The sequence below is a fragment of the Spea bombifrons genome, chromosome 3, assembly GCF_027358695.1.
Source record: "Spea bombifrons isolate aSpeBom1 chromosome 3, aSpeBom1.2.pri, whole genome shotgun sequence".
NCBI lineage: Eukaryota > Metazoa > Chordata > Amphibia > Anura > Pelobatidae > Spea > Spea bombifrons.
Window position 1 is genome coordinate 97138259 of NC_071089.1, and position 144179 is coordinate 97282437.

General features: G+C 35.5%; 1 long non-coding RNA gene across 1 annotated transcript; it reads right to left on the reverse strand.

Moving 5' to 3' along the window:
- Window positions 1-19123: 19123 nt before the first annotated feature.
- On the reverse strand, window positions 19124-120119 carry LOC128484513 (uncharacterized). Its single transcript, XR_008351167.1, has 3 exons — window positions 119791-120119; window positions 108319-108374; window positions 19124-19532 (listed from the first exon to the last, which is right to left on the reverse strand). It is a non-coding gene; the product is annotated as an uncharacterized LOC128484513 (long non-coding RNA).
- Window positions 120120-144179: the final 24060 nt, after the last annotated feature.

Below are 144179 nucleotides of genomic sequence, written 5' to 3' on the forward strand. Positions count from 1 at the left end.
ATCCTTAGTATATTAAATAATTCTAGACTTAACTGGTAGATATTATTTTGTAAAATTTCTAAAGGAGCCGATGTTAATATTTAGTTTTTCATTCCTATACGTTGCTTAAAGTATATCCAAAATTACATAATGCTTTTAATGGAGATAGGCATAGCCCAAGAGTTCTTGTTCAATTTAAAACCAGTCTTTTTTATTACTATACTTATATTGTATTGTATTTTCATTTAAGCCTCCCTTATTTTTATTGGCATATAGGATTTTCCTTGATATTCTAAGTTTTTTATCTGCCCAAATAAATTTCTCTATATTTTTCCAAGCATCCAGGCAGTCTAACAGGTATCATTCTGAGCAAATAAAGCCATTTAGGAATTATATAAAATCTTATAATTCATTCAACCTAGCCATGATACAAATAAGCCCTTCTACTCCGAGATTTTTCTTATGATTCCATCTCCTAATTTACCATAATTAATTTCAACAATTTGTGGAATCTTAAATTGAATAACAATTCCTGAATAATCGATCGTATTAGTCTCCCATATAAAGTCATATTTCTCCTCCAATTGTTGTCTTGTCGAGCCTGGAATATCTATTATCGCAGCTTGTGTCGTCTTAATATTTCATTTATAATTGGAGAAACTACTGAACCTTGAAATTTCATCCATCAGTGAAATTAATGAGTTCTCTGGATCATAAAGGGATAGTAAAACGTCATCTGCATAAAGGCTGATTTTATTTTTTAGGTCACCATTCCTATACTTTTGATATCACCGTTGTTCCTAATCCTGGACACTAGTGGTTCTATAGTAAGTACATAGAGCAGAGGTGCCAACGGGCATCCCTGCCTAGTATCACTGGCTATTCCAAACCAATCAGAACTAATCCCTTGACCCACTACTCTTGCAGTCGGCTTGGTGTATAAAGACATGACAGAGCCAGTGAACTCCTCTCCAAATCCATAACAACATAGGACCTCCTCCAGGAAATTCCAACCAACTAAAAATATTGAGGGAATTTTGTTGATGGATATTCCACTTTTATATATTCTAGCTTTTAAATTTCGTTTTTTTTAAATGGTTAGAGAACAATTTATCTGCTCTATTACCAACATAGTAGAATTCTTGTTTCATCCTAATAATAATTACCGTGATTCATATAGTAACATATAATAAATCTATTATTTAAGCAACTGAGAGAAAAAAAGAAAAAAAAAATACCTACTCCATACTACTTCATACAACAGTGAGCTACCCTAAACTCTTAGATTGTACTGGAATTATCATTTAACCATTGCCTAGCTTGTTCTACGGTAGTCAGTTAAAGTGTTTGTCTTCCATCCCTAATAATCAAATTAAAAGGAAATTCCCACACATAGTTAATATTTCGGTCTCTTAGTGCTTTAGTCACCTCTTTAAATTCCTTTCTCTTTTGTCTAGTAATTATTGATAAATCCTGGAAAAACAGCAAATGTTTGAACTTGTCTATTTTGGGGACATATTCACTAGAGGCCTTTAAACATTTTTGACGCATAAAGAAAAAGGAAAAACGTATTATTATGTCTCTTGGTTTGGATTCTGCAATGTTTTTTGGCTTTAAAGTTCAGTGCACCCGTTCTGACGTCTTCTCTTCCAGCTTCTCGGATGCCCATGTCCTTAAATAGGTCCATTAGAAATTTTCTGATAGAATCTTGTTTTACTTCCTCAGATATGCCGCAAATTCTTAGATTTGTTTCTGCGTATTCTGTCCTCAGTGTCGACCAATTTTTGCTCTGTGATCGTTACTTTATTTTCCTTCTTCTTTTACAGATTTTACCTCGAATTTTAAATATTCGTTTTTTAAATTCTTCTTTCCATTCACTATGTAATTTCATAAGTTCTTCTGTGAATGAGCAGAGCTGGGTTTCCATGCATTGCTGTAGATATTCCTTAGTTATCAGTTGGGATGTTTGTACACTAGGGCTAAGAGATTGTCTTCCCAATTCATCCGTATTAATATCAGATAAGCAGATAGACTCCTCCATTTTTTGGGGACACTGTGTCGAAAAGAGTGCAGTGATTTTTTTTCTTTTTCTGTGTCCAGGTCTCTCTTTTCTCTCTTTTTATATTTAGCCTCTTCTTTTTTTTGAAGCCATCTTGTGCATATGTCCACTATAATGCACGTGTCTAAGTGCTCTGCGGATTTAACGAGTATCTAGTTCAAGAGCAGGAAGAATTTGATAACAAGCTTATTTCCTTAAGGAAGCACCCACAATTAATTAGAGCCTAGAGCTTTCTTCATTCAACTCTTCCACAATGAGTTGGAAAGCTACTTTTACTTGTTGATCACGTCCAATATATGTTGTTTAAGTTGATGGAATTTGTAATTGAATTATACAGCTCAATATTCTTATAATGATTATATTACGTTCTGTCGTGACAGCTGTCGTTCTTTTGCATTGGACTTTAATTCGGACCTAAGCAGGGCCTCTAATTAAGCCCTTAACACAGGAAGCTTATTAATATTTCAGTTTATCAATCCTTTACTTTGGTCAAGTCCTATAAACTGTAGAGCTTTTAAAGCATTTAATGTCAGAAACCATCTTCAAGCATGCTTCAAAAAAATCACTCAAATATACTATGTACAATAGATTATCATCATCCACTAATCTTGAAATAAATGTTTTAATCAGTCCAACCTAGTATTCAAATATATAAATATATATATATATATATATATATATATATATATATATGTGGTGAAAGAAAATTTTCCAAGTTATATATACCATAGCCATGGTATGTGAATGCATTTATATTAGTTATGTAGAATAATTTACTCACGGACACCAGCCCTCTTCCAACAAATTCTTCTTTTCCAGCTTTTGTATGGAATTCGAGGTTAAAAGAAATATTTTGAGAATAATTATACTGTTTTTTAAAAAGCTACAGTAGTTCCCTTATAGTACTGCGTACAAGAACATCCTGAACTTGCTAACCCTTGAGCAGTTTTTCATCTTGACATATAAACATATTTCCCCCAGTTGAAATTTTCAGGTCCATATGAGTTTTCCTTGACCCTCTTCTTGGTCCTACTCAGCATCTTTACTGACAAAGGGAATACACTCTTTTAATGAATGTATTTCTCAGAATAATATGCCAGATTCGGTAAATGAGGCTTGCCCTCAAAGTGATTTCCCTTGTTTATTGAATGCCTATGTTGAACACATTTGGCACAAACTGCTACAACGCCGCCACTCTTAAGGGATGTGGGTGGTCTACTGACTCACAAAGAAAGTTATATTTCTATGTTTAATTAATATTGTCTGGAAGAAAAGAGATGATATCACTAGCCAACAGCCTGCAAGCATAATAATTAAAAAAAATATTTTACATGAATATGAATATTTTGATTAACTTAATGTATGGTTGATACTTTAACATATAGTATGAAGAACAGGGTTTTGTTAGTTTAGATTGCACTGTTTTATAGTTACATAGTGTGCATTTGCAATGGCATGTCTATGAACCTTACATCTTCCATGTTAATCTCTTCGTCTATTGGCAATTTAAGCTTAAATAGGTAGTATTTCCCTTCAACTCAAAGAATAGCTGGATATGTGATGGGTCAACCATTTTTAACTTTAAATAATGCACTTGCGTATGCCGTTTGTTATCAAACATGCAGTTAACCTTGTCTTAATGTATAAGCGCTATCAAGAGGACCGGCAGCCATTCAACAGATGGCAAGTCCAGCTAAGTGGTTCAGTATTAAGCTTCCCAAGATTTATCCCTCAGACGTAAGAACAAAGATTGTTCCAGACACACCTTTATAACTACTTCTTCTCTAAATTATAAGCTGCCCCTCATATTAAATTTTAAAGCATCCGATATATGAGACCTTTCTGTTTTGACCCAATTTCCATAGAAGGCTAAAGAACTTGAAGAACTAGAATTTATCACCAATTGCATTGGTTAAAGAAGTATTTTCATATCATGTAAATGTATGTGCATACATTTAATACATTATCTCCTAACACATCTGGAAGTGTATGAGTAAAATCTTTAGTGTTACTGAATACAAGCTAAGGTGATTCCATTCATCGGAGCTAAGCAGCTCACTTCATAAATTACAGTTATCTGCCGCAAATTATTTAAAAATGCATTGGCAACCCTGTTACAACATCATAATCTGGCCACATTAGAGCCTTAATGACTAAAACAGAGATACCAATATATAAGAAATACTATTTATTCTAACTGGAAATATTAAAATCCAGATGTGTTACCAAACAAAAGAACAATGAGCTAACTAGATCATAAACTACTAGTTATGATAGTAGTTAGTGTTATTGTTATAACAAAAAACAAAAACTGTCTGCGCTTCTTACCCTAATAAAGTTGGCAACAAATATATAAACATAATATAAATGAGAGGTTTTGGTTATATGAATTGGCCAAAGCATAATTAAGCTCACCCGCCACGTCAAGGCACACTCTCAATAGGGTGAGAACCTACTCTCACCTCCTACATAGTGGGCACACAAAGCAGTTTATACTGCTACCAAAACCTTATTAATGTGTTGGGGGAGGTGCAATTAAACCTCCTCCCTATTAACCCCTGGACAGCAAGCTGCAACCAGACTGATGAGGAGCCAACAACCTCAAATATGTGCAAACAGGGAAAAGAAAAAATGTCGGTGCACTAAGCTAGTCACAGGCTCAAATAATACAAATGTGTAATACGAGGCCTACCAAACAGGTGTAAGCATGCTGCAAAAACAGTGTATTGGCTGTACAATGTATACAAGAAACAAAAACTGTCTGCGCTTCTTACCCTAATAAAGTTGGCAACAAATATATAAACATTTTCTTGTTATAACAGAACACAGTATTAAACATGATCTCTAGAACACCTCATTAAGGGAATTATCTGGTAGGTCTACCCCTAATAACTACCAGTACTCCATGTACAAAAAATAATTCCCATTTGCAATATAATTATTAACCCATACATGTAACTTTTAATCAATAATATCCTAAAACATATTTAAAGGCAGCTGTTATTATTTTAACACTTCTCCTTTAGGGAAAAGGTCTTTGCTAAATATTATTAAACGGCTATTCAGCCTTCTGAACAGAGAAGGATGTTCATAAAAAAAATCAATGACTTTTAAAACTCAAACATCAATAATGATACTGTATGCAAATGAACGACGCCAAGCGCACAGTAAAACAGCATCCGAGTAATTCATCTAGCACAGACTAGAATTCAAAGAATATCTTCACCTCTGAAGTTCTGGAGTTTGCCAGGTTGTGGTGTGAAGTGAATGTTGATTTAGGTGGAAAGCATTTTAAATGGTGCAAGGTTTTTAAAAGGGCATGTACTGTAGTTACTGCACATGTGCAATTTTAAGTGTTATGCTGAGTTGTAATTACTTGAGGTGTCATTTTAACACTTGAATTAAAGTTGGATCTAACAAGCAGATAATGTATCATTTACCACATCTAGGTTTTATTTGTCTCCTCTTTTGTTTCAATAATGAAGATTAAAAAAGCAGACAAGGGCATGAAGAATAAAAAACTGATGCCAAGGGGCCGTGGCATTCCATCTTGTTCAGTTATCTGTTAATGTGTATTGATAATTTCATCACATCATAAACATAAACATTTCACTGGATGTTTCTCATCATCCCTTATATTCCACAATAGAATACCACCCAAGAAAACAGGTTGGCTGGATGGATATACAGATAGAATGATAACTACAGAGACCCAATAAATACTAAATACTATGGAGCTACTACAATCTGCATTTAATGCAAACCAATTTTGTGATTGGGTACTGGAGGTTTAGAGTCAGAGAATGGGTTAAACATAGGGATAAAAGAAAAAATGGATGCTGGGAGGCATATACACTAAGCTTCTTCTGTCATAAGGAAGTGAGAAATCTTAGCATCATTTTATAGTGATATCACAAAGCTAAAACCATCAACTCTTGAGCAGGATATTTTGCCTGCCATTGAGCTGGTTTGTGAATACCCCTTACGTCATTCTGATGGCATTGAAGTACCTTGAGGATACTCTGCACTTGTGCACTACATGTTTCGCCACTGCGGAGTATCAAGACATTGACAGAGAAGTGAGAGGACCCTGAAACCAACAATTGCTATCATCGCAGACGTGACCAAACTGCTTCACAACAAATGGATTCCCTTTTTCCCACATTGTGACACAAACTGACTTAGAGGACTGCAAGATTATATATTCATGTAAGCGGAGATTGTTTCATTTGATACTATTAAATTATGTTTTTAACCATACCTTCTCTCTATTTCTTCAATGTACCTGTCTGTATGTCTCTACAACATTATCCAGGAATGCTCCTTTATAATGCTCTATTTATTTTGCATTTTACGTTCATTCACATGTAATCGGCGCTAAGTGCATTTCTATTTTTTTTTCTTTTGCATACATGGTCGAAGGTTTACCCTCAAATACTGTAAAGGAACAGTTCCCTCAAAAAGGAAAAGTACCATTTATTTTCACTTGGTGCTCAACACTTTTGTAGGCAATTAACCTCTACTGTTTTCTGTATTTGTTTAAGAACAATTGGTAGAATGTACCATAGTGTTTAGTAGCACAATAATTTGGTTATATATCTCTTGTGCCTATTCACACCACCTGATTATCCTTTATATGATCAGAGAGATAGCAGAAACATTAGAGATGGTTAAATCCACAATTTAGTGCATTCCGAAAAAAGAAGGAATGCATTGGTTAGCTCCTCTACACCAAAAGGCCTGGATGACAGTGGAAGACAATTGTATTGAATGATTGCAAAATTATTTCCTTGGTGCATGAAAACCCCTTCACAACTTCTAGCCATGTCAAGAACACTTTCCAGGAGATAAGCATATAATTGTCAAGAGAAGACTTCAAATAAATACAGATGGTTTACAGCAAGGTGCAAACCTCTTGTAAGCCTCAAGAATAGAAAGGTCAGATCAGACTTTGGCGGAAAGTATATAAAAATGCTTGCACAGTCCTGGAACAATATTCTTTAGACAGATGAAACTAAAGTCTACCTATACCAGAAATATGGGAAATGAAGAGTATGGAGAAGAAACAGCTCGTGATCCATTATAGTGAGAGAGTGAAAGAGCAACAAAATGGTCTTTTCTCATTATTGTATGTATGTATATATATATATATATGAATATATATATATATATATATATATATATATTGTTAGAGTCTGTATGTGTGTTACTTTATGTTGTGTTAGTGTATGTTGTTGGATAGTGTGCACAGAGTATACTTTACAGTAAGGCATTAGCTTCAGTGTGTATGTCAGTATATAGTGTGTGCATAATAGTGCATGGTGTTAGCATGTGTTAGTGTAAGGTGTTAGTGTTTGTGATCGTATGATGTTGATAGCATGTGTGTGTCATTTACTGTATGGTGTTAGAGAGTTTTAGTATATATTAGTGACTGTGGTTTTGTATTTTTTTACATGTATAGTTTGTTCTTTTGACGGTTGTGTTTCATTTCATTATTTTTGCAGCAAGGTATATTTTCTTTAGAGGTCTAGTGAAGTCCATGCATCGATGAGTCAGGGCTGTTTTAATAGCAAAAGGGAGACCTACACAATATTAGGCAATATTAGGTCATAATGTAATGGCTGACAAGGTGTATATATATATATATATATATATATATATATATATATCCCTCCCAACACCCCAAGCATACAAAGTGGGGCACCAGCCTCCTCCTGCAGGCCCAGTACTCTTTCATACCTTCCAAGCAACATGTTCATTGCAATACCTTATCAGAAGTCTCTCTGACTGTACTGAATGCATCCAGACGGGACATCACTTCTGGATGTGCTTTATGGGAAATAAGGAAGAGAGTGGAGGAGAATTTCCTACAGAAGGGGTCACATGGCAGCACAAATCTCCACATTGTGACACTAGATGGCCACTTTGCGGGGTGGTGGGACAAAGCCCCAGATTTGTGTTGCGTCTAATTGTGATGTTTGAGGTATAGAATTCCCATGTATGTTTGTACACATGTTAAATACATTTTACATGCTCCAGAAGCTTCAGGCTCTACTATGTATGCAATCGGATTTCCTACTGACATCCGCGCATATATTATACACATTATGTGCAGCATTCATTTCTTTTTAGTTGAGCTTAATTGAAGTCGCAACTAAATGCTACATTACAGATTCCCAGTGATGTTGTATGACTAAACTCGCCACAGAAATAATTATTTAATCATTTGTCTTATTCTTAATTTTTGCAGAGAACACTTAATTGTTATGTGACACAGAAATAGACATCGATAGGTTGTTTCCATAGAAACTGAAAAAAAGCTTGTTAAAAGTATCTGCGTTGTTTTATGTGAATATATCATCAGAGAAAAGATTAAAACAACATGTATGAAGATCATTAAGTTTATTATCCGTTAAATAGGGTGTTTCATTAAAGGGCAGGTGTAACATGATAAAATGTCACTTAGGCATAGGCAAAATTTTGGGAAACAAGGTGTAACATGACGAAAAGGGCCCCTCTCTTGGAGGATTTCTTACATAAAAATCTAAATTTAGATGGGTGTCGACTTTTCCATTAGTGTAAAAAAATAGAAAATGAAAAAAAATTAAAAATATCCTGTGTGCTGGGCTGCAGAGAGTGTTAAATATAATGCAAGGAGCCTTAGTTGCTACTAACTAACTTTATATTAATTGCTATTTAATGACACATATTTGTAAACATGTCTTTTATTCCATGGGAAATATATTTTTGTGCAATCAGCTTTTATCAGATAAGTAAACAGACATTAGACACATTCTGTAATGTTATCTTTAAACCAAAACAGTTCCAAACTGAACCATTAGAGGGCAAGCAAGGGAAATTATGAGAAGATCAAATCAATTAAAAAACCTGTAGGCGGTAAATGTATAGTAACATATGTTCAGAACCATAGATGTTGAAGACTAAGCTTAACCTTCTCCTGAGAGGTAATGGTTATAAATAATAATGCCTTTACTGTGTTACCTTTTGTTCTTCTTGCTTGTTCCCTTTGCTCTGTCTAAATATTGCTCTTGTGGTCCATTCTGTGCATTTTAGGTAACCACTTCCAAATCTTACATTGTTAGTTAGGTTGAAAAGAAATGCAATGTCCATCAGGTGCAACCCTTCCGAGAACACATATCTGTTGATCCAGAGAAAAGCAAAAATAAACACCCTTACAAATGGCAACCATGCTTAAGTTAACTTGTTATCATCTAGTGTTCCACATCTTGCTCAATATAAAAAAATACTTTTCTTTGCTTAACGTGATATCTAACCTTCGATGATGACCCTGTGAACTCTGTAAAGTTATATGAGTGCAACTATCTTAACACAGGTCATTATATTGTCCTTGAAAATGTCATGTACCAGAGCGGTACTACAGGAGCTTCTGTGATGTCAGGATTTAAAAACCTGGAACTGCTGCATTATGGTACCCTTGAGTGGTCCTCCTGTTCCTCTTGGCTTGCTCATTTTGACTCCTGGCCTGTTTGACTACCAGCTCCATGTACCGTACCTGGCTTATGTGACTACCTGCTCCGTTTGCCAAACATGGCTACGGATGACTACCCACTCCACGTAGCATGCCTGTCTTATCTGACCACCTGTTCTGCGTACCTGACCTGACCCAAGCCTCTGTTGGGATAATCAAAGTCCTTGTCCTCTTATCTTGGGTCTCAACTCCTTGATATGTGTATTACGGTGAAGAACTCCTGCGGTGTGCTCCTGGGATTCGTGCAGAATACACTCATATATGGTATTCTCCACAGTAGAAGTGCTAAACTCACAAAGCTGAGAGCTTCCATTTCTTTAATTAACCGTATGGCCCGTCTTTGAACTCTATCCAGTTCCATGATATCTTTTTTCTGAATTGGTACCAAAAATGTACTGTATATTCACGATAGAAAGACACAGGGCCGCCGCCACCTATAGGCAAAGTAGGCGCCCGCTTAGGGCACCTACTCGGAGGGGGCACCGTCCAAGGTCATTCAGTATGCGCGGCCGTGGCTCGCGGTCACTATAGGAAGGAGTGGGAGCAAGTCAGCCAGTTAGGAGGACCTTATGAGAGCATCACGGCACGCTTGCTTGGCACCCCTATTTTAATTACGCTCCTGCCCTGCGTATAGCTGTTGGAAGGAGGAGGGGCGGAGGCTCATGCTGAGCTGCTGTCTGCTGAGACTTGGTTGGGGGGCGGCCCAGAATAACAAGCATTAAAAGAGGTAGAGTATAAATGGGTGTGGCAAAAGGGGAGGGGTTTATGGGGGTGGAGCCAGGGGTGGCAAAATTATGTTTTGTCTAGGGTGGCAAAAATCTTGCACCAGCCCTGGAGAGACAATATTATATTCTCAGCCAAATACCTATTTCCTTTTTTTCTTGCTTTATTTTTTTCTGTAACCTAAATATTCATTACAGGTTGCAAGGATTTGAGTCTGGGAATGATCTGGTTTATTCACTAAAAGCAGTTGGTAGGAGAGTTTGCATTAGAGTTATGGTTTCACCACCTCAAATTAAGAAGGCCTATTGCCAATAAGCTCCTGTGTCAGAAAGGTCTTGGCTGGCCCTGTGTAATGTATAATTATATTAGTGAGATTTCTTCCGTTTCCTCCCCAATGAAATTATGTAGAGCCAGCTCTTCATGGAAAAAGAATGTGCCATTTTAGGTCCTCCGTAATGAATAATGACGTACGAGAGCTATTATGAGATCATATTTATCAACACAAAATTGAGCAATTCCAGAGCAATGTGGTATTTTTGTACTAGAATTGTTTGGATTTAACGAACAGTAACTTTTTGTTTGATATAATTCCTCCCCTGCCCTGCATTGTATTTGCCTCCAGGTAACCCAAGCCACTGTAGAGCATTATAGGGAGTGTACAAAGCTAGCCCTCGATATATCTGACCACAAAATACTTGCGATGCTAAACTAGGCTAAAAACAGGATATATTTTTTAGAGAAATGTTGGCATTTTAAATTGAGCCATTGCTCCTTCCAAGGTAAAGCAGGGTACAATGAAAATAGCTTAATATATTTCTTTCTTTCCTTCGTCTTTCTTTCTTTGCTCTTTTTTAATATGTAAGGAAATGCAGGCAGTGTACAGAAAATCTGTATGAAGTGTTTTGCTCTATTTGAATAAAGCACTTGACCTGCAATTGAGAGGTTTGTAAAGTTTAGAAAATATATGCATAATAAATCAAGCAATTCTGACCTCTCTCTGCCTCAGCAGGCAACCAAACATCACTGGCGACTTCAGTCTCTGCTGACAAAATGTCTCTTCCTATGAGTGATGTCCCTTCACACAAACATTTCTTTGCTTTAGGAAACTACAGGGGGTGGAGGAGACCAACTTTTTTAAAGAGGTTACTAAAATCAGTAGCCAACTAATAATCCCGAGCAGATGGTAGTAACAAGAGACATGGGCAAGCACTGAAAGAAATATGTCAAGAGTGGGAAAGATGTGATAACAGATGCTACAAGGAAAACAGGTAACATATTTTGGAGATGAAGCTTTGGATCTGTTAGTGGCATGTTTCCCATAAAGTTAATTGTTCTGCTTTATGTTATGATCCTGGTAGGAAAATTAAACTCTAAAATGCTATAGACACTATGGGCTCATTTTATCTCAGAAAATATTGATTAAGATTACAACTGATGTATATTGATGATGGTATTATTTATCATGTACGTGTAAACTGGAATTTGTTTTTATTTTAATTTTTCTGGACATTTAGGACTGGAATCACTATAGTTCCAGATATAATGGCCTGAGTTGGATGGAGAAGTAATTGTCCTCTATTGTCATTGTGTCATATAAATAAAGAGAACCATGTCCCAACTGTGTATTACATCACTACCAAACCAGATAAGGCCATGAGGCAGATAACGTGTACACCCCTGATCACATGGTGTTAGGGTACCTACCTCTCCATAAAAGTAAATAAATGTTGAGAATGTTGGGTTTTGCTAGAAGAAGGGTAGAAAGTGTAGGGGAAGAAAGGACTTGAGAAGAGAAAATTATTATTATTATTATTATTATTATTATTATTATTATTATCATCCTTTATTTATATAGCGCCAACAGTTTACGCAGCGCTTAATACAATACATAAATTTAAGGGATATGAGAAGACAAGAATTGACAGACTAAGACAAACCGATACATTTGGTGGAGAGGGCCCTGCACGCAAGCTTACAATCTAGAGGGAAATGGGATGATAAACATAAGGCATAGAGAAAGGTGAGAGGTATTGTGGTGATTGTATCGATGACAAGGACGTTCTAGCAGCTAAGATGGTATGCTTCTCTGAAGAAGTGGGTTTTAGATGTTTCTTGAATGTTGGGAGGGCGGGTGAATGCTGAAGGTTCCTTGGTAGTAGATTCCAGAGATATGGGGCAGCTCGAGTGAAATCTTGTAGACGGGAAAAGGAAGAGGTGATGAGTGAGGAGGAGAGCCTTAGCCCATGGGAGGAACGTAGGGATTGAGTAGGAGAGTATTTGCTAATGAGGTCAGAAATGTACGGAGGAGCAGTATTATGGATGGCCTTATATGTCAGTACCAGGATCTTAAATTTAATTATAAAAGGTAATTGGGAGCCAGTGGAGGGTTTCACAGAGGGGGGAAGCAGAAGAGGAGCGACGTGCAAGGAAGATGAGCCTAGCAGCGGCATTTAGGATAGACTGTAGAGGAGAGAGTCGAGACAGTGGAGTGCCAACCAGAAGAGTGTTGCAGTAGTCAAGACGGGAAATGATAAGGGAATGAACCAGGAAGATACTTTACTGAGGGATGATGTAAAAAATGATATGAGCAATGCATGGTATTAATGTCTGCATAACAAATCTTAGCACACTCCTATACCTCCACCAAGTTATTCAACTAAACCTCAAATTATTTAAACACGTATGGGATAGGCATCTGACTATCCTACATCTAAGACAGGGACAACGGAATCATTAAAGAGACAGTCTAGGCAGACTAGATGGGCCAAATGGTTCTTGTATGTTGTCATATTCTATCTTTTTGTATAATAACATGCATTTTACATTAAACAACAGCTTTAATTATGTAATTTCTGCATCTCATCAACAGATTATTATTATTAGTATTATTATTATTATGATCTTTTATCTATATAGTGCCAACAAATTACGCAGCTCTTCATACAATACATATATTCAAGGGGTATGGCAAGACTAGAATTCACAAACAGACAAACCGATACATTAGGTGGAGAGAGTTTGCGATTAAATATAATAACACTATAACATTATGTCAGGATTCACACTAAGAGGTCTTCATGGCCATACTGAAGCAATGCAGTCAAGCTTGACCCTTCAACTTCCACAAGATTCTCTGATTTCTAGCTCAGAACCACTTTTAGAGTGCTGACTCCAAAAAGTAAACCTCTTTTGTGCTTCTTTCGGTTATGTATGCTATCACCAACTATATAGCCAATATAACAAAAATTCTTATGGTGAACAGGCCAATTTCTGTAACTTAGAAGATGTTCAAATAGACTCTTGGTTTTAGGATCCAGGAAATATAGTCATAAACTGTACATCAATATGAAATAACAAATAGTATAAATAGCCTAAAAGTTACATTACATTTTATTTATGCAGCACGAACATATTCTGTAACACTATTATACAACAGTACAAAATTACCAATAATAGTAACTTTAACAAAAATTAAAAGTAACACACATTAAATCATTCTGGTAATAATGGAGAAAAGAGCCCTTTTCTTGCAATCTTACAGCAAAAAAAACATAAAAAGATAAGTTTAATTACAAGCAAACTAAGAAATGCACATGTTTAGACTTTTTTATATTACATTACAACAAAGTAGTGGCGTGGTAGTCCTGCTTATCACTTACATATGTCTCTGAATAGGACTTCAATAGAACTTAATAAGGGCACTAAGCAATGTCTTACCTGGTACCACCTGCTCAAAAAAACAGAGAAACTAAATGTTAATTATATGCTAATTTTATTAATCCATTTTTATTTTGATGAAATCAGCAAATCAAATTCTTAAGGACCTACAACTACTGTACATTTTTTGGAATCTGTTGATAAATCCACACACATTATCTAGTGTAGGAGGGCTGTCCAATTCCTTCCTCAAGGGCTAGTGGCCTGCCAGATTTGTATCATTTTTCTAATTAACTGTGCTTTATATAACACTTTGCAATATGTTTAGACAGTAGTATCATTAAAATCTGGCCTTTCAGTAACCCTATAGGACTGAAATTGGAAGGCAATCTATGTCCACATTTAAGTCTGGTGAAAATCTCAGAACTGTACTGTTGGGGATTGCAAACTAAATATAAAATACCTTGTATATTTAACTATGCGTAGTTGTGTAAGTCTCTTTGTCTGTCTCCTTGATTCTTATATGAGAGCTCAGCACATGCTGTGCACTGCTGGAAAAAAGTCCTACAAGGCCATTAATGTCTATGACATGGCTTAAAAGTGTTAATTCTGTATATTCAGGGCTTATTAAAATGACCACCACCAAGCTAGTTTCTGCCTGTTCCTGCCAGCAATAGAAGAAGACAGTTGAAAAGCACTATAATTATTGTTAGTGGTACTGGGTGTAGATATAGTGACCAAAGAGCTCTTAAATGCTCTAAATTCCCAGCTAACCTTAAATCCAAAAGTTTATAGCATTTTGCATAAAGTAATTATGGTATTGAACACAAAGGAACGTATCAAGGTGAACTGTTTTGAAAATCAAGAATTAATAACAATGCATTTTGTCCTTTTTTAATTTTTTGACAGGTCTACCAATGAGTTACCTTCTTTGGTGCCCTTATCTATCATTGAGCATGGGCTCGATTAAAGTCTTGGAAATATGACTTGATATTTCTTCTTTGATAATGCTTGAGATGTTTTATTTTAATCACATGGAGTTATCAGGTGTGTCCTCTGTATTTAAAGTGAAGGACATACATCTGGTAAGGATACCATGGCCTTTGTTGTCCCGATGTTTCTGGTCTGATAGCCTCCGATTCACATGCATGCTATCATGGGAGTTAAATCAATAACTCTTTCTTATTTCATTGATGCATCAGCAAGCATAAAACACAGTAGTGTCTCTCAGTTCATTTGTCAAGGACCACAAATGGTGCAGTTTATGGATAACAATTTTAACTTAATGTGGCTATCTATAAATCCTACCTTGTTGGTGGACTTTGATTACTGGTTCGAGAAACACTGGAATACACACCACAGTACACTTTACTGTTTGGTCAAAAATTATTTTACCATTAGAAATAATAAAAACAAATGAAATATCTCTTGAGGTTTGCAACATTATTTGACTGGCAGTCTTTGATTATATATATGTTATTTTGTGTGTTAGAATAAGTTTGAAAATTTTATTTTATATACCTCATATATACAGCTTTGTAACTTTGCCAGAAAACTCTTCTTAACCCTGGTTCCATATGGTTTATTCTATATTCTATACTATTTTGCATGGTTATCTTATTGTTTTCTTGTTGTCACATTAAGACTTATTAGATCTTTAATTTTGTATGTGAAAGCTTTGGCTTTTATGGGTCTGCCAAATCTGACAGAAAATCCTTCACAGTCCAGCAACTCTAAATCACTAACAAAAGACTTAAAAGGAAATAATTGGTTTGATTTCATTTCTGCTTCTTAAAAAAGCTATAATTTGCTGGGTGGGCGATCTGCTGTGATAGGCGAAAAAAAAAATCTCTAGTACACATGAATTCACTAGAATAAATATTTTTTTTTATTAAAATATATTTTGGAAGAGGAATACTGCATTGTTTAAAAACAAGTTCAGCTATGAATTGTTCATACACTAGAATTGAAATTCTAAAAGTAAGGAACAATCAATAGATTGATTTTTGTTGCAGGTGCCTTTTCTCGCAGCGAGTTTTCTAACGCAAATACTTCCCAAATGATCAAAATGGAGAAAAAGAGTTTATTGATTTATATATAGGGATATATAGGGTTGTATAAGGATAGGCAACATAGCTGAGTTTTAAACCATTGGCGGTTGGGGGGCAATGATCCTGCCTATGAATGCGACAATCATTTGTACAATAAATAAACATTTGGATAGATGGATGGATGGATGGATGGATGGATGGATAGATAGATAGATAGATAGATAATACAATTAAAATTGCCATTTGAAATACTGGCATTGAAAAGAAAGAGACTGTGACTTTATGTGTTTCTGAGTTAATTTAGCATTTTCACTTGTAGTGATCTATATTATGTGTGTTCAGATCTGTTCAAATCTCTTTAATATTCATGATCCTCTCACCAACTCGAATGAATGCAGTAAAGCCTTTGATAGCAATCTCAGGAACCTGATTAACAATGCACTAATCATGAGTACCAGGGACCTGATTCAAAAATGTTTCAATTCATCCATCACTTTTTGACCAAGGATGATTACATTACCTTACTATTTTTCATTTAGAGAAATTCATCCAAAAAAAAAAAAAAATATTGTCAAATGGATGTAAAATGAACATTGTTACTATTTGTGAACCATATATCAAATTGACCGACAGCATAATTACCAATTAGTGCATAAGCAGAGAAATGTGTGTCGTCGTAGTTTGAAGTAAAAGCTATTCATTCTGGCTAAATGTTATATTGTGCCATGGGATTCATTTTGCAATAAGTTCAAATTGTTATTATAAAATGTAACTAAAGCATATTGCAAGAGGTAATTATCCATATATTAGATTGAATGCTGTTTGTGCCCTATGATTACAGAACAAATCGCCCATTATTTGAATGCTAATTGTAAAGATTATGGGGTCCATTCAAAAGAAAATCCTGCTGCGTGGATCGTTTCCTATATAGCTATGTAGGTGTTGTTTGTATGCAATTTAACTATAATGTAATTCTCATCAGAAATATGCTTAGTTTAATTTTTTTTTTTGGTCTCTAACCCTATTCTTGAGTACACAGTTAATTAGAATTGGCCCATTGGGGTTTGGCTCACCATACATCAACAACATCAGACCACTAAGCCATCAACTAAGAAAAGAAACAAAGATAAAATGGTTGTTAAATTCTGCAAGATGGTAACACTTCTAAAATATGGAACCCAACTGTCAAATGTTTAACTCAAACATAAAATGATTAGGTGGAAGCCCATTACTAGAATTGCATGCGGAACAAACATGTTTTGTTTTTGTTTTGTTCTTTTGTGGGGAGTTTTGTCTTCTTTTTTTTCTTCTTTCTTTTTTCTATCTTCTTCTCTTTTCACCAATATAAACTTTGTCACCCTAAACCCTCTTTTCCACATGGAGATACATGAGACTGTGGGAACCGCAACACTTAGAGCAACAGCTGCAGCAAGATAACTATGTCTTCACCTTGGCTTAAATATGTACCATTCCTAAGGTAACATGCCCTATATATATGGATAGAATAGTGTAGAAAACTAGGCTCAGAATGGCCTAATGAAATGTGCAAATGAACAATGGTTTTATAACTGTTCGTCTTGAATGCAGTAAACTCAGGGGCGGGCTGGGCCGGGGGGCAGGGGGGCAATTGCCCCCAGGCCGCCCGAAATCTATTCTAAACGGCCGCTGGGTGCTGATGCCGCCGGCCGGCGCTACTTTAATACTTTTTTTAAAAATTTAATAGTGCAAGCCGGATCGGCTATTAAATGAAAAAAAAAAATAGTATTAAAGCAGCGCCGGCCGGCGGTATCAGCACCCAGCGGCCGTATCCGATGGCCGCCAAGTGATGGGAGCAGCGTGAGGGGTGAAAGCTCCGCCCCCTCGCACTCACCTTTCACCCCTCACGCTGCTCCCGTCACTATGTGGCCATCAGATTGTTGGAAATCGAATCTAAACGGCCGCTGGGTGCTGATGCTGCCGGCCGGCGCTACTTTAATACTTTATTTATTTATTTTTAATATGGCAAGCCGATCCGGCATATTAAATAAATAAAAAAAAAGGATTAAAGTAGCTCTGGCCGGTGGCATCAGCACCCAGCGGCCGTTTAGATAAGTTTTCCAGCAGTCTGATGGCCGCATAGTGATGGGAGCAGCGTGAGGGGTGAAAGGTGGGTGCGAGGGGGCGGAGCCACTTCACTTGACTTGCCCCCCAGGCCTTAGGCTGCCAGCCCTCCCCTGAGTAAACTCATCAGCTCATTGATATTTTGTCAATATATTGTTTGATTGAAACATATCTACTACATCATGCCATTTATTTCTAGCTAGTTCGTATTGAAACACATTGAAATTTCAACAGACAATACAAATTATACTATAACGCTCTACGTCCAGTGTATCCATAGAGCAGATATCAAAAAATGTTTTACTATCTACTTACAGGTAGCCATTAAATGATGACAAGAAAGTTTAAAAACTACTTAATATGTGATATGATATTTGAATTTAGAATATGTGCACTATTAATTACTATTAGTTCCAGAAAGTTACGTTTTTAAAGTTTTATGTCAATCAGTTCCTAGGCTTTGGAAACCATGATATCATAGAATATGGTAATAATGTCGACACCAAGCCTTTCCAGTTAATCTTATGGGACACATAGGAACCTGAAATAGTATCAATCCAGCTATTCTGCAGAAGTGTTATTTTAAGTCTCTTGCCTTTAAAATTGCTGTAACCTACAGCTCTATTTGTCTTGACTCCATCAATGAGACTATTGTAGCCGGAGGCATTGGTATGAGGAAGACTAAAGGGCTACATCATGTCAAACCCTCAAGTAGAATTATTGCTTTTCCCTGCTTCGGTTCACAGCTGTATTATGTCACCAAATCACATCACAGTGTAATCACAGATGAATAAAATATTTTTTTCCCCTTTACCTTAAATGCTTTTTTTTTTCTGTCAATTACAATCAAAGAGCATGATTTCAGGCCTGTCAGTTTGCTAAGGTCTTTCTTACTGATGACTTTAAAACTGTAATCTGCTAAATATACAGTACAATGAATCAGCGGAGTCCTATAAGAATTCATCCATATAGAAGAAGCATGTTTTTTTCTCCCACAGGGGACAGAAAAGTAATTGGTCTTTAAAGAATGAAATCAAAGATGTTAAAATATCCATTTATTTCTTCCTTTGTTCATGTCATAATTTCAACATGTTTCATTCTGATTTGAAATGCTGTTTTCTTTCGTTTAAAATATAGTCATATTAGACCCATTATCAAATCAACAAAGTCTCATATACATTTTGAAGGTGCAAAAAAATGTTATATTTAGTTTTATCTTCAAATTTCATTTCCCTTGTTCTAAGAGATTATCTTCTCTGTGGTAGAGGAGCTATAATTTACCAGCACCTCCAACCTGTGGGCAGTTTGCTATGATAGCTTGATTACATCATTAACCACAATCAAAAACATTTCCCTAAAATGGTTTGAGCTTGCTTGAATAAATTGCTTCCTTTGATCTTCCTCGATTGTATTACAATGGGTTGCTCTTCATTTTTTTTCTCCTCTAGAAAGGCTTAAAAGGAAAAAAGAAAATATGTGTATGTAATATATTTAACTAAACTGTTCAGATATAGACATATCCATTCATTTTAACAATTTCCTTTAGGGGAAATAAAATTTGCAATATAATTAGTATTTTTTTTTTTTTTTTTAAAAAGGTTCACGTTAACTCAGAATTGAACGATGACTGGAAAAAATAGTGATTAGTAGAAATGTATTCAAAGAATAATACATACTTTCATTTGATTGTCCTATTTATCTAATATATATATATATATATATATATATATATATATATATACATATATATATATATATATATATACATATATATATATATATATATATGTATATATATATATATATATATATATATATTATATATATATATACAAGCACATACATCTCTTTATATCTACCACACCTGAGATTTGCGAAACAAATGCTTTTTATGCAATTTACGTATGAGTTGCAGAAGACTGTGGGCTTCTTAGACCTCTGAGATTGTGGAACAAAAAAAATCAATATTGATAAATCATTCAGTCTAAATAGTGCCACAGATCTGGAAAACATATTTCTGTTTTCCGAGCAATTAAATCCCATCACTGGTTATACACTATGATCCTAGGTTTGATCTATCATGTTTTTGCATCTCATGTAGCACCGGTGTTTTTAACTCCCCAGGAAAACTATGTTTCTGGCACCTCATTCTGCATGCTTTTGCTTGTTAACAAACAAAAAACAAACAAAAACCCTATGGAGTCACCCCTTACCAGCTCAGTGCAATAGGCAGCAGCCTAATCTTCCTACATGGTAGGGCTAGCCGTGTCTCCTGCATGGTAGTCACAATTGGTTCTTAGTTGGGATGCAAGTCTTAGGATGTTCCTCACTTAAGTATCGCACTAGTGATACACAAGTTGTCTGTACTTATGACTGCTAATTATCCTAGAGGTTGACACTTCTACAGCCCTTTCGTTTATAGCCAGTCATGAAGCTACCTTATATACAAGACACCCCCACCATGTTTATTGACCTTTTTAATGCACATTCATGCAGTTTTATTTTTAGTACTTAATTCAAAGAATTTTCTCTAACAGGGTCATTTAACAGACAGATGAGTAAGGTATAAATAAAAGATTACAATATTTATATATGTGTGTGTTATGTAGTTAAAGGTAAATATTGGCATCACTGTATACCTCCCCTAACCAGGGGCGGATTAAGATCAGTTTGCGCCTTAGGGCTACAATGTTATATGGGGTCCCCTCCAGAATTATCATTTAATCATATCTAGGAGGATAGGAAGGGGCCACAGGCAAAGTATGGGTAGATGGATCATGAAAAGCAAGACAGGAGAACATGAAGATGCAAGGTAAGAAGTTGAGCTGCGTGGCAGAGACAGAGAAGTTATGGAGACATTCAGAGAGAGAATGAGAAAGTGAATGAGAGTGTGAGAGCATGCAAATGAGATCATGAGAGAGAGTGAGAGTGTGAATGAAAGAACCAACAAAGAAAGCGCAACAACGAAAAAATAAGTTTCTTTCGTTGGGAGTCCCTCCTCGTTCTTTTTAGATTTGTATGAATTCCTGAAATTGGCAAATATTAAAATTGCAATTCTTAAGATATCGAATAAATAATTCATTCATATTAAGAAGTAAGACTGTATTGTAGTAAAATATAATGGAAGTAGTGTGCAATGAATTTCATACAATAACTAAATGCATTAACAGCCAGACTAGAATTGTTCTTAATAAAAAATATAGGGTGCTGGACAGAGGTGTCTTTTGTGGCTGCTGAGTGAGAAAATCCACTGGTGTTGCATAACCATGCACGTTTCAATACAGAGTATGGTGTACATCTAGTTATTAACATTTGTCGATTTTTAGCACCTGCTATAATGTTGCCAACCATAAGAATAACTTGGGTCCCTGTAGAGTACAAGGGCAGGCATTAAGAAGCCCCTAACTTCTTGATGTACAATTGGGTCATTTGAGGCTGGCACTAATGATACCTGCTGTTAATGACATTTATTACCAGTTTGATGCAAGGTGCCACCATATACTTGGTTTATTTTATTCTACAAAGCTGACATCTTTTGTTTATTTGTTCCATAAAATGCTTGCCTCAAATGAGTATCATTTTCATATGAAAACACTAATATTTTTCAAGACACAGACATTCGGATCCAAAACAAGACACATATATGGAGAGGAGCCTCCACGGCATTTTGCATTATACCACACAACCTGCACTCGCTTTTACCCTTATCCTTGATTAATTATCAATAATCTATCCCCATCTCTCATGTACCACAGCCTGAGCTCATAATAATAACATGCCCCTCTGCCTTCTTCACTCACCCTTGGCTTATATTTTAGGCCCATGTATGCCTAGTACTATTTTAAGCATCTAGTGCTTTTAATATTTAAGTCTGGGTTCCAGTTTTCTGTGTTCCTTGGGTTACAACAGATTCAAGGCACCAAGTGACAAAAGCCATAAGGGGTCCACTACAGACCCCTGTATATATATATATATATATATATATATATATATATATATATATATATATATATATTATATACTATATACTGATCAGCCATTACATTATGAACACTGACAGGCGAAGTAAAAACACTGATGATCTTCTTATAATGGCACCTGCCTGTAGGTAGGTTATATTAGGCAGCAAGTGAACATTTCATCCTTAAAGTTGATGTGTTAGAAGCAGGAAAAATGGTCAATCTTAAGGATCTGAGTGACTGTGACAAGGGCCAAATTGTGATGGTTAAATGACTGGGTCAGAGCGTCTCCAAAACTGCAGCTCTTGTGGGGTGTTCCCGGTCTGCAGTGGTCAGTACCACCATCAAATGTGGTCCAAGGAAGGGAAAGCGGTGAAATGGCGACAAGGTTATGGGCGGCCAAGACTCATTGATGAATGCTGTGAAGACTTGTCCATTTGGTCAAATATAACAGATGAGCTACTGTAGCTCACACCCTTAAGGCCGGCCCTGGCTGGGAGTGTGTGTCGCTTACCTGGAGAACACATGGCACCAGGATACTTCCATGGAGGCCCCACCTTGCAACTTACAGGACTTACCTTCAGAGGTCTAGTGGGGTCCATGTCTCGACAGGTCAGGACTGTTTTGAAGAAAAAGGCGGACCTACACAATATTAGGCAGGTGGTCATAATGTTATGGCTGATCGGTATATTTCACCGCTTTCCCTTCCTAGGACCACATTTGATATATATATATATATATATATATATATATATATATATATATATATACAACCTGGTTTATACAGCAGGAAATACCTGCCCATGGCGAGCTGTAAGATTCCACTTTTCATTCATAATCCACAGCAAGAGGTTAAATATTGACCATTCTTCAGACATTTTGTCCCAAATGCCAAACCATTTTAGCTGATTGCAGTATTTTTAATATGTATCTATTTTCTGCTAAACCAGAAACAATTTCTCTAAATGTAATTTTTTTTCTTGGATGCTGTTTGAATCCTGTATATTTCTGTCTTGATCTGCTGCATGGTCTTCTAATTGGGGTTGTTGATCTACTACAATAAAGAGTGCAGATAATGCTAAGTAGATACCAAACATCTGACATTTCTAGAATCAAGTGCTCTTTATCATATGTGTTATAAATAACATCTCTGATCCTAAAATATCATTAAAATTATGTTTACTTATCTGTTTATTTATCAATAATGAGCATTGTTATTTAACTGCAGACAAGAATATCTATGATGAGAGACGTAGACAATCGTAGTTTAATGAAAACTGCAATGATAGAATATTTTATTATAATTGTGAACAATGCGCAAATTAGACATGTAATGTATCACTGTGGGTTGAGGGTTTTGTGGTTCTGCTGAGTCCCATATGGCAGCTATACAACTGCATACGTGTTAAGACGGCAATATCAATGGTCCTTTGTCAATATAAAAGCATTTAGAACTATGTACGATGGTAAATTTATTGGCTGTCCTCCAAGGGGGGCTTAGTTAAACTACAGTTGTTTCAATACATAATCTGTTCTTGCTACTTCAACCCTGAAATGAACCAAATTCCTATGAGGAAATCCCAAAAGTTACAACGTATGGGTCAAATATTTTATTGACAACATGAATATTTGCTTTGAAGGTGAGTTTCCAAATGTCTAAACAGTTGAATAAAAACAAAGACTTTTACACCTTGAGTTATTCTAAAGTCAAATTCTTTCAGTAGAGCATATTGCCACTCCACTCCCTCCAAAATAATAGGGGAAATACTGCTGCATGAACTAACGCTTATACAACAATATGTAGTATGAATATTATTTAATATTAATAATACTTATTATGAGCCATATGGCCATATTTGTGTAAAATTAATTGGAATGCCAACATTTTTATTCACTAAACCTGTACTAAACATTTCATATTTAATAACATTTAGCAATTGAACTATGTAAAGTTTTTGGATTGTCATTATTTTACTCGATTTTACTCGAAAATACTGCTAAACAAACTTATAGACACATAACAACATGTTAGGCTACAGATGGCCCACCCCTCCACAGGGGGAACCAGGGCAATTACCAAACCTCTCCACTCAGGATGTTCTTTCACCACTACAAGAAAAATGAATAAAACTGTGCAGTTGATCACATGGTTTGAAGGAACAATACCCCAAAAGCCCATTCAGCTTTTCATCACTTTCCTTACCGATTTCTTCATTTGTCCTGAGCCCTAGGTCATCTGTCGTCTAGTGACACCACTGATGTTGCATTCATTGTATGGTAGCATAATCTAGTTACAACTTCAAATATATTAAAAATTCATCAATTTGTAAAAATGCCCCAGTACGAAGAGAGCTCTGTATTTTTGTTTGCAGTTCATTGGGTTTTCATTCATTCTCTTTCATGCTCTCTCGCTTGCTCTCCCACATTCACTCGCTCTCACATACTCTCTCACACTCTCTATCAGTGTCTCCCTACGCTTTATTTTTCTGTTTCTTCTTTCTTCTTCTCTGGTGGTCAACTTTTCTTGGCTCTACAGGCAAGAATCTGTGAATAAAAAGAAGCATTTCTATACCTCTCTTTCTTTGTGAATCCAAATGCCAATGGTGGCTGGTGGGTAATTCCAATGGGGGTTCGCGCCTTGCGTTGTTAGCCCTGCCTCCCCGCTCGCGTCAGTACTATGAACAGGCTGCACAGGCATGTGCGCATGTGCTCCACTGCCAACTGCATTATTATGGCTTGGTGTGGTAGTTCCGCGACAGGGCCAAGTCTCTGCGGACAGCCTATCCCCGATTCTTCCAATCGGAAGAGGCCAGGATAATGCATGGGTAAGCCGGGAGTAGCGGAGAGCAAGAAGAAAAAGGAGAAGAACAAGAAGAGGATTTGCAGACAAGGAGGCGAAGTAGCGGAGAGATTGAATGAGCGTGACAATTAATTACTTTAAATCCTTCATAAATTTGGTCTCTGTGACACTGTTCCCTCCTAGTTTTCACACTGATGTGCCTCAAGGCTCAGTTTTTAGATGTCTTCTATTTTCACTTTACACTGTCTGCCTTGGCAAACTAATTTCATCATTTGGCTTACAGAACAATCTGTATGCTGATCTCAATCGTATCTATTTTTTTTTACCATTCTCTCTCTTCTCTCTTTTATCACACCACTAATTATCTCATCTCTGTTTCTATCTGGATGTCTGTATGCCCACCTTGATTACTCCAACCTAGCGTTTGGTTGGTCACCATCACACATGGCTTGCCCCTCACAAACCATCACGAATGCTGCCACCTGGATTACCTTCTTTATCAATGCCTCTATGAAACCCTCTTCTCTCTGCAATGGCTGCCTGTGCACTTTAAATTTATAATCCTTTCACCTAGAAAGTTCTTTTTTAGTGGTTAACTGGTTTACATTTCATTGCTTTCTCCTAAATATGCATCTCCCCAGTTCTTCGACTCATCTGATGACCTTCACCTGTCATCTACACTTATCCCTGTTTCTCATTTGCTATGTCCTGTTTACTTATTTTGACGATGCTTTATAAATCAGTTGATAAAAACAGTAAATGTCCAATATGACTTCAACAGCTTCATCTGCATTTGAAAGTGATTTTGTAGAATACATACAGTATAAAATGATGTGTTGAGAATTCTAATGATAAAAGCCCCTGCTAAAACATCCAGTTTCTGCTATGATGCCAACTAAAAGTAAATAGACTTTCAGCAAAAATCATTTGTGTGCACTTTTACGCACACACATAAATTTTTGATAGATGCCAAAAATGTCAGTACAGTGAGAGATCTTTCTATTGTCTATACTTCTTCTTACATGATCCCTAGACTAAATGATTACATAGTGATCAGTAGACTAGACACTATACAATTGTAGTGATCATTAGCTTAATAGATTCTCTATTGCAAGAAAATGGATAACAATTATAATAATACTAATAGGAATCCAATAAAAAAAAACTTCTATAAACACTGGCAAAAAAATGAGGGTGCCTAAACAAATATACAAAAAGTAGAATTATTTAGTTATTGAATACATTCATAACAATATTTCTGTACATTTCTTTTACAAATGTAAAGGAATCATGCAGTAATGTCATTTGTTTTCCAATTCAATCTGTTGAAAAAATAAAACAAATATGATTGATTTCACAGTTACTGTTACATATTTTAAGGAACATTGTGCCATTATGATTATCAAATGACCATTTCTTTACACTAAATTCAATACCTTATTGGTACACTCTCCCTCTGCTAAAAGTACTGTATATGATATTACATTGGAAAGGCTTGCAATTGGACTTCACAGTAGGTTGCTAAAGTGAGGTTATGAGCATCAGGTTCATGTTGTGCTTATTTGTATCAATGATTCAAACATGTTACTTTGAATTTTGTCAGCTGGGAAGTCACTGTTTTTGCTTATATATACAGGAGATGTGCTCATTGCTATAATACAGTTGCATATAAGGTGGTTAACGCTTACAGGTTGTGCTATCATACATGGTGCTATTGTAACTGGCAAATGCAATCATTTAAACTATTGGGTTAATGTGCAAGAATGAAAGCTAATATTTACATGAAGAAAATAAATAGGTTGGCAATCGTTCCCCACTAAAATAAAATTTCTTGTGTTATTCCCCTGTACCTGTGCCTTTATATAGGGAGACTGATATATATATATATATATATATATATATATGCACATCTATATGTATCTGTATATTAACCCTTCTGATGTAATCTGTTCTCTAGTTCTGTTAAGAGAATTCCGCTAGCATTACCATATACTAAATCACAATGCACCCCTTGGAGTTTTACCCTTTTACAGATAAGTCATATGTACTTTGTTTATCCATGACAAACTGAGCATATCTTCCATAGTTTTACCACAGGTCACTTGAAGGGCAGTTTTAGGATTCATGTGATCCATGTTGGCCTTTGGAGAGGTTGAAGAACAAAATGTGTTTGATCCAGGACATGCTGAGAGAGGCAGAAACTTGGATACATTTTGTACATTTTTTTCCCCCTTTTTCCAGTTGTACTGTACAGAATAAACACTTTTTTATCATAATGAACAACATTCACAAATTGCAGATTACAATCAAGAATCTCATGATGTATAAATAGTCTCTCAGTATAAAATGGAAAGATTAATACATTGAAATAAAGAAAATTAAAAAAGACACAAAGTGGACTTCAGCTTGGCAGCCATACTGGATGGATAGTTCTGCTCAGAGCTCTGACATGAGCAGGGAACTCAGCATTTAAATCTAAAGCAGACGCCTCCATCCATGAGGAAAACAAGAGCCTCTTATTTCCTTCCTCCTGAGAGTTGAGCCGCTGGACGGGAGACGTGAAAGTAAGCGAAGGCCTGCGCATGCGGTGCACATAGTGGCGTAGCATTGAGTTTGCTCGCATTGTCCCTTGGGCACTGTGGAATGATGTTTTGTGGTTAACCCATGGGCTAGGGACAACCTGTCCTGGACTCAGGCCCATCCAAGGAACAAAGCCTGGAACAGATAGGGGAGACATTCACCATAAAAAAACATGAGACTAGTCCAGGATAGTGAACACTAGGGGCTCCTCACAACATACCTCAACAACAAGCCACTTGGGGGAACATTTTAACATACATAACTTTTGGATTTTAGGCCAACTTTTAGCATTTTGTATTATGCGTTCCTGTATAAAGCCAAACTCTGCTTCATGTATAATTATCCTCAGAACATAAGACTTAAGTTACATCAAGACACCTAACATAGCTCAGGGAATATCTTGGTCTTTTTATTTTGTGTGGCCGGGAGACTAAGCCTGAAAAGTATTAAAAGTCATCTTTATGCCTTAGAGTTTTGCACTTTAGCACCTTGGAATCTTTAGGTTTGTAAGTTCTTACAGTGAAAAGATCCAGCTATATCTCATGACTTGATGAGTCACATTTACCCAGTGCCTGATCCATAGAAGGCGATGAAAATAAGATGGCTTAAAAGAATCCTCAGGAAAAGCATCTTGTCTTTGTAAACCTAAGAAGCGTTGAAAGAGGGGGAAGAAGTTTCTGATGCCTCTGTGGGCTGTAAGTCCCAGAAAGAGGTGGCTCTGGATTCTCCAGACCAGAGAAAAATGTAAGAGGCACCTGTAACACTAGCTTCAATAAAAGGCCTCCTACTAGACATAACAAAATAATTTTAAAAAGATGTTCAAGGAATGATTTCAGTGTTGCAGAGAGAACTCTGTGTTATGGGCAAAAAATTTAATAACATTCAATGGAAAACGGATTCATTTGTTTCAGTTCACAATAAAGTGGCAGACCAGGTACAGGAATAGCAATCAGAAATAGAGACTCTCAGGAGATGTGGACTGATAAGACCAACAGACCTTATGTTATATATATATATATATATATATATATATATAGACAGTATATACACACATAGATAAGCAAATCCTAATTGTTAGCTCACCATGGTGCCTCAAACGTATAAATAGGCACCTGGCATTGACAAACACAAAGGTAGTCAATGTTTTGGTCAGGCTTGGGAGGCTTTATCAAAACTAGTGTATGTCTCATTAAAAAACCACTATTTTTTCTATGAAATATAATGTAAAGAAACATTTTGTAAGATAATCATGATTTATTTATTTAAATGCTGTATTGTAACATAATAGTGCTCACTTAAATAAGGAAAGAATGGCTATTACTTACAAGCGACCCCACATAAATTCTGTGTCCTGTCTGCATATATATATCTGTATGATCAGCATTTAGGTAAAGAGGCAGCGACCCAGAAAATAATTTCCCTCTAACTCGCCGAGCATTTGTCTCCTGCCAAGTAGGACCGAACCATGCTTATTAAGCTGCAAGTACATTTATTCATGTTCCATGCACCTTTGAATTTCTGTAAATAAATAGTATTTAGTTATAAAAAATTAAAGACCAATGTAATGCTAAATTATTTAAGCAGAGGAAATGCTTCTAAATTGTATAGCGTTGCTAGATTTCTCTTGGAATTCTCTCCATCTATCATACATGTGCTTCTGTCTCTTTTCTACTCAGAAGCACAGCATGAATAAAGTTCATTTCACATCGAAGCCTCACTATGTGGAACAATGTGGTGAAATGAGACACAGGAGGAGAGTTTATGTTGTACTCAGCTTAACAGTTGGCCTATAGGAATGATAGCTTTTTATGCTGTGACTGATATATCAATTGTGAGTTCTCAGATATGTCTTGTCTTAAAGCAGGGGTGATGATACACACTGTTCATGTGACAGATTATGGGTAGCAAAACTGAACATGCTGAGAGGTTACAACCCAGACCTTATCGAAGGTAAAGCAGATGGTAAAGCACTGAATGTCTAAAATCTAATAAATAACAAATCAAATGTTTATATGCGTGTTAAAACCTCTTCTGTATTTTCTATGTTTTCCCTTATTTATTTGCAAAGTCATTTTAAATATTGATTTAAATAAATTATAAGAAAACTTCAAATGCCTGTCATAATAATAATAATGATGTATTTTTATTTTTGATTTTCTATATGTGATGTTTTGTAAAGGAATAAAAAGATGAATATTTATTGAAAAAAATTCTACTTTTAAATGTACGAGGCTCTATTATTTAACCCAGCTGCAAGGGTGGCAAGGGTGATATTGAAAGTGATTTTAATGCTGTCGCAAAAGTGGTCTTATCAGCATAAGACTTCAGCAACCATATTTTCAGTGCCTGGGGAAAATAACATAGACAGGGACAGAGGAAAAATTCAGAGTCAAAAAAAGATTAAAATTAGACACAGTTTTTGAGGTCCCCTTGAAAGCTGTGTTGAGGGGCTCCTCCCCGTGTTTGTATCGTGTATGCACTTAAATTATAGGGAGAATAAATGCAATTTGATTAAAATTAGAGCCAGTGGTATGTTAACAAAACACGTTGTGTATGCTTTGTAAAAAAAAAATCCAGATTAGCCCCAGTTTCAGATGTCCCGAGAAGCCTTGGGTCCCCTCTTGAACTGCAGGTACTGCATGGGCTTGTATTATGGCCATTGGTGGATAAGATAAAGAAACCTGCAGCTGAAACATACCTTGTTTATGGATTTACCCCTGGTTGCAATGGTGAAGTAGGAAATCCATTCAGTGTTAAAGTAATGTTTCATTTTCCAGAGGAATGTCTACATAGTATCTACATATAGTACACCAAACCTCTTCTCTTTCCTAACAGTCATAGTAATTAAAGTGGAACTCTCCTCATCACAGCTTTTGGCACAAATAAATTCATTTATTTACGGAAAGTATCTACATCTCACATGATTGATGGAATTGTTATGAAGATATGCAATTTAAAAGTTTATCACTTTTGACGGAAGCTGAGATCGACGGCTGCATGTGGCAGAACCAGCATTTTCTAATCAATATCCTATCACAACGTTATCTCACTTCAGCTCATATCATATTTACAAAGGCTGCCTGATCCAATCAGCACCAATCGGAATCGCAAACAGATTACCTCATGTGGAGGAATAATCTTACAGAATGTGACATAAAGATTCTTTTCACAATGATATCCATTTTAATACAAATATGTTGCTTATTTTGAAATGTAAAAACCATTCTTTAGATTTATTTAATATGTAAGACTGTGAAATGTAGGATATGGGAAATAAATATCCATTTTAATCCACGAGGATCATTTTTATAAAAGCAAAACTTGAGCATTTCTGTTGCAGTTCTGTTGCATTTGACTGGTCAAAAAGTTGTAAACCTGTAAACCATAAGAAACCAATTACAAAATCGCCTGCATTTTAGTATTTAAATTTTATATTTTTGGGACTATATTGATATTATTTTCCCCATGCTCATATTGTGCTGCAATGTATGCTACACTGAAAACAGGAAGAAGCACTCCAATAGGATTTATACAATATACCTGCTAAGTGTTTCAGAGACCTAAATATGTGCTTTCTAAATGCTTTTTTTTAACCTGGCGTTTGAATAGAATAGACAGGTAACTCTATATTGGCTATTGGGGACATGGCTGCATTCAAATTTAGCAGCTTGAGGTAAATGCCCATACTTCTCAGTGTGAAACCATGGCGTGAAAATAAGAAACAGTGCACATTTCTTTTTTATTTTTACATACAAACAATTGTATAGATTTCTAAGACATGAAATAAGTATTTGGTGGACAGTTTATTTATGCTCTTTTGGAATTCTCTCACCAATTGCTTTTAATAGTTTGCTGCCTTTTTTTCTTCCTCCTACTTATCTAACGCATTTCACCATTAAACATTTTTCTTCCGCCTGAACTGCTGTCTATAGCTTTTACAGATGTGCACATACTGGTCTCTCTAGATTATAAACTGCGTATTTGCTCATTTCATGCTCATGCTTCGGTTCTCCAATTTAGAAGAACCTAAAATGTGCAAATTGTGAGTTACATTGAATATAACTATTGGCATTCTAGCCCACTGACTTGTGATCAATTATATTAAAACATTGGTTTACAAAAATAATGTTTCTCTTTACTTCATAAAAAATAAAACACTTTGAAAAGGGGGACCCAGCTGTGCTAAGAGGCAAATTACTTTATGTGAGTAAGCAAACATTTTATGGTCATAGTATTAATCTATTATTCAGGCCCAGGTTATTATTACATCAGGTTTAAAGCATTATGAACAGTGAATAGTATTGATAACCCTTTGTGTGCCAGGAGATTTTATGGTGGAAGGCAATGCTTTGCATGTATATACATACCTAGCATTTTACAGAACATCTCATTTATGAGTTATACTTATATTGGATGAGTTACTATAGGGCTGTTTTTTTTAAAGGTTTTTCAAACACTCAAAAAAGGCTTTAGGTAGTTTCTCATAATATTCAGATCAGAGCACCCTATGGGCTAATTACTCCCCTGCTCGATTGCAAGTCAACCTCTTATAGATGGCATGGAGCTCGATCAATAGAGTTTGAATGGAATTGGAGCCTTGGAAATAACTTTTGGGGTGTAGTAATCTAATGTAATACGATTAAAATTTTAGGAGAATTGTGCTAGTACAATATATAGATATATGTTACATATACAGTGAAAACTTACTAGCTGCTTCATTAAATGTAACTCATAAAGTTGGAAACGAAAGAGCTCACCTACAGGAGAGTTGCTAAAAACAAGACAAAAAGAGGAACATGTCCTTTGAGTATATTTTTTTCTACCTTAAAATACATGGTACATCAAGTTGCAGCTACAAAATGATGAGAAAGGGTGATTACTATTAATGACCAAGTGAGAGCCTTTTCTTTCTAATGCCTCATCATGTCATTTGCCAAAATACAAAGAGCACATTAAAACATCCTGATAGCCAGGTGTCCAAGAACCAGTTATTATTGTACATACTGTACAGTATCCAATTTAAAAGGGGCATTTGTGAGAAAAAATGTTAATTTAATATTATTTATTTTAGACACATTAAGTACTTGCACCATTCCAAGGACAGCATATTTCCTGCTTTTATGAGTAATCTTAAATTTTTGCGCTAACATACATTTGTGATATATTTAATCATTATGTTCATTTGCACCCATTAAAGAGGAAGGACACTAAAGTAAGTTAGAATTAAATAATATCATAAAAGCTTCTCCTTCTACCATGCTTTTTTAAACCAAGATAGGACTTTTTTCTGAATAATTAGTGTTCTTAGTATTGTATTATATAGAGATTATTTAATTTCTTACGGAATTGATACTTAATGGTTGCTATAAGATTAAAACATTCTACAATAATTGTTTATGTGTAATAAACTACCTATAAGATCATCTTCTCACTCTTAGAAATCAAAACAGAACTTTTTATAGTCCATGTATTAGACTTTAACATGACAATTCTTGGAAACTTAGATAACCTAAATTAAGGAGATTCAATATTTTATTGACGTATGTTTGCTTGGCCAATGTGAGTAGTCAAGGGGTTCATATTCTAAATACGGCAAGAAGTGAAATTAGGCAGGATGGTTTAAGTGTCATATATCCAAACCTAGATTTTGTTCTGAATTTATGTTTCCAAGTAAATTTAGAATTAAGTATTAAGGATGGCTAGCATATCAAAAACTCCCAAAATCTAGAAAACTTTAGATCATGAATTACAAGCTACATAATTAACATTAGCCTGCAGCATTTGAATGAAAATATATTGTTCTTAAGCAAATGAAAAAAAAAATGTTCAATCAACATTATGGTACAGTCTATATAACTATAACTATCTCTCTATTTATACTGCTGTAACCAACATGCACGGACTTTGCACGCCGCACAACTATTAAAAAAAGTAGACTTTGCTTTAAGATTAGCATAAAAATGCTACTGCACATGCATTGTTAGGACAGCATATTATTATTTTATAATCTCTAATCGTCTCTCCTATTATTAACTTTTTACTAGTCTCTGTTTTGGTCTGAGTGCTATTTTACTATACCCAAAGAGTTTGTCTCTCTTTCATTATCATTTGAGGGACAATAAGTTTGTTAAAGTATACTAAAAGTCGCCTTTGTGGGTTTCCTGGATGCCTTTATTTTCTCTAATTGGGTGTAGAAGAAAAAAAAACCATTATTACTTCATAATTTCCCTAACGAAATACATTATCAGAACAGACAATTACATATGAGACAGGTGCCACAGAGGAGCAGATGTGGGGTCTGACCATCATCTAGTGGTGGCCAGACTAAAGTTGAAGAAAATAGACACATTAGACAATAGAACAGAGTAAAGAGTGAAGTACAAAGTCAGCTTTCTCCAATCCTGAAGACTTAAAGAACAGGTTTGCAGTACCACAGGGGATGTTTGAGAAAGAGGAAAAACAGTGCCCTGAACATCATCTTGCCTGAAAGGCAAGAAACACCAGAAAAGACCTTAACCAAGATACAGTAGAAGACAAAAAGAAGTAGACATCAACAACAACAGGAGTAGAGAAGCATAGGTCAAGGCCAACGTAGAGCACATAGTAGTGAATAGGAACATCACGAAGGACAAGTGAGATTATGTGGATAGACTGGTAGCAGAAGCATAGCAGGGCAGCATGCAGCGACAACATGAAACAGTTGTATACCACCAACAAACTAATGTCTAGAAATCTCAGCAAACCAGAACCTCACATTAAAGACAAGCATGTAAAGATCATGACAGGAATAGAGCAACAGATGAACACATAAGCAGAGCACTTTGAGGAAGTCAAGCCAAAAAGGGCTCGTGATCGACTGCAACAAGCCTACAAGAAATGAGAGTAAGAAAATCATCACCCTGATAAAGAACAGGAAGGTGGCTGGAACTCACAACATCTCAGCAAAGACTCTGAAAGCCAACCTAGATGCTTCAGTGGAGACGCTGTAACCCCTCTTTAAGATGATATGGGAAGAAAGAGAGATTCTAGCAGACTGGAAGGCAGGATACTTCATCAAGATCCCCAAGAAAGGGAACCTCAGCAACTGTGCCAACTACAGAGGAATCAGATTCCTGTCAGTGCCCATGAAGGAGATAGCAATGCTGCAAGTCAAGCAGTACTTTGAACTCCTCATGGTACATCAACTTTGTAGGCTATAACAAACCAAACACCCTTTGACCAATCTTTGGAAAATAACTTGCCAATTCCCAGCAGAGGAAGAAATCGGAAGAGAAGATGGGGCTGGATAGGGCACACTCTACGCAAGCAGCCAACCAGCATCACTAGACAGGCCATGAGGTGGGAAAATAGACCATCCAAGACCTAACACCTAGCAACGCAACCTCAAGGCTAACACCAAAAAAGATGTGCTACAGCTAGACAGAGGACTCTGGAGATCTTGAGATGCAGGGTTGATGGACATAAATAAGTAATTCAGAAGATGATTGACCTGGGCTATCTATAGTGCAAAGTGAAAGGGACAGCTACTCTGGACTCAGGTTTGCCTTAGGGGCCCACAATAGTTGCACAGTAGATCTGATTGAAGAGGGTATGAAATGAGCTTGCCCCTGGCATCTTTATATTTAAAAATGCCATGCAATTAACATAGAAACATAGATTATGTCTATGACCAAAATAGATATCCAGTAACTGAATATAGCCAATTATGACTTTATAACAAATATGTTTAATTTAATATATGATGAAATAATGAGAATGTGGATATTTTTACAGCAAAAAAAATGTACTAGATGTTAATATTGTCAGTGAAGATATCCTTAATAGGTTAAACTATAAAAATATGAGTGATAGATGATAGATCTAGAATCTAGGTTTTTTTAAACAGAGGTCTAACACAATAGCTTTATGGGCACTATCCACACCATGCATTTTTGCATTTACCTTATTTTACTTTTATGTGACATTCTCAGGCGGTAAGATTTTCTTGTTGGCATGCTAATTGTTGCATGCGAAATATTTTTGTTTATTATTATAGTAGATTTTATGGTTTTAAGAACGAGATATTATTGAACTCACAAATAATGACAACGACATGGATGCGGTGTTAAAGGGGTCATTTGCATTTCCACCAAGCAGATGTACTTTTTCAGACAAAACTAATGTAATAGAATTAAGCACTTTAAGCAGCAGGGTAGATTGGGCCATTTCAGCTTTGCCGCATCAATAATGACACAGTAACACTCCTGTACAAAGAGACATGTGAATTTCACAACAATTTACATTTATTTTAAGTTAAGTAAATACACGGACAGCTCCAAATATAATTCAACACTTTGTGGGCACAGCAACGGGTTTTTAATAAGTGATGTTTAAGCATGATTGTGAAAACATGAAATATACTTGAAATATCTTTTGATTCCACCGTCAAATTATTTTATGGAGAGCTGAATTATTCACAAACTATAAAGTGATCAGCTGAATGCTGTCTAACCCGATCAAACACAGGTCATTGCCATCTAAGCAGCCTTCTGAAATTTCCTCCTCTGTAGCTGTTAAATGCTTAGTAACGGCAGAAAGCCTAGAATTGAGACACAATTACACTGCCATTGTTTAAATAATCAAACTGTGACCTTTCAGGTTAAATCCTATAATTGGAGTGATACTTCAAAGCACAGCCTACCTTTTCAGGCCTGTTTTGTGCGGTTAGCGAGAGAAGCTTTATACAGGCTGAACTGGCACAAAATGTAGAATATTTTTCAATGTCTGAATTATATGATTTATTGTTGTATTGTGCTTAAACCCAAGCTCTGACAATGACACTAATCACAAATTGGATGTGAAGGTAATGAAATACTTTCGGTTTTACAAGATGTTTAAAAATGCTTTACACAAAAGTTCATACATTTTCAACTTTGATAACATCTCAATATATTTTTTTAATATAACATGTGAAAATAGGAGAATGGGGCTTAGCTACAGAAAGTGCCCTGATGTTGGTGATAGGGAGACCCCCTCCCCCAGTGAATTGAAAGGTAGCAAGTGATTTCCCCCTTACAGAGTTAATGATGGAGGGAACTGTGATATTGTATCATATTCCAGCGTGTTCTGCCGCTCAAAGGGGTTTTGTTATTGTGAGTTTTGCCTTCTTATGACTTGGTGTACGTGGAAAATGGGCCACAGAATTTTCTAATATGTCTACAGGGATAGACGATGGATAAAAACTGCAGTGCAAGTTAAAAAAAAGGACCATGGATAGAAAATTGATAGTTAAACAACTGGGATAGAGTGGTAAATAAAAAAGATATCAAATAGTTAAAATCCCGAAGTAAGTGGTTTGGGTTTAGGTTCAGTTTATATTTTGCCAATATAACTTTATGCCAAGTCAGTATTCAATAAAGCTGTAGCCATTAAATTCCAATCACGCATCAGTTATTGGGAAAGGTTAGGAAGCATGGGGTAAAGAATAAAGAATGAATTGACATTGTACAAGTCATGCATTGTGAAGTTGGTCAGTTCAGATGGTGACTCTCCTTAAAACGTGCACTTTTTAAAATATCTTGTATTAAGATATTAATTCTATTAATATTCCATAACCTTATTTTAATGCTTAAAAAACTAAACTGCTCATAAAAAATGTATATAAACTTCCCAGAAACCTCAACAAATTTTCCCAGGTACTGTCTACAAAACTAGACCTAGCACTAATTGTGAATCTTTTTCCCTTTTTTATGTTAAAAGTGATAATTTCCCTTTAAAGTGAAAAAATAAAACACGTAGCAATGTACACCCAATCCTGTCTTTCCCTTCTAAACTGCCTTCAAGTGTGCCCAGTAAATTTTATGTAATCACCTATTGTGAAGCCAAAAAAGTCTATTGGCTTGAATGATGTAAAAACCCATCTTTTTTTTATTTCCAGCTACTTAAATGATCAGTAAATTGTCTTTGATTCACTGCGTGTGGCCATACTTTGAAGATATGCAATCTGTCTGCTTGTTTTTAAACATAAAAAAAGAGTACAATAAAGTTGAATCTAATTCTTTTAAACTTCAGCGGGATAGGAAATTGATGGCGCTATATAAAACAATAAATAATAATAAAAATAATAATAATATAGTTAAATTCTTTATGTTAGGCCCTTGCCTAGGCCCATTATTCTTGTTTGTTCCGTATATCAAGACCAGGGATCAGGAAGCCAAAGGTCGGAGCAGTTGGGAAACACAGCATGAGTCGGTAAGAAGAATCAAAACAGGTGCAGATTTATTGCAGAGACAAACTTATCAAAACACTTGAACATGGATCTGAGGAGGCAGGTTTATATTTCCAGTAAATAGGTAGGTCTTGAAGGTTTGTTAACAATCATTGCCAACGGGTGCTTCGGGCTTCCAGCAACAGGTAGTAAACCCGCAAGCTGTTCAGAAGGTCCCTGGTTCAAGTTCGCAAAGAACGGGAGCGCACACAGCTCCACCATGTCTGTGCATGGACAGAGGCAAGGGCCTAACATTTACAGAGTTGTGATATTATAAAAGGATGCATTTTTCATAATCTATATATCTATATATTATTAATCGCCAACTGGTCAATAGGAATACTATATAATTAATTAAATAAAGGCAGCCACCATTAGAAAGAATAAGCAAGAACAGCAAATCGATATAAAAATACTTTTTATGACACTTGTTAAAATAAGCAAAATGATCTACATTTAGTCAAAGTCATAGTTTTCCAGAGTCATAACACTGGAGAGGATGATGAAAAATTCCAAGAATATTGACTAGGAATGTAACAATCAGTCCAAATCACCGGAGAATAATAGAATAGTAGATTAAAGGTGTGGCTGTTGTTGAAGTGGAAAATTCCTGATTGGACTCTTAGATCATCAATGGAATTTGTCAGGTGCTAATCAATACGACCATTTCTAGAAAATGATTCAAGCATTTCTGAAAATTTGAGAGTACCAATGCCACAGTATTCCCCATATCAATTCCTTTATTACCACCACAATCAGCTGTTTCTTGTTGTGCAATTCCTGATCCTTTGGGTGGTGCTCTATGTGACAGAAATCTTGCTTCTCCTGCTGTTGTTAGTTTATGCTGCAATCACCACTGGTGATAATGATTTTGAGGCTATGGAAGCAACTGCCATAGGAGACCTAACTGCTGCATCAGACCTATTTGCCAAGGATAAGAACAAGCATTTACCCTGTATTCACAGGAGTTACCCATTAAAGCATTCAAGAGCATGAATGTGGCCAGAAACCTGTAGTTTCTGCTAACTGACACCATGCTGCACACCTTTTCTTAAAATGCCACATTTGCCATGATGTAATAAACTGTCCCTCAACATAAATGTCTGCATGATTCAGGAATAGTGGGTGCCACTTCTTGCCCTTTTTAGAGGTAAGCAAATTGTGTACGTATCTCTAGTTAAGAGCAGCACCAAAAATGAAATCTACTCATGTCTTCTTTCTTTGTCCATTGAATCGCGGACATGACCTCCCAGTGAACTTCCACAAAATGGCAGAGTCTCTGGACACACCCTTTCCCCTGACTGGAGGAACATGGTAGACGGTGTGCCTGGAGACCTCACACATTTGCAAAGTTCACCAGGTTGCTAGAATAATGAAGATAGATTTTCTGGGGGAAAAAAAGTGTTTCCACATCTCTCTTTCTCCACAAATCTATCTACATTATTTTAGCCTCTCTTTGCACTTCCACAAAAGGGCTCTCCCGTTCCTCAGGAGGCCATGTCCATGGAGAAGTGGATGAAGAAATAGACACAAGGAGCAGTGGACAAAAAAGAAGAATAAGAAAATGCAAGAGAAAAAGCCAAGGAGACATGGACACTAAGGTAGGAAAGAAAAATATAGCTAAAGCAAACACATCTTAATATACACATGTTAATATAGAATTCAGCAGATTAACTTTACTAAAATGCACCTATATGGAAAACCTACACTAGTTCAGCCAATAATGTTAATCAGTTGTATGTACATTTCAATCATAGATTCATTTTACAGTTATAACAAATAAACTTTGTCTAAGATATGGTACTCCCAAGCATCAAATCATATTCTAGTTTAATATTACTAGCGTTTAATTTTTTCAATACTAAAAATCGGGTTAAGATAAAGAGATTATTATCGATACTAAATATCAAGGCAGATATTAAAATATGCTTCTTTTTCCCTGTTTCTTTTAAGGAGGTTTTTTTTTTTACAATCTGCAGTTGGGTTATTGGTGAGTTCATTTTAAATCCTGGCTTCACATCCATCTCATGGTAGCTTGAACGAAAAGAAACGCATTGTAATTAATTATTAAAGAGCTGATCTTAGAGTGTGAAAATCCAAACAGCAATAATGTCTATAGCAAGTTGATCCGGCTATAATGGATCATACCTGGGAGAGCCAAATTGAAAAGCATTTAAACGATGTCACAGAGAATGATTTGCAGGAATACGGATTTGTGGATTAGTGTAGAAATAATGCTGACAAATCGGGCCCCCTTCCTACTAATCAACTTATTTTCAAAGGTACCACTGCCAATGATATACAATGAGGAGGTTAATGGCTGTCTTATTTAGAGATTACTTCAGAAAAGCTAAGAGTACAATCTATTGAGTTTATTTGCAAGGGGGAATCACATTGTAGAAAAAACTTTCTAAGGCCAACATCACAATTTCTGTTTCTGGAAATACATTTGTTTGTAGTCTTTACGGTGTAAAATATAACATGTAAATTGTATGTGTATGTAAAACTGTTTATTTACATCATATAATATTTAACATTTAAATAGATACAAAAGCTTTGCAGACCTCAGACAACTGAAAATATAGCTTTAGTATATGGAAGCCAATTGTTTCATGAAAATTGATCTCATCATGGAGGAGTACTTGGCATTTTTGTACTTACATTGGGTTTTGATTTTGATTGTGGGTGATAGAAATGATAGAAGATAGATGATAGAAAGGCAACAGTAACTCAACCACTCATTACAACCAGGGTATGCAGAATACTATCTCTATACACACAACACGTCGAATCTTGAAGCAGATGGGCGACAGCAGCAGAAGACCACACCGGGTACTCACTTTTGTTGCCAAGGTTTAGACATTAATGGCTGTGTGTTGAGTTATTTTGAGGGGGCAGCACATTTACACTGTCATACAGGCTGTACACTATACTTTACATTGTAGCAGGGTGTCATTACTTCAGTCTTGTCACATGAAAATATATAATAAAATATTTACAAGAATGTGAGGGGTGTACTCACTTTTGTGAGATACTGTATATACATACTGTTTATATATATGTGAGAGAGTGAACAAATTAATTTGTGTATGAATTGTGTAAATGAGTTAGAGTATAAATGAATTAATGTGTGGAAGAATTATTCAGTTGATGGATATCTGCAAAGCTGTTTTCATGTATTGTTTATTTGATCTATACCCTCAGAGCTGAGTTTACATGTGATTTCCAGTTGATCTATAACTGCAATGATGGGTTTGTGGGTTCTGTTGATCTATACCTGCTATGCTATATTTCCATACATTTTTTGTGTATACCTGCAAATACAGAGTTATGTCTTATTCAGTTGATCTATACATGCACGTGTTGTTGACGTCTGTTTATTTGATCCATACCTGAACTGCAGGGATTAAGTAAGGGAGAGGTATGGCTTAGTGAATGAGGGACAAAGGGACTCTGGGGATGAGTACAGGGGAGAGGACCTCTCAATGTCACAGTAGTGTCAGGAGGACCCTACTGCAGTCAGTGTGGGAAATAATTTTTTTTTTTGGCGATAGCGGAGGGAGTACTTGCATGCTAGGACGCGTGGAGCAGGGCCCAAAGAAATATTAAATATATTGGCAAAAGGGTCTAATATATATATTTACATATATTGGCAGCAAAGGCCAATATTAATATATAAATGGCAGCAGGGTCTAATATTAAAGAATGAAAAACAACCGCCAGTTCAGCTGTTAATTTGAAATCATGTTTCAATCACGGTCATTACGTCAAAGAGATAAGTAAAGATTATGTACTTAAAAATGCATGTCTAACACATATCTAACGCATATATATATATATATATATATATATATATATAGATATACATACATACACACACACACATATATATAAATATAGGTAACGTTTTATAATTGTCCCTCACTTTGGTCCCTGTCCCCCCGTGTGCCCCCCCTAAATATGAAAGCTGGAGACGCCACTGACGTCAATTGCCTTATTTAACAAATCTCTATGTATATCTCTCAAACCAGAGCCAGAGAAAGTAATCACTCAGGACTTCCCATCTGCACTAGCATTTCCATTTGCTTAACTGTGAACTGAGTAAATGCATTGAACTGCATATGCAGAATATAAAAGATGAACACAAGCCTTGCCGATGAATTGTGAATATACCCATACATTACAATAGATCGCTATTCCTCATTAATTTTACTGAAGCCTCCAGATGGGAAACAAAATATTAATTTTGTTCAGCCTTAGGCATTGTCAACTGTTAAGGTACACACTAAATCACAAATCTTATTCGCATTAATATCCGATTGCTGATGTAAAAAAAAGTTGAGGCCCATGGGTATAAGGTTTAGTTTGTCATAAGTGTTATTAATTACTTCTGTGTAATGATTAATTTGTCAAAATGGCACACATAATGGAATAAGGGAAGCCGTGAGCTGACAGCACTCCTGCGCAAGCTAGCCCACCTTAAAGTGAGAGCAATACCATTGGAATTATGCAAATAAATTCTTTCAATGTTGCATAAACTGGTACTCATAAAATAGTGCATGGTACATTAGGCTGTTCACTCAGCAAAGAAAAAAACTTAAATTTGAAATCTTTACAAAAAAGACATTTCTGGTTGAGGGTACTTAGAACTACAATTTATTTTTCAATAAGGCAATAGACTTTCAACCATTTCACAGCAGTCTTGCTCTTTTTTATTACTGTTTTTTTAAAACCACTGTGAAAAAGATACAAATGCCACTTTATTGTATCTTTGGCAGGAAAACAAGCAAGACCTGAGATTGATGGCACTGAGTGGCGTTTAAGAGAGTACTGTGTTTTTTATTATTCTATTTTGTGTTTATTTTTTAATAGGAGTTTTAATGGTATAATCCAATTTAGAAGGCCAGAAAACCCATGATACACTACATTGAAATCTAAAAGATTAACTTAATTATGTAAATTAAATTTACTTTTTATCTGTTAAACATTAAAACCAATGGCACAGCAAAAGGAGAAAAAAAAACACATTTAGAATAATTTGTGTGTCCAAAATTAAACTATAAATATACGGCATGCAAAATTTATCTGCAAAGAAGTGACAGACAGTGTGACACTAATGCACATTTGGAAGGTCAAGCATCTTCAAAACAATTGCATTTTAATATAACTACTTTTACTGGATGGGCATAAAACTTTTCTTGCCCACTTTATTGTAGTCATCATTTTTGAGAGTTTTCTATACTACCGTTTATTTTTTTGTAGTGATAATTGATAATTAAATGCACTTTACAAAGAAAGTGGTTGGTTTTACTAAACAGGCCTTAATTAGGATAATATATATATATACATATATACATATATATATATATATTACTGTCTAAAAGGCAATACAGGAAAAACATTTTGACCACCATAGCAAAAAAACTGAATTGCTGAAATATCTTTGAAGATAAATCAATAAAAAAAAAAAAGAAAAGATGCACTTGTTTGTAAATTATAATATGGCATCTGTTTTGAATATAAAAGCTCTTGCTAATTAATAGATTAAATAGAATACAAGCTTGTATTATTATTATTATTATTATTATTATTATTATTATTGGTGGAGCTGAGATTAGGATACAGTGAATTGCATTGCTTAATAATTTCGGCACTCAAATGGTTAAAACGAACAATTTGAAAGCATTTTATGTCTGCTGTACGGTATATCGCTTAAAAGAAATTCATCTAAAGGATGATCACAAAGATATTTGTATTTTTGGAAATATACATTTGCAACGCCACCGTCATATTTTCTCATATTGTATAACATTGCTGGGCCATTAGACAAATGAGCCAGTGGAATGAAATGTTATGGTCTGAGGCAGCAGCCTTGTCGCATTCAAGAAGAATTCATTTCTGGTTGTAAGTTATCTATAACACTTTTAGCATATGAAGTATGACTGCGAGATTAATGACTAAACACAAAGAAAATGCCACATGCGAGCGGTATGAATGTAGACAAACCGGGATGACTTTTTCTTTCATTGTATTGATTGTATGATTGTCTGTGTGCATCGGGAGGAAACTCAGCAGAGGAGCCCTGAATAATGGGTAACTGGGACAATGACAGCTTATTTGAGGTAGACAGGAGTCATAAAAAATAAAATCACGTTGGTTTAACCCTCTTTCTATGTGTGCCGGATTTATCCATAATGGATATCCACATGTGTATAAGTAAACTAAGTATCTTAGATACACACAGTATCTAACAAATATATATATTTTACCTACGTGTTTCATGTTGAGTTGTAATTCTCTATAAGTACCGATATCCATCATTTGGCCCAAATAAGTTGGACATTTAGCCCCTTAGCCACCAACTAACCAGGCCTGTGGCTTGAGTCCGTTAGACAACATGAAATGAGATGTAAGTTTAGACGGCAAACAATAGGTGCTGTTCCATTAGGGAAAAAAAGAGATTTATTTTTGCATTCGCTAGTATGTTTTTTAAATAAATCTCAGCACACGTCACTTTATTATTTCCTAAAGGTTTGCAGGTTAAATAACAGAAACCAACAGTTATTTAAGAAGCATTTTTAGTTTATATTGCAACAACTTATTAGTACCTACTTTTAAGTCACAAGACTGTTAAGTGATCCTGGCAAAAATATGAGTGAGGGATAGTTTTTATATGATTAAAGAAATATTTCCAGGAAGGGGATTGATGTTCAACAGAACTAAGGATGATGTCTGGTACTTAATTACAAATGTGCTGAGTTCAAAAAGCTCTAAAATATATGACCTTGAGTGTGTGTCCTTGGCAAAAATGTAGCTAGCTCTCTCTGAAAAGGTTCTCACATACATGCAATCATCACTTTCACAGTTAGTGCATTCCGAAGCTATCACCCTAACTGAAAAGAATGCCATGACCTCTGCACTGATAGCCAGTGAAATGAGAAGCAAAATAATCACACGGAGACAGGTGTTGGATATTAAAGGGTTTCAATAAACACTGTTTTAATGTAAGAAAAAATATAAAAATTCTATGAAATATTCGGTTTCAGTTTTAAATCATGTCAATACACCAAACCTCCATAATTAAGAACAATCTCATGTGGGATGGACCCCTGGCTTGAACCTCCTCCTAGTAGTGTCCTGTCAACACCACTGATCATACCAAAGCCCCAAAGCAGTGGGTTGGACAATACTCAAAAAAAATCCATAACTAAGAGTCTCTCCTTATAATGCGCTAAGCTAATCAACCACAGGACTAGGTTGCCCCCAACCCAGACGGGCTAACCTGAACCTCAAACAACATCTCTCAAAGGAAGAAGCCCTAACCCTGCAGACCCCTTATAATCCCTCCATCCCAAAACTCCTGCCATCTGCATTGTCAGTGGTGGAAGATTTAAACTCGGATTTCCTTGCACTGACCTTGAATATTTTTGTACATTGTGGTAATATCACAGCTACTACCACAGCTACTCTTTTCAAGTGTAAATTAATCCAAATTTTTTTTAAACCCATGGATAATTTACCATATTCCGAAAATACTGCATCATATGGAAGCCATGAGACTGCAGAGGTTGGCCAGGGTTGGTAAGGCTAGCTGAGGACGGGTGGGAAACGCAATAACAGGGAGCAATGGGGCAAAGCTAAACATCGCTGCCCCTACCAGGAGATAAAATGACTGTAACAGAGACCCTGCAATTATGTGTCAAACGTATCCAAAGCGTTTGGTATGAACAGTAAGCATAATTAAGTAGGTGATATGAAATATTTAATTTATACTAAAGTTCACTGTTTAAGTACATTAAGTACATTTTCTATATCTATTGATAAAGCCTTTATGAAAAAAAAAACCTGTCTTTTAATAAGAACACACTTTATTGTAAAGTGTATTAATTATCTCTGCATTGTGATACAAAAGCTTTTATACTTAGGAACTTCAGCAAGAATCAATATAAATAGATTAAAAGAATATAATAGTATCCGGAAATGTTATAATTAGAGGTAATAAAATACTTAGGCCAGCTTTTATCCTCATTTCCAAAAATCGTGTAATTTAGTATGCCCCTGTCTCTGTGTGAACATAATTCCAAGTTTTTAAAATCCTTATGGGCTATTTTTTAATTGAGATTAAGCTACTAAAATTCACCAGCTTTGATGAAAAGTACACAAGAGCTTTGAATGTAAATCTCACTAATTAAAACTTAATGTCTGTAAAGCAAACGCCGATCCCTTAGGTATTTCCCATTTCAAGAGCACAGTTTTAAAATGGATAGTAAATAAAAGGTAAATATTAACATTTTCATGATGCTAATCTGAGTGCTTTTTGCCGACGCATCAGATAAGAATGTCTTGTAGAGCAGGGCTTTCCTTGGATTAGCTAAAAATAATACTGTCCCTCAAAATTACAGCAGACCCTACCTTAAATAAAGCTTGAAACTGATGTCCAGCAAAAAATAATACATACATAGAAACCCTGTCCACAACTTTTGCCTCTCAACTCTTATCACTTCATCCCACTTGCGCACTTAACCTGTTGTTTACCTATTCTCTGGATTTCCTTACTTTGTGCCAGCAGATTCTCACTTTAACTTTAAATGCTTACTAAACCTCAGTTGTTCAGAGAGGCATACAATCTATCTTCTTAATATCCCATAATCTGCATCTTGGAAGAAACCATGTATTCCATCAATTTTGAGATCTCTAGGTCCCTGACTTCTCCACGTGACCTTTGCTGCACTCAAGCGATCTTTACCAAAGCAGTCCTTCACCTTTTGTGGATGAATGTCATTGTTTATGTACTGTCAATTTTTTTTTATGGTTTTTGTGTTATCCCTAATTTTAATAGGGCTAAAAAGCTGGTTGGCACTTTATAAATAAAATATAATAACTATGTTATAATAATAGACATCCAATGTCCATTATCTAATGGTACACGTCAGATGATTCCACCCTACAAACTTAAGAGGGATCTGTAGATTTTGCCATTGTTTAGATCACTGTGGTCCTATTGGAGATTCACCTCCAATAAATACACTAATTACACAACGAAGAAATATATCGCAAATTACAATGTATCAGTATTTTATCTCTAGTATGTGTGCAGATCGACGTTTGTACAGTGTACTTTTATCATTTTATTTATTGATGGTGCTAGATACTTGCTCCGGGATTACATGAACATTGAGTGCAAGAACACTGGAAGAGTATATATATATACCATCATTATATTCGGTCTGCAGAGCGTTCAATGGGCATAACTAGTAATGCATCGCATAACAATGTGATACCACTCTACAGCTTTATAGAGCGTACGCTCCTGGTTTTAGTGTTATGGCTCTGAGCAGATCCAACGTCTGCTGTTCAAGGTTGCTTTATTGATTCCTGATACCCAGGTGCACTAAAGTGTAATATATGTCATAGGCCAACAACTGGGTTCCAGAGAAAAGCACAACTGCAAACACTACCCTGGGAATAGGACTTGGTTGTCGTAAAGGGAGCCTACTCCTACCCCACTTTTTGTTCAGCAACTTTTGTGCTACATTCCTCATGAGATACTTTCCAAAATCTCTATCTTCTGGCCTATAATTTTCTGAGATCATCTTTCATGTAAATCAAAGTATAACAAGTTATAGGTACGTCCATTATGCCTCCAATACCCATCTTATTTGAATTACAAGGTCAAAAACACTTTGACACATAAGCGAATGATAATATTTTGCCCAATATCTGGCTCAATTATTATTTTTTTATTATTTTTTATTTTTTTTTGTAAAGCAAAATAGAATAAACATCTAGATTAAACATATACCCAAGCTTTGAGACAGTTTTCTGTAAAGCTTCAAATAACTGGACTATTGTGCTTTCAACCTGCAGATTTCCTATGACCACAAGGGATTTGTGTGCAGACCCTTAGCTTATGAGCAGTAAGAGAAGGAAGCTATTGGAAGGAAATTAGTGTGAACAAAAAAGTGAACTGCAAACAGGATGCTAAGTCTTAACATGAAGAAGAAGAGGAAGCACAAGAGGGTGGTATTTAATAATATTGGCTTGACAATGCAGCCCACACACGAACATCCCATACTGAGGTTGTTTAGAAAAAGATCTTTTAATCTCTTTCATGTTCACTATATAAAATCTAATGCAGCAAGAAAATACTGAAGGTTGAATGTAATTTAGAAAAAAAATGATATTGCTTAATGTGAACCTGTTCTCATAGGTAAAACATAAGGGAAAGGGCAATTCGGTCTTATATCAGAGCTCAGCTAATGCATCATTTTTTTATTATATAAAATTGCATTTTTACTTATTTTTTTAAGTTTAAAAAAAACGCTACAGAATTTGCCAATATATTGCTTTATTATCATAATGTATTCATTTAAAGTTAAAAACCTGCAAACTGTCTATTTTACTATTACACTAAGACAGAAATTATATCATAATAATAATACATTATTTGTAATATATTTCCGGTGGTAAATGGTGGAAACGAAAACATGGATCACATTAATCTATGAAATGATAAAGATATTTAAACTCGGCTCAAGAATGTAATAATTACATAAATAAATAACAACAAGATTTTATCCATAACTTGTCTTTAACTTCAAAGAACTCTTTTTGTTAAGGTTTGCTTCTTCAAAGGGTTGACATCACTCAGGGGTGCTCCTTGAAAAAGTTCACATCTCGGTAGGGGAGGGAATCCTTCTTGGTAGACTTGAGAACACACAGTGATATCTTTTGACAAAGATATTAAGTTGTTCATAACGGAATAAAGAAGTTGTTAATAATTTTTTTTTTTCAGGTACAAACTTAATTTTTTTACCCAAGTTCCTGATACTGCCAACAACTGTTTTCAAAATGCACGAATTTGTTGTTTCAAGGAAAATAGGATCCTGTGTTTTGCAACTGTACAAAATGTTTTTGGACAAAATAACATATTTCTTATTATTATATTTCACAGTTTGGCTTGAATAATCAGGCATAATTATTATTATTATTATTATCTGGTTATAGTAGTATTACAAATAGTACATATTTTGCTATTATATATATTATATTATATTGTTAGCATTCTATTAAGTGGAGATTTCAGTTGTAATTAATTTATACCGGTAATATTGTGTAAATTGTAACTTAACCCCTTAAGGACAATGGGCGGTCCCTAAACCCATTGAAAACAATGCATTTTGAGCCCGTACATGTACGGACTTTGTCATTAAGGGGGTTAAGCTATGTTCTGCCATGCCTAGCCTGAAACGACATGATATACTTTCTTAGGAGCTCATGAATGAGTAAAGATGCTATATACTATGGGATGCCCCCCTCCTATACGCGTCGTGCTTATTGTCCATTACAGATGAACAATCTTCTTTCCCCTAATACATAGCATAATTATGTCAGTATATTTACATGCAAATAATTCCGTGTAATGCTTTTTTTTTTTATAGGAAACGTATAGAATAAATTGTAGCCAGTAAAAAAGTAACTACATGCAAATCCATGCCATATACAATGAGTCTTGTTTTCAAAGAAATGACTTCATAATATATTGTACAACGATGACATGAACTAGCATTACCTAATTAATAATGTAATTCATGGCTAAAATATCCAATGTACATTTCAGATCTCGTGAACGAGTACTAATAAATGATAAGATATAGATATATTTTTCTGTTTCTCATTGATATTCATAATTGCTGTCTTCCCATACAGAACTGTCACGGTGTTAAGATCATAGTCTATTTGGTATTCCTTTGTCTTTTGTTCTAGTGATTTCCTATAAAATATGAATACTTCATTCAATTTAATATCGGTGGTAAGAAAGAAAAAAAAAAAAGAGGTATTGCTAGCTCTACAGATTGATGTAATATAAACCAGAAATTAGACGACTATATTTTCACTTTGCAGAGTGAATTATGTATCATCAGGCAAGTTATTACAAAAGGCACATGGTGTAATGGTGTGAAACAGAACATGCAACAAATACTTCTCAAGGGCCTTTCTAGTAATTTGCAAGCAGGAACTACTGAATGCACCTTACTGTTGATCCTGTCATGTTTGGTCACAAAACCTCCACTGCTATATTGTCACGAAAGGAAATCAGTAAGAAATCACACACATGCCAGCAAATCCGAAATAAAGCTGGCGTTGTACTTAACTACACAGTATGTCTTCATTAGCAGTTCAGTAAGTGTTAATTCATCTTATGACATAATATATTGACTTAATTTTTCCCAGCTATAATATATTTGCTTAAATCTACAGACAGTATATAATCTGTCCATTTGGAGCAGATGCAAAGGTACATGTCTGGCCTTTGCCATTGGAGCATGGAATATGCATCAAGCCTGGATTTCTTTTCTGGGTTCTGTATTCTAAAAAGAGAGCTTGTTGGATGTCTACCATTTAGTTTCCTGTGGAATTTCTGGAACTTGTATTAGGGAATATATAGAAACATAGTGATGGTCTTTCAGTCTGCCCAACCTTTGGATACTGAATATCCATTATATGGAATGTTCCTTTTTTGCTGTACTTTGCTTTTAGGATTTTTTGTACATATATAATGTACCTGGTCCAATACTTTGTTCTATGGATTTCTACCAAGCATTGTTATAAATAAATTGAATGCTTCTGTGAGTTTGTATGGAATACATATGGAATATTTAGCTCCAGGATGAGTTCCTTTAAGATTACATATGAAATATTTGCTGGTATGTAATTATTGAAATCGTAGAAACAAGTTTTACATTTATTTGGGGATGGGGTTTATTTAGGCCTCGTGAAAAAGCTCTGGATTCCCGATGGAGGAGTAGATCACTGGATATCACAAGAGCTATCAGGAACAACTAATTGAATATGTGAAAGGCTAACTGTATTTCATGCTGACCTATTCTTGGCCAGTGATGTATGCTAAAATCTGGGTGTGAAAAATATCCTAGGATCCCAAGATGTCTCAGATGGAAATGTTTTAGGTTATCCTGTTTGTATTTGGGCGACATACAAAGTAAGCATGGAAAATCAAGGCAGTCTTTAATATAGTAGAGCCCGGGACCTGCCCCTAGCTGGGACCCTCTGCTCAGTTTTACCAGCTCCATGGCCCCCATGTCAGGGTTTGACACAGGAATTTACTACTACAGAGATCTTTGCCTGCAGCTTCATAGACTTCAACCTCTAGACCCTGGTGGCTTTTGAGGAAACTCAAGGACATAGGTTGTGGGCAGCTTCCCCTTTTAAATTGCTATAAGAGGGCCTTAGGAAAGATGTTACTAGTATTCGAATTGGAACAGTTCAATTGGTTATATTCCTAGCAAAAAAAAGAAAAAATGGTTCTGCACTCAACTCCCAGGAAGCTATCAAAGCACTATGCCTGGGTCACTGTCCTGCTTGCACAAGTACAATATAGTCGATTCTTGATATTAGCTTCACCCCTCATGAATGTCACCCATTGCAAAAAATAAACAACATTGTGCTTAGGAAAATAAAGGTTATTTCTACTTTCTTGTCAAAATTAGATAGCCCCCTGTGTACCCTGATCCTAGACAAAATTAGCAAGAACTTACTTGTGTAAATATTCTATCTTCACTGGTTCATGAAACTCCCCAATATTTTTGTTAAACCTGGACCTCATGGTTGCCGAACCCATACCTTAATACCAGAGGTGTTGCATAGCCTTCTAGCTCTATTCATTATAACCGTATTTGAATAGGTTTACCTTTAGGAGTGTTGAGTTGGACGACAATGGGATGATTGGGATAGCCTTTACACAGAGCTGCAGAGTAATGAGAGATGGGGCTTTGTGTTTGTATTAGTTTTAGATTTACTTTATTTTTATTTTGTTATACTTTAATAATATAATTCCATATTTTACTCAGGTTCAAGTTAATTCCTTTTCAGTGATTTTTCAGTGAATAGATGTGGATACAAGTAAATATGTCATGAAAATGTAGAGATTTGTCCTTTTGAAATCTTTTGTTATATCTTATGTTGTAGAAATCAGTACTTTATTTTAGAAAATTAAATAAAGGATTAAATAAAGGATTTTAATTAAAAAGTACTATGTTTTTGTTATTTATTTTATTTATAAAAAGTGTTTTAAGTTATATTAAAACATGTCTCAGACAGAGGAGGGTTTCTGGATGTTTATGCTGTTACTTAGGTGGTCTTATGGAAAAAAATATATATTTAACTAATCATAAAAATAGGTTTCTTTAACATTTTAATATATTTCATGATAACTAATCTATGAATGGGATTTAATGTTGGAATCCATAGATATTTTTTTTGTCAGCGTAGGCTGCCTAATGTCAAAAATAACAAGTGTCAACAATATCAGAGGGCATTGGGCAAAAAGTAGGGTAACCAGATGGTGACTTTAGCTGGGAAAGCTTATGGAAAATATACTGCAGTGTTGCATTAAAATCCTTGGTTTCCTGCATAATGCATTTTTTATAACAATCCCTGGTTAAAGGCACCATCTGGTCAACCTCATGAAAAGGAATTCGGGATGGTTGGTGAGTCTGGTCAATCTGAAGGAAAATACTTTTGTTTCTAGATTTTTTAGACTTGTGACATATTAAAACATTACTACCGCCAGTAGATATGTGGTGCATGCTATAGGGCTCAATTATCGAACCATTGAGTTTCCCAAAGCTTTATTGAGGCTCAATACAAATATAATGACATACAATTCTGAGATTTGTTATATTTGTTACCATTTTGTCTATAAATATGTCATCAAATGTATCAGGCTTTGTAAAACTACCACCAATACTGTGTAAAATATAACAGTGCTCTAGTCTAGGTTCCGTAATCATAGTCCATAGTCCATAGTCCAAGGATAATCATAATTTTGTCCAATCATATAACCAATGTATTGAGAATATATGAGCTAGTGAGTTTAGAAGCGTAGAAGCGTATCTTTAATTTAATTATAAAAAGCAAAGGAGTTTTCTAACCACATGACCTGCAGATGTTACTTATGCAGAACTCAATGAGTTAATGGTTTCTACATACTGCATACAAAACCAGTTATCTGGTATCTTGTACAGAGATGATTAAACCTAGTTATTTAAGAAACACATGAGTTGAGTAGCCTTGAATTTATGTGCCATGAAATCAATAAAAAATAGGCAATCAACTTCATTAATTGCATCCATTTTACATAATAATTGATGCAAAATTATATTTAATTTATGGAAATGACAATCTGAAAGATAACAAAATAAATTCCATAATTCCACCTTATGTCATTTCAAATACTACATTTCATATAAATCCACAAAAAATGAAAAATATTTCATTTGTCATACTCTCAGTAAAAACAGTTACTTGTCCAAGAAAGCGAAAAGCGAATAGTTAAATGTTTCGGATCACAGTACACATTACCGTTGGGATTTTTTATTTAATATAGTTTGTTGTCTATAAACCTGTTAAAATGTTTAGTGGTACACAAATGTTAATAAGAACAATTATCTGGATACATTTGTAGAATCTGCAGCATATTCCCAGCAAAAAATAATATAACGTGATATCGTTTATTTAGTGAAGAATAATATTACTAAAGGCAGATTCGTAAAAGGAAGGTGCAGGTATATGATATAATTATATATCATCATGGTGCTTATAATTTTTGTATTGAAATAAATATTTGGATGTATTTATTGACATCTTTAATTATTTGTAGTATGTTTCACTAATGAAATAAACAAAATAGGATGCATAAATAATCTCAAAATTAATAATAGATATTTGCAGATTAGCCATAACTCATATTTGTATCCATAATGTCATGAATTAATTTATTTAAAGTGGTTGTAATGCCAAAAGTAATTTATATAGATCTATATATATATATATATATATATATATATATATATATATATATATATATATATATATATATATATATAGATCTATATATAAGATAATAATATATATATATTTATATATAAGATATATATACAATATATAGTGTGTATCAGTATATAGTGTGTTTTCATTCTACAATTTCAAAGACAAGCACTTTGCTTGGAAGGCCAGCAGATGTCACTCTTTATTTAGATCAAGTATTTGATTACTCTTATTCTTTTATCTATTATTTTGCAAGATTTAAGGTCTATGACAGATACCTATTCACATATAAAAATGTATACGCAACACAAAGCAAAAGTACATCCTGCCATTGAAATAGATGAGTAACCCATCTCTGTCTCGTCTCCACCCATCCAGTGGGAGCTTGCAGACTTTACACCACGTGATGACGCTGAGGTTTTTGTAAACCTCTTTCATTCACCTTATTTTTTTTATATTGAGGAATATTTGAACATTTTACTTTAAATACACATCTACTTAGAATATGCATTGTATTTTTGTTTCTATTTTTGTGTTGTTCTATGGAAAAAATGGTATGGGCAGATAATTTTTATAGGGTTTAATATATTGCTGATCCATGGGGTTTATTCACTAGCACTGGGAATTTGCAGAATTTACTGTGTATCACAAAGAAAAAAACTTAGTAAGAATCACCTGCAAAGGTCTTTGTTAACCCTGTATAATGCATGTGAGGAGCATCTTTAATAACGCTATTTCACTCATTTAACCATACAATAAAGAGCTAACTCAGCCATTCTTGCAGAGGAAGTTCACTAAAAGTTCATAAAGCATAGTGGAGTCTGGGATCTGAAATGTTTAGCTTTCCTACAAATTCTCTGTTTAGTGAAGACACCCCATGGCCATACCTGGGAACTCTCTGGGTGAAGCACTGCTTCTCCGTTTCTCCAGGTCAACACCAGAATCCTCCGGGTCGCAGGAGCAGGGTCTTGACACGCTCCGATCCATGCCCATTTCCCCTTTAAATGGGGGTGTTTCCCATGATCTCAGCAGGAATGCCCTCTGACATCAGCGAGAACGCCCACTGACATCAGTTGGAATGCCCCCGACATTAGCGGGAATACCCACCGACGTCAATGGGCAGTCCTGGCTGCGTCCTGGGAAATTTCCAGGTATGCCCATGGCCGCAATATTCAATAACACTCGATGGTCTGTGTCCTGATGTGAAATATACCAGTATATGTACATTGGTACAGGAGAGTAGTTATGTAGACACCCCCCCCCCCAAGTAAAACAAAGATGTTTTGCCAACATTTGACTGGAAAATGGACACTAGAACAAAATGCCAATAAGGCTACTGTAAATTCCATAATGCTTTTCAGTATGAAATACTATTACAATGACTTCACTTTGTCGTTCTCATGCTACGATTCTTGAAGGAAAGTTTGTCATCCCTTCAGACCCAGTATTGATAATATTGCAGAGTATGTAACACATGCTAACAATGCAGTACATTAAAGTCAGAACAACCTATATCCTTGCCGACATCCCAGGGGAGTAATGCAGGCCCTTACGATGTAGTAGGGGGGCTTGGTTAATACATTTAGTGATAATTCATTAACACACACAATGTATTTGCCATATTATTACCAAAACCTATGAACCTTGTTCATATCCTGCGTATCAGTTATTAATACATGCGAGCACTAAACTCACACAAAAGTAATGTCCAAAAAAATGATAGGTACAATCTCCAGGGGACCTCAAAATGTTTTGTTACATAAGTAAGTAAGTAAGTAGTTTAATGCGCTAGTATGAGTACCTCAATACATTTCAACGGATATGAGCCTTGTGATGGACATTTGACTAAACACCACATCTGCACCAAGGAATTCCATAGGTTTTTCGTGGACACCAGTGTGTCATGAATGGGTGTATAGCCTAAAGGAACTCACAAAAAATGAAACGGACACAGTCAATTAAATTTATATTTATTTTGATCAAATATAAAATGTCCTAATATTGTTGATAATGCTGTTGTCATTTAAGCTAGATAACACGCATCATTCTATACATTGCTGTAGAAAAACGGTGGCACCTTGAAACTATAAAAAAATAAAGTATACATTTGTTGTGTCTGTCCTCCTTTGAGGTATTACAATATGGTGTCATATGCAAATTATTTTTTCTCCTTTGTTATATCAATTTTCATTTAAGGTTTGCAAACAAATTCCAAACCTGCTCCCCTAATAATGTGTACATTTCTTATCATTTGTCTTACCCCAATGTATAGATTCCCTCTTTCATTGGGGTGCTAATTCTATTTTCATGAACAAGTTACTTTCCCTAAACTGGCTTACATCCTTAACCCCTTAAGGACAATGGGTGGTCCCTAAACCCATTGAAAACAATGCATTTTGAGCCCGTACAGTTACGGGCTTTGTCATTAAGGGGTTAATGGTCTGTTACGTCTCTTGCCTTGTAAATGATCGAAATTCCCAGGCAGCCTCACAACCAAAGAAGCAATACATATTAAAGTACTTGAATATGAATTCATTAAACTTTAAAAAAAATTACTTAAATTTAGGACGAACTGCAAAGCCACCTCTGTGATCCTGTTTTTGCGCTGCTGATTGGCTGCTTACAGCAATCAATAAAGTAACTGATGGGAGTGCTTTCTACAGATGCACATGAGAGGTCTCTTTAGATTGCCCTGGACCCCTCGCTGAGCCTTCACTGGGCAAAACTGTCAGTGAGTACGCCGTGTGGGTGCAGGCAGCAGGAGATAAAGTTGCAAAACGCATCCTGCAAGCCAATAAGTTGTGAGAAGTGAGGCAAATATATAGGTAGGATTCCCCCTGCGCAATCCGCAAGGCATTTGCAGTGGGAATAATCAAAATCTTATTTTGTAAGGTCCACAGAAATGTCCTTGGGTGTTTCCACTGAATTTATAATACTTTAGTATTATCTCCATAGTATCTATCTATCTATCTATCTATCTATCTAGCCATTCTATTTTACTGTTCCTGATAACAGCACCGTCGTTAAGTACCACTTCTGACCACTGGAAAACTTCAATAAACTATATCCAATCTATAAAGGTTATAATAAACATGGGTAATTTTTGTAGTACACAACTATTTGGCTGATGCTGTAAAAATATAATATTAATTTTAAAATATATTGAAATTATTATGATTAGTTTGGTGTAAGTTGATTAAATGATCCCCGATGCTAGAATTATTAGGTTAAGACTGAAGGGGTATTATAGAGGTTTTACATAGTGTCAGAATATGCTACACAGGGGTTCCCTCTGAAAGAAATGCAATGTTGTCCATTGCCTTTCAAATTTTATGGTTGCCTGCTGGTTTGATCAATTTTTCAATTTTATTTTCTCTTAATTTTATTATTTTAAAGCCAGATGGGTGGCATTTTTAATGTTATCTGCTTTAGATTATTGCATCTCTAATTAGAACTTGTACAATGCTAGTGTCAGGGTTCCACCCTACTAGCCCGGACCATGGATTATTTATTTGCTGTAATGTCCTGCTGCTTCCACTAGTGGCCACCCTCCCCCTCCCTCTGGAGTCCTCAGGATCAGATTACCAGGTCAGCTGGGTCTGATCACCTGAGTGAAGCCCTGCCTTTATTAACCTGCCCTGCCCTGTAGTCAGGGCCTTTGCATTGAGGTGCATGGACCGCTCTGCTTTGGCCCTGTACCGTGTGCTACCTGCCAGTGCCTGAGCTTCCTGCCTGTACCTGAGCTTCCTGCCTGTACCTGAGCTACCCGTGTCTTGTACCTGAGCTTCCTGCCGTCAGCTCACCCAGTGGGCCTCCGGACCTGTCAGCCCTCCCAGTTGGGCTTCCTGCCGTCAGCTCACCCAGTGGGCCTCCGGACCTGTCAGCCCTCCCAGTTGGGCTTCCTGCCGTCAGCTCACTCAGTGGGCCTCCGGACCTGTCAGCCCTCCCAGTTGGGCTTCCTGCCGTCAGCTCACCCAGTGGGCCTCCGGACCTGTCAGCCCTCCCAGTTGGGCTTCCTGCAGTCAGCCCACCCAGTGGGCCTCCGTACCCGTCAGCCCACCCAGTGGGCCTCCGTTCCAGTCAGCCCACCCAGTGGGCCTCCGTACCAGTCAGCCCACCCAGTGGGCCTCCGTACCAGTCAGCCCACCCAGTGGGCCTGGGTACCCGTCAGCCCTGCCAGTGGGCTTCCTGCCGTCAGCCCACCCAGTGGGCCTCCGTACCAGTCAGCCCACCCAGTGGGCCTCCGTACCAGTCAGCCCACCCAGTGGGCCTGGGTACCCGTCAGCCCTGCCAGTGGGCTTCCTGCCGTCAGCCCACCCAGTGGGCCTCCGTACCAGTCAGCCCACCCAGTGGGCCTCCGTACCAGTCAGCCCACCCAGTGGGCCTCCGTACCAGTCAGCCCTGCCAGTGGGCCTCCGTACCCGTCAGCCCTACCAGTGGGCTTCCTGCCGTCAGCCCACCCAGTGGGCCTCCGTACCCGTCAGCCCTGCCAGTGGGCTTCCTGCCGCCAGCCCACCCAGTGGGCCTCCATAACCGTCAGCCCTGCCAGTGGGCATCCTGCATAGAGACTACTGCCTTTACTTGCTGGTCATATCACCTGTTACAATACAGTACCTTTCTTCGTATTCTGTTGTGCTGTGTGTTATTTCGCCTGTCCGTACCACATCACTTCCGTCATGCATCGTGGAGTGCAAACAGAACCCCTTGTATCCCCTGCTACTGGGCTCCTACCCGACCTGCTTACCAGGGTCCTGACAGCTAGATATGCTTTTTTTGTTCTAAGCAGGATTGGTATGATTAGATCACAAGATTTTAATTTAGGAAGAACATCGAATTTAAGTATAAATATTGGGATTTTTTTTTTCTTTTCAGTACCCATATTGGGTTATCAGTGATATCATAATTAAGACTTGTGTTTAAGCTATGGCTATTCTAAGAATTGCCAGGTAAAAAAAAATGTATTTTCCTTTTTTAAGCGATAAAAGCATATAACACTAGTATCTTGACATCTTCCGAACACTGCCAAGTTCAGCACCTCTCTTAGAGGTCACCATATTTTATCTTCTCTAATGGCAAAGGCAGCAATTAATTAGAGGAACTAGCAAGTTGGAAGCACCAAAAGTTGGACATTTCATTTCTCTGATATTGAGGGCAGCCCCGTGAGATTTTCTCCTGCAAAATAAGGCTGAGCTGTATAATGTATAGTTAAATCCATGAGGAGAGTTTAAAGTCCTTTCCCACATTACCGCATCATGCATAGTCAACTTTTTGCTGGAGAATCTCACTGGAGTTTGCCCTTGATAATGCCTAGTGATACCAGGGAATTGAAATCCTTCTGCAAACAGACTCCCATCGTTTTAAACATTTGCTAAGTTAAGGCCTTAGGTATGTCATAATAGTTTTATCAATAATAATAAAAATCCTGTACCTATTTTGCAAACCTTTATTACTCATTGCATGTAATTTTCCTATTCTTCTATTTATTTAGGTATCCATTTGGGAGTAAAAAAGGGGTGACTGCTCTCCTCTGGATCTGGACTACTTTCTAATTTGAGTGAGTGATAATATTTATTTTACTTTATTATTTAACATTATTGAAAGCCATTGCCTCTTACATATAAATAAACAAATCCTGGTAAAGATAGAAACTTACTATCCCATTCACGATATATCAGCTTGAAAACAAAAATGGCTAACGTTGGATCTGATCATCTGATCAATGGACATCATGGCAGTCACGGGCAGATATATTTCTCTTTGTATATTTATATTTCATATGCTTCCTCCTGGTTTCCAGATTATAGATAGATATACAGTGGCAAGAAAAAGTACCGTATGTGCTCGATTATAAGACGACCCTGATTATAAGACGACCCCCCAAAATCTGAATATTAACTTAGGAAAAAAGAAAAAGCCTGAATATAAGACGACCCCAAAGGAAAAAAGTTTTACCAGTAAATGTTAATTCATGTAAACTATTTTTTTTAATAAAAGCTATGATTGAGAAAAAGATTTTTTTTGTTTTTATGTCTTGTATTTTCCAACCTGTCCCCCAGTTACGCACATCTGCCCCCAGGCTTGCCACTCCAATATGGCACTGTGGCCCATGATATGCCTTTTAACCCTCTATATGCCACTGTGCCCCATGGTATGCCTTTTGACCCCCTATGTGCCACTCTGCCTCCAGAAATGCCTTATACCCCTATATCCCATTCTGGCATTTAGGGGGTTAAAATGCATATTATGGGGCAGAGTGGCATATAGGGAGGTATAAGGCATTTCAGGAGGCAGAGTGGCATTAAGGGAGTTAAAAGGCATTGTATAGAGCACTCTGCCTCCAGAAATGCCTTATACCCCTATATGCCACTCTGGCATTTAGGGGGTTAAAAGGCATATTATAGGGCAGAGTGGCATATAGGGAGGTATAAGGCATTTCAGGAGGCAGAGTGCTCTATTAAATGCCCCCTTAACGCCACTCCAGAAATGCCCTATGCCCCCATTTAACACACACACCCTATACCCCCATTTAACTAACACACACACACACACACACTCACACTCTCTCTCCCCCCCTCTCTCACCCCCCTTCCCCCGCTCTCCCCCCTCTCTTACCGGTGCTTCCAGCCGGGGCAGCGGGTTGACGTCGCCTTCTGCTGCAGCCGGAAGGAGGTGTGGCTAGCAGCGGGGGTTTGTATGCGTCCGTCGCATAGACCTTCCCCGACTGTCAGAGATCCCTGCACCGGTGCCGCACCGGTGCGGGGATCTCTGACAGTCGGGGAAGGTCTATGCGACGGACGCAGACAACCCCCGCTGCTAGCCACACCTCCTTCCGGCTGCAGCGGACGTTGTCTACGCGGATCGCGTAGACGTCAACCCGCTGCCCCGGCAACACAGCAGGAAGCACCGGTAAGTGTGTGTATGATGGGGGGGGTCGGGTGAGACAGGAGGATCCAGGTCCCCCGCAGCGGTGCGGGGGATCTGGATCTTAGTCTCCTAATCAGACCTCTATTTGAGAACTTCCACCAAAATGGTGGTGCCAAAGGTAAACTTCCACCAAAATCAGAATGGTTTTGGTGACGTCATTTTGGCGGAAGTAAATGAAAAACTAAATATATATTTATACATACATAAATTAAATTTGTGGAAGTCCTCACATGCTGCTGGATACCTTTAAATAAACACAGGACTCACATAGAGACCTTTTCAGTTGAGAGATTTCATGTAAAAAATATCTATTTGACCTCTTAATTTTTTTTCCTGTCCTATATTTTACTTTATCTATCCTGTCCTTTTTTAAATTGCTACATATTTAATCATGTACATAGCATTTGTAATATGTAAAAATAGATTTAGTATGTATAATGCAAATAGGAGAAATGTTAAGAAGGAAAAAGTTAATAGTTTGTTTGGCCAATATGTGGTGTGTTTCACTCAGACGCAGACAATAAACCATCCTTATTCTGTACAGTGAAAGGCTTGGATTTTCTCAAGTGTATATTAAACTAATAATAAGAATTAGCTAAAATGATACACATTACAAAGAAAGGATGATGTATTGTTTTTAGACAAAGCCATGAAATATTCAATTTATGGCAGCTCTTATTTTTAAATGATGTGCACATAGACTATATATATTGTTTCTTAGTTCAAAATGTACAAAGAAAGAATTTAAGTTGTACATTATTCAACAAGCCTTCTCGAGCGATGGACTGCAGGAGGTAAGGCTAACAAAATTAATATGCAAAGAAGTTTAACACTAGGGACCTATAATTTTCTTGCAAATGGTTTCATTTTAAGGATGAAACAACACAAGATGATTCCACTTTCTTTCTATAACACGGGACAGCAGGTGGGAATGAGACAAGTGGATATTCAAAGTAGGAAGATGGCAAATTTGATTTCCCTAACAGTTCACTAAGTGGTATGAATACATTGATATGTTTAAATCAACATAGAAAGATTCATTTAATTACATCAAGATTAGTCACATAGAGGATTTTAAGAAGACTATACAAATTTATTTTCTTTTCTCACGTAATGAGTAAACAGCATTCATAATAAGCCACTTTAAACAATATTTTAAACTTTTTGCACTTTTATTTTATACTTTGAATCTGTGTTATTTAAGAGGTTATATTGTTCGTTAACCAAATCCATAACTGATGTGATACTTATTTTTAAGTGTAACATCATATTAAATTGGCCCGTATTGGCCCAGTGGTTAAACAAGATCGAACAAATTAAAAAATATGAACAATATAGAAGTGTTGAATCAAAAAAGAAAAAGAAGGAGTTCCAACTCACGTGGAGTTTATGGTAATAATTTTGCTTTTTTTTTTTTTTTTTTTTTTTCTCCCTAGCATACTTTGGGTATTTAGGATAAATATTTATGAATATTGTGAATTCCTTTGTTCTTTTTTTTAATTGTCTGAAATAAAAAGGAAATAAATGAAAAAAAAACCCCCATCATATTACATTTTTTGTTTTACAATTAGTTGATAATTTCTTTATTCCTATTCAACATTCATACGTGACTGTTTACGTTTCTTATTTCCCCAACTGATTCATGTACAGCTCTTTAGCCGTATTAAGCTATACTGCAAAAAAGCAACTAAAGTGCTTTGATTAAGACAAGTTAGCTATTTCTGATATTAAAATTGTAACTAAATTTGAGGATAAAATGTGTAGTTTCCAAATGCCTATTACTACAGTATATTACTAATGATTTGCAGAGTATATTGGGGTTTTTGAAGTTAGTCGCTGCTAAGTTGCAGCTCAGTCGCAGTTGGTATCATTTTCTTTAGTGGCTTCTGTATGTCAGAAAATTACCTTCAGACTAAATTAAGATTGATTATGGTGAGCTTTATAATGCACCAAAATATTTTGCAGTAGTGTACAATGTTGGAAATATTGTTTAAATAGATGGTAGAAGGATAAAAAAGCAGTGTTCTAACATACCCCCAAATAACTGCAGTGGTCATATGCAACATACAAAGCCTTCTGCAGAAATCCCTTGAAGAAATTTGCCCAAGACCTGGTTAGCCAATGATAGGAAACATAGCTAAAATCAGAGGGGGGGGGGGGAATGTTGACTGTAAGCTTGCAAGAGCAGACTGTCTAAATGTGTTTTAATGCTACAGTAAAATTTCTATATTGTCAATTTTAATGTTATATTTCATTTTTACTGAGGTTGCAGTATCTGCTTGAGATCTGTAAATAACTGCAATGTAGTAAAACAAACAGTGTTTCCTTGTATCACAGTCTAGGAAATGTTTTTAGAAACACATCCCTGACAAAGCTGCACAACCCTCTGGTACTCTTTGAGTTATGCTTTGATTTGAAGATCTCTGAGCTTTGTTGACTTTTGGGTTGAGAAAGGCATTGATTTACAAGAAAGTTAGCATTGTATGTGACCTGGAAGAAGGGGCAAGCTGTCAGTGACGCCCCTACTGAAATGCCACCAGCAGCATGGAAGAGTGAAAGAGGAGGAGAGATCATGAGAAAGGGGATCAAAGAAAAAGGGGAGACATGAAGAGAAATGGCAGAGATGAAGAAAAATTGAGAGACAGATAGAAAAGGGAGGATCTATGGCTAAAAATTAGGTAAATACAACCTCAGATAAACAACAAGACATGACATATTATACAGTGTCATTCATTTTTCAACAAAAATAAAACCAAAATGGAGAAGCCATGTGTGAAAAACTAAGTACACTTTATTATTCAATAGCTTGTAGAACCACCTTTAGCAGCAATAACTTAAAGTAAACGTTTTCATTATGACTTTATCAGTCTTTCACATGTTTGTAGAAGTATTTTGGCCCACTCTTCTTTACAACGTTGCTTCAGTTCATTGATGTTTATGAGCATTTGTTTATGCACAGCTCTCTTAGGATCTCGTCACAGCACTTTAATTGGATTGAGGTCTGGACTTAATTCTCTCTTAATTCTCTTCTTTCTTTCTTTCTTTCTTCGTCCATGCTTTAGCTGTTGGACAGATGGCTTCACATTTGACTCTGGAATACTTTGGAATACAGAGGAGTTCGTAGTCGTCTCAATAACTGCAAGGGACCAAAATCATCACCTCTCCACCACCCTGCTTGACAGATAGTATAAGGAGTTTGTGCTGATATGCTGTGTTTGGTTTTAGCCAAACGTGGCACAGCGCATTCCTGAAGTCTTGTGGTTTGTTCAGACGCAACTTTGCAAACCTAAGCTGGGCTGCCATGCTTGTTTTTAGAGAGAAGAGGCTTTCTTTTGGCAACACTTCTAAACAAACCATACTTGTTCAGTCTTTTTCTAATTGTACTGCCATGAACATTAACCCCTTAAGGACAATAGGGGTTTTTACTCGTAGTATATTGTGGGACAATGGCTCTTTTAACGTTTTTCAGTGTTACTGTTTAGCTGTGATTTTCTTCTTTCTCATTTCGTGCTCCCACACATATTATATATTGTTTTTTTCAGGACAAACAGGGCTTTCTTTAGATACCATTCATTTTATCATATCATCTAATTTACTATAAAAAAAATGATAAAATATGGGGATTTTTTGTTAAAAAATTACTTTTTCTCACTTTTTAAACAGAAAACTTTTACTTATCTGCAAAAACGAATGAAAAAACCTGCTAAATAGATTCTACTATTTGTCCTGAGTTTAGAAATACCCAATGTTTTTATGTTTTTTTGCTTTTTTCTGCACGTTATGGGGCAATAAGTACAGGTAGCGTTTTGCCATTTCAAAACCATTTTTTCCAAATCTGGTAATTCTTCCCCCCATGTGCCATTTCGGGTATCTTTGAAGCCGGATAATGCAATTTACCCCATCAAGTCATATATTTTTAAAAACTAGACACCCCAAGGCATCTGAAATGCTGGTATTTTAACCCTTTGCATGCACTAATTTTACCACCACCCTTAGTGAAACTTTATGGTAGTAATTTTTTTTTGTATTTTTTTCACACGTGTTGGACTTCAGGTATAAATCTATCGCTCCTGGTATATGTCCGTGTCACACAACACCCCAATATGTGTTCAGTAACATCTCCTGAGCGCAGTGATACCCCACATGCATGGGTTTGTAGGGTTATTTGGGAAGTAAAATGCCGCCTTTGTGAGGTGTGTATTTTTTGCCATTTAGACATCTGCCCCATGTCCCATATTTGGGACATCTTTGAACCCGGCCAATTCAATTTACCCCATCAACTCATATATTTTTTAATACTAGACACCCTATGGGCATTTGTAATGCCAATATTTTAACTCTTTCCATGCTGGAATTTTTGTAAAGATAAAGAATTTTAGGACTTGCTTATTAAAAACTTTTTTTTTTTTTTTTTTTTTTTTTTGGTGACAGTGGGGATTTTTACATGTTACCATATTTTTTTTAATTTTTTTTTAAACATTTTTGACCAATTTTTTTTTTTTTTTTTATTACTAATCACTCTCAATAGTGAGCTGGGCTCCATTGACCTTGCATGGTTGGATGCAGTACCTGCATTCAACCTGCAGGAGGAGCTCGAGAGTTCTCAAGAGGGTCTGGATAGACCCTCTGTGAACTAAGATCTATCGTTAATGCCATCCTGTGAATGACGGCAACGTCATTCACAGGATGGCACTTGTGGTTGCTCCTCGGAGCAATCACAAGGCGATCGGGGGTCGGGGGGGTTGTGTTGCTACATGCCTCGATACTGAGGCATGTCAGCAACACAGTTTATGCTTAGGAAGCGATTCCGATCGCTTCCTAAGCAGTTTTAGCCGGGCGCCGCCGCGATCTTTGATGATCGGTGCGGCGGCGGCCATTTTTCTTCCGGGGAGGGCTGCCGAGGGCTGCCCTCCCCGGATCCACGGTCAGCCTCACTTGTGAGGCTTCCGTGGATGCTGCAAAGCCGCCGATCGCGGCGATGCAGCTATTTAACGGCAGCCCGTACATGTACGGGCATTGTCGTTAACCCGTTGCACGGCAACCCCGTACATGTACGGGGATTGTCGTTAAGGGGTTAATATTTAACATACTAACTGAAGCCTGTAGAACCTGATCTATAACTCTGAGCATTGCACGGTCTGACTTTGGGGTGAATTTGCTGGGACATCCACTACTGGGAAGATTGGCAACTGTCTTGAATGTTTTCCACTTTTGATTAACATTTCTCACTGTAGAATGCTGAACTTTAAATTGTAAATTAATTGGAATTTTCCTTTATATATTTAAAGTGAGGGCTATATTTTGCCTCAAACAGATTGTTTTATAGACTTTTATATACGTCTAATTGCAATATACTTGTTCTAAAAGTATATAATTTATATAGGTTCATATTTGCATATATATATATATATATATATATATATATATATATATATAATATATATATACAGATTTGTAAAAACTAAAGTAACATCACAATTTTATATCTTGCCCAAAACACCATCCCAAAACATCATAGGATCCATTGGAAATTATATATAGATTACTGTAGCATACTCTTTTCTGCAATCTTACATGACAATTAATGTGTTTTTTAGGTTCCAATGATATACTTAGAGCAAGTATCTTGCAATGAGATGTGTATAAAAGTCAATAAAACAACGACATATGGAATATATTAGTTTTTTTAAATACATATCATTAAAAGAGTGACTATGCTATAAAAATATTTTACACATTTTATCTCAACTAATCTATACTTTACAGTTTGATGAATGAACTTCTAAGATACCTATGTGAGATACTGAAAGCTAAACTAATTAATCTGAATTCATTGTTGCATCTTCTTATGTAATTGATTTTTTTTTATTTAGTTACCTAGCTATAAAAATACAATAAGATATCACTATAAGGAAAATATCAATTTATGATAATATCCTCAATGGGAAATCATTTGTGTCTAAAGTCATCATGCAGAACATCTTTAATTCGAAGTATAACACCCACAGACTCCTGAATTTTCAACTCTTTTAGCATGTTCTAATCAGGTGTGGACTAAAATAATTTTTGTTTATTACCACAATATCGTATTTAGAAAAGCACAACTCACACTCACACTGTCCTCTTTCAAACATTCCACCTGTTTTTGGTTATCCTCTGTTTTCAAAGTTTTAGTCTTTCAGACAGGGGACTCTTTGTCTCCAGTTGGTCTCCAGTTGGTGCCAGAAAGATTGCACATGCAAAAACTTGGGGGAATAAAGTTTTAGGGTGGAGACATGCCTCGTATCTACACCTTTGATTGGACGTCTGTCTACCCATTTACATGTCTATCCATTCACCGGAAAACTTCCCAGGTTTCCTACCTGGCATGCTGCCTCTTCTGGTAACTCCGCTGGCCAAAGAAAGAATAACACAGAGACTTAGGGAAGCAGGGCCTCACCTTGAGAACCTGGGTCAAAACTAGAGAGTTCCTAAGTATGTCAATCCAAAGAAATACAGAATGTGTATGTAAATATAAAAAGATAAATAGATATAGAGAATCTTATTTGAGTTTTATAGATTCTTGTGATCAATAAAATACGTGTTTGAAAGCAGTGATACTAAATTTCCAAATCACCTTAATAATAGCTGGTATAATGTAATAGTGTTTGCAACCAGTACTTTTAATTTCTATCTCATAAAGCTTTTTTCATTGAACCCCAAGGGTTTAGCCATAAAAGTAAGATTTAATTTTGTATATAATGTGGCTTAAATTGACTTGAAAGCAATAGTAGTAGCACGCAGCTCAAGGAGATAAGACTGACATTATGACTTAATGAAATGCTCTACAGTAAAAATTAATCATTATGTCTCATTAACATCATCACTAAAATGTAAGTCACATGTAGATATAATATTTTACATTTGTTTGATGTATACTGCAACTAGAATGTACTTAAACTAGAAGGAAATGAGAAGATGTTCAAATAAATTACTTTGGCCTTTGTGGAAAAACAGATTTAATGCAGGGAGGAAGGGAACACAGAGGACAATTGCCCTCATTTCTGAGTGTTACAGTCCCCCTTGGTTATTTGTTTTATTCCTGCTGTATATTATGAATTAATATTGTGACTACAGATCTTTGCATATTTTGTTACAATTGACAGTACTGTTAACCTGTGGTTGTTCAAAGTATTGACTATCTTTGTATATTGCACAGCCCAATTAAATGAGTCTTTTGCAGGGGGTATTAACAATGGGACAAAACAGACATTTGCCCCAGGGCCCTGGTGGCAAAGGATCCAAATTGTGTTTGTATTACAATGTATTTTTTGCTTGCACAGATTGCTTGTTTTGCTAGGTTAGATGGGGCCCAGTTTGTGCTTGGGATTCTTTTTTCTGCTTAATGATATTTGCAGAAACATAGACAGGCTGCATTGATGGAGGATGATTAGTGGGAGCTTCTGACTTCCTTTCATGTAGATTGGAGGATCGAGGAGAGGATGCAAACGGAACATCCACCATTTTACCATAAGGTGAACTGCCGCTCAAATTGTGGGGCCTTCGGTGACGTCCTTTCTCCTGATTGACGGCTCTTTCGCTGACATTCTCTCCCCCAAATGGAGGATTAAGGAGAGGAAGTCTCGTTTGGCCTCGTTTTTGTGGCTTTGTACAAATCGCTCGAATTTGCCAAAATTCTGTAAGTTTGCAACTTATACGAATCTGAATGCACAAGTCTAATATGCATTACTCCTCGTGTCTATATTTATCAGCTCAGCAGGAAAAGGGAATAAGCAACATCTTTACTATGACATATGTATAGATTTCTTTTTAGAATGTGTTGTCTGATAAATACTTGCTTATATTTGGACACAACATTAGCAAAAGGTAACTTTCCTTTGTTTTGCATAACTGTTTCAAATATGATTCCTGGAACAACCAACAGCTTTAACACATCATCGGAACCAGATCAACTCATCCCCATCCAAGCAGTCGTCTCCTATTGTCTCACTTCCCCCTCAACCACCGACTAGATTGTAAGCTCGCAAGAGCAGGGCCCTCTTTTGCACCAGTTTGTTATTGTATGTGTTTTTGTATGTGAAATAGTTCTACTGACTGTCTCATCGCTGCGGAATCTGCTGGCGCTGTATAAATAAATGTAATGTAGTATTTCCACTTCTGTCCTGATTCCTGTTACCTTGACAATGATGTCATATGCTGACGCGCCATATCTCAAAGGTGCACAGCTCATTTTAAGGAAGTCTGGGCTGGCATCAGTGATCATTGAAGCAAACTGGGTTTTTTAATAACCTTTATCTCTCTGTTAAAATAGTGACATTTCACAAGTTGCCCATTTACTTTTATAGGTGAATGTATATGACTTTGCAGTGTTACATATGATGTGTCACATAGGATCCATTATGGAATTACAGAATGAATAGCAAATCATTGTATAGTTAAATGCTAAATGCTAGTTAATGCTGACTTGAACTGGTGTGGTATTCCAAGAAAAAAGGTCTTCATTTATGCCTGGTAACCAATTGCAAGTAGCCTCGTTTTACAAGGTTTCTTTCAATATATCTGAAACATATCTAAATAGTGATAGATTTATATGTGCACTCCAGGTTTGCCTATAAACTACTCTTGATTTCTTGTTTTGAATTCAAGAACTATTTTCTCACTGACTTCGCTTACTAAATGCTATGGATCCTCTGGGCAGTTTCTTCTACCACTAATGCAAATGGTCATGAGAGTAAAAACTTCACTAACTACTGTTACACAGTACTATGGGGGCCACACTATTTCACTAAAAAGCTAATGAACAAAAAAGCAATATGTTACAGAAAAAAATGGTATGTCAACCCTAGGACAGCACCACAGCAGAGATGGACCATTCATTCCTCTGTGTTTGTGGTTAGACTAAAAATCTCGCAATCCCTAAGTGAATACCTGATAACTTCCCAGAGTAGGCTACCTGGAGCTATCCCTCTTCTGAGGGCTGACTTTGTAAAGTGGGTAGCCATATGTAGATTCAGGGCCAGCCTTAGACAACCCGTAGTGGATGTGGAGTAGACATATCTAAACAGAGCTCCCTTGCCTAGAAGAAAGAAGAAATTGATCGAGAGATCCTGGAAAGCAGGCCTTCACCTGGAAACACCAAGGCAAACCCTAAGAGTTCCTAATGTGTTGGGTATTCTTATAGCTTACAAACTAGTAACTAGTCACGTTTCCTTTGACATTCCATTGCAATGATGTATTAAAGAGAATATAGGGGGAAATGGTTATCTGTACCAGATGTCCACATAGCAAAGATAAATACATGTTTCAAAATGCATAATCGAAACTGCCTTTCTTAGGCCTCAAAATATTGGTAAGGGCCATGTTAAGCTTATAGTCACAATGTGTTTCATTATAAGCCTTTAGCACCCATAAAACACTATTTTGTTTTGTAATAAAACATATAATATTGTCGGATACATGTTCATCCATAGATAATGTATTGCACATAAACAATTGTTAGCACAGTAAAAAAAAAAATCTTAGTTACAGATTTCAATCAAGTCTGTTTGCCATGAGCATGACTCTCAGTACAAACTTTTCATAATAACCTTTTTTGTGCCGATCTTCCATGCAGATTTAATAATACGCGCAAATTTAGCTCTGCCTTAATCACAATGATCCTATAAAATGTTGGCACAGATCTATCACCAGTATAAAAATTTTAATTGTTTATTGTGCGCTCAGAGCCCCTGGGTCATATGAAAAAGAGAACACACTCAGTGTACTTTATTTAAAGGATCAAGAGCAGGCTTTCCAGTACAATAAAGGAGTAAAAATGCTAGCAATTTATTGAAGAGGAATATTCACAACATGAACTACATAAACACATTCCCTAAATGAGAATGCTTTAAAAAGGCATTTACTGCAGATGTTCCAAAACAGGATTTAAGGGCTCACTAGGTGCCCCCAACTGGTGATAGCTTTATTACGGACTTAACTCTTTAGAGTAATGGCTGAAATTCCAATATTCCCTTCACAACTTTTCACCCAGCATGACGGCATAGTCGATTTTTGACACCTCTATCTTGCCCATCACCTAACGGAAAACAAGAACAGCTGCTGTCTCACTGTCCAACCCTATCTTATACCCTTAAAACATTTGTTCTGTTAATGTAGGTTAATTCTGCAAATAACACTTCTGTAAATTGTTCTAGCAAACTGCTACATCATTTATGTAAGGACTTGTGTGAACTTTGAAAAATTAATGCCTTTAATTTTGGTTGATGGCAACATCAGCAGAGCACTGTAAATTGCAGTTTAATGAGATTTTGCTACAGGGGATAATCTGCTACTGACAGTGTAACATCTTGAAAACATCTGTAGACCTATAATTTCTCTATGGCGATTAGATCCTACCAGAAGACTCCAAAGATAAAAATAAAAATAAAAAATTATATATATATATAAAATGATTTGAATGATTATACAACCTGTTCTTTACAGATAATCTCTGGTAAGAAAAAAAAAGTTTCATGTTCTGAAAATAAATCAAATTTTCTGACTAATTAACATTTAGCTTTATTTAATTAAGGAAGATATTACTGTCTTCGATGCTGTGCATCTGTACATAATGAAGAAAACAGCAGTAGGTGTAACATACCACTGAGGGATATGCCCAAGTAATAGACACTCTAGCCTTAGGTGCAAAAAACGAGTTTCTATGGTTGTTCTGTAACTGACATTGGACGGTTTCTTTAATGCTGTCATAAATAAAGGAGAAGATTCTGCAGATGCTCTCGCATATGTTTTTCTGGGGTTTTTTTTCTCTGATGGAGGATAAAGGTAGGTGAGCTGTCAAAACTCAATGATTTAAACAGATAGCCACATGATAAAAGCTAATTAACACTTTTAGGTTGTTCCAACAACAATGACAATGATAAATTATATCTCTAAATTGGCGGCAAGCATGATGCTACATTATGAAGGGGTATATTTCAGCATTAGGTTTTTTTTATATTCCATTTCATAACATAAAAATTTTAATTTTTAATTATAAAAATGATTTCCATACGTTTTGTTGTTTAAGTAATCACACCAACAAGGATGCATCATGATGTCATCCAAATATCAATCATCACAAAGCAACAGTAATCATTTTAGCCAAATAATTCAGGCTATATCAGAAATGATCTTGTATAATCATTTAGAAAGCCGAGATGAGTTTTGCTGCTGTCTGGATCACAATCTAAAGAAATATTACATCCACGTTTTAATAGCTCTCTGCAGACGTTCATTCTTGCCAAACTTCCTCTCCTGATACTACGACTTTTCAGTCAGACATTTTGTTATATTTTCTAGTTAATAGTTTGAATGTTTTTATTCCCTGTGTAGAGGTTATTTATGTGCTTGTCTATGATATGCATATTGTAATGAAAATGTGTCTCTGAAATGCATTTTTTTGTAAAACAAATAGCATTTTGAAGTCCAAGCACTAACCATGCATAAAGTCACAGCATGACTACAGAAAAACACTTGGAAGATCCATGCTATGGGATGTATCCAATGCAAAATATACGATACTTACTGAGCATCTATGTATTTCAGTAAGTCAATGTAATCAGCTGTGTGCATGATTAAAATGTATCATATGGATTGTGCATACATGTATTTGATGGACAATAAATGTTATTAACTTCCGAGTCCAAATAAAGCCTGTATTTTCTGAAAAAAAATTGAATTTTTCCAAACCTGTGAGCTGTAACTGAAAATATCAATAAATAAGGAAGGAGTGAATGAAGAGCTAGTGCGTGACGCCAGTTCTCTATGGTAGATCCACTTCCCCTTTAAACTAAAGTTCATTGCAACAGCTGTTGATTTAAAATTTTAAGTAAATTAATTTCTATAACAAGGGGGTAATTTAAAAAGTGATGCATCTCCATGTAAAATATCCCACTGTTCCTACAAATTCATGCATCATTGGGAAGTTTGGGACTCTGAGGCACCGGCATCTGCACAGAATAAATGGGTAAGGGTGTAGAAAGAGATGAGTTAAAATAAATAGGGATATTTTAGACAGGATTCTTAACTACTATTGAATAGAAAAATAGAGCATTGGTAGATAGGGAGCCGATGGAGTTTTGCATTAAGGTACAATAAAGTGAGGATGGTTTGAGCAAGAGCATTTTAAATATGATGGAGTGTTATAATGTAGTACTCCAGAAGTATGAGGATGTTCCAAGCTCAGTAAAGATGGTGAAGGGGTAGAAGGGGTAAATATAGCTAAAGATAGGGGTTAGAAGTGCAAGGGATCGTAACATCGTAAGCTGTGATAGAAGCAGTATATAAAAGAGAAAGCACTTTATTTTTCAGAAATGTCAAGATATTCATGAAACTTCAAGTGGGCCATCGGCAAAGGAATAGATATTGAAGCCATTTAAGATATACCCCAGCCCTCATATCCACTTTAATGCATATGACAGCTGAAATTAACTTTTGTGCATCCAATTGCATAGAGGGATTCCTTAACTCTCCCTCTATATAGTATATTTGACATGTTTACCTGTGCCCCAAGTATTTCCCTTGCAGGAAATGTGTTTGGCTCAGGACTACACAACTGTGAGGTACTCACTTTCATTTTTTTCAGTTAGTGTTTGTATACTTAATGTAGCCCCCCAACCCCAAGCCCAATCTACAGTTACAGCTACTATTCCCATAATACTGAACTAACAATGTTGCTTGCTCCACATCATGGGAGTTGCAGTGAACAAAAATTGCTGTTGTGTAGTGCTGTGTAGCTCAGAGAAGCACAGCAAACATTCCAAGGTATTACAAAAAACAGGGTAGAAAAAAGGGACATAATGGCTTGGAACCAAAATAGGACACTTAGTTTTGCAGCAGTTATAACTAGCATAAGTGCTTTTATTACATTTCTCATGATATTCAGCCAACCAAGTGGATGGCTGAGAATTATGAGATGTGGATTCTACAGCAGGTTCAGTATCAATCCATAATGACAGCAAAAGCTAACCTTTGGCGCTTCAGTTGTTGCGTACTCACTGTCCCATGATGCTTAACATATCAGACTGGCTGAGAGGCATGGGGAATGTCATCTTAACTGCTGGCTGTATGAGCTACCCATAGCTGCAATATATGTTTCAAATCAACTACCTTGTGTCTGCAGCATGCAAACTATGTCTCTGCCCAGGCAGGGACTCTGTGCCTGTGAAGGAGCAGCTGCCAGACTAAAGTGAAGGAGACTAGCTAGACGGAGAGAGTGCATCAAACCAATCTGACAGCAATGGATGTACATAATTAAACAAAAGCTTTTTTGCTCTTGCACACCACAAAACAGTAGGGGGCATGGGCCATAAAGGTGGTGGAACAGAAGATTCTATATACAAATGTCAAAAAGAAACAAATGAACCTACCACAGAAAGTGTGTTGTATTAGTTGTCTTCAATTATGCAATACTAAAATACCTTTGGGTTAAAACAATGGTAGATACTAGGAAGTATTACCAATTTCCAGATTCGTATCATAACATGACAAATTATTGTCTGATGCTTTGAATGTAACATTCATTTATATGCAATTTAGGATAACTTTCTAAATAGTAAAACAGCAAATTATAAGGGGAGAAAGCTGTAAAACATAACCTTTATTATTTGCAATTAAAAATGAGAAATAAAAAGAAAACATATTACGTAGTAACTACAGAATAAGAATAACATTTAGGAGTGTAACCTTTTATACGGCAAGTAGCAACAAATATATAATGTGACTGCTACGTCTTAAATAATGTCACTCTTGTCTTGCCTAAAGGATGAGATGAGAAGCCTGGATGTAGCTAACATACTACTCCACATATCTCCCATTATATGAAATATTAAATAGTGAGCTACATGTGCTGAAGACAAATGCATGCATGTAATTGTAATTTACATATTGACATGAGCATTATCATGGAATTTCTTGGGTCAATATTGAACATTATTCAGTTGTAAAGCAAGAAATACCAATTAATCCTGATAAAGTGTGAACAATGGTGCTTCGTGTCTGTTTAATTTTCTCAGTAAGATTTTCACACGGAGTATTTCCCATTACTGGGCCTCCTTTGGAAATTTATAGTGCTTTACATAACAGACTTGCAAGGTTTTCATTTTTAGAGATACATCAATCAAGGCAACCTCAACAGAAGGATTAGTAACATTTTCTTTGGCAATAAGCCAGTTGATGGTCTAATACATAACATAAGGGATAGAGGAGTAGGTATGACTTTCATATGTACAGTATCTCTTCACTCACAGGGCGTAACTGGAGTCCCCATGATGGCAAGATATATGTAGCACACTTTAGAGGGGGAGTGACCTGTCTAATGATAGCCTAGTCTCCCCTCTGTCAGCAGGAGCCAAAGTCGCTGACAGATACAATGTAGCAGCATGTGCACCAAGTAACCATTCTGCAAATAGAGACCTTGCAGAATCTGTCAGACAATGTTGGGTTGTCTGATGATTTCCCTATAGATGATGGTGTGATCAAGAAAAAAGGGTATGTAAGCCTTTTTTCCCTATCCCTGTGTGATGAGAAGGAAAGGAGAGTTCTCCTGCCTCAAAAATATTAATAATAAATACACAAATAATAATATTATATAATAAGTACTTAAAGGGAATATATATAGCACAATAAAAGGGGATATTTACAAAAGCATTTAAGTTTGTTGTTCTGATCTTTAAGGTAATGCATATGATAGTATAATGTTTCTAACCATGAGTGCAGTATAATTTACAAAACTGAGGGCATCATGATTTCTCGGTTGATTCGATCCAAATTCTTCGAACATGGTTTAGCCAAATAATGTTGGCCTACTCTGGGCTATACAGAAGAGACTTTTAGACATCCAAGATATATATATATATATATATCTTGGATGTCTAAAAGTATTTGTGTGTAGAATATGTACTGATGAAGGCTCCGTGTAGCTCCGTGTAACGTCGATATGACCTAAACTAATAAACATTTTTTGTACTTTTATATGAAGTCCTGCGAGTGCTTTTCTACATGGATATATCTATCTATCTAAATATATATATATATATATATATATATATATATATATATATATATTTACTCACAAAGTCCATTACACACCATTTCAAATTTCCCAAGCCTGGTGTTAGTAACCAGCAGTTTCCATAAAAGATGGTCAGCACTCCAGGTCTTTACATTAACAATTTCTCTTTATTCAAAGTCAAGTCGACGTTTCAGTCATTGCTGACTTTCCTCAGGACATCTATCTATCTATCTATCTATCTATCTATCTATCTATCTATCTATCTATCTATCTATCTATCTATATATATATATACCACTGTTTAATTTGGGGTTGCTTAGAAATTTCCTTGTTTTAGAAAGAAAATACAATTTTGTCCATTTAAATAACATAAATTGTATCTGAAATACAGCACAGCACAGATGCTGTTAACGTTGACAGAGGCCTTGCGCTTCCACCACAGGTCTTCATCAGGGTAAGTGAACTAGAAAGGGGGAAGAGGCTAGATAGTGAGAAGTGGGGGAAAGGGTAGATAGTGAGAAGGGGGGAGAAGGTAGATAGTGAGAAAGGGATAGTAAGAATATTGAAATAAATAAAGAGTGAGAATGAGTAAGAGCATGAATGAATTAATGTGTGGATGCATTATGTTAATGAATGAGAGAAATAATGTGTATATGAATTGTGTGAATAAGTGAGAGAATGAATGAATGAATTAATGTGTGTATGAATTGTATGAATGAGTGAGAGTATGAATTAATGTATGAATTGTGTGAATGAATGAGAGAATGAATAAATAAATGTATAACTGATTTGTGGAAAGGCCAAAATGGCACAAGCAGGGTGTTTGAACCTTGGGGACTAAGATGGCACAGGCAGGGTGTTTGAACCTTGGGGACTAAGATGGCACAGGCAGGGTGTTTATGGGATAAAGATGGCACAGGGCAGGCTGTTTGGGGACAAAGATATCAAGTCATATGTGTGTAATTTGGGTGCTGGTCAGGTTCTATGTTGGCAATGTGGACGCTAGGGCTGGCCTTTGGGGTGTGCAACCTGTGGTCTATGCCTGTAATTTAGGGGGGGTTATCTGTACCTTTAATGCTTTTATGTTTTTATGTGAATTCCAATTGAATTCCAATTGATCTATACCTGTAAAGCTGGGTTTTTGTGTTATTCTGTTGATCTCTATCTGCTGTGCTATTTTTCCATACATTAATATTGTATACGTGCAAATACAGGATTTGTATGTCTGATTCTGTTTATTTGATCTATACATTCAGTGCTGCGTTTACATGCAAATTTTAATCTATATATGCAAAGCTGAGTTTGTGTGTTATGCTGTTGATCTATACCTTCTATGTTATGGTTCCATACATTATTTTTGTATACATGCAAATAAAGGGTTTTTCCTTTCTTATTCAATTGATCTTTACATGCACATGCTGTTTACATGTGTTGTTTATTTGCTCTATACCTGAACTACAGAGAGTAAGTCAAAGGGAGGTGTGGCTTAGTGAATGAGGGGACAAAGGGTCTCTGGGGATGATTACGGGGGAGAGGACCTCTCAAAGTCACGGTAGGGTATGAGGGAAAGAAGACTGTACTGACTTTCTTAGTCTTCCCCTAGAGTCAGTGTGGCAAATATTTTTTGGTGTGGTAGTGGAGGAAGTGATTGCATGCTAGGGTGTGTGGAGCAAGGCGCAAGGAAATGCTTGCCTAGGGTCCAATTTTTTCAATATAAAATATATTGTCAGCAGGGGCTAATATTAATATATATATTGTCAGCAGGGGCTAATAATATAAATTAGCAGCAGGGTCTAATATTTATATATATTGACAGCAGAGTCTAATATTTATATATATATTGGCATCAGGGTTTAAAATTAAAGAATCAAAAATAACTGCCAGTCCAGCTGTTATTTTAAAATCATGTTTCAATCACGGTCTGTACTTCAAAGAGATAAGCATGCACTCTTCTGAGAAGGGTTTGCCATTCTGCCAAAACAAGCATTTGTGAGGTCAGACATTGATGTTGGACGAGAAGCCTTGGCTAACAATTTCCGTTCCAGGAGGTCACTACTCAATGCGCCCAGTCAAATTCTTCCACACCAAGCTCATCCAACCATGTCTTTAAAACCTTGCTTTGTGCACTGGGGCACAGTCATGCTGGTGCATTTATAGCACCCTAACCGACCGGTTGCCAGCATACCTTTATTATATGCACTTGATAGGTAGCATAGGACAGCATTGGGAAATGGCATCATTCAAGGTTGTCTAAATGATATACATGTGTTGGATACAGAAGCCCCAAATTAATTAACTGTATACCTAAGCACATTGTAGGTAGACACAGGAGTACATAGGTCTGAATATTGACATGAGCTGCAAAAGAATGATGATACAAATGAAAAACTAAAATACCGTATTTGCTCGATTATAAGACGACCCCGATTATAAGACGACCCCCCAAAATCAAAATATTAATTTAGGAAAAAAACAAAAAGCCTGAATATAAGACGACCCTATAGGAAAAAAGTTTTACCAGTAAATATTAATTCATGTAAATATATTTTTTAAATTTCCTTTTATTTGCCAACCTGCCCCCCCCCAGTTATGCCACTCTGCCCCCAGAAATGCTTTATACCCCCCCTATTTGCCACTCTGCCCCATGATATGCCTTATACTCCTATATGCCACTCTGGCATATAGGGGGTTAAAAGGCATATCATGGGGCTGAGTGGCATATAGGGGGTTAAAATGCATTTCTGGAGGTCCAGAAATGCATTTTAACCCCCTATATGCCACTCAGCCCCATGATATGCCTTTTAACCCAGCATGTACTGGCTGCCTTGGCTTGATAGGAGTGTGATTGCTGCTAACAGCAATCACACTCCTATCAAGCCAAGGCAGCCAGTACATGCTGGAACCTGGGGATGATAGTAGTGGGATTACAGCCTCCCTATGCCATGCTACAACCCCCACCCCCCTTACACATCCATGCTATCACACACAAACACACATTCACAAACATTTAAATACTCATTCATTCCATTAATCACACATACTTCACACATTAATCACACATACTTACCCAAAAACCCTCCCCCACCCCCTTACCTGAACTGCAGATCTCTCACTCGAAGACTTCTGCAGGGGACCGGCTGTACCAGCAACTTCTCTGGCCCCGCCCCCAGAGGAGGGAGGGGGAGATAGAGTTCTGTGAGGAAGCTACAAGCTTCCTGTCCTCCTGCTTCTAACGGAAGAGACGCTGCTCGCGACCGGTAAGCAGCATGGCCCCAGCCATTTTTTTGGGGTCTGATTAGAAGACGACCCCGATTATAAGACGAGGGGTATTTTTCAGAGCATTTGCTCTGGAAAAAACCTCGTCTTATAATCGAGCAAATACGGTATATATCATGTTATATATATATATATATATATATATATATATATATATATAATAAAGAGGACTGTTTATTTTAAAGATCCAGAAATTCTAGGATGATGAATAATAGCCAAAAATGTAGCAAATCTTTACTGCATTGGTGAGAGAACCTGATGGACAGTAGGTAAGCATAGGATAGCCCTAGGGGCATTGGCAACATAAGAAAGAAAACATAAATCAGATTTACAGCAGGAAGCAAAGTGGAGAGAACAATGTCAAGTGTATGTTCACAAACAACAACAACAGCAAGGACATTGAATTTAATATAGTGTTTACATTATAGTGAGCTTATAGAAACTGTAGAAACGTAAAAGTCAGCAAAACATTTTCAGTTACCTACTTTCCGAGGTCATCTAAAAGTTAACAATTGCACATTTGATACTAATAAATGCAGCACTACTTCTGATATGCATTAACACAACATGTTCGGGTATTAAAATTAACCATGGATGTCATTTAGTTCATTGTTTTCAACAAATATACTCCGGCAGATTATTTTTATTGTCCTGCAGAGTCATCAACAAAATTAGTACATTTTCCATCAAGGCATTCGCTGAAATGAGAAATGCTCTCCGAACATCAAGTTCATTGTAACAGTCACTATGTTATGATAATTGTTTGCAGGCCATTTTACTTGCTGAATTTCATCTTTTGGAAAATGTAGAAAATAAGATTACACCAATGTCCTTCCTATCAATTTAAAAAAAATGAAATTGGAGATTTTGTATGTCCAAATTCAAGCAGCCTTCATTTTATGTTTTCTCATTTGTTCGGTATCTGACATTGCTATGGCAAACATCTGGAATGGACTTCAACCTTGAAAACATCCCTTATGATCTCAGAAGTTTATTTATACATTCTTTTAGCTCATTAAACTTAAAGGATGGATCTCTTAATGTAGAAAGTTTAACTAAATACTACATTTACATTTTAAAACAACCATTTCAAATGGCTGTTTGGGGATCTGTACGTATCTAAATCTGAGAGAATAGATTAGGCAACCCGTGTAGTGAATTACATTATTTTTTATTCTCATTTTCTAAATATCAATAGATAGGAATAACTACTGTTTATAGAATCAGACTGAGACACATACATTTCACGGTTTCAGAGCTTCCATTAATCTTGAGAGTCTGCAGATGATTCAATTTAGCTGTCACATGCAATGTTTACCATATTCTAGAAATACTCTAAGACCTTTCTGAGAGTAAATACAAAGGAGTTCATTATGGAAATCTTACCAAAATGGACCTGTATAATTATCCCTCCTACAGCTCGAGTTCAATAAGCTAGTTTCACCACATGGCAAGAAGTGTTGTTTTGCAATTACAGCTCATAAAAATGTAAGGTAAAAATTAGATTAGTTGTTATTGGCACAGATGTTGAATTAAGAAAGTAGGTCTATTTGTTTTTCTCTACATGGGTTCTATATTTAAAATGCTATTGGACAGATAGGAACATCTACTATCATAGGGTTGGATCAGACACATCACACTTACATTGAGTCGCTGTCAGACTCATGCATAGTGGAAATCCTAGCTTTGTGCATTGAGGAATTGTAGCATACTTTACAAATGATATTCAGTCAGAACTATCTATTCTCCCATAATTGTATACAGTAGTGGCTGGCAAGGGGTATACTCTTCGATAAGATGCATTGTAGTAAAACTTACAGGCTGGTGATGTAACTTTCATTAATCTTAAAAAACCATTTATGATATTACATAGTATCAGTAATTCACGTTCATCAAGTTCAACGCTTCTACCTATCCTTCCTGCTTTTGATGGAAAAGGAGACAAACAAAACCAATTATGCTTTTTTTCAGATTTTGCCACTTAGGGGAAAAATATTTTGTAACTCCAAAGGGCAATCAGGATTCCCCCTGGATCAAGAAGCTCTACAATATTCATGTTTATTCAATTATTTATAGCCTTGTATATTCTGTTTTTTTAAAATAATATCCAGACCCTTTCTGAAGATCATCTCACTTGGCAGTGAATTCCAAATCTTTATTGCCCTTAATGTAAAGAATTGCTTCCATTGTTGTGTAAGAAATCTTCGCTCTTTGAGTCTCAGAGGATCACCTCTTGTTCTTTGTACATCACCGTACATGGTTCTGCACGTGTTTATAATAACCCCTCTAAGATAGCGTAACGTAAATTTACAGGTTGTCAAAAAAATACTGGTTGCCAAATTATATTTCAAAATCCACTCTTCACGAACAGATACAGTAAACTGACTGTATAAGGAATAACACCACCTATCCAAGACAAATGTGAACTTTTGGGAGTATTTAATCAATTTTATAAAAAATAAGCACGTAGAAAAATACAAGTGTTACTTAGCTTATCATAGCTTTATCATATTCACATGTGTCCCTGGATCTGTATATAGATTATATCGAAAGGTTTCTGGAAATTCCTTTCCAAAATAGTATGTAATCTTCAAAACAGGTATGTATAACAGCAGGTCTCTACAAGAAGGATACAATTTACCATGATAATGGCATAGGGATTATTAGAGTACCATGGTCATATGTGTCTGTGGATGTTTTTCATGAACTTTTAAATGGATATAATACATCTTTAAGTTTTATAAAATTCTATTTCAACAAGTTGATTAGGGTTTTATGTAGTAGTGTTTAATATCTACCCCAATTCAAAAATGAAGTAATTATAGCATTGAGTTCCTATACTTAAGAAACTTCTCCAACAAATTAGATAATAAGCCGATTTAATAATTAGTCTCTTCATGTATTTCTGTGCCACTTAAAAGCCTGTCAAGGAGAACTTGTTAGAAACTATATGTTACTATGCCTGGAAATGTTACTTTATATACATCATCTTGTATGGATTTTTAAACATCTAAATCAATGCGATCTGACATGCTTTTCTAAAATCAGTGCAATAAGTTCATTAGCCCCTTTATTAGACAATACTCTAAGAATTAAGTATAATAATATAATGATTTACTGTTTTGTACTAATAAGGATTTAACTATTTTTTCCTGTATCTCTATTCATCTTAATGAACTGATCTAACAGCAATGGACCAGAGTTCCTCTATAGTGTAAGAATTTAACACTTTTCTAAGGGCAAGAACAGAAAGATAATTCCTAGTGCTATGCCATGCCAAAACCATTCCCACAAATAATTACTAAATTGTGTAAAGTTTGCTTGACTAATGATGTTGCCAGAAATGCATTATTTTGACATAACACAAAAGTAAGAACTTCAGGTTCAGGTCAGATTTTTGTTGCTACAATTTCTGCACAGGGATCTCATTTTAAGTTAAGACTAGTGTTATTTAAACATGTATTAAAAAAACGAGTTTTTCGGGTGTTGCGAGCGAGAGCGGGCGGTTAGACAATGTACCTGCAGGTCCCAATAATCTTGCGCACTCCGACAAGGCTGCCTTTGCGTTGCTCACACACAGCCTCTCTTCTCTTGTTTCGGCAAGGGACCCCGCAGCACTGAATTTACATCACGTCATATGACTCTGCTCCGTTCCTGCTTCCCCTGGGCAGAACAAGAGAAGAGACGCTGTTTCAGAGCAATGCCTGGAGTGCGCAGGAAATCTGCAGTTCAGGTAAGGGGGTGAAGCCCTTGCCCATGCAAGAGCCATCTTTAGTCTCTGTGTGTTATTCCTTCTTTTTGCCTTGTCCTGCAACAGTTTCCAGTTCCTTCCCTTGTTACAAATTATCATATCCTGTTGTACTATCGCCTTTGGATCCTGGATTTATACTGAACCCCTACTTTCCCCTGACCTTAGTTCCTGCCTTATACCTGTGTACTGATGTCTCGAGTTCTGCTCTGGTCTATACCAAACCTCAGCCTTCCTTGACTATGATTCCGGTTGTTCCTGTGTCTTGTTTTGCCCATTAGGTGATACTAGCTGGCGTGACAGGGCAGCCCGCGTAGCAGGAAGAAGCGGAACATAGAAGACAGAAGAAGCGAAGAACAAGAAGAGGCAAGACAAAAAACAGAACAGCGAAAAAGGAGACAGAAACATGGAAGTGGTTAGTGCAGAAGGTACAAGGGAGAGCCTACAAGCATTTGTGTGAATTAAGGAAATTGGCAAATGTTGTTAAAATCAAAATCCGAACAAATCCAGATGCACAAGTCTATTTGATATGCTTTCAATAATCTGCTCTAGGTTCAACTTAGAGAAGGTACCTTTAAAGCATATCAAAAAACATTTCGGTGTGCAACCTCTTCATCAAATACACTACTATGATATACGCCATTGTTCAAAAGTTTGGGGTCACTTAGAAATGTCCTTGTTTTTGAAAGAAAAGCAAATTGTGTCCATTAAAATAACATGAACTACAATGTAGACGTTGTTTATGTTGTGAATCACTATTGTAGCTGGAAACGGCTGATTTTTAATGGAATATTTTCAAAGGCGTAATGATACTTTATCACTCCCATCCCTCCTTTGTTTCAATGACACCTTGTGTTCACTAATCCACGTTTAAGTCTAATTGATCGTTAGAAAACCCTTTTGCAATTATGTTATATTGCTAGAAATTTCCCTGCTTTCCATGACTCCAAACTTTTGCAAACTGTTACAACAAGAGAATCCTGAATACGTAAGTGAGAAGAAGTACTGGCATGGGAGGAATGAAGAGGGTAGTTAGGGGTGTATCTTGATATGAGGGTATAAGTTTGCACGTGCCTTACATATGCAACCAAACAACTTGTAAATTAATTTCCCTATTTAAAAGTAAGGGGGGTCACATCATCAGCTGCTCCTTACATTCGAATAAATCTATTACCTCAAATGAGATAAAGATTGTAGAGCGTGGCTTTATTTTGATAAGCTCACAACTTCTTCCTATTAGAAAATCTCAGTGGCATACATCAAATATTAATGTAGCAAAACTTTTTAATTAAAATAGTTTGGGAGGTGTGCAATATCTCTTTAACTAAATAGCTAATTATATTATTATTGACAATACTCAAGAGTTTACAATATTATTTACTGCTGTGTGATTAAACTTAAATGTCCCAATGAACTATAGTTATGCTGACAGTAGATACATTAAGCAAGACAAACCACCTATGAGTTAATAGGGATATAATTAGGTACAACACTGTCAAAGTATCTTATCTATGGTATCCGGGAGAGACTGCAAAACTATTATAAAATGTTCTATACTAATTGCATCAGAGGGTGTCGAGAAAGTATCTGGATGCACCATATGTGATGGTTGTGTTGATTGATCAGCTATATCGACTTATCATAATACAAGAAATAACATTTATGTTAGATTTTCAGTGCCAGAGACATATGAATTGCACAGTTTAAACGAATGCAATAGTTTTACTATACTTTTGAAATATATAAACGTGACTTATGCCATACTGTCAAGTGTCTACATTCCAAATATATTGCAATAAACATTTAAAAGAAAAGGATCCACCCACCAAACAAGATGAATAAGGATTTCACAAATATTTGTATGTTATATTTATATGTATAATTATTTGTGTAATTATATGTGAAAATGTAAAAATAAATTCAATAATTTAAAAAAAAAAATATTTAAAAAAAATTTTTTTCTTTCCTTTTTTTTTTTTAACCAAGATTAATATATCCCTGGTTTAAGCCAGCACATATCCAATTGATTACTGTGTTGGATATTAAAGTGAGAATCATTTTTCACTGATAATAGCATACAGCCAGTTGTGCATAATACAAAATATATTAACCCAAAAGAAGGAAGGCGACGTTCAGGGCAATACTCCCCTTTGCATGCACCCTACATGTCCCAGGGGCTACTAAAAACCATTCAATAGATATATTCTTCAACTTAGATTATTACAAAAATATTTACATGTATTCTAAATGAAACCAGTTGTGGGCACAGCAGGGTGGACCAGAAGATTTAACACAAAGAATTCTTGTAAATCACAGCAGGGTGGAGGATAATATCTCTTTCTGGTTTCCTAAAAGGAAAGAAATGTGTACACAGACTTTTTTTTAATTAGTAAAAAAAATTGCAAATGAAACTAAGTAGACTCGTTGCAGTCTATAATTTATTTTTAAAGTCGTCCCAAGATATTAAGAACAAAGTGTGTTATTTAATACACTGTGTTAATATAATATACATATCAGTGAAAGCTAAGCAGCTGCAGACTGCTGAAGATGGGATTCTACGTGTTAAATTATTCATCTTTTTTATTTTTAGATGGCTTATAGAATGCATGTTAGGACTGAAAAAAAATATGCGTCGCTGCTATAATGCAGGGATAAGTATTGTTTGTTTTAACAAAAAAATATACATTGTGGAAAGCGTAACAAGGCTCTTGAGACGATGTAAAATGCTTTGTTTACTAATATGATAAAAACAATACTGATGGTTTTAATGAAAAAAATGAAATGTGGGATGACTCGTAGCTCATGTCATAAGCAATAGCTTGGGCATTTTTGTTGAAAAAACTATATAAGAGCAGTTATTATCATCAAAGCTCTCGGTTTTACGCTATTTCTATGGCAATATTATAATGAATTGTTATCAACCGATGAGGTGATTCTAGAAGCAGTTTCCAGTTAACCATATGCAACATTTTTTTCTTCCCTCTATTTAGAGTCTAGCATTTACAATGAAATGCACAGTCTAACAGATTTCATGACCAAACACAGGTATGTTTCTCTTCTTACTACTACCATGCTAGTGATTTACACACAGTTTAATTATTCAGATGTTTATTATGCTCTACATAATGAAATTTGGCCCCTCATATTTCCTGCCTACATGTTCAATGCCGGCTGCAATTATAACCACAGATATCTGTTTATTTGATGAATTTTGCTTCTTCTGCATAGTTTGATAAATAAGGAAATAAGTCAAAACCTACTTTATATACAGTAATTAAAGTGAAAAATCTAGCCATGATGCAAATCCTTAATTGGACTCCAGGAGAGATATGCAGAATTTCTCTTTAATAATATGAGATGACTGGGGACAGAAAAACAAAGCACACTAAAATATGGTTTAGAAACACAATTAATCACGTAACAGAAAACAACCAATTTAGCATAGCTCATTCAGTGACTCTCAAGACACAGGTAATGTTCTTTTAATCATGTGTAGCTGGAATAAAATACAATATCTATGCTGATCGTCCGTGAGAATCATGTTCTTCTGTCTCATTTATAAACACAGGTATTTCGGAATAAAATGTTTATACTATTTAATGGCTAGTGGATATAAGATCAAAATACGAGCCATCTAATTAGGAGCATTTATTTTAAAAAGAAATCCTGAATTCATTATTTTAATTATTTTTTTTATTTTATTTATTTTTAATTTTCAATTAAAAGTTGTCATTTGGGAAATGTTCAGTTTAGTATCAATAAAGTAACAAAAATAACAGGTGGTATATCAAATGTTATTAAATGTTAAGTGTATTATTTGTGTCCGAGGTTGTTCATGCCAACTGCATTATTTGGGGTATAAAGACATGTCATGATTTGCATGTAAAAATTGGTAAAATGTCAGTTTAAGTATGTGAAATGTAATATGTATCCGCGATAGAATAAAAAAAAATAAAAAATATTTGAAAACAGCAAAGGATATTTATTTAAAACCAATGTTGGGCAGCTATGGTTTGGAACACTTTTACAACTATTTGCTTTGTAACATAGCATCGGTGATTAGAGCTCTGCTACACAGATGTGTCTACTGGTAAAAGGACATGACCGCAAAGATTTCATGCTGAGGGAACATGAAATCAGAGAAGCTTGATGTCTAGCCTCTATATGACTGTTTACACTTCTTTTCAACATTCTAATCGGGTAGAAGGACAAGTAGCCCATTTGGTTCCATTGTGGTTTTATCTTTGGCAATCTACAACAATCAAATATACATCACTCCACCTGCTAAACATAACAAATGTTCTGGTAAACTGGCCTAATACTTGAATATTTATAGTATTTTCACACATTATCATTCCTTTGATGAAACCATTATAATATAGTTAAGCCCTTTTTTTCAAAATAACCAGTATAATAGCCAGGGCCGGCCCGACAATGGAGCCGAGTGGGGCAACCGCTCCAGGCGGCACTTTTGAAGGGGTGGCACTTTGCCGCCCCAAGCCCTTTTTTTTTTTTAAAGCGAAAGAGAGACTCTGCGGCGAGTCTCCCTGTTCGGTCTCGGTGCCGGGGGGGGAGAGAAAGGGTACATAAGGGGGGGGGGCGGCATTTTGCCTTGGGCCGGCCCTGATAATAGCCATTATAATCATAGTATGTATGTATAATGTATAATGAACAAGTGCTACAAGTTTCTTGAATGGGAAGCTCTGGAAAAATTGTTATGTTGTGAAAGACGTATGCTTTTTGTGACCCATTATTTAAGATATGTACCGGGGAAGAAACCTCAAAGAGCTGAACGTCACGTGGAAGCAGATAATTTTTGGCAATTGAAATGTCATGCTTTTCGTTGCTCTACACATTACAAAAGAGGTGTGTTACATGAAAGATATTCTGGCCTACTGTTCTTCTTAATATAAATATTAGCCTTTTGCATTAGAATTCATACACATTGCAAATTTACAGAATTCTGGTAAATTCGTCAATTCGTACAAAGCCCCCAAAATGAGGCCACACCCCCCACGAGCAGGATAAAAACTAAGCAAAAAAGTTGAGAATTTTTGTGGGTCCACATTGACCTACACTCTCTCACACTCTCTCTTCCACATATGCTCTATATGCTCCCTATAAATTCAGACATCATCATGTGACAAATGATGTGATGTTAAGATTGTATTGGGTCATATGTGATTCCTGTGAAACATACAACAAACCCAAGGAGACACTCAACAAGCTGATCATCACCACATAAAAATATTTCTGGTTATTGGGAAGTCCCTATAGGAAGTCCCTATACTTTACTGAGTTAAGGCATGCATGGAGCACATTTCATTAACTGTTTTAAAATAATGTTATGTCAATCCTGATCTCAGATGAATAGATAATGCCATTTACCAGCACCGAAATATGAAATACAGAAAAATTCTTAAAAAAGAATTCTTGTGCACCATAAATGATAAAGATTGGTCCAAAGCTAAGAGTCTTGGTTGTATCTTATGAATGTTTATGAAAATTTACAAAACCCATAATTGTTTCTAGCAACTTTTGACAATTTATATTAATACCAGGCAAATGTTCATACAAAATACTTTAAATCTGATCTTGAGGTATCTCTGCATTGTGATACTGTAGGTTTGCTGCATTTCATAACTTTTGCTTTCCTTCTTATTTCATATTTTTGTCAAGCAATGACATCTTTCTTTTTTTAATCCTGATGCATTTAGCATATCAGTGGTTGTTCATCAACAACAAAGTTGACCTTTAAATGTGCATTTTTAATGAATGTGGCCCAGCTATGTCCCAGTTTATAATAACCGAATTCAAAAGGGTGCAATTATCTGTATAATTGAAATTATATGACTTATCTATTTACAGTCACTTTGTTCAGCATGTAGAAAGTGATTAATTAGAATAACATAGGGTAAACTCTAATTTATTTTGAAAATTAAAAAGCATTTATTGTGGACACCACAGTCACTGCTTTACTATGCATTGCAGCAGAAGAACTCTTATGATATTAGGAGACATCAAAGATAAATGCTTAAAGTAGAATATGCAAACTCCAGGTAAATTTCCTGGTCACCAAAAGTGTCAAATTCTGGCATTATATCCTGTAATAGAACATCTTACGTTTTTCCCCATTTTAAAGAGGAAAAGCAAAATTCACTCTGTGATCTGTAACCTACTATTTGATTGTTTTAACCATCTAAACAACAGATGCAACAGATGGTGCCCAAAGGGGTCATATAAATCACCTCTGTTGTGTTCATGCAAGATCTCACTGTGATGTTCTCATTAATAAAAATAGATTTATTCTTGATTAAAAGATTTTCCACAGTAAGGGCAGTTAAGCTGTACAATGCGCTGCCTGGTGATTTGGTTTTAGTTGAAAGTTGATGCTTTTCTGGTGAACAGAAGCATTCAGGTATTTAACATTTTAACTTTATCATAAATAATGTTGATCCAGGGAAAAAAATTATTGCTTTTCAAGTCAAGAATAATCTTTCAAATCTGTTGAATAAACATCTCATTTGTTTTTGTTTCTTTTTGGATCAACAGATAGGGGCAGTGGAACTTGATGGACTAAATTTATTTTTTCCAACCATCGTCGCAACACCTTGTATGACCAACGTATGTTTCGCTGACATAACAGTTTGCAGTATGTTTATCTGTGTTTGCAGTATGTTTACTGTTGCTTGCTTATTTGTTTATTGGTATGTGTACTATAGCTTTTTTTTCCTGAGGATACCCAAACATGTTTAGCCTTTCCAACACTCGACAAGACAGCTTTACTTCCCTAAGGCTTGTTACCTAGAAATCTTTACCTAGCAATATTTATTTAGACATGCGATATCCCACTACAAAGGGCTTTTCAATAGAGCAGCTGTGGCAAAGAACACTTACAAATAAAATATCATTTGGCAGAATGCAATTAGGATGTTTTTATTCCACAAAATGCTACAATCACAAACTATAGCCACTTTTACTAAGTATATTATAAAATTTCATTCATTTTAAGTTTGGCTACTTCCCAATGCATAGTTAATGCATAGTTAATTAGAGGTTGGTTGACATTGTAACAAGAAGGGCAGCCTTACCCCTTAGTGCAGGAGCAGACCGCCAGTTTGTCAGCTTGTGGCCCGGCAGCCCACACTCACATTCAGCAATGGAATGAGATTATATTTCCATAGTAAAATTGTAAAATATGTACTGCCTGTAGTGAATATTTTCAGAATGGATGACATTCATTTTGCACATCAAATAAAACAATAATATATTACATGCAAAGAAATGTTATGCTTTAGCACATTTATGAGGCATGAGACAACTAGTTATACCATTACAAATTCGACATTCCGTGGATTATTCTGGTTTAGTAGAGATCCTACACCTGATACTTCACATTTTAAGTGTGTTTTCTTCTAATATGGATGAAAAATGGCTGTTTCTTAAATATAGTGTTTCCCACAGAAAGCAAACAAATCTAACTGCTTCTCAGGGACTACTGACAAAAAAATGAAAACAAAAAAGTAAAAAATATGGTATGTTTTAAAGCAGGGAAATTGTAAATATCAGAATTTAATGAAATTGTATGAAGAGGCATCATATTCCACATTATTATTTTTGTTTGTTCATTTTGATATTGATTATGCTTCCTCGCGCTATTCGAATTAGCCATTTATAGGAATAGCTATGTTGATATAAATAGTTTTTATATGAGTGCTCCATGCAGGATTTGACTTTCCTGTAGAAGTAAGCTTGGCATTGCTGGCCCTTTAATAGAGCAAGATAAACATATTTCAGTTTATTCACCAAACTTGAGGTAAAATGTAAAATTTATTATCTCACCAACTTAACTTTGCATTATGAAGGCTTGGTTCGTACACATTTTTACTGCATCAAGCATATTGTGATCACAGAGATAAAATTCAACAAACCTTAGTCATCTGGATACTTCTCATAATGGGCCAGTCTCACAATAACTCACCTACAACTCCTAATTTAGTGATTAAATGTCATCAATATCGACCAGCTGAAGTCACTTCATCAGGTTCACTTTATAATGTAACTAAACTCATACATGTGCTTAAATATTGTTACCTGTAGTGCGGTATGAGCAGCATTGCAACCAGGGGAGCTGGTCTCATTCAGACCCCTGGTCTTCCTTTTGATTGGAGTGTGTGCCATGATGTCACCAAGTAGGGAACTTCCACCAAAATGTCTGCACTTGCGGTGATGTCATTTTGGTCTCACTTGAACTCAGGGCAATATGGCAGCGCTTGCTGTAACGTCATATCCCCGATCATCTCATAATACTAAAGTAATTATTCATGTTTTTAATAATACACTGTGCATCCATTAGCTGTACTGAAACCTACTTAAAGCCTGACAGACTTCAATAGCATGCATACCTGACAACTGAAAAGTGGTTTCATGAGGGGTAGGGCTAGCTTTTAGTTGGAGAGAGCTGAAGGGAGGAAGCATGGGAAAGCATGCCAGCATTAGTCAGAATACAGGCGTAGCCAAACAGTATTCTCCTGCCGAGAGAAAGAAGAAACTGACCTGTAGAACTAGGGAAGTAGGGATTTCTCTGGAGTTCTCAAGTAAGACGGGATTTGATAACTTTCCAGTAAACCACCAGAATCACTGTGTCAAATCTATCACAAGCTTTCAAAACCTCAAGGCCCTTCATCAGATGTGAAAAGTATGAAGTGACTTCTGGGGCATTGGTAACTTAGTTGACTATGTCTTACTGAATGATTGTGTTAGCGCAATAATAGGTATCACAAACGTCTAGAGACCCCATCTTTGATATATATATATATATATATATATATATATAAATATATATATAACGTAGTATTATGGGAAATGCATAGGCTATCTGGTAAACTCTAACAAGGATAGTGCCATGTACTACAACCGAGCACTTCTTAATTTATATGTCCTATTCTTTTTAAAAACAAATATGTAAGATGCAGTAGTGACGCATATGAGACACCAGAAGATACAAAGTATCTCAGTGTGTTACTACCAATTTTAGTACCTAACTTCAATGCATGATCCATATAAGACACATTTGAATGCCAGGAATAAAAAAAAAGATGTAGAGTAACAACATAGAAAACCCTTTTATAGGCAGGCATGATCATATGTTAAACTACAAAATGTAATTTTGTAGATTCATCATCAACATTTATTTATCTGTATTAGCAGAAAAGTTAAGGCGATAATTTGTTTGTTTGTTTTTTTTAAATTATAGCTTGGGTACTCATCCAATCAAATTAACAAGCACCATTTAACTCAAACAACAATACCAATTATTGGAGGAAGCATCTTGCATGACTTATTTTAATTGTGCTGAGTCTCCAGTCTTCTGGGGTTGCACTCCCCAAAAGACATATGTGGTCCCTTCCCTGTCTCCCTGGCCAAGAGTCCAGAAGGAGGCCTGAATCTTCTTGGTCCCCCTCCACATGTATTTTTGGGAGACATCCAGTCTGTAATTATATTTTATGGTATGAGGGACATCTGAAGGTGCTCTACATCCCAACGTATTTTCCACTTTAAAGTGTCACATTTTTGCAGAACAGTTTTTTTACAGGCATTAACACATTGTCCCACGTAGCTGCCCCACTGTCCCACTTTTGCTACCAGTTGGGAAAATTTTCTGATCACCACTGATGACCCACGTTGCTGTTACTCAAAAGATGTCTGTGCTGTTAAAACAGTATATAATTTTGTGCATATCCTAACCATAGAAAGCACAAATCATGGTTTAAAAACATATGGTAAAAATAGTTTTAGTCTTTAAGGTAAAAATACCCTTGGTGATGAAAGTGTTAATTGGTGTGTGTGCGAGTGCGCGCACACGCACATGGGTGTGTGTGCGTCCTTACATTTTCTATCAATAAACACTATTGCATTATTTTTTGAATGTGAAGAACTGTGAAATGTAAAAATGGGAAAAGTGACAGACCCGCTTTAAGGATGACTTATGTGTAATTTATGTTTTTCATTGGTTTCCTAATTGATCTGTACATAATGAAAAGAACCCATTTAATTATGTAAATAATAATAATAATCAATGCTGGTTTTATTTTTTCTTAATGAACTTCTCTGACTCCTTGTGAGAGGAGATCATTTTAATAGTTTTAACCAGACCAATATCAGTTAAGCTGTTGCGAAGGCTGGAGAGTGATACAGCTCATTAACAGTTTAACCATACAGTGGATGCTTTGAAGTGCTGGGTGTCCTAACTGGACCCCTGCCAAGAAGTGCTACTGCAGAGCTCTGAAGCCCTCCTGAAAAAGTCATTTGAACAGCAGTTGTCAAGAAGGGAACAGTAATATACATGTGGTCTTCAGGAGGTGTCAACGCCTTTTAATAACTTCAAAAAAGTTTTAGAAAGGGATGAGAACTGGTTTGGACATTAGAAACTGGTAAACCTTATTACCTTCTGGAGTTGGCGTCCTTTTGTATAGACTGTACATACAAAAAGCAGCTGTGCGTGTTGTCTGACGGAAGTCTACATCGTAGCAAATCATTGCAGCTATGCCTTATATTGACTATTCAGTGAGATAGAAAGGTATAGTTCTGTATATAAAAATAATTATCCAGAATGTATTAAAATGTAGACAGTTGACTGAACAAAGTTATTTTTTTTACTTTGGTGCCATAGCGCTGCATCATCACTTAATGGTTAAAATATGTATTAAAAAAACAGCCAGGACGAATATAATGAGCTCTGGTGCCACTATGCTTCTCTTAAATGTAGTATGAATTTATTGGAGAAATCCGATTCAGGAAAATTACCCTACAAGAGAACTATAATACCTATATTAAGATGCCTTCTGTTGTCATGAAAATATGTTTCTCATTGGTAACAATCCTTTTCAGTGCAGAGATAAGGGGATCCTTCACTATTATCTTTTGTCTACCTTAAAAATCCACAGAACAAATAATACCTTTAATCTACAGTTTGTATAATATTGTCTGAACAGTGGGCAAATTATTCCTTATTATAGCCTTCTCAGACAGGCTAGCACAATGTTACACTCCGACTCAACCAGTTTCGTTTATTAAAAAAAAAAGATGTATGTTCCATTAAGCTCGCTATACGGATGTCCTTGATCAGAGATCACATTTGTCGCATTCACCGGGATCATTATCCTTTAGGTTGGTTAATCACTTTAAGGGCCCAGTGAATCAAATGTATGTGTATGCTTGATAAGTAAAGACAAATCTCAGAATGCATAGAATATTTCTTTTTAAACAAGCAAAAGATGGAAATTGAGGATGGATTTCAGGCATACATCGAAATTGTTCTATACAGAGAAAACACAAAGATATCCAAAAAAATAGTGTGCCTTGTTCTTTAAAAAATGCCAATACGTATTTGTTCTTGGTATAGATGTCATGTGCTGCTATTTGTAAATCAAGTTTGTTACTTGTAAAAAAAGCAAGGACCTATTAACATTATGCAGAACATAAATAAAATCAGTAGGGGAATAACTGGCCAAAGGGTAACATCATTATCTTTGAAGTCTGGGAATCTGCATGAAGTCCAAGTGTCAGCTGTTTATGGCTTTCAGCAAATTGTATTGGCCTCTATTATGGGAACCCAATTAAAATGTTAGTTTTTTTCTGAACTAAATATAATAAGAATGTAATTGAAAAATATCTAGTGCAAGTATATGCGCTCAGAGTTATATGTGAAAGAATTTATTATAGTTGCTTCTTTAAATGAGTACTGTGATCAATAGGCTCTGCTTTGTAAATTAAAATTGTGCTATTTTTTTCTATATGTTTTCATATTTGTTACAAATATCAGTTTATATGATTAGTCAAAACTGATAGAAGAAATTATCATATCATATATTGAGATATGTTTAAAAAGATGAATTTTGCCAAAAATCCCACTCAATAATATATTGTATTCTTTAATATATATATATATATATATATATATATATATATATATATATATATATATATATAGTGCTTGCCTGAGGTAGAAGCTGCAGCTCTGCAGGTGCTCTCCACAATGGTGGTCCAAACATTTTTACCAGTTATTGGCTGCTTTCAATAGACCCTCACCCATAGCACTTGCTGAGCCAGCCCTGGAGCTGCCTGGCCTTAAATATATCACTTGCATGTGGATAGATTCAACATGAAATATAGCTTGGGTCCCAAAAAAAAAGAAAGAGCAAGTGGATTTTGCAAAAAGAACACAAGAGAAATGTAAAAGGACAAATGCATTTGCAACAGAGACACAATGCCATTTTAAAGAGACTTATCAGCTCTCATATTATAATAAAGTATAAATTATGGCTGAGCTATCCACTTAATTATGTACATTATGAGAGGTCACTGATCATTAATTGCTGCAGAAAACAACCAAGGAAAAAGAAGGAGGGAATAATGAGAGGTCATATGAGCGATAGACCTAGAGCATGTTTCAAAAGCCATGAAGTCCATAGCTTCTGAAAGGTTGCTAGGTAGTGATGAATCAAAGCCATCATCTTATCCATGATCATGTTATAAATTACATTTTGGCTGGTAGATCCACCTGTAGTTAGGTTTCAGCTTTGGCCTGTCTGACGTCCACTTACAAATGGATGAATTAACTTCCCAAATAGTCATATTGTAAAAGCCAGATTGTAACATTTTTCTAAATAAGTCAAGAGTGACAACTGTCTTCATTGTCTATTTTTTGTGTAAGCAGTATATAACACTAAGGGTTCTATATCCAATATTAATTTAGAAACAACAACAAAATACGTCAATATTTACAAAGCACTCTGATATAGCTAGGTAGGTTTATGTGATGGAACCATGGAGGAGAGGGGTTAATAAGGAGAAGATCAGAAATATCATCTGCAAGAACCCTGTTCTTGAAGGACTGTGGACATTTTAAACTCTTAACTTTTATTTGGTATTTGAAATTGAAAATATTGCCATATTGTTCTATATAAAAATAGGAAAAATATATTGGCCAAGAACCATTATGTATTTTTTCCCATTTCAATCCATGAGAGATTTATAATTTAATTATTTGGGATCGATTTATCTCTGGCATTGAAACCACATCGGTGTCTGATGAATTATTAAATGAACCCAGCCTGTTGCTATTAAAGTACCTTCTATTATAATATAATTGATTTAAAAAATCTAAAAAAACAAGCAAAAAAAAAAGATTAATTGGGAAAATTAGAATTCTAGCTTTGGGCAGACTAACATTTGTTAACACTGCATAAAAGTCTTCAATTTACAATTTGTTAAATCGTTTGATGAAACACTTATGACAATCAGGTGAAGTAGACTATTAATGCTTCCAAAAAGATATGTAGAATTGCCTTATCCCGAGGCAATTATGCTTGTGATGTAAGTGTGTTAACATCACTAAGGGTCTAATTGTAATGAAACAGGTAATTGTTCTTCCACTGTGTTAATGCTGTGACACGCACACATGCCCAACAACAATCTATATTTGTTTCATATAAAGCTGCCTTTGTATTTACCAAAAGACATTTAGCTTATCTTGCTTTATCACATAATGAGCTAACCCTATTTCCATCAGGCAAGTGCTATAATGCAATTGATGCTGGGTTTTTTTGTATCATGTGGCTTAAAGGAACAGTAATAGATTTTTTTATATTTTAGCAAAGAAAATTGTAGGAAACACTCTGCACTGGTAATGCCAACATTGCTGGCTGCCAAAAACGATTCCATACCACTGGTAAATAGGACACCTCTATGTAAGGTGGCCATAGTGGTTAAGGACACAAATATTTTTCACATATTGCTGACTAGCACAGGTAATATGCAGCATCTGAAATGTATAATTGTGTAATTGCCCCCTTGCATTAGTTTATACATCCCACATAGCAGGGAAATGAGTTACCTGTGCTAGTCAGCACTATATGAAAATTGTATCACTCTAACCCATGGGTTATTGAAGTTATAATGAGAAAAAAACATTGGCAGCATATCTTTATGTGTTTTTAGTTAGCATGTTCACCCACATGCACGCGCTGGGTGTTCCTTGTCAACAGACATCGCCATAATCATTACCATTTCATGCATCCTTAACCCTTTCATGACAATGGCTGATGACAATACCCAATATTTTTATGTTTTTTTACTTTTATCTGCACGTTATGGGGCAATAAGTACAAGTAGCATTTTGCTATTCCAAAACCATTTTTTTCCAAATCTGGTAATTCTGCCCCCATGTGCTATTTCGGGTGTCTTTGAAGCCGGCCAATGCAATTTACCACATCAAACCATATATTTTTGAAGACTAGACACCCCAGGGAATTTCAAATCCTTTAATCCACTAATTCTACCACCAGTCTTTCTTAAACTTTGTGGTAGTCATTTTAATTTAGGTATGAATTTACAGGTCCTGGTACATGTCACTGTCACACAACACCCCAATATGTGCTCAGCAACATCTCCCAAGTACAGTAATACCCCCATGCATGGGTTTGCCTGGCTTTTTTCGGGCAAAAGGGCCAAATTTGGGGCATGCAAATTTTCAATGTTGAACTTTAACATTTGTTGATCCTGTGCCCATGCCCTATTTGGTACATCTTTGAGACTGGCGAATTCAATATGCCCAATAATAATAAAACCAAAGTTTACAGTAGTATTTTTTGTGTGTATTTTTCCCACACACATTGTACTTTGGTATAGGTCACTGCCACACAACACCCCAATATGTGTTTAGCGACATCTCCTGAGTACAGTGATACCCCCCATGCATGGAAATTTGACATGTGGTCATCCTTCCCCCTGTGTTAAGTGGGACATTGTTGACATTGGAGAGACCCTCTTTGAAACTATGGTAACTTTTTTATTTTGTTAAATGACGTGCCACCATCTTGCAAGTGGCAAAATCTCTCGCGGTGGCGGTTGTGACCGCTCTCTACTCAGCGTGTCCTGGGGTGGGTGTTCGGTGTTGCTGAATGCCTCTCTATCGAGGCATTTCAGCTACACCATTGAAGTTTAAGAGGCAATCGTTGATCGCCTCCTAAACTCTTTTAAAATGGGCGTCCGCCGCCGTACAGTGTATGGCTGACATTAATGCCACGTGGAACGTAGCGAATGTAGATCGTTTTCTACACTCATTTAAAGCCATGACAGTTCTGACACGTCAATTGTCATTAACTGAATGTTTTTGTTATGTGCCCAGACCATCAATTGTCATCAAGGGGTTAAATATTTTTAAAAAATTCATTTGGAAACGAAATTTGTTGCCTGATGCCCACATTCATTCTCATTTACTCTAACTGACTCTCTCACACTCTCACTCTCTCATTTTTCACACTCTCTAAATGTTTTCCTACCTTCTGTGTACACCACTACTGCCTCTGACGTCCTCTCCCTGGAGAAGACTCACCAGAAGCCCCACCACATTGCCCTAAGGTAAACGTGACAGTCTGTGCCACCTTTTTGCTTTAAGGTGAACTTCCTCCAAAATCGTGGCACTTTGAGCAATGTCCTCTCCCCCTTTCATTTTATTGGGGGTCTGGCATCGTATTTGTGACTTCATTCAAATTTGCCAAAATTATGTAAATTTGCAATTTGAATGAATCAGAATGCACAATGCTACTGAATAGACTTCATCAGAATTCATACAAATTTTGATTTCATCTACATTTTCCAATTTTGTAAATTCATACAAATCTCCGAAAATTAAGCGCTCTGAATTATTATTATTATTTTTTTTTTTTGTATTTTTGAATTTTTTTTCACTCTTACTCCCACTGTCTAACACTCTTGCTCATGCTCTTTCACGCACTCTCTCAATGTCTCCCTACATTCTCTGCCGACTGCTTCCATGTTCCTCTCTCATTTCCGGCAGCTCTGCTTCTTCTCTTGACTCTTCTTGTTCTTTTGCCTTTTTTCTTCCTTCATGTCTACTTTCTTTGTCCTGGCCTCCTGTGATCTTCCACAAAATGGCAAAGCCCCTTGGCACAACCTCTCCTCTGATTGAAGGAACAGGGGAAAGGCTGTCCCCGTGGCTCCTCCCTTCCATTGAAGTGCACCAAAAGGCCAGAATAACGCAAAAAGATTTACAGAGCAAGAGAGGTACAGAAACACTTCTCTTTCTTAGCAAATCTGTCTTCATTATTCTGGCCACCTGCTGAACATTCACAAAATGACGGCGCTTCATCCTTTTCCGGACGTTCCCCAGAAAGGGGCAGGTGAGCGAATGAGGATTATTGACCATAAATGTAGTTTCCAAATGTGAAAAACAACAAATTTCATCCAAACCAAAAGGACAGAATGTTTGCATTGATGATGAGCCACTTATAGGAGGCATGCAGTAGGTAAATGTATAAAAAGAGAAGAAATATTCCTTTGTTTTGCTATAATGACCACACATATGTAACCCTCACAGAAAAATCCCATTTTAAATGCATTATCCCCATCCATTGGATACAGAAATCCACAAGACCCAAAGAGTTTCCCAAGTGCTAAGTTTAAAATGACATCTATTGTGGAACCAATAATCACAAATCCGCAAAAGTTCAGCTGAACGTGTATTTAATGCCATCCCAAGATAAGTGTAAATTGTGTTCCCGGTTTTGATTTAAGGAAATGAATAATGTGATCAGGAATCCCATAGGAAAACATAGTGATTGATTGCTTGATTTTTTTCTGTGTATGAATTCTATTGTTAATGGGCAAAACTTTCCCAATCAGGCTGCCAGCATATGGAGTTCACATGGGACCAAAATTAAATGGCATCTTTGGCAACACTGGCTGCATTGGCTCAATGTTCTCATGTATGGATACATACAAAGAAATGATACATTTAGTATGTCTTTCTTGGTCATTCATTAAATGATATTTGAAACATTTGTGTTCCTCTGTATGTCTGCCTCACATTTTCCAATGGGTAGTGACAGATGGTGTATGTACAGTGTTTTCATAAGATACTTCATGGGCCTGGGAAAATTGGCTTATGGAAGGATCCTAAACATGATACAAACACTGAACTGGAACCAGGCCCTGGATGTTTTGATTTATTGTTAAGATATTTATGATTATAAAACCAATCTCATCAGATGAGCAGTCGGATAGTATAAATGGCAAGTCACCATCTGCCCACTTTTGTTATATAATGCTATACATCACATGTGGTCCCACTAGTAACAGAGAACAAGCACATAACTAATTTCTAATCTGTTGGTTTTTTAAATATATGTATGTGGGTTTAAAAATAATACATAATTAGTCATCTTTGACTCGCCTTTATGGGAAGGAAGTACATGGATTTTTTTCTATATTCTTACAAGAGCTTGTAATTTAAAGTGGGGTGTTAAGGAAGAAGTGAACCAATTGGCAGATATAAGCCTCTCTCTCTAGTGTCTCAACAACAAATGATAAGACTTTGTATTCACTTTCTACATGTCCCTGCCACCCTACGCAAATGCAAAGAAGGGAAATTACTTATTAATTCCCAAGTGATGAAATCGCAGTTGGTACTGTGTACTTTTAGGATTGGAAGAATGCAATAACCATCTTAAAAGTGAATACATCAGCAGCTTCATAGGCTAATAACTCCGCACAGCAGTATTCTCCATTGCATATGATTTTGAGTAAACAATATCCTGCTTAAATGATTTTCTATATTACTTGTGACACATAAGTTACAACCTTATTAGCTTTTTTATTTTGCATTTTTTATTTTTATGTTTTACATATTGTTACTGTAACTCAAGGTGTATTAGCCATGTGGCTAGTGGGCCACATTGGGAGAAAAGGTATGTTGCTTAAGGATAGTAGTAGCAACTCTTGCTTTTTCCAAAATTGTTGCCTTGACTCTGGATGTTTTTACCACTAGTGGTTTTTGCATATTAACTATTAGCAATTAGTTACTACAGTAACCTTTGAAATACATTTTAAGGTTAAATATATATATTCTTGTAAAAAGTTAGACATTCCTCCCGCCAGACCTACCATGGCATATTATATATGCAACACAGAGTGGTGTGTTATGATCGATTAGTAATGATTACTTTGTTGTGTTGTGATTCTGATTGTCGGCGACAGAGAGCCATTCTATTATGTGAAACTGTTCTCACAATTATTTGGGATATAAAACGGATCTAAAGGATGTGTAGTTTACTTCGAGCACATGGGGCTCACTATGGACTAAAATGTTACTTTCAACAAATCACATGATTATATTAATTCAAATTAATTTTCAAGAGTCCAAGATTTAGATTGGTGCCTCCATTTTCATTTTAGCTTTATTTTTCTCCAGCCTTCTCCTAATACGATGATGTGGAATAAAAATACTGGAAATTTCTGCTTTCAAAGAGCTAGACAAATCATAGTCCCTAAATTAACAAAGGTCCACACAACAATATAAAAAATTATTTGATAGTTTGGAAATTAAAAAAAAATATTGATATGTTACTCTAAGTTTATTTTGTGTTATTAAAGCTTCCTTTCTTCTACATACATGTGAAGTCTCTTTAAAAGAAAATGGGGGGAAAATGCTATCTTAAAATAATTCTATGAACAAAATGGAACGCAGCATTGCAATCATTTAGCCAATTTCCTTTGTTGCTATCACGTCTGGGCATTTAGAAAGGCTCATACACTTTTGGTTCAATATAAGTCTCCTACATGTGGTCGCTGGTTGTAGATTGTCTACATCAAAAAGATGGAGTATCATTGCTGCATTTTCCCCCACTGTGCACTCCACAATTGATATACTTAGATCTCAACTGAGCACAGACCCTTCTCAATCAACTATAGAAAAAAAAGATTAATAATGCTAACGGAGATTGGCGAGGATTTAGTCTAGTTATTGTGCCTTTCAAACAAGCTTACTATTTCGATTTGTCCATCATATCTGGATGCTCTATTTATATTTGAGCTGTAATTCTTTGAAATGTAAGACTGGTGATATTGTAAAAATCACTTATCATCAGTCACAATAAAGTACTGGGTTTTCCATTTCCATAGATAAACCTTACATCGGATATCTGGTTCCTGTAATCTTTTTTGTTCAGAGATGATAGTTCAATATTTTGATAGGTCAGTATTTGAGGTATCATCATCACAGAATGATACAGTAAGTAAGCTATTTCCTTCAACTAACTGTGATCAGGTATGAGAGCACAAAGAGATGTGATACAATTTGTCCCCAAATCAAAGCGTTCTTAATTATAATCCCAGGGGCATCCGCAGAGCGAAATCTTTCACAGTCATCTAATCCCTTTTCTGTATCAGTATTGGAGAGAAATCATTTTTTAACAAACAGAATTTAGGGTGCCTTAGAGCCAAATACAAATGAGTTATATGCTCATTGATTAAGGGAATAAGTACTTATTTCAAGTAATGTTGAATTTACAAAGAAGAGGATTATGGCATTATTATTAAATATTGCTGTGCACATTGCAAACTATAAATCTGGTCATACATTTGAAATGTTTTTACGTTGGTTCTATGTTGGAAGGGCTTGACAGACATGGCAAATATTATAACTGCAAAGATAATTAATAATACTGTATCTATAATAGACTGTCTCTGTATTGGATAACATGTCCATTCTGGAATATGCATATAACATATATATAAAATATAGTATCATATATAAACCACAATCATAATTGGTTTAATGCTGTATTTACTTGTCATGAAATAATAATAATAAGCTTTTTTCCTTAAAAACCCTTGGCAATAAAATTGTTTTTCAAATTTATTTGCTTATTTTTGTCTTAATTTCTTGCTGACTAAGAATCCTAGAGATGCATTTAATAAACTATTATGATGATGACTAACAACAAAATATAAAAAAAACAAAAGAAACAATATAATTATTTATTGATTTGTATAGCACCATCATATTCCAAAGAGCTGTGCAATGCCAATTTACTTGTTTACATTCATTTATTTATTATTGTTTACATTTCTTTATTTGTATTGATCCCCTATAGTCAAATATATTGTGCTGCAATAAAATGTCTGGGACTGTTCAGAAAGGTATGAGACCCTTATACTGGCAACACATCTTGGGAACTGTATCCATGTCCCTGGCAGAATATGAAAGATTGTGTTTGACACTAAATGCTTGAACACTTGTGTGTTTAGCACCTATACTGAAGTTGAAAAGCAGCTGGAGGTCACGTTACTGTCTCATATTTTAGATTTAATAAAATGATACACTATTGATTACAGGCTGGAAGAACATAGTCTGCATGTATTATAATTTTCCACAGACAATTTGTAAAGTTGCAATTCACAATCATGCTCTACTGTAGGTTTTGAATGGGTCATTCCATGTGTGATATCTTTACTTTGCTTTTAACCACAAGTTAAAGCCTTAAACATGTATAAACAACACCTATTTCCACAAATACCAAGTGTGTGTGCCAAACCTAGGAACATTGGTGCCATAGGGTAACCACTTATTCTAGCAACAACTACAGAAATAATCTCCAATTTCCAGGGATATTGTCTTGTTCTAGGAGTCTAAGCAGAATATTATATGTGTATTCTGTTTAGCAGGAATATGTCAAAAACTGGTATAATAACCCAAATCTAATAAATGTTTACATCATTATACATTTCATTTTATCATTAAAATGTGCTTGCTGTTTTTGACTATAAGTGAAAGTAATGTTTCAGCTTGTTTACAGATTATATGATGAAACATGGAGATATGGAGATGTCCAGAGATCTAAATGCTATGGAGTTGGTTATATTTTGTTTCATTGCTCTATTCTATACTTGACATGGAGGTTGTGATAAGTTTAGTCTCATATATTCTCTGGTTAGTGATCATAACACAAATTCCCACTATGGGTTCTAGCCTGACTTCAAGATGTCAACTGGAGTCCAGTTGTGGTTTCTATATTAGCTTCTTGTATTACCTTGACCATAGCCACTTTCATTATATCTGTAAAGTGAGTGGTTTCCTCACAATGGTAAAGCTCAGGGCAGAAATCTCATAGCACCTACATAAATCATAACATCTCAGTGTACTGTTCACCATAAACAACTTGAATACAAGACAATATCGATATTTGAACCAATGGAATAATTAAACGCCATAGCCATAGCCATAGCTGGCAAAACCTTCATTATCAATGGCCCTGGACAACATTTTCTGAACAACAATCCCAACAATCATGCCAAAGGAGTATTTTTTTTACCCTCTTTCTCTTTGTAGGGAAAAAACTTGCAATCCTGCAAACCAAATGAGTGCCTGTCAGATATTGTCAATTACCTTATATTATTAAGATGTTTAAAAAATGCATACCACATACGTGAAAAATGAATTATTCATAAGTGTTCTACAGTAATGATCACCTTACCTTAACCTGTGACTATGTGAAAAGAACCCTTGGAGCGTCACATAATAAGCTCCTGTACCACATGGTTATGGAGGGTTGGCTTTCCTGTAAACAGCAGGCACACCCACCTAATGATCATGTACAAGGTTCATAGGGTCTAACAGCTTTGCCACTTAATTAGTTTATGGTTGCCATACCATTAAGTGCTCATTACTATACACACCCTAATGAAATCTCTGCTATTAAGAGAAATTCTGTAAACAAAAAGATGTTAGCAAGGTCTTATATCCAATCTTTTGTCCCCTCTATACTAATATCTCACTCTTCTTCATTTTTACAAATATCGAGAACCAATTTCAAAAAAGCAATGTCCCTATCCGGCACACTATACCTGAATGTTCCCATGTATTAGACGAAGAAAACATTACCCTAATATTCACTGCTCTAAAGAGGTTACAACTGACCAATATAATAATTTATAAGCCATATAATAAGTTAAAAACCATATGCTTGATTCAATATCCCCATATAAAAATAAGAGAGATTGGCCTACAAGAGAGAGAATTTATATATAAAGATAGGGTTGCCTTAATGAAGCATCCTCTGATTCTATTACAGTTGTAAATGAGGTACCTCAGGGATAATTTCTGGGTCCATTTCTCGTGGAGAGGACATCACTGCAAGTGCCACCATTTTGGAGCTCCCTCCAGGTTATGTCCATAGAGATGTGGACGAAGATAAAATATTGTAGATTGAAGATGGAAGAGAGAAAAGAATATAGAAGATGAAGTAAATGCGGAAGAAGATGCGGAAGCAGAAGTGGTCGGCAGGAGCAGGAAGTGGTCGGCAGGTCAAAGCTAGGGAAACATTTAGTGAGTGTGAGAGAGTGAATGAAAATGAGAGTGTAAGAGGGTTAGAGTGTAAGTGAATGTGGCGCCATGAATTTCGCACGAAAATTCTGAGCTTTTTGTTTAATTTTTGTCCGATTCGTGGGGAGTCTTGCCTGCTTTTTGGGGCTTCATATTAATCCATGAATTTACCAAAATTCTGTAAATTTGCAATTCATACAAATCTGAATATACAAGTCTAACAGGTGTGATACTGTATATATATATATATATATATATATATATATATATATATATACACTCATTGGCCACTTTATTAGGTACACCTGTTCACCTGTTCAATTGCTTCTTAACACAAATAGCTAATCAGCCAATCACATGGTAGCAACTTAATGCATTTAGGCATGGTCAAAACAACTTGTTGGAGTCTTTCAGAAATTGCTGATCTAATGGGATTTTCACGCACAACCATCTTTAGGGTTTATAGAAAATGGTCCAAAAAAAGAGAAAATATCCAGTGAGCGGCAGTTGTGTGGAGGAAATGCCTTGTTGATGTCAGAGGTGAGAGGCGAATGGGCAGACTGGTTCGAGATGACAGAAAGACAACAGTAACTCAAATAACCTCTTGTTACAACCAAGGTATGCAGAATACAATCTACCAATGCACAACACATCAAACCTTGAAGCAGATGGGCTACAGCAGCAGAAGACCCCACCGGGTGCCAATCATGTCAGCTAAGAACAGATAACTGAGGCTACAATTCGCACAGGCTCACCAAAAATGGACAATGGAAGACTGGAAGAACGTTGCCTGGTCTGAGGAGTCTCGATTCCAGCTGAGACATTCAGATAGCAGGGTCAGACTTTGGCATAAACAACATGAAAACATGGATCCATCCTGCCTTGGATCAGCGGTTCAGGCTGCTGGTGGTGTAATAGTGTGGAGGACATTTTCTTGGCTGAATGCATGTATATATAGATATATATATATATATATATATATATATATATATATATATATATATATCCCTGTATGGGCACTAGCGTATCCAGAATTACAAGGAATTCATGCTGCATTTACACGCTAACTGGATTCTTTCGGTGCTTTTTGTGGATTCCTTATGCATTCTCTATCTGAATGTGTTTTGGACAAGACTGGATAGTGCACATTAAGCATGTTGTCTTCCAAATATCTTTTGTCTCTTTGTTTGCAACACTCAGAGATGTCCATTTTATACACAAGCCCAACATTATATGATTTGGGTGTAATTTTTTTCCTGTAAATTTAGTTCTGATTGAAGGGTGCATGTTATGTGTGAATGCATATAAAACTTGGGATTTTTGCTGTTTTTTTAATAAACATCTATGTTGCAATAATAAAATGAAAATAAAATTAAGCTTAATTAACATCTGTTAATTAATTTCTTAGGATTTTGCATACAGTTTCTTTTCCAGAAAGTCATTTAAATATTTATTTAAAAGAACTGGACATTTTCATATTGTCTATGTTATATTTAAAAAAACAAAAGAAATTTATAGTTCCTGCTGTGATGTTTAATTTCTGGAATACCTGGCTCTAGATCACTATTCTCCCAAATGACAAGAGAACAAATATATTTTATCCTGTGTGGACAAAACTGAAATAAGAGTCATTCCCTGAATAGAACTTTCTAGCTACAAAATTCAACAATTCTATTTTCAAATACATATATTGGTCCCAGAATATTTAAAATAGAAGTAATTTATGGAAGTCCTCTAACCACACTGAAATAATATATTCCGGCTGTACATTTTTATTATATATATATATATATATATATATATATATATATATATATATATATATATATATATATAGGGATATTCAATTATACTGGACATACACTGAATTAGCACAGCTAATACCCCAAGCTTATTTATCTCACAGCTTTTCTGCACATTCAAGTATACAGAAAGATGACATTTTCCCACAAGTGTTGTCACAGCCAATCACACAGCCCCCATCATTCGCACTACTTTCAAAAAACAGTTTATATATATATTTGATAGACACAGGATTTACCAAAACACAATATTATATTTTTTCCCAATTTGGTTTTGGAGAATAAATACACTCCTTTTTATAGCAAGAGATAATAACCCAAAACTGAAGGGTCAGAGCCTTAGAGGATGTTTTACTTTACTGAGAGGGTGGTAAATAAGTGGAAGAGCCTCCTAGTAGAAGTGATAGAATTTGAACATGCATGGGGCAAGCATTTGGCTACCCTGAATCTAATACAAGACCAAGAAGAAGAAGGTTTAACTCTTTAAAGCAAGACGAAATGGGAAACTAGATGGGATGAATAGTTCTTATATTCCAATTCTATGTTTCTATTTATGTTTCTTTTTTACAATATATATAACATATAATAAAAACCATGTTGATTGGGGAGTGGATTACATAAAGACCATAAAGTCAAACATGCCCTGTTATAAGTTGCTCTTAATAAATCTGGAGATCTAGTGTAAACAAAAGGAATGCATGTATGCAGGTAGGTGTATGTAATTAAATAGAATGAAATAAGTCATTTAACTAGAGTTTCATGTATTTTTACCTTTATAATACAATCTTGTTAAAATCTACTAAATAAATGATCATTTATAGCATTCTCCAATCCATATTGCACTTTTTATATACAATGATATATATATATAATAAACGTTGCTCAGTAGTGGCAAGAATTTCACATAGTTGAATCAGTAAAAGGCAACTATTGGCAATCCTGCAGCTGTGTCATGAGTATCAATGCCTAAAATCCTCAGCCAGCTGAGATGCTGATTTCTCATTGTGGGGGTTCCACTACCCCAACGTATAGCCTTGCCACAGAAAACTCAATGTCACTGGCTACAACTACTTTCTAAAACTGTTAAACATTTCATAGTATGGGGTAGGAGCAGTAGTTCCCATCAAGCCATCAAATGGTTAAATGGAACAAGAGAAACATATTGGAATCCATCAATAAAAGGCATGAACACAAAAGGGGAGTTCGAAATTCTGCCACAATGGAATTGTCAATGTCAGCATCACTGCAAGTGTAGTTGAAACAGAAATCAGACACAAAGGAATAATAACATTTCATTATTTCAACCGGTGCAAAGCCTGCATTATGGGAGAAGTCAAACAAACAGAACAATGATGGGTGCCAATACTTTTTCACTATGTTAATGCAAGCAAGAAATATTAGCACGGCTAATATCCCTAAAATTTTAATAAACAAACTATTGTAAACACATTAAAAAACATAAAAAAATGTAAATGACATAAACCATCCAATGTAGCTAATTCTGTTTTTGTAATGTTTTGGTGGATTTACTTTACATTTTGGTAAGTTTGGGAGATTGGTGTTTAGGGGGTGGTAGATAAATGGAACAGGCTCTCAGTGAGGGAACTTAAACATACATGGGATAGACATAGGGCTGTCTAGGACAAGATTGTGGGCTGATTGTCTGAGTCTTTATATGAGTGTCAAATGTTTTAATACCATACATTGTGACATTTGTTAAGTTAATTAAGTTACTGTTCAGTCTATAGAACAAGGAGGGGTGGATGCCAGAAGAAGGTCTAATCCCCTGCTATGATAATGACTAACACTATAGTTTTGCATACCTTAACCACTTGGTTGTTTCTTGACAGACATTTTTTTTCCTCCAAACAGCAATGTACTGTGGAGACAAACAAGATTTCATGTAACCTATGCAATGTCATCCAACTGAGTATTTATATATATATTTTTCACAATGCATTTTTAACGAAACTTCGATACAGCATCAAACTCATGTTTTTTTGTAAATTTATTCTATCCAAGTATCTAAAATGCTGATGTTGGTGAGTATTAAACAAGAATAGTTTGAAATTTAAATTTTATCTTTGTAATACATTATTGTGTAAATATTACTATTATCTACTTCCAATGGACAAGTGACTTATATATGTATCCATATATTAATCCAATACTTGTAATATTTTCTTTTTTTTTTCTTTTGGTCCTGTTTAATTAAATATGGGGAACAAATGGTGGGGAAAATTAGTCTTTTGTGGAGGATAGCTCAGGAACTTTTGAGGAAATGAGTGATGCCTCCATATTTTGAGACTTACTGTATATTATAACCGCTTCTAATGAAGCGCCTTTTTTGGTTAACATTTTCAGTATTTCCCCAAACCAAGGCAAACCTCCCCATGCTTGATGAGTAAGCCATCATTATCCAGCCATCTCTTGGCTGAGGTATTTGTGACATTGCCCTTGCTGCACAACCTGATACTTATAACAAAAGCAAATCTAGACAAAAAAAAAAAAGGAAGCAGTGTCTAATAGGATAATTCCTGCATTGACGTTTATTTCTATTTTCTACTTCCTATGCTTTTGTCAATGACATACTTTTTTTGAATCCTTTTTCCCTTCTGTTTTACAACCATGCTTTGTTACCTACAAAAAAAATGTCTGGAGTTCCTTGTCTACTAAAGAGGACATTAAGGCAAAGAAAAGTGGGGTTGCAATGCTGTCCACGCATGCAGAACATCCCAATCTGTTTTTGTGCATTGAGTTGGTGAGGGGGCAGCAGGGAACATGCAGCCAGTCTTATCTGGATAATAGGAGGTTGGACAGCTGGGAATGTTCAACAAAAGAGCCCCTCTTCTGTCAGCTCTGTTTACTTAATGTTGTATCTGACCCCTGTGTTAGGCTTGTTTATAATACATATGCTTATCAAACCAATTTAATTGGCTTTCTTTATAGCAGCATAGACTAAACACTTTTCTGCATGAGTTTTCAAACAGCTTAATTGACTTTTCTAATATTGGTTTTCCTTTCTTTTTTCTTCTTTTTAATGTGGACAAAACCCCAACTTTAACAGTGGGTTGTAGTGTGTTTGTAATGACTGCTGGAATGAATGGATTTCGTACTCCACCAACTTGTAACTACAAAGATAAACAGAGACTGAGGAATAACAAATACATGGATATATAATATGAAGTAACCATATTCATGATAACTACTATGCAGGGTTTTTTTTCCCCCTAGAAATAATGTTCTTTATGTTGATCCAAAAGAATCTAGATCTGGATCTAAACAAATCCAGACCAGAGATATTTCTCTTAAAAACAGGAATGGAGCTTCTAGTTGTGTGTGAGTGAGTGGAGTTCTCTGCTAGGGAACTTCCTATCTTTTTCTTTCTATCTTCTCACATCTCTTGCCATTACAATTATCACTATTCTTTATATGGAGCTTGTGGATTTTTCTTAATTCCTAAACTCTTACTTGATCTAAAACAATATAGACCACAAAGCAAGAGATCAGTGCATGCCCAGGAAATACTATTTAAAAGCACCTGTCTGAGGCATAATATTTGAGATTCCATTGCACTATACAGCTATATATTGCTTAGCCCACCACTACATCAAAATGCCGTAATTGTGGTGAGTCCTGTCTAACTTCACACACACACACACACACACACACACACACACACACACATATATATTATATATATATATATATATATATATATATATATATATATATATATATATATATATATATATATATATATATATATATATATATATATATATATATATATATATATATATATATATATATATATATATATATATATATATATATATATATATATATATATTGCTTACCAAGGTCTGAATAAGTGGGACTGCATTGCATTTTACCCACTGAGACATGCAAGTTAAAGCCCTCTCTGGACACCATTAATGTGGCACCTGTGTGGTGCTGAACATTTCATAGTATGGGGTAGGAGCAGTAGTTCCCATCAAGCCATCAAATGGTTAAATGGAACAAGAGAAACATATTGGAATCCATCAATAAAAGGCATGAACACAAAAGGGGAGTTCGAAATTCTGCCACAATGGAATTGTCAGACTACCCCAAATTTGGCGAGCATGGCCATAAAGTATGATGGAATCCTCAATATTTATGCCTTAGATAAACTCAGTATATGTTGGGTGTGGACTGATCTTTTGCTTTGGAGAAAACTTGGAATAGAGGCCAGCCTACCAAAATTCATCCAAGAGCGCATTGAAGGCTCATCCAGGAGGTCACAAAAAGAAACCAGACTAACATGTGAAAAGCGGCAGGCCTCACTTGCCTTAGTTAAGTTCAGTGTGCACAATTCCACAAAAATGACATGGGATAGTTGCAAGGTGAAAACGACTGCTGATCAAAAAGAACGCAAATGATTGTCTCTCATTTGCCAAAAAAACCTCTTGATAACCCCCAAGATGTTTGGGATAATATTCTGTGGACTGATGAGTCAAAAGTGCTCATGCACAGATATATAAATGTATGTGCTTTGTGTTTTAAATGGATTATAAAATGTTAACTGGACATGGTGGTGAGGGATTTAGTTAGAGATCCTTCTGAACTTAATGTAAGGAGTATCCATCAGCAATACATAATAGATATAAGAATAATAATATTTGCTCACATATGAAATAATTGAGGAATTGATAGTGAAGGCTATGTAGTTATCTGCACAATGGTTATAAATATTTTGCTAAACCTTAGCAGATCTCTGATTTTATTTGTTCTTCGGAATGCTTTCTGGCATAAAACCAAATCATAAACATGTAAGGAGTTTTTTCCAGTATATCAACAACATAAAAATCAGCAAATTATTGGAACTTAAAGACACGCATTGCCATAAAGATAACTGCTTTCATGTTTTTCCATCAGCACTTAAAAGCAGTGCCAAGTTAGTACCAGAAGCAGCTCACATTGTTCCCATTGGTAATCATTTGGTAATGGGTTTCTCAATCCTTCACAGAGCATGAAGGGAGTCATCTAGGGATTTCTTCTAGTTGAGGATTTATTCAGTCCATGCCCCCTGGAAGTAAATCTCTATACTGCTGATGACCACAAAACTTTAGTCTTACTGTAAATATTATTGTGAATAATATAGTATACCAGAAAACTTTGTGACCATTTTGTATCCCTTGCTCTACCATAAACTGACTGTGATCTAGCAAGGTGAAAGGATGTGCCATGTAGTGCAGTAGAACACATTTTTGCACATAATGGTGTTGTAGCCCTATAACAGCACCTTCAAGGTGTTCATTGTGACCTTGTAGAATGGAAGCATTGTATTGTGACCAAACACCCATTCAACACCATTTCCTGAGAAGTGGGACTGGGTCACAGCTGTTGCTGTATGACTGAGAAAAGCTGCAAGACCTAGGTGACAGAAGGGGTCTTTTTGTTTTCCACCCATTCCCACCAGCTCTTGGGGAGGTAATAAACATCCTCCATCCATTAATACCTGGAGAAAGAAATTGGATTTATAAATCTGCTTGGCTTACTCCTAAAATTCATATTCTCTAATTTCTCAGCCCATTACATACATATTTGCACATTTTTTTCCTGCAGACAGTTTGTGTGTCTGTGTAGGGCTTCATAATTCAGAGGATAAGGAGACAGTGCTTAGAAAATATGTTCATAGTACTTGGTGCTTCAAGTGCATATTGTAAGCAATAGTGTTTGCTTTCTATATGTGTATGTGGAAGGTTTAATGTTCTTACTGAAGTAGACTGAGTTCTACAGATTATCTTACTATACATTCAACTTGTCATTATCCATGGTGTGCTCTGTTATATCTTTTTAACCGGCTTGCACCAAATTTCAAAGCAATTAAATCATTCTCCTAAGGAAGGTGTCTCAACTTCCGGTCAAGCAATTAATTCTGTAAGCTTTGCAGCTGTAAGGAATAAAAGGAGTCTGGATTTCTTTCTTTTTTTGTCCAGGACTATTCTTTACTGGCTCTTTTTGTGATTGTAAGTTTTATGTTTTTGTTTTTTTGTTTTTTTTTACAGCCATGTAGCCTTAATCAAAAATAGATTATATGTTCTATATTCATTAGACGGAAAGAGCAAGCACCAGAATTGTAACATCTAACAATAATAATCTTAACAAATATTTATTAAAATGTAATTTTTTTAAAAAAGTAGAAAAATATTTCAACCAATGCTTTATTATGTTAAAATTATATTTTATGGTTCACATATTTCAGTATTTTTCCTTATATGAAGGAAAACTTTTATTCTTAAGCATGGAATGTAACACATATATAATTAATAAATATCTGTAATAAATATAAAAGTACATTATTTGTTACTATATACTGTATATTCTCCAGATTCCTGTCTAAATACACAATTTTAGATAGTTAATCTAGTTTCCTCGTTTTAGGTTTCATTAAGGTTGATCTATTTGAAAAGCCAGCGTTTTATAAATTTATTTTCATGTATACTTCCTTTTATATACTAACAGTTTAAGAAATTTTTTTTTCTGCATAATTTTACAAGAACCAAGTGAACTTGATGACGTCATTGTATACAAAAAAATGTATAGAATTTTTCAACAGTCATTAGCAAACAAGCATAGATTTCGTTTGGGCTGGATGACAGCTAAAATTAAATTCCTTGTTACAAATTTATTTTTTTACGAAAAAAAATGTTTATCTACCTTTTTCAGGCTTGTGCTATGCTGCCTGCCTATTTAAGATATGATGGCGGGACTGCCATTTGCTTGAAACGGAATAGACACCCTATAAAGAGAGAGAGGGTTACTTTGTAGTCTTACATAGAACATCTTTAATTCAGAAACGCATCTATACTCCAGGGAGCTCTGCCTTTGATCTCTTTGATTTTTTTTACACCAGATCTGTTATGGACTAAAATTCCTAGGTTTTCCATAGAAACATCTCCATTCCTTAGGGATATTGATGTTTTCTTCTTCCTAGGGGTTATGATATGGTAAATCAGATTCAGAAAAGCATGGACAATGCAAGCATTCATCCAATGTTTTTTTGTTTTTTTTTTGTAACCTTCCTTTTCTCCAATGAATAAAAATATTGTTTATTCTGCACTCCCAATGCCAGTCACTTCACCCTTTTCAGTGTTTAAACTTCTTGGCAGCAGCAGGTTGCGTTGCCATGGCAACATACTGTATAGATAGAAAGCTCTAAGGAGACTTGAAAAGTAAGGTTCTGCCTTGCTATGCTGCCACTTCCGATGGAGCCTGCATTCTCTTTAGGATACTCATCTTGTCACTAGAACAATGTATATCTTTGCCTGCCAATTTTTCTTTACCCCCTTTTTCCCTTTGATCTAGAAAAAAATCAAAAGAACAAAGTCAGGGGAGAAAAAGACTTTTGCACATAACAGCCTTTTATATTTTGTTAAATTAGCTGAATACGGTGAAAACTGATACAGTTTGATAATTAATGACCTTTTTTTTTTTTTTTTTACAATTTAACTTTGCTCTTATGACAAATGTTTTGTTCTGAAACTTTGTGGATTTGACTTGCAAATGTATGATAGTTTTTTTTTTCTTTTTGTCTGATAAAAATATGGGCTGAAAGCAGATGCATTTTCATTAATAATTGACATGTATGCTGTTCTGAAATTTAATTAGGAGTTTACCGTCTTGCTAATTTTGCATTTTTTTGTTATAACAATTAGGTCATTCTATAGAATAGTTATAGAGATATGCAATATTGCCTTAAAATGATCCAATATTGACTTTTTGCACATGTTTCTATACAAAATGAACCAAGCTAGTAGTAGTTTTGAACACAAACAGCAAATTAACCTTTTTCAGTTTGTGATCAATTCAATACGAAAATTAATGTGATATTAAATCATTATAAAATATAAAATCATTATAAAATATAAAATCCCGATTTTCCATATGCTGTAAATGTTGCATTTTGTGATGACATATATCACTAGAAATTATTACTTTGTAAAACTAGAAATCGAATAATTGATTTGTTACACATATTTAATCTCTGTTCTATCTGATTTGGAACCTGGATTGGTGTAGTGGCATTGGGTTTATTGGCAAGATTTTAAAAGATTATTTTTAATCTTAAAATAACAAAACCAATACTACATTAAACCAAAGTTCAACTTCAATTTAAAATCCGTGTCATATTAAACCACATTACAGAAATCTCACACTGGGGCACATATGTTGCCTCTGCATATAACAAGGAGACCCCATCTTAGACAAGTCATATGAAGCTGTCATTTTATTTATGGCATGTATCAGCCATGAGATAATATATAGAAAGCAATCTTCATTTTCTAGCAGTTATGCAATACACAAACTTTTTTAACATATAAAAATACCCCATTATAAATGGAAATGTTGTTTCCAATTACAGGAGAATTACAACTATGTTTTCATAATACCACTACACCCCTTCACTCACAAACACACACATACCCTTGCTATCTCTCTCTTTCTCTGAAATAAATATTAGATCACAATCCAGAGTTTGTTGTGTTGGTTGTGTTGTGATGCGCTTCCTTTTTATCATTTGTCCTTTTTTGTTTGTTCAGAATATTTGAAATGCATGTCACATATTTCCTATATCTTTTTTATATCATTATAGGGGAAAATCTATACAATCTTAAAAAAAATAAGCCAGACTGAACAGCTTGGTCCATCTTCTGTGCATGTCAGTACATTCTTTATTTTACTTGCATTGTAATCGGTTGTAAGTGAGTGCTGCAGTGCTTGTTTCCCCATTCAGATCTATTCATTGATATCACTTTGGGGTAGTAAAAGAAACACAGTTATGGAGGATAAGCCTGGATGGAACCCTGCCTCTCCTGGCCCACAGTGAGCCATGCTGTATCCATGGCAACCGTCACTACACTGTAGAGGAGGAGAATGAATTGGACAATCTGGTTACTTTAGCTGGGAATATCCAGATATATGTGCTCACACACATAGGCAAGGGTGGGGGGGATTACTATGTATTTTATGAAATGATTACACCTCCCCCCTAAGTATTTGCCAGCTAACTAGCACACTTGCACTAATATAACTAGTTTGAAATGTATTATGTTCCATAATGTGCTCAATCTTCATGTGATTTCTAGTACTGTGTGTTCTGGACTATAAAATATACCATTACACATTTTTAAAATAATCCAGTTGTAATCATACTAATTAAAATACGCTGTACTTCAGATTACATTAAAATAAGGCTGATGTGAGCAGAATACTAAACAGTAATGAAACACATTAGTATATATCTTTCACCCTTTCTCTCCCAGATTCAATTGTAGAAGATAAATTAATCTCTGATATTTGAGCATTGATACCCTGATATTTGTTACCAGCCTTCTCATACACCAATGTAGAAAATAAATGAGATAAAAAGAAGTGATAAAGGTAATGTCAGGTAATATCATCTAGCAATCCCTGTCCTATAACCACACACACACAATGCCCACACAAAAAAGGCAGAAAAAAACTCACACGTATTCACCATTTTAATGTGAGTCTCTAAAATGCACTTTATAAATATGCTATAACCATCAGACATTCGTGTACTACAGTAGTACATATCCAAAAGAGAGGTGCAAATACGCATGACAAGAAACATAAATTCTGAATGTAGACACGAACCATTTGGCCAATCTGGTTTGCCCATTCTCCTGATGTAAACTCAGACTTTAATCATCCCATGTTCTCTTAGATTTAGGATAGCGTTATGTTTGTCGAAAACATTTAAGTTTACCTTACTGTATTAGCCTCCGCCGCTTCTGCTGAGAGACTGTTCCATTCATCCACCACCCCCTCAACTTCCTTACATTACATTTAAACCTCCCGGTTTTAGACTATGACCTCTTATAACATCTAAATGAAGGCTACAAACTACAGAACAACATAACCAATATCTCATCTTTCTAGATGCTGTTGGTTTAAAAATAAAAAAATCCACCTCTTCGTTGTCTGATCTATATTAGCCCTAATACTGAACCAAAGAATATTAAAAAACAAACAAACCTCCATTTCACATACGAAAGAATAGACATATTCACACTATAGTTTTTAAAATTATTTGGGGGAGGTTGCCAGTTAAACAGAGGTATGATTAAATAGATTCTAAAGCATAGTTGAGCATCCACTTGTCAAAATCATGCCTGTTTTTTCAGTAAATTCCTGATATTCCAGATAGCTCATTAATTTGGATTTACCTGTATGAGACTCTGGTTTGAATAGTCTTTGACTGTAATAATGCTTATCTTGAAAAACTAATTTGCTTCATCACCTCTTCCACTTAAAACAAAGATGCCCTTAAGACAGCTAATCATTAGTAATACAGTGTCATATACTTCATCTCCACGCAGTGAATCCTTTGTGTGTAGTATTTTTGTCTTACAGCACTTTATTTTGACATACCTATTTGTAAATCACATGAAACAAATGCCAGCTTAAGCCCTATATGCAAATGAAGAACGTGTCAGTCTGCTAGATGGATGATAATGTGTTTATTTAATGAAAAATTGCAGGTCAAAATATTATAGCCTGGGAACATCATTTCATTTTTTCCCTAATGTTTTCTAGCTATTTACATTGTGAGTTTGGTTATTGTTATTGGGTATATACTTATATGACTTAGGGAGGATATTGGAACTTGCTGTAAGGAAGTATCTGTAGTATTTTGTCTTCTCATGTGATGTAATATTATCCTGCTTCATTCCTAGAACCCACTGCACACTGGGATATGTGCTTTGAATCTTACAAGAAGCAGCATCCTGTGCTGTGCAGTTTTAAAGAAAGGAAATGTACTCCCTGTGTAGACCATTTTCAAACATCCTAGCAAGCAGGGAGAGGTGAGAAGTGCATATCTGTGTTATTAATAAGCATGTGTGTTTCAAAATTAAATAGCTTGTTTTGTCTCTCTGTCTCAGACTCTGTATTGTAGAGGCTATACCACAGGAGTTCTTTCCCAAGACAAAAAGTATATAAAAAAAATCTAATTTATATAGTTCAAATAATCTACCTTAGTTCTTGGTCAATTTCGTACAATATTATAAATTCCAATGAAAATAAATCTATATTCCACATGGATATCACCTAATGACATCATAATGATAATTTATTTTTAACACTATTCTATTTAAATATATATATTAAACATTGTGTGTTAGAATTTTATAATCTTTATTGTTAGCTGCAAAATATTTCTGATGATCCAAAAAAAAAACACAGTCCTTATTTAGTCAGTATTTAAAAACAGATTACAGGGGAATAAATATTGGTGTTTAAATATATTGTTGATTTCTAATAAATAAAAATCCAGTGAAAAAACTCCTTTTAAGTTCTGTCCTATGAATCCAATATTCTTCCTATGGTTTGGCGGCATTACCAAATGCAGCAGAGATTGTTCGTTCAGACCTGGTACCATTTTTGACTACAAGGAAGCTGGGATTTGAATTTCTTAACAATCCTCCATATTTTTAAAAAAATCATGTTTTTTTCACTGTCACTCCTGGTATTCTCAAAATGTTCTGATAAATTTAAGTAAATCAATAAATCCACATGATAAGCACAAAAAAGATTTAAGGGACCCCATCTGTAATGTAAGTGATACATAGTATAATAGTATATAAACAAAGTAACACAATACTTACAAACATAAGACATAACAGGAAGACATAACAGTAATATTCTTTTAGCAGCAACATACAACTTGTAAGGGTGGGATACTTAGTCTAGTGAGGGTCCAAGCAGTTGCTTAATCTATTTATATGCCAACCCACCTATGTTTTTCCCCAACTTTCTGTTTAGGTCATGCTTTTATCAAATCCACATTCTCTATTTAATTTTCTGCAACAATCTTTACACTGAACAAACAGATTTTTTTTCTATAATCTATCGAAAATAAAATATAACACCACGAAATTATATTTTGGGGTTGGTTTTGATAGGAATTAGTGACTTTTATGACATGTGTGTGCAATATGCAATAACCAGATTAGCAGTATATGTGAAATGCATGTGTGTAATCCTCAGACCTATTCCCCCTAGCCCACATTGACCAATACATTCTTTTTTTTCTGTAATGATCTGTGATCTGGATATTGGTTAATGAAGCTATTATTTTTATCTGGTTCAGTAGATTAAAATAAAAAGATGGAGAGGTAATGCGATCATCCACACAGGCCCTAGCAGTGACGCTTTAGGGGCTCCTAGCTCCCTGATGCTAATTTAGACTTCTTAGACGAATGCCTAGCAGTCTGAGATGCTGACCTGGGTTGTGGGTGGCAATGAACATCTATCTATTGAATAGGCAGTGTCACAGGGTATCATGCTTCCTTGTCAGGGCCGATTGTGTTTTAGGCAAACATTTGAGCAAACATAATGGCAAAGGTCAAGTGCTGTTGAGTTCTAGTGTGCGTGTGTTAATTCACCTAGCAAACCAATGGGGCAAAAGTTACATTTTATGCTTCAATTAGAGGACAGGCCTCACTGATTACCATCAGGTACAGCTTAAGTGTCCATATTCCTTAACCAATTCTAGCATTATAGGGGAGGGGGTGTTCTTTGGAAATGATAACATCCACCTGGCACAGAATGGGTTCAATGTTCTAAATGCTGCCTTGCAGGTATCCATGCTTGGTTCCCTGTTACCCTAAAAAATAACAAGAAGGACATGTCTGCAGCATGTCCCTAAGGGACTAAGTGTGCTTGTCATCCAATAAAGAGGCCACATACACATTACCCTGCCAAGGGTTCAGTTTTGGGGGGGGGGCTGCGTCTTCTCTGCTAAAACCTGACAGTTTCCACTGGAATTACTGAACAGTTATAGTCTATGGCTTTCACATTAAACATCTTGCAAAGCCTCAAATGTAAAAAAAAAAGCATAAGGGACAGTAATTATAATAATCATTAATCATTGTGTTCAGCAGATTTCATTTTAGGGTTCTATATATATTTATATATATATATATATATATATATATATATAACTATTTTGTTGAAATTTGTATTGATTTTGTCAAGCACAAAAAGATACTGTTTTATTAATATTAGGTATACCTAACTTAGGCTGTCTGCATATTAATTTAATACAATACACAATTCCCTGTGTTAAACGTTTTTCTTTTGGATATATATATATATATATATATATATATATATATATATATATATATACATATATACACACACACAGTTTTAGCACACATATATATGTGTGTGTGTGTCATTGCTGCGTTTATATTTTCTTAAAACAAATTTATACTTACCAGCATGCTTTAAAAGGATCCAGTCGACCTTTTCCTTGAAGGAGTTTAAGTTAGACTCTCAAAGTGCAAGAAAAGTTGTATTTAAGCCTCAGAGTAATATATATCCGGAGTGTTGTGCTCATCCCCAGCTCCCAAGTCTCATAAACACCACCTGTGCAACTCTACCAGATGCAAACTTTTTCCCTTTAACTGCACAAAATTCGAAGCTGCCATTCAAAGTGCTGCACTGATCTTTGCTGTGGAGCCTTAAGGAGCATCTCCCATTTCACTTAACTTTTTTCTTAAAGATGAGAAAATCTCCAAGCTTACTTTCTGTAGACTTTTCTCGTTATTCATCTGTTTAGTCGCCTAAGCTGCACAAAAGAGAATCAGCTGCGTTATGAAAAATGGCCCTGGCCCAAAGAATGTCACAGTGGTCGACTTATTATTTTAGGCTTCTTAAAAAAAATCTCAGGGAAAGTTTGCTTTTGATGAATTCAATAAAAGACGGGCTACAACGGAAGAGATTTTAAGCTAAAAACATAAAGCATGGGGCAGAGCAGAACAGAGCCAGATGGCCAGAGGAACTTGCCTCTACAATAAGTCAGAACTACATCATTTCATCATTTAATTAATTATCTCCTACCTTGTAATAATATTTTATATATATATAGATACATTTCTTAAAATATATAACTTGTATATATCTATATAAATATAGATATATGCATATATAAATATATATATATATACATTTATATATATTTATATAGATATCATTTATATTTAGATGTACATTTTTATACAAATAAAAAACACATAACTTGAGTATTTATTAAATTAATTATATGCCAGCTTGTAATATATATATATCTTTATATCTATATATATATATATAGATATATATAGATATATAGATATATATATATATATATATGTGTGTGTGTGTGTGTTTGTATGCCTATATATATATAGATATATATAACATTTATTTACATTTCCAAAATGTCCGTTTATATAAAGCAACATTTATTAATACATGTATTTTTTTAAAATATTCTTCAGTAACCTCAATGCAAATTTTATCCACTTGCCAAGCGAATTTGGCAACTGAAACAAATCCAAATGAGGAAAAAAAAATCAGACACGTTAAGCGTGTTTTTCATTGAAGTTGAATTACACAAATTGATGATCTTAGCCAAGTTGTATGTGTATTTATTTATTGTTAGTTAAACAAAGGCATATTTCTACTTCCCCTTGCTCTCCCTTTTATAAGAAATGTCTTGGTCCTGTGTGTTTGTTAATTGTTAGAGACAATTACACAAAAAAACAACTACTTGAAACGTTCTGGCAAAATCAACACTCTTTGCTATAGAGGTCAAAAGGGTAGAAGGAACTGAGCCTCCTCTACAAAAGACCAAGACATCAATGTAGGCATTGGACAGGCCTCTTGTTTCCGTGTTAAACCATTTAGTACCCAATGCTGTGACCACAATGGCTTTTGAGAGCAGAGCACCAAACCTTTCCTTTCTGTGTATTTATTTAGGTTCTATTAACGTTAAAATTTCTTCTGATCTCACTTGAATATCACACATTATGTATATATATATATATATATATATATATATATATATATATATATATTCATTTTCAAATTTTTTATTTGCAGATCAAAATCTAAAAAAAATCACAGCACATATAAGCACAATTAGTAGCATACCGACTTACGTTACGACAATTTATAAAATTGGGTCTTCATCAGGGTAAAAAGGAAAGTAAAATAGCAAGCCATTTTTATTAGGTATGCTCCTCTATTTCATTATTTCCTGTCATTTGTAGATCTCAGGATAAACCATAACTTCAAATGCATCTGGATGAGAGCCTTGGACTCAGCAACACATTATTTTTCTTTTCTCTAAATCTTTTTTTTTCCCTTAAAAAATTTAGATTTGTCTAAAGAAAGTTTAAAGGGATTTCCCAAGGTTGGACTGACTTATCTCCAAGCGGCCAAGAGTTAAACAATTAAAACTAAATATTATGGATATTTTTATAAAAGTCTTTGGTCATTTTCCCATCAATGAAATGAAATGTATTGTTATCCTTTGAATTTGTGATTCTGCTGATTTGCAAATTCCGGCTACAAACATAAATAGCATGTAGCGATTTTTCCTCTTTCATCATAAAACTATTGCAGTATAACTAAAGACTTAATGGTCTTAACGACGTACAGGATGAAAAGATTCTCACTATCTTGACAAAAACATCGCTCATAATGAATATGGAAAATTATTATTTATATCTTCATACAAATTAAACATATTTTTAATGTTGGTTAAAAAGAAAAACTAACCCAAAACAACATATATCTTGTAGGTGCGATTACAATTCTATTTTTATTTTTTTTCTGAGCAGTCTCTCCTTTTGAAAACACGCTAAATATTAGTTAAAAATCTGTAAAAGCACCATTTTTATGAGAAAAAAACTAACACAAACTTTTCGAGTATTTTTTATTAGTTTTATATTATTTGTATCTCTGTTTTTGCAGATGTCAACGGATGAGTACAGTTAATATTAGTAAGAGGTATATTACTGATATTAATTGATTCCATAAATTGAGGCACAGGCTATGCTATGAATTGCAACAATCTGGGTATATTCCTAGTCTTATGACTTAATTAAGCTATTTGCCGCCCGATGCTGTTAGTCAACGGGTGTGCAAGTGGATTAACAATGCACTTCTCTTGTATCCTCAGGATGATGCATAATTAGTTTACTAGCAGTACATATCAATTTTTGATGATTGCAGAACACATGCTCACTTTAACAACAAGCGGTTTAATAACTCTCTGTAGTGCACTAAAAGAGTAGTGTTTGGAAATATTTCACATTTTCCTCATACAACTGGATGGGTAAATTAAGAAAGTTTCACAAAATTAGTTCCAACTCCTTATTTGGGCATAACTTAAGTTTACCATGTATGGCTTGCTCAGCTAAATAATAATAATAATAAAAGGGTTAACCCTTTCTGTGTATATAAAAAAAAAGAGGTTACGCGCCCTGTTATGGTTGGTGTGCGTGTATAAAAGCTGGTACATTAATAATACCAATTTCTATGGTTTATTTAAAGCAAGTGCCTTTGTCCGGAAGGACACTGTGTATATATCCCATGTGTATGCTGATGGAAATTATGAATTAGACTCACTGCAGGACTGTATCTGCCAACACATGCTCTTGAAACCTGCAAAGTGACTAATACAATTATAAAAGCTGATTACATAGATTTTGACAATGTGTCTATGTGAGTTTAACGTCTTTATTCTTGAAATTATGCTACAAAAACAGAAGAATCCATGCTGCTTGATATTATTTGCATTTGTTAATGTGATTTAATTTTTGTACTAGAGTGAAAGGTAGAACAGCCAGGATCCACTGACCCCTCTCTGCTGAACTTAATCTATCACTTTTAATGTTATAAGGAAGATGCTTCCACATCAATCATTACAGATTCTTTCAGTGTAAATATGTATACACCAACTTGTCCTGATATGATTCATGATTATCTTTTGTGTTTCAATCTCAATGTTTAAACACATTTTTCCACAGGCAGTTACATGTCAGCCTGGTTAACACACCTTTTTTTTCTTTATTTTCACAATTAATATTTTAGTCCATGACACCATCTTTTTGCACATGAATATCATAAGCTGTAAAAATGTGTTTATTAGTTCTTGTTTCCTGCTTCCCTCCATGCTGCCAATATTTATGCTAACACTTTTTAGCTCTGTTGTATACACATGCAATGCCAGATCTCTAAGTGACTTTGTGTTGCCTGCATCATCTGAACACTTCCCTGCATCAATTCATTATATAGAAACCATTTAATTTTTCTTGATAAACAGTAGATGGCAACTTTATTAATGGTAGGAAAAGCAAATCTAATTCTGTCTTTGTACAAGAAAAGGGACATTACGGTCACCCCCTCTGTACCTGGAGCAGGTGACAATGTAAGGGGGTGTCTGGGTGTCTGCAGGGTGTCTGTGATCAATTGAATAAAAGCTTAATAATCTCATCACCTCTATATATCATTCTACCCCTAACATGATTCTCCAATTCACCAGATAGGTGATCATTAGTCTGATCTCTGAAGACTGTCGAATATTTCATTAATTTATAATTTATGAATGTTTGAAAAATATTAAAAAAGTATGTAAATATGAGAGGGATAATGGGTTTTCTGCGGGAGATGAGGAAATGACCCGAATTCTACTTGCCTGCTAGATTACACAAGAGGTTCTAGCTGTCTGTTATCAAACTGTGCCTTCAGTTTGTACAACATATTGTAGGAGTGACAAGTGAAATAGTGCATGCGAACCAATGGTTTAAATCGTAATAAAGAGAAGTGCCATTTGCATCTTTTACATTTTATTACTTAGGTAATTTACTATGACACATTTGTAACGGTAATTTATGAAAAAGGAAACATTTCCAAGCAATTATATAAAGTCTACAAGCATTTTAAAAGTGAGATGGGGTAAAAGACACCATAAGTGATTTGCTCTTTAACCCATTGAGAATCAGAGCTGTATAGATGCTCTCAAAACGTATATATTTATACTAAAACACTTGTGTGTGCATATATTCAATTGTGTAATGTAAGATTGTAAGATGCTTTTTAATTCCTTGAGAGTCAGGACTGTATATATATATATATATATATATATATATATATATATATATATATATATATATATATATATATATATATATATATATATATATATGTATAGATATATATATATATATATATATATAAATATCTATCTATATTTATAAGATATCTATATCTTATACAAATATGTGTACACACATTCAAGTGTGTGAAGTAATTAGTGAATTAGTAGAATCAGACGTTTAAAAATATGTTGTTATTAATTATATTATTTTAAATGCTACTATAATTAGAATGATTTATATTTTTATTTATATTATTATAATATAATATATATTATTCGTCTGCACACTTCATATATTATTCAGTCTCCAACTGACAGCTGTTTTTAGTGGGAAATATTTTGAAAATAGTATTACATTTTAACTCAAGTGCAGCGAAAACTTTCTATATCTTATATCTACGCATATAACAAATGTTTTAGTAGAAAGAACATTTTATAAAGAACCCAAGCGAATTGTAATGTTCAGGATATATTTTTTTTTAGATCGATGAGGATATTTATACAATGAGCTTTAGGAAGAGCACAATAACAAGGACAGACTATTCCCTTTGTCAAGTAAACAAGTATAACTAATGCCAAACCGTATAATTCAATTACTGCAGGACAATGAGCATGCTTGTAAGCTGAGAACTAACATAGTTTGTAAACATAGTCTTTAGTCTTTCTAAGAAAGTATAAGGCCAACTAATGATCACTTACCATAATAAAATAGTGTCACTTTAAATCAAGAAATGTTTTTAGTATATTTAATAAATAAACAATATCAAATGTTCACATAACATGTTCTGTCCTTGAGTCTCATAGGCATGCACACATGTTTATAAGCTTTTCTTGTGATAAGATGTCTTCAACTCTTTACTGTCACATATGAGTATACCTTTTGTCTGCTATATAGGTTACAAGTTCTCTTCAAGGATCCAAGCTGAGGAGTTTGCCTACTGAGAGAAGTACTAACAGAAAGTCTTTTTTTTCGCCAGACATATTAAATCCGATACCCTAAGAAAACAGACACTTGTCACAATTGAAATTCGATTTATGGGGTAACAGTATGTAGCTGTTTAAGAGAACATTGGATTTCAGTTTTTAGTAATACTGACCTCTACTTATGTCCCCCCAAGAGAATAACACTGAACACATGAACCAAATTCTGAAGTCTTTTTTTTTTTTTAAAACCCCAAATTAATATACTAATCGAAAACACACTTAAGGGTATCATAGCCTTAACCAGGTCTTCATCATCTTACAGTATTTTGACCCAGCTTTACGAAATAAAAACAATTATGAAAAAGATAACCTTGGTAAGCCTGTCCAAAACCCAGTGAATAATTTACCAACTCGTTTCAAGGTCATGTGAAGGTTAAATATTTTGCATTGTGTAGCTGAAAGGAAAACTTATATTCTATCCACAAAATGTAGAAAACAAATGGTGCAAATGATCACTAGACCGACTATTGTAATGTGTTAATATATATATATATAGATATAGATATAGATATAGATATATCTATATCTATATATATATATATTAGATATATATATATAAACAAAGCAACATAAACATTTTTGTATTTTATGTATATATATATATATATATATATATATATAAATGTGTGTGTGTGTGAGAGAGAGAGAGTCTGTATCTAGATAGATAGGCAGACAGACAGAAACATAGATAGATAGATAGATAGATAGATAGATAGATAGATAGATAGATAGATAGATAGATAGATAGATAGATAGATATAGAGGCAGACATATCTTTTTACAGTGGTACAGACATTTCATGTTGATGCTATTCGGTCCCTGATCCCACTACCATATTTCCCAAGCATCTAGATGATTGCAAATATCGAAAACACCCAGAAATGATAAATAGCACCGAATTATTAATAGCTAGAGGGTGTATTTACCAATTCATAATCATTTATTCTTGCTGATGTATGACCTTTACTCGTAAATTTGAAAAGCTTCTGTTTGAAGGTGTAAATAGCCTTTTTTTAATGCACTAAACCTTGCTGCATTAGCAGTGATTGATCTCATGTACAATTCGTCCCAAAGTGCTATTTTAGAGGGGGGACGGTGGCTTTTGGAGATTAACTGGGGAGTCTGTTCCATATTAATGAAGCTAGCAGATATACTAACGTTTTGGTAATTTAGTTATTTGTGTCTATGGCCATTGCAGTCATTTTCTGTTAGACCCCCGTGGTTGTTATACATCGAATAAAAAAAGTGGTTCTAAACATCATTTTTTCCAATGGCAAATAAACGCCATTTAATAAGAAAAACAAATGTTGACTTGTGTCTTGGAGGAAGTCAGTTTCTTGGCAATACATCAAAGTGTTCTAAATGTACGGGAGTAGCGCAGAAGGTTGTGGTGGCGCAATTTCAAGACTTCTTAATCACATCTTGCTGAACAGATATGATATTGACTGCAGGGGGTGAGGAATAGAATGGGGTAGGTTCTGTCTCTGAGTTTCATAGCAATGTCTATAACCAATTCTCTTCACGACGTCTGCCTTTGGGATTGCTAGAAAAACCAAAAGCAATCACAAAATTAGTTTAGAAGGATGCAGAAAATGCTTTGTTCTTGACTTAATAACAGACAGTGCAAAGAAAGTTTCATTGGGTTTTATGGCAAGGCTCGCGCCTATCCATCCATCATTCATGTAGCAGGGTACATCGATGTTATTTTCCTGTAAACATCTCAGAAGTATTTTTTTTCAGGACTATGAGTATTGCCCAAGTGAGATAAATGCTCCAGCTGAAATCTAGAAATACAATGCGGAAAAAAGAAGATTTTATGTTAGCTTTGATCTGGGCTATATCTCTGTAATTAGGATCTCATAATAGAAAATAAACGTAAATAATCAATAACGAACGAATATAGACATATGAGACGGTAAGACATCAAGAAAGAGAGATACAGGTTTATAGATAGATTGTAAACTCACACGTGCAAAGGCCCTCTTTTTCTTCTGTTCATTATATACAGTATATGTTATGGTGTCTAAATGCTACATCATTTTAAATTGCTTTCTTAAAAAAATGCTCCCTGTCCCCTATTGTAACAGCGCTTTGTCATCTGCTGGTGCTACATAAATAAATGTAATGTAATGCATCAGAATATTATGTAGACCTTACTATGTATAATTGGTATGTATACAGTTTGTAATAATCGGGGTGTAGTCTGTTGCTAAATTGAGATAAAACTGTTGTGGATACATGATGTTCTGTGTAGATCTGTGATCTAGAAAATGAACAAAAAAGTGGAAAAGAAAGAGAAAAAAAGCCAGAGACTTGAAAATGTTGTTACAATGAAATAGGACAAATTAGAAGACATTTTCTGTGATCAAAGGAGGAAGAGAAAGGGGGTATGGACATTGAAGGAGCTAGCCTCATTCAGACAACGCTTTAGAATACAAGGTCAGCAAGCGTGTCTTATAAAGAAAATGTCCCTCTATTCATGGTGCAGGTGCGAAGGACTGTGGCACATTCTGTAAAAGTTGTTGGAGATTAGTGTTCAGACTTAATAACCAAAGCTCTTGATTTACATTGGGGAGAAAAAAAAGCTCCCTCATCCGTGAAAGCAAAATAATTTAACTAGTGATCATTTAGAGTGCTCCTGATACTCCCATACTGCATTGTAGCCTAAAGAAGTTCAGGACGAATCTGGTCTGCATCCATATGAACCTCTCCGTGTACCAACTAACTTTAAGCAATTAAGTAAACACTGTTACCTTTTTTTTCTATACGGAGTTCGTATTCATCATTGTTGAAATGCAAAGGTAACTTTAATTAAATATAGTCCTCTGCAAGTGACAATTGTGATGTTATCTAATTCTTTAAAAGTGATCTGTGCTGCAATTTGTTTTCCTAATGCAAGTTATATTATACAAAAATGCACAATCGAATTTTCATAATTTTTACAGACAATCGTTTTTATAATCAGATAAAAAAATCTACCAGAAATTGTATTATATTTAATGCAATTTCGTTTGAAATTTTCAGGTTTTTGCTTCTATTTTTAGAAGTATAAGGTTTTAAAGTTTATGAATATATCCATACTAGGTTTTCCTTATTGAAAGGAAACAAAAAGAAAGAGGCAAGAAGTTAAACAATGAATTCATGCCAAAACGTCATGCTTTTAGTGATAGAGCTGTCATAAAATAAAGACTCTATTCACGCAACCCAAAACACAACTGTTCCAACAAGTGTCTGTAATAGCATTTTTGCTACATTTTCATTCCCGACTATTATAAAAGAAAAAATATTTTACCTAGTGTAACGTATACTGCCATAATAATTTCTCAGTTTTAGAAAATTAATTATTTTTCATTTGATTTGTTTGAAAGTAATGGCATGCGATCGAATCCAGAAAAAAAAACCTAGGGATTTGCTCATAAAGCCCTTCTAATCTTTTTTTAAAGACTCTTCTGATATAATTCTAAAACATTTCCGGAAGATGGATTAGACAGTATTTCTTGGTGAAATATGCACAGTTAAATGACCTAGAGCGTAATTGAGCGTTAATGTAAAATATTACTAACTACATCATATTATTTTAATTAATGTACCCTACAATACACAAGTATATTAAATGTTCTGCTTTGTTTTAGAAATCGTTAAATTAGCCAAACTGAATGTAGACCCTCTCCAAGGGATATATATATATCTAGATATATATATATATATCTATATATATATATATATATATATATATAGATATATATATATATATCTAGATATATATATATATATATATATATATATATATATATATATTCATAGATTTATGGAAAATCGATTAAATAAATACCAAATATTAGATTAATAATAATAATTTTGCATCAATTACTTTGCATGTATTTTTTTGGGGGGGGGATACAGATACGAACCATTGTGTCTTTCATATATATTCTTGCATATTTTTTTAACTCCTATCTAATATATGTGAGGAGATGAATTCTGGATGCAGAATTCGTTAATGTGTTTTTAATGGATACTAACTGAGCACGATCATTCTTATCAAACATTTCCCTGACAGATTAGATACTGCATTTTACCAACATCTCAAAGTGACAGTCCACACATTCGCTAAATTATTAGGGTTTTATTAAGGTGGAAAAGGCTAAAACAGTATAGAGAATATTGAAATAGTACATCTCTATAAGATGTGATACTTCCAAACCACATATACAAAAAATAACGAAAAAATACACTGAAATAATGGAAGGGTTTACGTTTGAAATTATAGAAGGTTAGCTGTACAATTGCTATAAACATCATACACATTTCAGATATATACAATATACAATATATATATATATACAATATACAATATAAACAAACACAAAATAAAGATTTTTTTATTATCATACACGCATAAATATTTGCAAATACCCAGAACTAAGCCAAAATAAAATTGATCTTCGAAGATTTCATTAAAGTGTGTGTTCAATGCTTATTGTAGCACTACGTTAAGAGTTTGAAGGCAGGCTAAATTCATAAGGGTAGATTACATTATCTGTGAAAAAATATATCTCTGGATGTTATCTCATTTTTCTGTTGCAGTTGATGGAAGAATGACCACTAAATAAACTTGGAGAAGTGTATCTCAGGTAATTCTCATTGTACTGCATGTGGAATATAAATCAATAAATAATAATAATTAATTGCATGTAATCCAGGATGTGAAATAATTTCATTGCTCCTTTTACAATGTTGGCAAACGCAGACATAGTCATCAGACAGAGAGTGTTGGCTCTAAGGTCACAGGGGATTAGGAGCTGGGATTACTAAAGTATAGGGGGATATTCCCCCCAGAGCCTGGGAAATTAACTTCTTCACTAGTTCACTAAAAGAGGCAATATGTTTTAAGACTAAGAAATACCAGTATATGCCTTATCTAAACTAAGTGTTTGCTATTATTTGAGAAAGACATATTCTGTGGACCTAAGGTAGGTAGACATACATTTCTACATCTATTTTCTTATTCCTGCACTTGGACAAAAAAGGAAAACATTCAAAATTGTGAAGTAAACCCAGGGTAAAAAAATCAAATCCTATAACATTATCTATTAAAGTCAGATTGATGTATTTTGCAACCAACATTTCTAAAATTGTCCTCCATTCAAAAACCAGTACAAGAACAGTGCAGGATTTACTAATAGGAGTGAAATATCACCAGGAGCAGCGTTAAAGAGAAATCATAAACTTGCCCTTTAGAGCTTTTGGCTTAGTTAAAATACTTTATTACAACTGCCTGTGTTTTTGTCAGCTTGAGAGAGAAGTAATTAAGGTAGCTGTACCCATGAAATATACCTAAGGTAGGTTTCAATTAATATAAATTCTTAGTATAATTACTATGACATATTAATACAAGTTTGCTAACTATACTAAGCTGAATTATAACTTTTTGGGATGGTGACAGATCACAACATCTGATGACTGCAACATGGTAGAGGGCATAAAAGGTTTGTTAGAGGGCAAATAACCTTTGTTATTTTAGATCCCGAGGATCTGCAGGATAATTGAATTAGTCCAACATGCAATGGCATGGCAATGGTTTGTACCTCAGCTTTTATACAACAGTTCAAAAATATGGACAAGGAAATTATGTGCAAGCTTAGGATCCCCTCTTATGACTTGTATTGGCTCCACTTTGTGAAAATCCAATGAAAGTGGCATTATCCTTTAGTGCCTTCAGACTTTAAAAGAGAATTCTTGAAAAGAATGATCCATGACACTCCCTTTTCACATCTTTACAAGGAGATGGAATACCAGAGCGTATTTGTGGTATTCTGTAGTCTGTACAGAAGCCTTACTGTGTCCTAGATCAGAACTATAGGATGAGCCCAATCTTGTAAAACATTGCACACATAGGGGAACTTGACAGAGAGGGGTCATCAAGGTAATAGGTTGTAGTATTAGGGATTAATGATTCTTAAAGTTGCAGACAGATAAAGAGAGGTGAAGAAATGCAGGAAAGGAATACTTCTTTTGATAAAAACACATTTGATGGATATCCATGTAGACTGGGATGAACTCTAGAATCAGTTACTTGAGGCCAACACATGTTGCATTGACTGTATAGATAAGAAAAACTATCTTTTCATGTTTTAAGTGGGCCAGATTTTGCGAAGTGTTTAATATCACAGTGGACTATGTCAGTTTACCGTGAGGTCCTTATTATGTTTCAGAGTAATCATGTAACAACCTGTTATCAACAGGTGATTGACACTGTTGTAAATAATATAATGTCTCTAGTGACTCTTACTTCCAGTTAGTATGTACAGTATATCAGGCCTGAACTGGACCACATCTCCTCACAGTGCATTGCAGCACCAAACAGCTCTAGGGGCAGTGGTTTAATCATATGAAAGAATTAATAAGAGCATTAGTAACTGACAATCTCACAATGCAGCAGATAGAACTTCCCCAAAAGGACGGTGCCGGTGGGCACACCCTCTTGCCTGATTGGAAGAGGGCGTGCTCTGAGGCGCTACCCCTTTGCAGAAGTTTACAGAGAGGCTAAAATAACGAAAACAGGTTCACTGAGAAAGAGAATCATTTCTGCAGCTCTTATTCTCCACAAATCTATCTGTATTATTCTGGCATCTCTGTGGACTTCAGCGGATGAAGAAAAGTCTTTTAGGAGCAGTTGACAAAGAAAAAAAACAGAATTTTGTTTCTATAATGTAGAAAGCCCTCTGATTTATGTCCAAATCAAAAGGACAAGAAATGTCTTGTCTGAAGATGAATGAACCAAAAAGGAAATAAAAAAAAGTGTCCAAATCACGTTTGGTCCATTTGCACACGTCTAATATCAAGTTCAACTAAAGACTATCTTGGCTGAAAGGCCAATGCGTTTACAGCACAGAATTTCCGCAGGGAGGGAGATTTGTGATGGTTTATGCTCTTTTTGGTTTTATTAAAATACCATTTTTATTCCAGTTCCACAGAAAATCGCTGCCAAACGAAAACTAACATTACGTTAGATAACTTACTAAGTCCAGTGCTTGTAAGCTAACAGTATATGTAACATGGATCTGAAAATACATTGTTTAAGGAGTAGTAGGTTCGGAATTCATCTATATTTTGAGAGGTTGTTGACTCGTTCCAGATTGAACAGGTTGGGTGAAGATCTTTAGGATTTTTTGCAAGGCGAGAGAGAGAGAGAGAGAGAGAGAGAGAGAGAGAGATTGCAGAGGAGTTGGTGAACTGAATTCCCTTACTTGTCTGTGTATCACAAAGTACATACTCTGTGCATTGGATAGCTAATATGGATAGGTATCTCAAAAGACACCTTCCTGATTGAATTATGAAGAGCCAGAGCATTTTACAGGAGAAAGTGAAGAAACCCATTTGTCTTTTTGAAAAGTAGGTTTTATGTATGTTTCACACGAGCAAATGCTGCAAACTGTAGGGTAGTTGTAGTCAGTTGAACTTGATTCTGTATTATGATAGACTACGCTCTGGATACTCAGAGAGAAAAGTATTGTGCTTAATTGTATATCCAAGGATCTTCTAGGAAAACAATCAGTTGCTCCTTGCACGTTGGTTACTGGAATCCCCAGTGAAGAGCAGTGAAGATACACAATTTATGGAGGCATTACAAATGCCCCATTTTGTTCAACCATGCAGATTTCCAAACACTGCCCTCTAATGAATTACATCCGTTTTGTCAGACTAAGATAAACCGATACATTAGGTGGAGAGAGCCCTACTTGCATGCTTACAATCTTGAGAGAATGGGGTGACAAACATAAGGCATAGAGAAAGGGTGAGAGGTAGTGTGGTGGTTGTATCAGTGACAAGGAATTTCTAGCAGCCAAGATGGTGCAGCTTCTCTGAAGAAATTTGTTTTATTTCTATGTGTCATTTTGCTCAGAAATGTTTTAGACTTGAGAAAGGCAGAAGAGCCCCCGAAAGCTTGTCATTCCAAAATTCTGTTAGTCCTATAAAAAAGGTATTATCTCAAGATACTTATTCCATCTGTTATTTGATATTGACACCACTGGACTAATACGGCTACCACCTCTACTATACTACTTATGAGGATAGAAATGTATGGAGGAGCAGTATTATCGAGGGCCTTATATGTTGGTACCAGGATTTTAAATTTAATTCTAAAGGTAATAGGGAGCCAGTGGAGGGTTTCACAGAGTGGGGAAGCAGAAGAGGAGCGGCGTGCAAGGAAGATAAGCCTAGCAGCCGCATTTAGGACAGACTTCAGAGGAGAGAGTCGAGACAGTGGAATGCCAACCAGAAGAGTGTTGCGGTAGTCACGGTAAATGATAAGTGAATGAACCAGAGTTTCTTGAGTGAGGAATGGGCGGACGTGAGAGATGTTTTTTAGGTGCAAGCGGCAGGATCTGGCAAGGGACTGAATGTGAGGGATAAAGGAGAGGTTAGAGTCAAGGATGTCTAATTGCTTTTTGGTCTGACTCTTTTGGTCTTTTTCTTTGAAGGCCATCTGAGTAAAAACCCTTCCATTCTGCATTGAAATCAATAACAGGTAAGAGCCATTTATAAGACAAAGTTGGTATCTGTATGAATAGTAAAAATGTGAACTATATATTGTTCAGGATGCTAGCGCACATGATCTCCACTTTCCCATAATAAACTCTAGCTTGGCTCAAGAACAGAATGAGACATACAGATAGAGATTATGTTTAAAAAATAGAAATGTACAGCAAAATGTATGTCTTGTAACGCTTATGGCATTCCCTCTATCATATATGAAAATTATATTGATTAATTGACACTTTGAGACACATGTTTAACATGCCTTATTAAATATCAATTTTGCTGAAAAAAATCCATTCATTCATAATCCCCATCGAGACAGAAAAAAGAAACTTGATATGATGAATCATGGAATAGTTAGTGAACAAAATGAAATATCATGCTTTATAAGGTAAGGATGTAACAGTTGGTAAATAGTTAGAGAATATATATCTTTTTAGTTGTTCAAGAGACACCCTTTACCACATTGTACTTTTTCATGCTAGCTTAGAGGCTACTGTGGGAAAATTAGTTTCTTAGGTTTTAAAGATACGACAGAACATGTATTTAATATAATACAGATGTGAAAAACCTAAAGCAGATTAATAATCACAGTCTATTGTATCAACTTTCAACTGTAAAGTTGCAAATCTCCATATGATGTAATTAAGAATTGGGAATGTATTAATGTCCTGTTAGAAATCTGTTATTATACAAAAGAAGTGTGGATATGTGGGAAATGAGGGTGACTTTCCCAGATATAAATTCTATGGCACCATATGTCAAAAGTGTTAACTGTCAAGTTGGCATCCTGATGATTACCATGTCTTGAAAGTGAAGAAAACATTCAGTTAGTGGGTACACTCTGTGAGCTAACTCTCAAAATTCCTTCTGTAATATATTTTGTGACAAATTAACAACAAGAAAAGGTCTTGATGAAGAAATAGAGAAGATCAGTGTGAGTGGAGACAATCATCTTGAGCCATATAGATAAGAATAAAAACTTGGTAAATTTATTTTCCAGCATTACAAAAAAGTTATTCAAAATACATTTCTTGATTAGTTATATTTAAGGAGGGATTTAAATTGTGACATACCAATGAAAAAAAAACTGCGATGCACAGATATGATCAAATCAGAGCAAACTAGAAAGGTGTCAACTCCAGACTGTATTACTTCCAAGAAGCTATCCATTCACTGTAAAACACTTAGATTGGATTGTAAGCTCATTTGAGTCGGGCCCTCCTCACCTGTTGTTTCTGTAAGACAAATTGTTATATTATATACTACTTGTTATGTCCTGTCTACCCATTGTACAGCGCTACAGCTGAGAAACAAAGGCCGCTCGCACATGTACGAGCATTAGCTCGATGTAGGAGAGGTAATGAGGTGTAGGTGGGAGGGATCATTAATGTGTATGTAGCATGCATGTAAATGTATGTGAGCTTGAATGTAGCATGCATGTATATGTGTGTAAGCATATATGTCTAAGTAGTTTTGAGATGGAGTGTGTGTTAAAATGAGTGTGTAAGTGTTTGTGTTAGCATGGATGTGTATGTTTTGTGTGAACATGAATGTGTATAGAATTTTAGCATGTGTGTGTGTGTTAGCATGGGTAAATTTGTGTAAGTGTGTTTACTTATGTGTGCAAGATTGTATGTTTCAAGGAGTAAAGAAGGCATATACAAGCTATTTGGGGGTAAAACTGGCACAAATATGGTCGCACTGAGGTGATTGCAAATGATGCACAGTACCAAAGTGGCAGAGAGCAGAGGAGAGAGAGGTGCTGAGCAGTTGCTCATGAAAAGGTTTTAAGCAACCACTCGGCGCCTCTCTCTCCTCCGCTCCCTTCCTCCATCCACTTCGGCCAGCACTTGATGCTGAGTGTGGGAAAATGATACCACAGCGCTCAGCAGTGAAGTCACAAAAACAAGCAGGTGGGAGAGATAGAGAGTGAGTGAGAAAGGGTGGGGGTAGATAGCGAGAAAGGGGTGAGGTAGTAAGAATATTGAAAAAATAAAGAGAAACATATAGGGGAGAGATAATTAAGAGGAGAAAAGCAGTTCCCAGGTGTATAATCTGGGTGCTAGGGCAAGTCCAGTATGTGAAATCGTAGTGCTGTGTCATGTCCTGTTTATGCAACCTTATAGCTGACAAGTCATTTGGATGTAACTTCGGTGCTAAGTAAGTCCTGTGGATGCAATCTGGGTCCTGGGAGAAGACCTATAACTGTGATCTGGGTGCTGGGGCAAGTCCTATCTACTACCATCAGTGTCTGAATCACTATATATTTATAAGAGTTAAACTGTTGTAGTTGTGGTATACCACTGTCAGACTCAGTATATATATTGATGGGAGTTATACTGTACCACCATCAGTGTTAAAAGCTGAATAAATCACTGGATTTGGGGAAATTTGTTTTAATATTATTTTTTTAAACTCTATGGAGTTCTGATATTACAAATTTCCTTGTCATTTATCTACGTTCCTTAGAATTTTCTGTTCTTGCCTCGGATGCAAAAGGAGCTAGCTAGGGTTTTGCCCCTCTCGTTCACCAGCTTCTGACAGCACCAGATGTCAGTAACACATTTAGTGTAATGCTGTTTGGGGGCAAATATGTCACTGAAGACCTGTTTGGGTTCAAGATGGCACTGACAAGCTATTTGGGGACAAAGATGGTGCTGACAAATTGTTTGGGGGCAAAGATGGCACTAGGAAGTGAGTGACATGTTACATGGTGAAATTGGCAAGGGGCAAAGTGGCTGCCATAGAAAATTGGTATTGTTAGAGAGGTTATGTTTGTTAAGGGGAGGAGTTAGTAATATTGCCACACCCACCTAGTTAGCGCCAAATATATTAGCGCCAGCGACTCTAGGCTTGGTCCTGGGTGCAAACAAGCTGTTGGGGGCAATGGTGCCACTTACAAGCTGCTTGGAGGCAATGGTGGCACAAACAAGCTATGTGAGGGCATGATGCCATAGGCAGAGTTTTTGGGGGTTAGGATGGCACTGATAAGCTGCTTGGGTCAAAGGTGGCACTCACAAGCTGTTTGAGGTGGAACTGTGGGACATGCTTGGTGAAGTTGTGGAAATTTTCCCATAGGGCCATGTGGTTTCTAGTTACACCCCTGAATGTTAGTCCAATAGAGATGGTATCACAACATATAAAGATATTCGTTTTAAGCATTGTGCATGGGAGAACAGTTAGATGTAGCCCATAAAGGTTCAGGTTCGGGTCATTCTGAGCTTTGAAATTGCCGAAAAGACAAATGAGTCTGGATGCTGGCATTTAATCTTTATATGATCAGTGTTGAACTGTAGTGACCCTTGTAGCACCTAGCAGCACACATTTAAGGTCCCACAGTTGGTAACACTATTCTTCACTGATCCAGAGACAAGTAGACTCCATGCCTATAGTTAGCTATGGGTATGCAGAGACCCCAAGCACAAATACCTTCACTCTTGCACAGCACGCAGTTATGTAAGACTCCTCCCTTGGCTTCTAAATTGTTTGTTGCAGCCATAAGACACTAGGAATTGTGTATCCATTGGGCCAGGGTCTTGCCACATCAAAGGGCATCTGGTTAAATAGTCTCTGTTCACACAGTAGGGGGGCGGCATCCTTCATCTTCACAGAGACAAATGTCAGAAATTTTGTAGAGGACCAGAGAGTCCAGCTACTGAGAAATCTGTTAATATAATTAAATTTCAGAGCCAAAGATTTACCATAAATGGTAGTACAGTGCACAAAAGAGCCAAATTCATTGTCATACTAGAGTCCCAAATGCTTTGGGATTCATCTGAGATCTGAAAAGGTCTCAAGGTTTAGTGTTCTGAGAGATGGGTCAATAATAGTAACAGACATTGCAGCCTCTGGAGCCCCATGTATATATACCTAGCGAAATATTCAGATTGAAAGGATTTGGTGTGGTCATTTAGTATTCCTGCAGATCCCATATAAATTTACAAGAATAATTATGTGATTGTTCAAAATCTGAAGTTTTGTCCAATTTATCGACTCACTAATAAATAATTAATAATCCTTTAAAATGTAAATAAGACATATAAATAAGATGTCACATTTTTTTAAGGAAACTAAATAGATTACATTTGCATATCAACATCCTTGTGCGCAAACATACAGATATTGGTAATTGCTACGCATCAAGTTATATTTCCGTAATGAGCTAATGTTTCTTGTGGATATATTCTTTGAAAATTAAAGGCAAATAGCCCGATGCTGGTACTCAAACCCAAAGTTCAGTGTTCATGAGAATGATACCCAAGCTGTTCAAATGATGTCTGCTCTGGAACCTCACACCACACTGTTTTAAAAGTCTTTTTTTGTTCTTGTCATCTTTTTAGAGCAATACCTATCTGCCTGTAGCTCCAGGCCCTATTGGACCAGTTTGAATGTTTGGAGAAACAGCTGTGGCACTATATTTGCAGAAGAGATAAATTTATGATCACCTCGCTGGTATCATCCGACTGGATCAAAGATGTAGCCTGCTTGTTTTCTTTCTTCATCAAGTTGAATGTGATGATAATGTGTTTATGTAGCAAGGAAAAAGCATTGCAGTCAGATGTTGGTGAACATTTGCATACCATTGCTACTGCAGCTCAGCTGGTCATCGCCTTGTTGCCTTATGCTTTTACATCTTTAATCTGACCTACCGGGGGGATATGTGAACTGGAACTGTCAATATTATGGTTCTGCAACTCATAAAATTTGCAATTTGATGGATTGCAGCTGCCGCCTTTGCTACTTAATAATTAATATGAGTGCCAATACTTGGATAACTGCAAGCAACACAAGCAAGACATTTTAAGAAAAAAAACATTACAAGTAAAAAAAAAAAAAAAAAGATTTAGAAAAAAGAAGCATAGTGGAGACTGGGGTAATGAATTGTTTTGCTTTTATATTTAATTAAATTGTTTGTAATCTTGTTCCTACTCGGCTGGCTTTTTTTGGGGGGATACTTGCAGGTAACATTTTGCTATTTGTACACTTTCAGACAGTGGGGAAATGTCTGTAGAATAACAATATCATAAGAAGAACTATAGAATAACTATGTCAGAAAATGTCACCTTTCATAAATTGTAGATATTCCAGAAAGCTATCTCTGAAGCAGCAGCTTTCCTCTTATGCCATCCTGGTATTTGGCCAGTCTTAGGCTATATGGCTTTTCTGTCTTTTTGCATCCTCTTTGCAATGTGAAGAATTCCAAGTCTCTCATTCTCCATGACCGGAACCCAATGATGGCAAAACATTTAGAAAAGTCAATCATACCATAAGGGTTGTATTGATTTAAGTTCATATTTATTATGAGTTTGAGTTTGCAAGTTGCATGAGTTGTAAGTAGGTGGCAAATATATATTCACTAATGCCCCCTCAGTGGCAACTCTGGAATTACAGCTTTGTTCTTCACTGTTGACACCAGACAAACTGTCGTGAAACTCCCATGTTATTTGTCTCATCCCAAAAGGACCAAAGCAAAGACGAACATGATATTAGACGGTGATAACTGCTGAATGTGTCCAGTTACAACTATTATTATTATCTTTTATTTAGGTAGTGCCAAAAATGTTTGCAGCACTTCTTACAGTATATACACTCAAAATCTATGGCAAAACTAAAACTAAGACAGACTAAAACAAACCACTACATTAGGTAAAGAGGCCTCTGCTCCCAAGATTACTATATTTCTATGATTCAGTTCATCAAACCAGATTTTAGTGTCTGTATGGGATCAAGATATCAACTGTAACTAAACTTAAGGGCCTCCTGACACAAATATCCATATTGAAAAATGCAAGATACGTAAGGGTATGAGTTTTTCTACAGGTGTGAAATATGCACCACCTTCAAGCAACAACATCCATGTAGCCATGTCAGGGTCAGGGATACGTTTCTTCACTTTAGTAGAAACAAATTAAGGAGCACCAGTAGGGGACTTTACCAAATATTTACTTATTTAATCAACTTTCCCATTTCTTATTTTTCTATCTCATTTAATTAAAAAAAAAATAAGCAAACATTATTTATTATAAATAACCCATAATTATATTGAAATAAATCATTCTGACCTTTATGAGTATTTTCAGACACATGCCAAAAGAATTGCTGGGTATATTGTTGCATCGTCAAGTACCCAAATGTATATGGAAATCTTAAATAAATTACGAGTGTGACATTCTCAAATAGGAAATGATTAGTTATGCAGCATATATCTGAACATGTTTAACTGATAATGTTGCATTGATGTTTAACGGCTAAGAAACATTTTATTGTGTGGGATTAGTAATCTTAGACGTCCTTTCCTTGCCTGGTATACTTCTTGTGTCTGGAATTGTGAATGCAACATTTCAAAGATGTTTTACAGAACAAGTCAGTATTATTTAAAAAGGAATATATAGATGGTTCTATTGATATTTTAGACCTTTTTTTGCAGTCTGTATATCTGCTTGGAAACAACACTAAGGGGGATTTTATGCATTTCTGGATTTGAGTTAAGCAGCTGAAGGGAAAAATATAATTTGATTATTACTGGCCTACTATGACTATAATAGTCTATAATTGTCAGATTTCTTTCTAGTTTGTCTCATTCTGTACATTTTCTGTTCTCTTATTTTGTAAGCAAGATAGCAGCAACTTGGATCTATTCTAGAGCCTTTCGAGCCATAAAAGTTTCAATACTTTTTTCATTAATGAAAAACAAATAATATTTAAATGGCTTGAGTATTGTTTTTAGTCAGAAGGGGCCAACAAGCATATGTGGTAGAAGGCACTGTGACAGGGAAAATACTCTATTTCTGTGGAACACATTATTAAAGGCCTTAGAAGAAGGAAGCATATTTTATACACTACAATGAGATACCAACTGCATGAGCCACCATCCTCTGACACACTAAAGAAACTTATAATTGTTCCCCCTTCCCCATTTACTCCACTGGATTTGTTTGATTCTCCAAAAAATTACTTTCTTCATGTTTTTTTAACTTTTCTCTGTTTCCTCTGAAACACTTGTCTACAGTGGCATATGCATCACACATTTTAGAATATATGTAATGTTGCAGAATAAACATAATTTGCAATCCATTGCAATGTGGCCCACCAGCAGTGTATACAGGAACCATTATTCGACAATGGCATTTGTCATGTGTTCCCTTATGTCTTCACATTATGCTTTTTATGCTGCATATGTCTTGTATTGTACTTTTTGTTCTATTTCTTTCTCTTCATATGCTAGAGTCCTAGTGAACTGATTGCAGTTGTACTGTATTCATATTTAACAAACAGACCGGAGTACTGAAATACAGTGCAGTTTTACTCATATGGGTTGTCTATATAAGTAACCTACCACTACCTAAACTGAAGCATATCAAAGCAGAATAAAACCGCAGAGAGGAAAGGTAGTGGTGGCTGGTGTACACATGCTCCCACATCTTGCCCAATTGACTTCAGAATGTACCGCTGGGTAAATAATTGTAAGGCCTAACTCAGTTCAAGGCTGCTAGGCTTACTGGGTAACAGATAAACAAAAATATACTTTGTTTTATTTATTCTTGAAACAAACAAAATAAAAAAACAAGTGGTTATCATTGCTAATTTCACATATAGCTAGGCAAAACAGGGCAGGGCTGGTGCTACCTTTAGCAAATCGCTTGGGGCTGTCTACTCTGCGGCGGCAGGAACAGGGCCTGTTGGGGAGATCATTGATGGAATTCTGCAAGAGAAAATACTTCGGATAAGAGAAATATATGTGATAGGGGAGAGATAGTATAAAATAGATAGAAAAAAGATAAGGAAAAAGATAAAGGGGAGAGATAACGGGGTGAAGACAGGGAGAAAAGGGAAAGATAGTGAGAAAGGGAAGATAATGAAAAAGAAAAAGGATAGGAAAAAGGGGAACAATATTTAAAAATGAGGATTGATAATGAAGAAGGGGAGAGAGATAGGAAAGAGGTGAGAAATGGGAGAGATAAGGAAAAAATTTAGAAATAAGATAAAGAGAAAGGAGAAAGAAAATGAGAGATGGGGAGAAAGGAGAAAGATTGGGAAAACGAGAAAGATAAAGGGAAAGAGGAGAGGGAAAGTGAAATAGGAGAAATTAGATATAGAAAAAGAGGAGAAATAATGAGCAAGAAGGATCAAAAAAAGTGGAACAAAGTAAAAGAGAAAGAAGAGAGATAGAGAAAAGAGAGAGATAAAGAGAAAGGAGGTCAAATAAAGCAAAAGAGGGGGACAATAAGGAAAAATGAGGAAGAGAGATAAACAGAAATGAGAGAAGAGATTATGGGAGAAAGGGTGTGGTAAAGAGGAAGAGATAGGGGAAAAGGGATTATTTAATCTATACCTGAACTACATGGGGATGTGGCACAGTGAAAGAAAGGACCAAGAGCCCCATCAACAAAGGGAGGGGCGTGTCAGGTGTATGACAAAAATATGGCAAAAATCTTCTGATCAGCCCTGAAGCTGGGTGAGATGACTTGGTCTATTTCACCTATGGTGTAAAGGTGTGAACCAAAGTTTTTGGTTTCATTATTTTTTAAGATTTCTTGGAAGTTGGTATATGTTAGTTCTAAAATAACCTAATCACGGATCTCCTTAGATGGGTTATAAAAACTTCTAACCAATTCATTTCAATAGAATGAACTTTCTTCTTTGAATACCACACAGGTAGAATTGGACAGACTTGTTTTCTACACAACAGAAAAGTACAGACAAGTGAATCATTTATTGCTTAAGCATCTCTGACAGAGGCTAGAGATGTCACTGCTTGGAGCATCAGCTGTGCCTGAGAATGCAAAGAGCTTCATTGAAGAGGACAGAGGAAGGAAGACTAATACAAGTTGAGTGACTGTAGATAATGAAATAAGAAGTACAAGCCATTATATATTTAGGAATATAACACTCCACCCGGTTAGATGATGTGTCAAGTTTTAAATGTTAAAAATTGCGTATAAGGCACGTGATATTTTATGGTACTTTTCCAGAATAAAATCAAGCCACATTTTGCAATGTATGTTACATACAAACATATATATTATTTAGTTATATCTTTAGTTTATTCTATATTCTATTGTGGTTTTACAGCTACAAATTAAACATATAATAAAATTAAAATTATATAACTCAATTGACAAAAACTATATGGGAATGGTTAAAAAAACATAACTGAATCTAGAACTGAACTAAGCACAGTCTATAACTTATTTTTAATTAATATATCATTTTAAAAATTATTATTTTTGATATTTTGCAACATCTGTTTTCATCAAAGTGCTTGTATGGCAGGCATTCCATGCAAATTTACTCAGTGAAAATCACTTTGGGAGCTGGCAGCTAGCTCAAATGTGAAGTTGTAACATACTTTTTACCTTTAGTTAAGTGTATTATTTTAATACATTAAAATTGGGATCTCCTTTACTTTACTTTTACCAAGGGAAAAATAATTATTTAGGATCATGCCAATGGTTTTTGGGGTTTTGTTTTCTAATGTGTTCTTAAATTATTTTTGTGTGTTTTTGTAAACCTGTGTTGAAATTCCATTAGTGTGCACCAATGCTGTAGAGGATTGTGAAATCAAGAGTCTGATAAAAAAGGTGAATGCCTTATAGTGTTCATTTTATAAATGAGAGATAAAATGTATTTCTTATGAATAAGCATGTGGATTGCATGTCATAGTACAACTCATAAATACTCATTAACCTTTGTTATGAATGAATGCACTGTTAGGATGCCAAACCTAGAGATCTTCAGTTGCTAAACTGGATAAAAACTCAAGGAGCAGTACCAAAAATATATATACTAGGCAGTGGATCATCTTTCCTGCATGTCTGCTTGTCTTCCAGATATTGGTTATATTGGAAACCCTCTAAATAGTACCCTGGATAGTTGCGGATTCAACTCATCCATGCAATGGTCCAATAAATAAACAATTTTATATATATTGGGCTATGCCCTCCCAATGGGACACAAGAGACCTAATATTGAACAAAGAGGCAAAATATGTCTGCATAGTAAGTTTAAATCTTTTTTGAAGATATGTTACCTTAATTGCTTTGAGGGACTGTTTGCCAGTTACCATGGCAAAGCAGTCACAATTGTGAAAGGGAATATTGCATTCTGCTAAAATGTAAAGAAATATTGAAAACTGTATTGCCCCTA